This window comes from Eumetopias jubatus, unplaced genomic scaffold, assembly GCF_037043125.1.
Source record: "Eumetopias jubatus isolate StellerSeaLion01/CBP00866 unplaced genomic scaffold, mEumJub1_p1.0 scaffold_11, whole genome shotgun sequence".
Lineage (NCBI taxonomy): Eukaryota > Metazoa > Chordata > Mammalia > Carnivora > Otariidae > Eumetopias > Eumetopias jubatus.
Window position 1 is genome coordinate 69234772 of NW_028274817.1, and position 143107 is coordinate 69377878.

At 45.7% G+C, this 143107-nt stretch overlaps 4 protein-coding genes and 2 pseudogenes across 7 annotated transcripts in view; 4 read left to right on the top strand and 2 right to left on the bottom strand.

The window, feature by feature from the left end:
• LOC114204212 (uncharacterized protein CXorf49 homolog) overlaps window positions 1–2530 on the top strand; it is a 3719-nt gene extending 1189 nt beyond the window's left edge. Inside the window, exons 1-5 of the mRNA XM_088028994.1 lie at window positions 1–104; window positions 674–827; window positions 1376–1455; window positions 1763–1808; window positions 2412–2530. The exon at window positions 1–104 is cut by the window's left edge and continues 1189 nt beyond it. Of these exons, the coding sequence (XP_087885120.1) occupies window positions 1–104; window positions 674–827; window positions 1376–1455; window positions 1763–1808; window positions 2412–2452 (425 nt within the window). The 3' untranslated portion in view covers window positions 2453–2530. The remainder of the gene's footprint in view (window positions 105–673; window positions 828–1375; window positions 1456–1762; window positions 1809–2411) is intronic.
• A 36215-nt stretch (window positions 2531–38745) lies between these two features.
• On the top strand, window positions 38746–41667 carry CXCR3 (C-X-C motif chemokine receptor 3). Of its 3 annotated transcripts, XM_028095480.2 has the most exons (3): window positions 38746–38983; window positions 39205–39391; window positions 40098–41667. In XM_028095480.2, the coding sequence occupies exon 3, from the start codon at window positions 40098–40100 to the stop codon at window positions 41190–41192; it is 1095 nt and encodes a 364-aa protein (XP_027951281.1). In that variant the 5' UTR covers window positions 38746–38983; window positions 39205–39391; the 3' UTR covers window positions 41193–41667. The 3 variants fall into 3 exon arrangements, with proteins under 3 accessions (XP_027951281.1, XP_027951280.1, XP_087884861.1); XM_028095479.2 differs by lacking the exon at window positions 39205–39391 and having other exon boundaries at window positions 38752–38983; XM_088028735.1 differs by lacking the exons at window positions 38746–38983; window positions 39205–39391 and adding an exon at window positions 38985–39018.
• A 1932-nt stretch (window positions 41668–43599) lies between these two features.
• On the bottom strand, window positions 43600–64489 carry GCNA (germ cell nuclear acidic peptidase). Its single transcript, XM_088028736.1, has 10 exons — window positions 64285–64489; window positions 58381–58427; window positions 57925–57961; window positions 55926–56008; window positions 51386–51733; window positions 50100–50175; window positions 47022–47166; window positions 45501–45639; window positions 44576–44780; window positions 43600–44313 (listed from the first exon to the last, which is right to left on the bottom strand). Exons 1-10 carry the CDS (start codon window positions 64329–64331, stop codon window positions 44067–44069), a joined length of 1374 nt encoding a protein of 457 aa, XP_087884862.1. The 5' UTR covers window positions 64332–64489; the 3' UTR covers window positions 43600–44066.
• A 4394-nt stretch (window positions 64490–68883) lies between these two features.
• On the bottom strand, window positions 68884–103354 carry OGT (O-linked N-acetylglucosamine (GlcNAc) transferase). Of its 2 annotated transcripts, none has more exons than XM_028095490.2 (22): window positions 103097–103354; window positions 100089–100239; window positions 98982–99225; window positions 92203–92271; window positions 88768–88884; window positions 86571–86650; window positions 85813–86008; window positions 85420–85560; window positions 84726–84826; window positions 84404–84557; window positions 84216–84317; window positions 83614–83793; window positions 82798–82956; window positions 81940–82029; window positions 80170–80295; window positions 79597–79767; window positions 79365–79481; window positions 79102–79272; window positions 77026–77178; window positions 74847–75099; window positions 74464–74587; window positions 68884–71169 (listed from the first exon to the last, which is right to left on the bottom strand). In XM_028095490.2, exons 1-22 carry the CDS (start codon window positions 103131–103133, stop codon window positions 70995–70997), a joined length of 3111 nt encoding a protein of 1036 aa, XP_027951291.1. In that variant the 5' UTR covers window positions 103134–103354; the 3' UTR covers window positions 68884–70994. The 2 variants fall into 2 exon arrangements, with proteins under 2 accessions (XP_027951291.1, XP_027951290.1); XM_028095489.2 differs by having other exon boundaries at window positions 100089–100269.
• Window positions 103355–105771: 2417 nt separating this feature from the next.
• LOC148163081 (suppressor of cytokine signaling 6-like) lies at window positions 105772–106382 on the top strand (annotated as a pseudogene).
• Window positions 106383–106458: 76 nt separating this feature from the next.
• Window positions 106459–108118, top strand: LOC114202313 (suppressor of cytokine signaling 6-like; annotated as a pseudogene).
• The last annotated feature ends 34989 nt before the right edge of the window (window positions 108119–143107 follow it).

Sequence of the window (143107 nt, forward strand, 5' to 3'; positions counted from 1 at the left end):
CCGGCAAGAAATCTGTGGCCAGGAGGACACGGGAGGCAGAGGTGGCGGCCACTGCAGGAGAAGGCAGTGACTCCAACAGAGACGCGGTCCTCCCAAAGGGCCAAGTGAGTAGGCCATGCTCCTCCTCTCTGGGTGCCCTTCCCCTCCCCCTCTGCCCACTTCTTTACCCATGCTCCCTCTGTCCCTACTTCAGGGGTTGCCGTGGCTGCCCCTGGGTCACTGGGAGCACGGGCATGCCAGATCGCGTCGTGGGTCGTTTTCGCAGGGGCAGACGTTAACCTAGGGTAGCAGTGCGTGTGTGCCCGCCACCGTTCCGGACCCTTGGCCCGTTTCCTGCCTCCTTCCCCCAGGGAGGGGCCGGGATGAAGGGAGGGCTGGTAGCTGATTTCCAAGCTTGGTCCACGAACTCTCAGTCTTTAGACGCCTGGGCTTTGTCAGTGCCCCGCTCTTCTCCCTGGCTCAGTTCTGCCTCCTGGCCCGGGGCTGACTGAGGGAGGAAGCACCAGCCAGACCAGCCTCTGAGTTCCCCTCCCTATTCCCTGCCTCACCCCAGCTGCTAAACGCACGTGCACACGTGTGTACGCCTACCCACACTCAGACGCGCGCGCCCGCACACGCACACACACCACGTCCCACATCCCAAGTCCGGGTCGGTGAGAAATTTTTCTTTTAGCTTCCAACACAGAGGCCAGGCCCATCTTCGTGCATGCATCGCAGGGAATGCAGCAGCGGTGATCTCCACGCCAGAGCACCCCAAGTTCCAGGAAGCTCGGAGCCCTGGGCCCTGAGCCAGGGAGACGTCCTGCACAGAGGGCCTGCCCTCTCCGGTGAGTCTTGTGGCTGTCACAGGAGTGCGGGGGCGGGGGGAGGAGATGAGGAGGGACACCTCTGGCTCCGGCTCTGCTGGGGGCTCAGCTTTGTTCCCCGCCTCCCTCCCAGGGCAGCTTCTCCCGCAGGAAATGGGGTCTCGACGGACCCGGCCTTAAGCCACATCCTCCCCCGCGTGGGGTTTGTGCAGCAGGGGTGCTGCGTGGCAGTGCCCCAAACTGCAGCCCCGGACACAGACTTTCCGCAGAGCAGAGCCTTACATTCTGTTCCGTCCTGTTTGGCCACGTGGCTCGCCCCAGGCGCTGGCTGTGCTGCCGCTCTGGGAGAGTCCAAGCCAGAGCCCCAGTCCCCGGGGGGCCACCTTCAAGGGTGGGCTGCCCCTGGGGGGCAGGGGGGACGGGCCCCGAGAGAAGGTTGCCGCTGCGGCCAGAGCAGGGGCCACTTGTCGCCAGCAGAGGGTGGTGCTGCCTCACGTTCCACCCCGCCGAGGCCCTTTGCAGCTCCCTGGGGGCCTGGGAAGCTGGGTCGGATGTCCTTTCCCTCGCAGGTGACCAGGAGCCGCCGGGCCAGCCCGCAAGGCCAGGAAGGCAGCAGGAACCACCGGCTGGCGCGCAGGGCTGTCTGCGGGTAACGCTCCCCGGGGCTCCTAGGAATGCGGGCCCAAACCGGAGGGTGGGATCCGGGTCCAGGCTAGACTGACATAGGTGTTCCCCCACTCCCATCCGCTCCCCACAGAGGGAAGGCGCTCCCTTTCCACTGAGGAGCCTGTGCGGGTCTAGCCACTGGGCTTGGGGCCGTAGTGCCCGTGGGAGAGGGGGAGGTCGAGGAGAGAGGAAGCCAGAGGATACTAATGGTTTCTCTCTCTCTCTCTCTCTCTCTCTCTCTCTCTCTCTCTCTCTCTCTCTCTCTCTCTCTCTGCTGTCTGCGGGCCTAGTGTCTCGTGCTACAGAGAGAGATAGACGACCTTAAAGAGCAGCTTGGTATGAGGAAGCTCGGGCCGGGGCCGGGTTGGGGCAGAGGCAGGCTGGGGGGCTGGGGGGGGTCCTTGGTGCCGAACCCAGGATGGGCTGCAGGTGCAGGCGGCCTCCCAGGGACCACCATTCCTGTGAGGAGGAGGACCTGGCAGGCCTGGCCCCGGAGCCTGCTGTGCGTGTGCAGCTGGGTGTGTGCACAAACGGGGAAGCCCTGCCTCGACTGCGTGCACGCTCTGCCGGCGCGAACAGGTCCCAGAGGTCTCCCTCTTCTAGGACGTTTGCAGATGCCTCCTTCATTTTCCCTTTAACTGCTCCTTGGTATGGCTCGCAAGGCGTGTGTTCGTGTGCGTGTTCGTGCGCGTGCGTGCGTGCGTGCGTCGGCTCCGTAGGTGAACGAGTCCGATGTGCCCCAAAGCTAGAGAACCACTGGCCGCATCTTGTTCCCTTAGAGGACGTGTCCATATGGAATTGAGGTGGTGGGTGAGGGATTCAGGCCCGGGGCTGGAGGGGTTCTCGGGTCGCAGGGCTAGGTGGTTCCCGTCGGGGAAGGGGCACGGGTTTCCCTCTCCCCGGGGCTGGAGGGCCTGCTGACGCCTGTCTCTGTTTCAGCGGCCATGCGGTCCCTGGCTGACAAGGGCCAGAGCCTCTGAAGTGAGTTGTTACACACACCGCTCCGCTTCGCACGGCCGTGGATGTCGGCAGGGCCGGAGGCTGGCTCCCGCTCGGGCTCTTCCTGGACCCTGCGCTGTCGGGCAGGTGGAGCCCAGCATCTCTGTAGCAGAGGGGCAGCTGGTGCCTTCGCAGCCAGGGAGCTGTGGCCAAGCCGGTTCCCTCCTGCCCGCCCTCAGCCAAGGCTTCCTCTCCCTGTTCTTTTGCCCCCCCTCCCCGCCCCGGTTCACAGCAGTTTCAAATTAAAGTACCTCTCAGGTCTGTGGTCTGCCCTCTCTGTGGGGCGTGTGTGGGGGCGGGGGGGCTGGTCCGGGGGTGGGGAGGGGTGGGAGAGGGGAGGGTCGGGGCAGGGAGCTGCTCCCTGTCACAGCCTTTTCCAGAAGAGGACCTCCGGGGTCATGTGGTAGGCCTTGCCCTTGTGCGGAGTGTGGCCCGGCCTGTGCTAGGAGCCCTGCCGTCCCGCCCCCAGCGTGCCCCCCACCCCGCTCTGGGATCCGTGTGGGCTCTGCCTGGCCGGCCACCTGAGCATGTGCTCCCTTCCACCACCCCCCCCCCGCAGGCCCCCTTCGGTTTCTCCCCTCATCTCCCCCTCTTTTTGGGTCCCGGACTCCCCGTCCATCTCCGTTCTCCCCCCTGCCCCCTCCCCCTGCAGCAGGAACTCAGGGCCCCTTCCAGAGCTGCAGTCTTCCTTCCCTCCTTGGGATCGCTGTCCTGCTCCTCCCGCGGCCCCCCCCCACCCCCCCCCCCGCTCTCTGAGTGTCCTTGATTGCGCCTGTGGCTTGCCCTCGCTGGCCTTCCCTGCCCCTGTGCTTCAACCCGTGGTAAAGAGCACACTTGAGCTCCTCTTGCCCCTTCCTCCTGGGCCCCGTCCCCTCGGCGGAGTCCTTCCCTCCCTCTGGTGCCACCGTGCACAAGGACCCCTGGCCCGGAAACTGGCGCATCCTCCCCCTCTCCTCTTTAGCCCTGGGCCTTGACACTGGGATTCCAATGCCTCACTTCTCCCTCCTTGGGTTCGGTGGTGGTGGTGGCGGCGGGGGTGGAGGCAGAAGTCGCAGAAGTCACAGACCAGTGGGGTGCAGAGCCAGAGGGGAGGTACGGGGAACAGGGCAAAAGCACAGGTCCGTCTCTGGGCTGGAGGTGGGGGCGTCGAGGCTTGTGGGGGCTCTGGGCCGCCCTGGGGCAAACTGCCCGCCAGCAGCCGGAAACGGATGGTCTAGCCGTCAGAGCTCTCCTGTCCCTCCTGTGCAAGCCGCCTGCCCCCCTCCTCCAGCCTGGTCGTCTCCGGACCCTTGGTGGGAAAGTGGCCGCCCGCCTCTATGGCAGGGGTGTGTGATGGGTCTCGATGCGTCTGCCTGGTCCCCTTCCAATGCTGTTCGACCACCACCATGACCCAGGTTTTTCCGGAAGCGCTATTTCCGTGTCCCCGCTCCGGCTCCCTGACTGCCCCTTCAGTCCACGGGAGATTTGGTCTGGACTCCGTGTTCCATTTCCCCCTCGCTGACGGGTGGGGATGGCTTCCTTCCTTCAGCCGGGACCCAGGGCTGTGCTGGCCTGAGAGTCAGAGGGACAGATCTGGGTCTGAGTGAGGTGAGGGTCGCTTCTGCCAGACCAGACACCTTTCCCGAGAGACCGGGTGTTTCATGCACAGAAGCCGGGGCGGGGTGGGGGGGGCGGGTCAATGGTCCCCAGAACAGTCAAGGTTGGTGTGTGCGTCTGTTCGTCTGTTGGGTGTGTGTGTGTGTGTGTGTGTGTGTGTGTGTGTGTGTGTGTGAATAAAATTAATCAGGGATAACCTCCCTGGAGGGAGAGCGGTGTGGTTCAGGGAGTAAAGGGGGAGAGACTGTGGCCAAGAACCGGTAAGATACTGAATGAGCAGAAGCAAGGGGCGGATCGACCTTTCAGGGGGTGCTGTTAAATTCCTACATCAGGAGGGCAATGCCGTGGAAGTCCCCAGACCCCCGGACAGGGTGCGGGGATGCTCCATTGGGAGCCCCCAGAGAAGGCTGTGGATCGAACTCTGTGATCGTCTGAGGTCTGAGCCCTCCCGTGTGTGTTGAAGGAAGGACAGTGGGAGGGAAGGCTGCCTCAGAGGGGCTGATACAGGCCTCGCCTTAGCAGCAGGGAGCTCGTTCGGGAGACTGCTCTGTCGGGAGCTACCGGGGACGGGGCAGGATGGGCGCAGTGAGGATGGGAAGTAGAGGGTGGCTTCCCCACGGAATATTGGGCCGACTTGGTTCCCCCCACATCCCCCCCCCTTCTCAGCCTGCCTTCCTTCGGGGCCCTGTGCCATGAGCTCAGGTGGCCAGACCATCCCGCACGGGGTGGGACAAGCACAGAGCTCAGCCTGGAAAAGGACATTCATGGGACTCAATCCTTCCCCTCCAAACCCCTCACTTGAGAAGGTGGGCTTGGTTGCTGAGGCTCCGGCCTTCACCCGGACCCTGTGGTTCTCTCTTGGCGGGGTAACATGGCACGCTGTGGTCTGACTGAATGTGTTTGGGAGAGACCTTCAGCTGGGGTGTCCGCGGGCAGACAGGCGGGCAAGTTGTGACTGGGGGAAGTCCAGCACCCACACCCCCCGGGGACCACAGCGCCATGGTGGCCAGCGTGAGGAAGTGGAGAAAGGGACCGGGGAGGGCATGATCAGAATCCTGGCTGACCAGTTTTGCTGGCCTCCCTTCCCTCCTCTGAGCACAAGATCCCCGTCGCATATTCAGACCAAGGAGCCCAAGGTCGTGTTGCTGTAAACACATACATGGCAGGCTGTGGCTGGGCACCTTCCCGTCCCAGGAGGAAGTGAGTGGAGACGGTGAGGCGCAGATTAAGGGAGGACATGTGGGTCCCAGGGGGAAGGAGGAGGTGGGTCCCCTGCCCTCCTGTAGTGTGCCCCTTTTGCCTTCCGCCTCACGCCTCCTCTCTAGCCAGGGAGGCAGTGGCGGCTGGCCTGGGGAGCCCTAGGCCCCGTCCTGCCTGGTTCTGCTGCCTGCCCAGCTCCGGGGCAGATGCCTCCCTCTCTACTGCCTCCAGCTCCGGCACCAGCGCCTGCCCACCAGGGGCCAGCCTTTCTCTGCAGATGCTTGGGGGCGGGGGATGGGCACACCCAAGGAGGGCAGGAGGAGGTGAGCCCGGGACACGGAGCTGCGCGTGGTGGGCAGAGGAATGGTCCCCAGAGGTGTCCACGTCCTAGTTCCTGGAAGCCGCTGGTATGTTACCTTGCATGGCGGCGATGGGGTGAAGGTTGCAGATGTAATTCCGGTTGCTACTCAGCTGACCTTAAGGTGGGGAGACTGTCGCCCATGTTTGCTGGGTTTGGCTGGCCCGCACGTTGGGGGTGTCAGGTGGCCACGTGAGCTGTTACGTGCGTGATCCCGGGCGCACCCTTCACGTGACTGGAGGGTGCTCGGCGGCCCCGTGCTCCTGCCAGGTCCTGTTAACTACCTACCAGGTAGATAACTACCTACCAGATTTAGAGAAACTTGACAATAATTTGAAACCTTCCTTTCGCCGCATGCCAGTCACTTATCTCCTCAGTTTTCTTGAGATGACTGCTGTCTTGACTTTTCCACTTTCTTTTAAAGGATAACAATCGCTGTTTAATAAGTAACCTTTAAAACGATAGGATAAATTACAGGAAAGTTATTGTTAACTACATTTGTGAAACACCGTATGTATACACAATTTTAGAAAGCCTATAATTTAACAAATGGCTAGGAAGTGATCAAGCCATGTAACTACTACCTGGCTGAGAAACAGTACATTGTACCTCCAGATGTGCCGTATGTGTGTGGCCCTTTCTGTGAAGGACACCAAGTGCAAAAGCTACATACCGCAGGATTCCATTTCCTTTTTTTTTTTTTTTTTACGATTTATTTATTTATTTTAGGGGGAGAGAGAGAGAGAGAGAGACACTGACACATGTTTGGGGGGAGGAGGGATAGAGGGAGAGAATCATCAAAGAGACCCTGCTGAGCGTAGAGCCCAATGCAAACCTCAATCCCACCACCCATGAGATTGTGACCTGAGGGGAAACCAAGAGTCGGACACTTAACCGACTGAGCCACCCAGGAGCCCCCACAGGATTCCATTTCGGTGACATTCTCGCAAAGTCCAAACCATAGGGACAGAGAACAGATCGGTGGTTGCTAGTGTCTGGGGGTTCAGAGAAGGGGTTTAACTATCAGAACATGTTGGGTTTTGGTGGGTGATGAAAATTTTTTGTAGTTTGATTGTGGTGGTGGTTCCCTAACAGTATGAGTTTGTAAAGACTCAGACCTTGATGTAAATTCCATCTCAATAATTTTGAACTTTTAAAGAATTGTTAAAGATACATTACAAACGGATACTTGGTCTTACCGATTATTTTTCTGAATTTGAGGTTCACAATGATCTCCTATAATGTGTGAATGTGGAATATTGCAGTACTTTATCTTCTGAAGTTAAATCAAGTTTGTGTGTCTGGGATGAGTCCAGTTTCTTCATAGCACATTCTCTATTTTCCTTCTTATATCCTGTAGGATTTGGTTTGCTAATATTCTGTTTCTGATTCTTGCTTCTTTGTCATGAGTGTGTGATTGACCCGTGATTTTCCTTTCTCAACTTGTCCTTGACAGGATTTAGTATCCAGGTTATTGTATCCTCACAAAATGTTTTGGGGAGTGTCCTTCTTTTTCCAGTTTTTCTATGAATTCATGTCACATTAAAAATGTTTTTGCCTAAGGTGTTTGTCCAAAGTCTTTGGAGGAGCCTGGATTTTTTTTTTTTAAAGGTTTTTGACGTGTGATATATTTCTGTATGGTTATAGAACAATTGACTTTGGCTTTTCCTTCTTGAGTGACTTTTGGCGAGTTATTTTTTTCTAGAAATTGGTCACCTTTTTCTGAGTTTTCAAGCCGATAGGCATAAAATGGTGTATAATATCTTCTTTTTCCTCAAAAATTTTACTTTTGAAAGTGTCTCTCCTACAGATAGTAGCAAGAAAATTGTAAGGAACACTCATATATCCTTCATCTGGATTCACCCATTATTATTTGTCACATATGTCATTTTCTGTCCCTTCCCTGTGTGTGTGTGTGTTTTAAATGTTTCATTGAGCCATTTAAGTTACTTGAAGAAATTACAGTATATCGTCCCTAAATACTTCAGCACATATTTCTTAAGAAAAATCATGGTCTGCTACAAAATCTTAATGCAGTTATCACACTCTGAAAATTTAATTTCGAGACATACAATACCTAGTATAGATCCTCACTCAAAATTTCCTATTGTCCCAATATTGTTCTTTGTACCTGATCTCTAAAACAAAAACAATACCCTCATCTTTCCAAGTAAAGATTATGCATTGCATTTCAGTTGTCAAGTCTCTTTAGTATTTAAACTAACATATTTTCCCAGACTTTTTTTTTTTTTTTGGTTTTGCATGACATTGCCTTTTGAAGATCCGGTCCAAGTGTTCAGAAAGCTTCTCAGGTTGGATTTGCCTGATTGCTTTCTCCTGTTTAATTTCAGGTTAAACATGTTTGGCAGGAATACTACACAGGTGATATTCGGTCCTTCTCGATGCATGACATCAGGATAGTCTTGATGTCAGTTGTCCCACAACTTAATTTTGATCATTTGGTTTTGTGGTTATTTCTACCCTCTCTTTTCCAATGTCGGTGTTTTGCTCCCTTGTTTCCTTGACCAATCTCATTAGAGTTTCACCAATTTTATTCTTTTTCCAAAGAACCAATTCCTGCCTTTGTGATCCTGTCTCTTGTATACTTGTTTCCTCTTTCACTAATTTCTTTTACCTTTATTACTTCCTTCATCTTTTCTTGAGCTTGTTTTTTTCTAACTATTCTCATTAAGTTTCAACTATCCTCTTTTAAATATATGCATTATAAATACCCCTTTAATGGCATCACAGAAAGTTTTATGAGTAGTATTTTTGTTATCATTTTGTTACAAATAGGGGAACTACACAAATTTCCACTTTTGTGGGCAGGATCAATGATTTGTGGCACATTTATATGAGGGAATACTTTTTCATCAGCAAAAATGCACAGAGTACCACTACACAGGATAAGAATGAATCTTACAAATATAAGAGTGAATTAAAAAAATCAAGAAAATACTGACATATTTTTTAAAATTTTATTTTATTATGTTAGTCACCATACAGTACATCATTTGTTTCTGATGTAGTGATCCATGATTCATTGTTTTTGTAGAACACCCAGTGCTCCATGCAGTATGTGCCCTCCTAAATACCCATCACCGGGCTAACCCATCCCCCCACCCCCCTCCCCTCTAAAACCCTCAGTTTGTTTCTCGGAGTCCATACTCTCTCATGGTTCGTCTCCCCCTCCGATTCCCCCCCTTCATTGTTCCCTTCCTTCTCCTAATGTCCTCCATGTTATTCCTAATGTTCCACAAATAAGTGAAACCATACGATAATTGACTTTCTCTGCTTGACTTATTTCACTTAGCATAATCTCATCCAGTCCCATCCATGTTGATATAAAAGTTGGGTAGTCATCCTTTCTGATGGCTGAGTAATATTCCATTGTATATATGGACCACATCTTTATCCATTCATTTGTTGAAGGGCATCTCGGCTCTTTCCACAGTTTGGCTTTTGTGGACATTGCTGCTATGAACATTGGGGTGCACATGGCCCTTCTTTTTACTACATCTGTGTCTTTGGGGTAAATACCCAGGAGTGCAATTGCTGGGTCATAGGGTAGCTCTATTTTTAATTTTTTGAGGCACCTCCACACTGTTTCCCAAAGTGGTTGTACCAACCTGCATTCCCACCAACAGTGTAAGACGGTTCCCCTTTCTCCACAACTGCTCCAATACTGACATATTTAATGATTCCATTTATATAACTGTAAATAACAGGCAGCACTAATGTATCATATAAAGATGCATATATAGGGGCACCTGGGTGGCTCAGTTGGTTAAGGGTCCAACTCTTGATTTCTGCTCAGGACATGATCTCAGGGTTGTGAGATTGAGGCCCGTGTCAGGCTCCATGCTGAGCGTGGAGCTGTCTTAAGATTCTCTCTCTCTCTCCCTCTTACCCCACTCCCGAGAAATAAAACAAAATAAAGATGCATGTATTGTGTGTAAAACCATGAGGAAACATGAGGAAAGGGTGGCCACAAAAGTAAGGTTGTGGATTTCCTCTTTGGTGGAGGAAATGGGGCTGAGACCAGATGCGACAACCTCAGGAGCCTTGGAGGATATTGACAGCGTTCTCTTCTGTGACCCGGGGAGTTTACATAGACATTCCCTTGATAATCATTTATTAAAATATGCATACAATTGTGACATTTTCCCTATCTATGTTACCTTTCACTATAAATGGGGAAAAAAATAACGCTAAGAGAAATAACATAGTAGTATAAACATATTGTAATTCTGTTATAACCAGAAGTAAAACTGAAATTATTTCCTTTATTTACAACGGGCCTCATTAAGATTAGTAATCTCATTTCATTTCTATTAATAGCCTTATGTTCAAAATTTCATAGATTTTACTAAAAATGATGGGAATGGTGTTTACATAATTATAATATCAATCTCAGTTTTTTACAAGTATTCCATATTTGAGTGGTATGTTTTCATTCAGAATCTAATTGTGAATTTGTGCTGAAAACCCACAAAGGTGTTGCACTATGGTTACAGCTTTTCAGAGATTTCTACCTTCCCGATCCACTTCCTCTCAGAGGTGGAGGACCAAGAACCTAAGAGAAAAGAAACGAAGGCCAAAACTCCACAGCAAAAGGACGTGCGTTGTAATACGCCGATATGTCCAGCTGAGGGCAGTGCCGTTCAAGGCTGTTGGGAAGTAAGGGGTGGATGCCACGCCTTTGGAGTTCCTCCTGTTCTTTGTAATTAGCCAATTGGCCCCTGGGACTGAAGGGGTTATTCGTGCCAATAAAGGTGGTGGTGGTGGTGGTGGTGGTGATGGAGGTGGTGGTGGTGGTGGTGGTGGTGGTGGTGGTGGTGGTGGTGGTGGTGATGGTGGTGGTGATGGTGATGGTGGTGGTGGTTTTGGTGCACTGCATCTCCCTTGCCTGTTTGACACTTCCCTCTTAACACCAGCCTTCACCCCAGCTCCCCAGCATCAGCAGCTCTTTTCTTCCTCTTTCTTCGCCCTAGACAGAAACTGATGTGTTAGACGACTGGGCGTGGGGCACTGACAGGCAGAAGAAACAGCAAATGGGTGTGTGTAGCCCTTCAGGGCCTTATTGTTGGTAGGGAGCAAAGCTAGAAGAATTTTCCTAAAAAGTTAGACCTCATCCCATGAGCTTCCCCTGCTTTTGTTTCTAGTCTTGTGTCCCCCCAAAGTGGCCCAAGTTTAGGCTCTACACTGCCTTGTGTCATTGAGAGGGTCAGTAGGAAGAATGTCGTGGTTATTTATTTCACTGACCGATGAAATGAAATGAAATGATTCACTGAGGTCACCACCTCTGCCTAAAGATAAATAGCATTTCCCATTCTAAATACTGCTCCATTCTCTTGACACCTTTACTTAGAAGTCCAGCTACGCTAATTCACCTCTCTTACTTCAGGATGGGCCTGAAGCAGAAATAAAGGAAACATTTATGTCAAAACTTTACCTTAAGTGACTAAGTATTTAAAGGGTCTTTTCAGAATCTCCTTAGGGTGTTTTCATCTCTTTAAATGACATTTTCTTTTTCTTTTTCTTTTTAAAGATTTATGTATTTTAGAGAGGGGGGCGAGGGGCAGAGGGAGAGAGAGTCTTAGGCAGACTCTCCACTAAGCATGGAGCCCGACAGGTGGCTCAATCTCCCGACCCTGAGATCAGGACCTGAGCCGAAATCAAGAGTCGGATGCCTAACAAACTGTGCCATCCAAGCGCCCCCAAACAACATTTTCTTTATTCTAATTCTATGATACCATTAGAAGACATTTTGAAAAAAAATTATTTTGCCCATAATTCTAGGACCCAAATGCCTCAACTCATTTTTCCCCATGCTTCCTGGCCCAGTATCATAGAAGTATAGAATATGAGAGCTAGAAGAACTCTTGGAGAAATCAAATAGCCCAACTCCTGGGCAGTGTGCAAGTGAGGAATCAGAGCTAGAGGGACAATGCCGCGTCATGGCCACCAGATAGTTCAAGGCTGTGCCTCTTCAGTCTCCACTTTGTCCTTCAGCAAGACAGGAGCCCCTCCATCTCCTCACCCTCAGGTCTCTTGCGGATGGATATTGAAGTTGGCGCAGCTTCTTCACAACCTCCTGACTAGTTTGAGGCACTGAAATCCATCCCCCTTGCTGTTGGTTACAGCTAGAGCCTTGTTAACCCATGTGAGCATCCCAGGTGAAGAAGTGGCTGCACATTTTGTTACTGATTTTGTACCCTATGGGATTCTTTGGCGGGACAACATTTAAACCGAGCGTTTCACTCTTGGGTCCAGGCTTTCCTTCTAAGTTACTGTCCAGAGGACCTGTGGTGTGCTGGGGTCACCCTGGATGGTTGATCTAACAGGCTTAGAAGAAGGCAGAGTAAACTTGGGCAAGCACTAGATGAGGAATCATGAGACTTGGCTCTCTCCAAATCTGTGGAAAATCACTTCCCTTTTCTGAACCACCGTTTCGCCATCTGTGGAAAGAGGAAGTTGGCCTGGAACAGCAATTCTCAATATGGGGTCCATGAACTTCCTGAAATGGTGTGCAACGTTGTGGGAGGTGATGTATGCAGGCTCCGGAGAGGGTACACAGAGCTTTTCATCAGGTTCTCAAAGGGGTCCTGTTATGGACTGAAACATGTTGCCTCAAAAATTCCTGTGTTGAAGCCCTAACCCTCATTGTGAGTGTATTTGGAGACAGGGCCTTCAGAAAGTTAAATGAGGGGGCTCCTGGGTGGTTCAGTCGGTTAAGCATCTGCCTTCGGCTCAGGTCATGATCTCGGGGTCCTGGGATCGAGCCCCGCATCAGGCTCCCTGCTCAGTGGGGTGTCTGCCCCTCCTTCTCCATCTGCTTCTCCCTCAGCTCATGCACTCTCTCTTGCTCTCTCTCTCTCAAATAAATAAATAAAATCTTTAAAAAGAAATAGAAAGTTAAATGAGGTCATATGGTTGGGGCCCCAATCTGATGGGACTGGTATCTTTATAAGAAGACAAAGAGATACCAGAGATCTCTCTCTCCATAACATACAGAGAAAATGCCATGTGATGACACAGCAAAGCAGGTGGCCATCTGCAAGCCAAGAAGAGAGCCTAACCAGGAATGGAATTTGCTGGAATTATGAGAAAATAAATTATTTAAGCCACCTGGCCTATGGTATTTTGTTTTGGTGGCCTGAAGAGACTAATAGAGGTCTCATAGCACAAAAAAGATTCAGAGCCAATAGACCCACTGGTCACCAGAAACCCATCCGGGACATTCATGTTTTACTGCAACATGCTCTAGATATTTCTCAGGCTTCTTGAGTTTTTAACCTTTCATACACATATTTTACAGAGTTGTGATTATAGTGTGTTTACAAAGTTGTTTTCCTTTTATCTGCTCAGAACGGTGCAACAGCGTGCTTCATTTTCTAATCATTACATGGCACAGGTTTGAATCTATATAAATCCACAGACCAGAGTTTAAATCCTGATTCTACCACCTACTAGCTGTTTGACCTTGGACAAGTTATCGTGAGTTTGTGCCTTGTCTACACAATGGGGATAAGGTTAGAGTCTACCTCATAATGGCTGTGATGAGAATCAGATGAAATAATGTATGTCGAGGGGCTGGTGCAGAGTATATCAACAGATATTAGTAGGTCTTATTGTTGTCATTGTTGAACATTTAAGTTGTTATCAGTCTGCTTTGCCCTTATAAGTCACACGGCTGTGAACAAACTTCCTTGTACATAGAGAATTTTTTTCCTTTTTTAAGATTTTTTTATTTATTTGAGAGAGAGAGCATGAGTGGTGGGGAAGGGCAGAGGGAGAGCGAGACAAGCAGACTCCGCACTAAGCAGGGAGCCTAACACAGGGCTTGATTCCAGACCCCTGGGGTCATGACCTGAGCCAAAGGCAGACACTTAACTGACTGAGCCACGCAGGTGCCCCGAGAATTTTTTTCTTTTAAATGATTTTCTCAGGCTAAATTCCTGAGAGTGGTGTAACTGGGTCAATAGTCTATTTTTTTCTTATCATTTAGAATTTTTATTTTGTTTAGGTGTCAATCTCTTGTGAATACATTAAAAAGCAAAAGAAATCAGTTAACTTATTTCTAGAAGTGCTTTATAGTTAGTGTAGAACTCTTATGAACTCAGAGTTGTCTGTGTTGCTGATTTTGTACCCTATGGGATTCTTTGGCGGGACAACATTTAAACCAAACGCTTCGCTCTTGGGTCCAGGATTTCCTTCCAAGCTACTTGAGACCCGCCATTTGTACCCTTTCGATGGCGATGCTTTCTCATTCTTATAAGGGGGTGTCATGTGCATACAAACAATAACAGCCACGTCACAAAACTGCCAGATGGCCAACAGACATCACTGACCTGTCAAACGTATGCTAATTTCAGAAGCATAAAAACGTGGAAAAATGCGTGTCTTAGAATCAATGAAATATGCCACTCACCACTACTGCGAATACCACTTCTTCAGATAGAACTACATTCCCCAACATCCCTTGCGGGCCTGTGATGTAGTTCTTACCAATAAGATGCCCCCATGGAAGGTTTTGATTCGGAATTGACATGGGGACACGGCTGGGCAGAGGTCACTGGCCTTGCGGGCATGGAAGGCAGGAGAGGCAGTGTTTCTGAGGTCAATCAGACTAATTAAGCAGTGTTGTTTCTGAGAGCTTTGCCTAGACCTGCTTCTATAGCTCTTCTCACATTTCTGCAGGGGATAAATTTCTTTCTGTCCCAACTAGTTAGAGTCCACCTGAGATCTTTTCTTTCCTCCTTCCTCGTTAGCAAACCCTGATTTTGTTTGGGGCAGCAACACGTGCCAGCTAGAAAGCTACATTGCCCAAGCTCCCTCAAAGAGAAATAACCACATGACTAAATTCTGGCCAGAGGAGGAAAAAACCTGTCTGATGCAAACTTGAACATTTGGAAGTGGAAGTAGAAGTTGGTGCATAGAGCTTTTGGGAAAATTCCTCAGGAAGCAAGGTGACCTCAGTATGTCCCACAAAGTAATGTCCTGCAGCTGGGGTGCTGTGCGTCAGCTCCTCAAAGCTGGAGTTCTGTTTTCTTCTTGTTGTTAAGTGTGACCATAGGGCACATATTCAAGGCACATACTCATTTGGGCAAAATGAAAATCACACCCTAAAATGCATTTGAATTATGATAAGGCAACAAAGATATGACCCCTTAGACCTCTGGCTATATACTGATAATTCCCCCAGGGAATGGAAAACACTCTTTCAGCTCTGTACACGGCTTTGTACATAGTGGCATTTTACCTGAATCCCATTCAGCGTGCATAAGGAGTCACTAGGTACAGGGACGCCTGGGTGGCTCAGTCAGTTAAGGGTCTGCCTTCGGCTCAGGTCATGATCCCAGGGTCCTGGGATTGAGCCCCTCATTGAGCCCCGCATCGAGCCCCGCATCGAGCACCGTATCAGGCTGCCTGGTCAGCAGGAAGTCTGCTTCTCCCTCTCCTTCTGCTCCACGCCTGCTTGTGCTCTCTCCCTCACTCTCAAGTTCTCTCTCTCTCAAACAAATAAAATATTAAAAAAAAAAAAGGAGTCGCTGGGTACAAATTGGCCAGATGCTTCTGGAGACAACGTTAGTGCAAGAAATGTCTGACAAGCCAGAACCTGAATCTATAACCTTGCTTTTATTGCAAGTAGATTTGTTTGCTGTGTAACCACTAATTTGGATTTTATTTTGTATTTGCAAGGTTTACCATTGAATAATAATTAATATTCATCATATGAACAGCCCATATTCATAACTCAACAAATGCTAATTTTCTTCTTGTTTGCCCTACATCCCTTTTCATACCCTCAGAGGTTGATTTTGTTTCTCATGATAGTCCTATTTCTTAGTGTTTTAAATTGGCATAATCCTAATTCAGGAAGCTTTATTTTTTTTAAGATTTCATTTATTTATTTGACAGAGAGAGACACAGCGAGAGAGGGAACACAAGCAGGGGGAGCGGGAGAGGGAGAAGCAGGCTTCCTGCCGAGCAGGGAGCCCGATGTGGGGCTCAATCCCAGGACCCTGGGATCATGATCCAAGCCGAAGGCAGACGCCTAACGACTGAGCCACCCAATTCATGAAGCTTTATTTTTATAAATTTTTTTAAGATTAAGTGCTCTTTATTCAACATTCTTTTCAATGTGTCACATTGGATATGTCATTCTTTGACATTATATTCCGCTGAACCTAGCAGTGAAATCTGAGTATCATCTTTCCCACCTAACAGTGACTGAATGCTTACACAAATATATTTTGTAGCAAAGAAACATGGGTGGGAGAGCTGAATCAGTTGACCCATCTCCTTGTGTCATTAACTTCTCTTCTTCTCTGCTGCTTTGAAGGCAGATGTGAAGGCTGGCAGTCAGGCAGCCATCTTGTGAAGGTTAAATGACCTAACATTGTCTGAGCAGAAATACAAAAGGAGTCTGAATTTCTGAAAACATCACGAAGATGCCATTTCAGCCTTTGATTACCCATCTTGGGACTTTTCCTTAGATGGGAAAATATTTTTTTATGTAATTTGAGCCAGTTTATGGAGTTCCAGTTATTGGAGCTAAGTTCAGATTCTATTTGATTTGGAATATAGTACCTCAAAGTAGGAGCTGCACGGTACAAAATCGAAAGTTTTAGAATTGGCTCAATGAGGAGGGCTAGATAAGAGACTCTTAATCTCAGGAAGCAAACCGAGGGTTGCTGGAGTGGAGGGGGGTTGGGAGGGATGGGGCGGCTGGGTGATGGACACTGGGGAGGGTATGTGCTATGGGGTGTGCTGTAAATTGTGTAAGACTGATGAATCACAGACCCGTACCCCTGAAACAAATAATACATTATATGTTAATAAAAAGGAAAAAATATATAAATAAATAAATAAACAAACAAATAAATAAATAGGGTTAAGCTTGGAGCCATAATGGTAAAACTATGACAGACTAGAAAGTTGTCACACTTAGTTATTTGGTGGTGAAACATTTGGTCAAATAATGTTGCCTGTGGTATTTCAGAAAGTGGGCTCTGTACCACCCAAAGCTGTAGGATAGGGCAGTTAGGTTATTTTTAAAGCTGTATGTAGGGCGCCTGAGTGGCTCAGTTGGTTGGGTGTCTGACTCTTGATTTTGGCTCAGGTCATGATCTGAGGGTTGTGAGAGCCAGCCCCACGTCAGGCTCCATGCTCAGCGTGGAGTCTGCTTGAGATTCTCTCTCCCTCTCCCTCTGCCCCATCCCCGCCCCCGCCTCCCCCCGCCCCTGCTCTCTCGCTCTCTCTCAAACAAATAAATAAATCTTTTTTAAAAAGATGTATGTGGGGTGGTGCCTGGGTGGCTCAGTCGGTTAAGTGTCTGCCTTCGGCTCAGGTCATGATCCCGGGGTCCTGGGATCGAGCCCCGCATCAGGCTCCCTGCTCCGCGGGGAAGCCTGCTTCTCCCTCTCCCACTCCCCCTGCTAGTATTCCCTCTCTCACTGTCTCTCTCTCTCTCTGTGTCAAATAAATAAATAAAATCTTTAAAAATAATAAAAATAAAAAATAAAAAGGTGTATGTGGGGGCGCCTGGGTGGCTCAGTCAGTTAAGCGTCTGCCTTCGGCTCAGGCCATGATCCCGGGGTCCTGGGATCGAGCCCCGCGTCTGGCTCCCGGCTCAGCGGAGAGTCTGCTTCTCCCTCTGCCTCTGCTCCTCCCCCTGCTCGTGTTCTCTCTCTCTCTCCTCTCTCTCAAATAAATATATCTTAAAAAAATAAATAAAAAGGTGTATGTGTTTTTTAACCTGTCTACACGGAAGGGTCAATCATCCAAGCAGATACTGGAGAGAGAGAGCGAGACAAAAGGAAGCTACCCTCGCCCCTACGGTGGCCATTACTGCCCTTGCACAGTCATCTCAGGTCCTGGCCCCCACGTCGACAAGGCTGGAAGACTTTCCCCAATAAGCAAAAGCTGAGGGAGTTTCTTACCATGAGACCTGCTGTATAAGATGTGCTAAAAGGGAGTCCTTCAAGATGAAACCAAGGGATGGTAAACAGCTACGTGAAGCCATGTCAAAATGGAAGCCTCTCTGGTGGAGGTAAATCCATGGCCACATAGAAGACCCTGTACTATGGTACTTTGGGTGCATATAAGGTGGTATCTGGAGTGGAAGGCCGAGAAGGTCATCTTGGAATGGGGGAGATCTGGGTTTGCTATATGCTGAAGGAGAGGAGAGGGAGAGAGAAGAACTGGAGAGGCAAGTGATAGAGGGGATCATTCTGGATCAAGACCTGGAGGAGGTGCCTCGGGGTGGGAGCCAGGGTGCTGTCAGAGGAGACTGTTGGCCGGGAAGGGGGGGGGCGACTCTTCCTCAGCGGTGGCAAGAGGAGGTCAGGGAGAGGCAGACGGGCTTTCTGCTGACGAGGGTGCTCCCCCAGCAGAGGAGGAAAAAACCTGTTTGTTGCAAACTTGAACATTTGGAAGCTGAAACAGTAAGCAGAAAGTTATCTGGGCCCGGAAGACATCCAGGGAAAGGGAGTGTGGAAATGCGAGGCGGCCCTTGAGGGCATGGTGATGTGGCTAAGCCTTCAGGTTCTGGCCAGGCAGAGAGGGGACTGAGGCCAGCCTGAGGCTGTCTGGGAAAACAAGGTTGGCTTGAGGGGGCTGGAAGCCAAGCTGAAGGCAGAGTGACTTCGGCAGAAGGAAGAGAACTGAAAAACAAAAAAACCAGAGGTGGTACTCTGAAAAGAGGATTTCCAAGTTTAAATATTTGAAAATGAAACCTGAAACTTGAGTGAAGAAGGCATCCTAGGTGTAATTAAACCCGTGGGAGGCTAAATAAGAGTAGAGGTGGAAATTACTGAAATTGAAAGGAACAGTTATACGGTGTCATTTACTGCCCATCACATACTTAGGACGCAGAAGGTGACAAAACTCGGGCCCGAAGAGGTGAGGCGGGCCGGTCCAGAGTCCTGCAGCAAAGAAATGGCGGGGTTGAGACTTGAACCCAGATCAGTGACTCTGTGACTTGCCGTCATGAAAGGGACCCGGTGCTCTTCTGTCACCAACCGGGACTTGGAATAAAACAGATGGCATGGAGGGAGGACGATGTCCCACGGGTGAGGGCAGGTGAAGACAGAATTAAGCACAAAGTTAGTTCAGACAATGGAAAAAGAATAAGGAAGGTTTCACCTGGGGGCGCCTGGGTGGCTCAGTCGGTTAAGGTCATGATCTCGGGGTCCTGGGATCGAGTCCCACGTCGGGCTCCTTGCTCAGCAGGGGAGTCTGCTTCTCTCTCTCTCTCTCTCTCTCTCTCTCTGCTCCTCCCCCCCGCCCCCTCTTGTGCTCTCTCTCTCTCTCTCAAATTAATTAATTAATTAATTAATTAATTAAATTAAAAAGAAAAAGAAAGATTTCGTCTGTATGAACCAGATTCCTAAACTTGGGACTTCATTTTTTTATAGCTTTTTTTTTTTTTTCTGGGCCACTTTTAACAAAAGCGGTTCTTTGGAGGTTATCGGCGTGTAGAACATGACAGTTGCAGAGCGCTTTCACTTGGCCACTCGGCACCTTCACGACAGTCTCTGAGGGTAGCTAGCATTACTATGCTTGCTTTCCTGGGGAGAAACAGAAGCTCAAAGACTGTGATTTGCCCATGATCACACAGGAAGTGACAGATGAAGGCGTGCAGTCCAGACACTGTGTTGAAAGTAGGATTTACTGCCCCCCGCCCCCACACCATCCCTTCAGTGTTGACGAAAAATCTAGCTCTAGCAACTTCAGCCTGAATTGTCTGGGACAAGAAGGGGGTGGTCTAGGAAAATGAGGAGGCCTCCATGTCTGAGACCATATCCTTGGAGAGAACTATTGAGAATCTTCTAAAATGGCAGAACTACAGACATAACAGCATGACCTGTACCTTCAAAGAACTCATCAGCATAGAGGTGGAGAAGGGATTGTTTTTAAAATTGCAATCCAGGATGCTAACTTCTATTCCATCCTGGTAGACGCTGTACTATGGGAGCCCCAAGGAGAAACAACCACTCCCGAGCTGGGCTTTGAAGGCCAGCTTCTGGCAGGAAGAGCCTCCTGATGCGTAAGAAGGCAACTGAGTTCGGGCATAACAGATGGGAACAGTGTGCCCAGAGACACAGACAGGAGCCTGTAGACGCGTTTGGTGAACAAACCTTGCAGCATGCTTGCAAAACTGGGTCACTGTTAAGAAGCCAGGACACAGGGGCTCCTGGGTGGCTCAGTCGGTTAAGCATCTGCCTTCGGCTCAGGTCATGATCCTGGGGTTATGAGATCGAGTCTCGCGTCGGGCTCCCTGCTCAGCGGGGAGTCTGCTTCTCCCAATCTCTCTCTCTCTCAAATAAATAGATAAGCCTAAAAAAAGAAAAAAGAAGCCAGGTCACAGGGCCTTGTGTGGCAAGCTCAGAACATCAGCCTATTTACGGAGGGCTGTAGAGAAGAGTACTGTAGAGTGTTGAACAGGGAGGTGATAGGATTAGGTTTGTATTCTCAACAATCTTTTCCATGGAGAGGCAAGTCTGGACCCAGGAAAATCAGAGAGGAGGCTGTCCACAGTGGGCCAGGTGAGAGATGCTGGCTTGAGCCATGTGAGGAAGGCTAGAGAGGAGGAAACTGATCTGAGAACATCTTGTACACGTACTTCTGAGCGCTCGTGCTGTCTGGGTTGTGGAATCACAGAAGATGCACCTGTTTAGCGGATACGGCCCAACTGCTCTCCAAAAATACTGGCCAGTGTATGCAGGCGAGTTCTTTAGAGCACCCCAATGCTCTTCCATTCTCCCTCAGTCTTCCTAGAATGCTTGTTCGTATACACTGCTCCATGAGGGAGATCGTATTCTCTGAATGTGGATGAAGAAACTCAAAAGCTGTATTTTAAGTGTGTGATTTCCCATGTAACTGTGTGCCCAAGCTCTTCAGCAGATTGAAAGGCATGTTTCTTGCTTGTTATTAGTCCCGGTCCATAAATTTAGGTATGCAATAAATATTACCCCTCTCTCCTGTTTTTCTTTCTTTTTTTTTTTAAGATTTTATTTATTTGAGAGAGAGAAAGAGAGCACGAGCAGGGGGGAGGAGGCAGAGGGAGAGGGAGAAGCAGACTCCCCCCTGAGCAGGGAGCCCGACGCGGGGCTCCTGGGATCACGACCTGAGCCGAAGGCAGCCACTCAACCGACTGAGCCACCCGGGCGCCCCTCTCTCTTGTTTTTCTAAATCAACTCAATTTCGATTCAGCACCCCATCTCAGCGGAGTGTTGGGAAATTCTACCTGAGTCATTCTTGCAGTTCCTGCCTCCCTGAGATCAAGACTAGGTCTTGGAAACTTCCACAGTGCCTGACATCTGAGGGAGCCCCATCTAGTCATCGATTATCTGTAGTCTGTAAATTACCACTGAGCCTTTCATTGTCCCTGTCTGTGGCTGCTTCTGCGGACAGCTAAGGAAATTTGCCAGACAGCCGGGAGCCCTTGTGTTTCTGTGTGAACGGGGCGGGGGCAGGCACTACACTTTGGGGAATCACCAGCTCCTCAGAGCCCTGCTAGGAAGCAGGGTCCAGGGACCCACAGTGCTCTCTCTCCTCGCCTGCCAGGCTAAATACCTTCCCTGAGGTATCGAAGTAGTGAGGCAGCGAGAAGCAGAGCTGGCTTCACTTTGGTGGGGTGTGGGGAGAGAGGGGAAAAATACAAGAAGGAAAAATCCACCCTTGAGCCTCAGGTGCCTACAGAGATGAACCGATTCGCTGCTGAGTGGGTTTATGAAAACTGATACAATATCAGAGAGAAGTGATATAGGAGCTTAGGATTTAAAAAATAGTTTGAAAATTCCAGCATCCAATCTAACTTTAAAACATTTAAAGTGGCTTCTAGCCCCATATCATGTACTCATGGGACATCCACTTTAGCTCCTAGGAGGCAGACACTTTTCTTCCTAGGCCTGTGTGGTGGATGAAGTAAGATGACCACGTCTTACTCCCCAGATTTTGTGAATATGTTATATTACATGTCAAAGGGTAATTAAGGTTTGCAGATGGAATTAAGGCTGCTGATTAGCTGACTTTGAGATGGGGAGATTCTCTTGGATTATCTGCGTGGGCCAATACAATCACATGGATTTTTCTCTTTTTTTGAAGATTTTATTTATTTATTTGATAGAGAGAGAGCGAGTGAGAGCACAAGCAGGGGGAGTGGCAGAGGGAGAGGGAGAAGCAGGCTGTCCGCTGAGCAGGGAACCCGACGCGGGGCTCGATCCCAGGCCCCCGGGATCATGGCCTGAGCGGAAAGCAGATGTGTAACCGAATGAGCCACCCAGGCGCCCCTCACATTGATTTTTCTAAGGGTAAGAGGGAGCTAGAGTGAAGGAACCAGAGAGATTGCCGCCTGAAAAGGACTCAGCCTGACATTGCCAGCTTTGAAGGTAGAGGAAGGGAGCATGAACCAAGGAATGTGGGTGGTTCTAGAAGCTGGAAACAGATTCTTCCTTAGAGCCTCCAGAAGGGCCTCCTGCCAACACCTTGATTTTAGTCCAGTGGGATGCATTTCGGACTTTCGGCTTCCAAAAGTGTAAGATAAAATTGTGTCGTTTTAGGGGCGCCTGGGTGGCTCAGTTGGTTAGGCATCTGCCTTCGGCTCAGGGCATGATCCCGGGGTCCTGGAATCGAGCCCCCATGGGGCTCCTTGCTCAGCGGGGAGCCTGCTTCTCCCTCTCCACCCTGCTCATGCTGTCTTTCTCACTATTGCTCTCTCTCTCTCTCTCAAATAAATAAATGTCTTTTTAAGAAAAATTTTTTTAAAAGAAATCAATGTCCTCTCTTTGCCCTCCAAGCCATCTAGAAGCCAAGTCTTGACCAAAGAGGAATGCTGACAGCTGTTGGATCTGCAAACAGGCCCTCCTTCCAGCCATGTCCAAAGACAACAAGCTAAGGGGAAATGGTACTCTACCTATTTCTCTTTTTTAAGACAGGGGAACCCTTTCCCCAAAGCCATCCAGCTGATTTCTCCTTACATAGCATGACCCAGAACTCAGTCGTCATACTGAGTGGTTACTCCTGCCTACAAGAGAGTCTGGGAAAGTGAGTACCTGACATTGTCAACCTCCATTGTGGGGGAAAGGGTTTTCTAGTGGAAAAGAAGGAGAGGGGCATGGCTGTCAGGCAGACAACGAACAGTGTGCCAGAGCCACCGTCTGCCCAAGCTTTAGCCCTGCCGCTCCACGAGAGCATCTTGAGCTGAATATCTTGCTTCCTCCCGCACCAGCTGTGACACTTGGATTCACTCGGAGTTGTGGGTCTTTCCCTCCTTCCCACACTCCTGGTCAGATGACCCCCTGGGTTATGGTAGAGCCGCAACACACAACAGAGCGTGGCTGAAACGCCACTCGAATGAAGGTTTAATGCCAAGCCTTAGAGAATGTTCATGCCTCTAACTTCTGAGCTTGTTGGGGAGTCTGGCATTCCTTAGAGGCAGCCAAGAAAGGTAGGGAGTTTGCCCGAACGTTAAATGCGACGGAGCTTTCAAAAGCGTCCTGCAAAGTTGTGCTTTCTAGCTGTCGGGCAGCAGCAGAGAGGGCGGGTGGAAGGAGGACTATAAGGCTTGTAAGAGATTTGCTTCTCAGACCTAGACTGGACAGAAAATTCCAGGCAGGCACTGGCCAGGCTCTTTCTCTCTCCAGCACCTCCTGGGGGCTGTTGCGGTGATGCTTGTTCAAGAATAAACGGGCCCTGCGGGAGACCAGAGTGTTAGGAAGCCTTAGGATGCAGGACACAGACTAGGCAAGGAGACCCCAACATCTTCCTTTTGGCTGGAAACAGGCACAAATGTCACCCACACAGAGGAACCCAGCTATCTGGCCCCGGGGCTTCTGCAAGATTAAAGAGAAGGATTTTCCCAGGAGAGTCTTACCAGGGGGGGGACCCATTCCAACCTCCCAGGGGGTATAAACGGCCAGCTCAAAAGAAAGCAAGTTCGCTAGGGCTGTTGGGTGTGGAAGGGTGGAGAGCAGGGCAACTGTGTCTTTGGGAGCCATCTACCCAGCCAAGGAGGAGGATTTGCATTTGAATCCTAGCCCTGCCCTTTATTTGCTGGGTGATCATTCCGAACCTCACTCTAGTCTCCTGAAAACTAATAATCCCTGCTGCCAGCAGCAGTATTCATACCAACCAAAAGGTAGAAACAACTCACGTGTCCATCGATGGATCAATGGATAACGAAAACGTGGTCTACCCACACAAGGGACTGTTATTCAACCATAAAAGAGAAGGAGGTCCTATCACATGCTACAACAACATGAATGAACCTCGAAGACCTGCTAAGTGAAATAAAGCCGTCACAAAAGGACAAAGACTATATGATTCCACTTACATGAGGCACCTAGACAGTCTAATTCATAGAGACAGAAAGTAGAATGACGTTCGCCAGGGGCTGGGAGGAGACAGGAATGGGAATGTGTGTTTAATGGGTGCAGAGTCTCAGGACTCTAGAGATGGATGCGGCGATGGTTCCACAAAATTGTGAATATACTTAAGGCCGCTGAGCTGCGCTCTTAAAAATGGTTCAGATGGGGGCGCCTGGGCGGCTCAGGCGGTTGAGCATCTGCCTTCGGCTCAGGTCATGGTCCCAGGGTCCTGGGATCGAGCCCCGCATCGGGCTCCCTGCTCCGCGGGAAGCCTGCTTCTCCCTCTCCCACTCCCCCTGCTTGTGTTCCCTCTCTCGCTGTGTCTCTCTCTGTCAAATAAATAAATAAAATCTTTAAAAAAAAATAATGGTTCAAATGAGGGGCTCCCCGCCGGCTTGGTCGGTGGAGCGTGCGACTCTTGATCTCGGGGTTGTGAGTTTGAGCCCCACGTCGGGTGTGGAGATTACTTAAAATCTTTAGAAAAAAATGGTTACGATGGTAAACTTTAAGTGATGGATATTTTGCCATAGTTTTTAAAAAAGTTGCATGCCGGCTACTAAAGTAAAAGCACTCACATTAAAATCCTAAGTGTCTCAACTCAAGGACTCAAAGCCTGATTCCACGTTGACATACAGGTCTTGCTCCACCCCAACATTGTGGGGGAAGAAGGATGAGGGACATGACAGGTAACAGTGCATTCTTCTTGGTATTTATAAGTATTCAACATATTCTAGAACTTTAAAGTTTACACAAACTAGCTTCAAAGCCATCATCCCCTTTTATTCTTCCAACATACCGAAATGATTGGAGATGTTGAGGTTAATGTGAAATATCACATTATTATTCCTCTATGTGAGGAATGCATTGCCTAGCATGAAAAGGTATCTGAGATTCTTTGTTAAACTGGTTAAAATGGCAAGTTTTCTGTAAATTTTAAAATGAGAAAAAAAATAACAATATTACCTACCTGGTTTATCTCCCCAGGGAGCTGGGGAGTTTAGGGAGATAGCCCTGGAGAGAGACCCCATCGAGAAAGGGAAGAGTATTCCTTTTTGGCAGCTCCAACCTCAAAAAGGGCTCGGGTATCCTTTGTAAGGCCTCAGATCAGTTGGCTTGAACCTCACATTTAATACTTGAAAAAAATACGTGGGCACCAAAAGCATTTGGCCTCTCCTAAAGGCCGGCTTCTCTCTCTGAGAGCCAGCAGAGTTGCTGACCACCCCCTACTCCGACCTCAGCAGCCATGGCCGGGTTGCCCTATCCTACTGGGCCAGGAAGGAATAGAGGCCACTGACCACTGGGCCCAGCCCAAGGGCTTTGTCTTTTAAAAAAAATTTTTTTTAATTTTTTTATTTTTTTAAGGTTTTATTTATTTATTTGAGAGAGAGAATGAGAGAGAGAGAGCACATGAGAGGGGGGAGGGTCAGAGGGAGAAGCAGGCTCCCTGCTGAGCAGGGAGCCCAATGCGGGGTTCAATCCCTGGACTCCAGGATTATGACCTGAGCCGAAGGCAGACGCTTAACCAACGGAGCCACCCAGGCGCCCCCAAATTTTTTTTTTTAATAAACAACACCTCCTCTTTTTTCCTCGCAAGTCCTGGCAGCTCTCTGCTGGTTCCCTATTTCCACCCGCCAGCCTTGGCCCTGTAGTCTCTATCTGGGGGCTGAGGTTCTTGACCATTGGTGGCTCCAGCCTTGCTTTCTGCTTTCTCTCCGCACCTTCCCCTTGCTGAGCATGCCGCCCGCCCCCCCCCCGCAACCCATCCCCCCCCATGGCCCCCACTTCCTCCAGGCGGCTAGTGTTCCTGGCACTTTTCACATCTGTTATTATCTCACTGAGAAGGTCAAGAGGGTTAATAATTGATGTCAACATTGTGAACTTTGTTGCCACTCTTCAAGATAATATTCATTAACAGCGTTGTTTGAAATGCGCATCTCCTCAACACTATCGTCTAGTGGTTTTCCACTCTTGCTATGCATTACAATTACCTGGAGAGCTCTCGAAAGCCACCCATACCCAGACAGCCTCCCCAGGCTAATTACATGAGAAGCACAACGCAGTCATTACTCTCCATCAGGCGTAATTACCTCTCCACGTCTTTGTAAGCAGTGGGTCCCAGTCCTTGACCCACAAAAAGAATTAGCAGGAGAGCTCGGTCTCGATATCCAGCCCCATCCCTCCCGTGCTGAGGAGGGTCTGACACGCTGTAGTATCCTTTAAAAAACGTCAAGGTGTTTCTTCCTGTACTCTACTCCCACCTCCACCCCCATTCTTTCCAAAAGCGCATTCTTCACAAGTCATCATTTCTCAAAGTATACTCTATAGTGATAGCAGGGGAGTTGTGGGAAACCGAATGTCCAGTCCCAAACCCTGGAACTTGTGAAAGTTATCTTACTTGGAAATGGGGTCTTTATGACGTAATTAAGGTCGAAATTTTGAGATGAGGGGGACCTGGGTGGCTCAGTCGGTGAGGCGTCTGCCTTCGGCTCAGGCCCTGATCTCAGGATCCTGGGATCGAGCCCCACATCTGGCTCCCTCTCCCTCTGCTCCTCCCCACCGCTCATGCTTTCTCTCTCTTTCTCACGCTCGCTCTGTCTCTCAAATAAATAAATATAAATTTTTTTAATTTTAAAAAGGAAATTCTGAGACGAGGAGACTCTCCTGGATTATCTGGGTGGGCATCAAATGCCATCACAAGTGTCAGTATAAGAGAGAGACAGAGGGAGATTAGACCCACAGAAGAGAGGGCCATATGAAGATGGAGGCAGAGATTGGAGTGATATGGTCACAAGCCAAGGCGTGTTGGCCAGCAACCACCAGAAGCCGGAAGAGGCAAAGAATGGATTCTCCCCTAGGGCCTCTGGAGGGAGTGCAGCCCGGCCGACACCTTGACTTTGGACTTCTGGCCTTCAGAATGCGGGAGAATAAATTTCTGTTGTTTTTAAGCCCCACAGTGTGTGGTCATTCGTTATGGTGGCCCTGGGAAGCTGATACAGCAACCGAATAAGTGTGGGAACTCTTGCCTTTGGAGCTGCACTTCACAAACACGTTTCCTAGGCTAACAGGCATTGTTTCCCAGGCTAAGAGGCATTGTTTCCCAAACACAGGCCCTGGATGAGTGCTCCCCAGAATGCGCTTTGTGCTAGGTCACATGCTAGCCAAGCAGCGGTGAACGGAGCTCACTGCCATGGTAGACTGCGTGTGTGTGCAAGATGTTTATGCATGAGTTATAGCCACACACAGATACATCATGCATCTACCCTTTCAGAACCTACTATGCATTCGCTTATAAACTCGTTCAATAAATGTTTATGAGCACCTACTAATATATCAGAAATTATTCAAGCCACGAAGGATATAGTGATTTAAAAAAAAAAAAGCAAAAATAGGGGCACCGGGGTGGCTCAGTCGGTTAAGCGTCTGACTCTTGGTTTCGGCTCAGGTCATGATCTCAGGGTCGTGAGACTGAGCCCCGTGTCGGGCTCCAAGCTCAGCAGAAGTCTGCTTGGATATTCTCTCCCTCTGCCCCTTCCCCCACTCACAGTCTCGCTCTCTCTCTCTCAAATAAATAAATCTTTAGAAATAAAGAAATAGCAAAAATAAAAACAATAATAAAAATAAAAGGCGAAAATCATGTCTCTTGTGAAAAGTATATTCTAACGGAACAATCAGTCAATAAACAAAGCAGCAAATAAGTAACAGGCAGTGACTAATGCTATAAAGAACATAAAATGAGCTGAAAGGGTAGAGAGGGATGGGGGTGGCTCCTTTAGAGCGAGTAAAGCATTTCACTAATCTCATGGATCCTCTCAAGAACCTTTTCATCTTTCCCAGGTGTGGTAGGTATTAGCTCCATTTCGCCGATGAGGAAACTGAGGCTCAGGGAAGTGAAGTGACCTGCCCAGAGCATCCGGTTGTCACGTGACTACTACGGGCTTGAAACCCAGGCCTGACAGACACCTATGACTGCCTTTAAGGTCCACTTACCAGTAGCATGCTGCACCGCGGTCTGTGCTCAGATGGACTCCCACTGATATCCTCCAGACACTGTGTGGACCTTTCTATACCAGTACGGTGAGAAGGCTGGAGACCGGATTGGCAACGGGTACTTCTCGTCAGAGACTTGCCTTGCAGACTTCCTTCAGACTGTTTGTTTTTTGTTTTTTTTTTTTAAGATTTTATTTATTTGGGCGCCTGGGTGGCTCAGTCGGTTAAGCGACTGAAATGAGGGTTCCCTTGGTTTGGCATTGCGAATAGCCCTGTTGTGAATGCTTCCCTGATGTCCAACTTTCCTGGAATCCATCTGGGTGGCAAGTTGAATCCTACAGCTGATGGGGCAGGACACAAAGGAGAGTTGAGAAGACCCAGGGGAGCAAGCAGGAAGTTTTAGTACCCCATGCCTACCTTCCCAACACAGAAACAGACTGAAAGGGCGCCTGGGTGGCTCAGTCCATTAAGCGACGGCCATCGGCTCAGGTCATGATCCTGGAGTCCCGGGATCGAGTCCCACATCGGGCTCCCTGCTCGGCGGGGAGTCTGCTTCTCCCTCTGACTCTCCTCCCTCTCGTGCTCTCTGTCTCTCAACAAAATAAAGATTTTGTTTATTTATTTGAGAGAGAGAGAATGAGAGAGAGCACAAGTGGGGTGAGGGTCAGAGGGAGAAGCAGACACCCCGCTGAGCAGGGACCCCGATGCGGGACTCGATCCCGGGACTCTAGGATCATGACCTGAGCCGAAGGCCGTCGCTTTAACCGACTGAGCCACCCAGGTGCCCTTTCAGTCTGTTTCTGTGTTGGGAAGGTAGGCACGGGGTACTAAAACTTCCTGCTGGCTCCCCTGGGTCTTCTCAACTCTCCTTTGTGTCCTGCCCCATCAGCTGTAGCCCTCGGGGCAGGGCCATGGGACCCAGATAAAGGGAGTTTTGAGTTTTTCTGGCTTCGGGGCTCTGGGCTGCACTTCTGGGTCCTGGATGGTGGGTAGGACGCCAGCAGAGACCAGCCAAGCATTGGAAACCTGGGGTGTGCTTGCAACAGCATGTGGCCCGGTTTGGCTGGGATACGGAATGCCCAAAGTAGAGCGAAGAATCGGGCTGGGCAGGAGGCTGGGGCCAGATCACGGAACAGCGTCGTTCTCTGGGCTGGCGTTTGCCAAAGCATGTGCGGCAGACAACTCGTGGTTTGGGATAGCAATAGCAGTGACAGGAAGAGGCGTTATGTGAGAAAATAAAGGTTCCTTGCCAGGAAGGTGGAGTTCAAAGAGACTAAACAGATCTCCTTTTTAAAAAAGATTTACTTATTTATTTATTTGCGGGGGCAGCAGGGGTGGGGATGGGGCAGAGGGAGAGGGACAGAGAGAATCTCAAGCAGACTCCGTACTGAGCATGGGGCCTGACGTGGGGCTCGATCCCAGGACCCATGAGATCGCGACCTGAGCCAAAATCAAGAGTGGACGCTTAACCGACTGCGCCCCCCCCCCAGGCGCCCCTCCACAGACCTCTTCTATGCCGGACTTCCCAAACTTGACACGAGGGCAGAGGGCAAGCTAACCTTGCCCTACCTAACCTAACCCCACCGTCTCCCTCCTCCTCACGTGTCCCATCCCGGGGCTCCTGCTACGCAAGTCCTTCTCCAGCTACACTAGAAGCCACGGTAACTTACAGATACTCTAGGCAGTTGTGTGAAAGACCTCTATTCACTAGCAAATATGCTAAAAATTCATCTGAATTCTGCAGAGGGTTTGTCCTAAGCCATCCTCCAAAACAATCTAGAATTTTTTTTAAATATCATTTGCCTCTTCTTTTTTTTTTTTTTAAGACCCAGACAGGCTCAGCTTTGAGTTTACCACACAGTTGGTTTCCGTGGTAACCACCGCTGGTTCCAGACTCCTGTCCTTCATTTTCTGTGCTAGCACCCAGCTGTGGTGTGCCCGAGGTGCTTGCTCCCTTGTTCCAGGAAGGGGCCCTGCCTTGGTTCCCCCACCCCCACCCCCCCAGTCCCTGCCCGGGGCACAGCCACTCTGGAACTTCTGCTGGGGATTTGCATCATGAGCAGCACACCCCTTCCGCCAGGCCCAGCTGGGGGGGTCAGCTTCAGGCTCCTCTACTCCTCTTAAATTCACATCATGGCCTCTTCAAACCGGAGGCGTAGAGGAGGGTGGTTGAAAGCGTGGACTTTGAAGCCAGACTGCTTGGTTTGAAACCCAGGCTCCGTCACTTATTAGTCGTTGAACACCGTGGGCCGGTTACTTAACTTAGTTACGTCTGTTTCCTCATCTTTAAAACAGGAATATAAATAGAACCTATGTGAAAGACTTATTATGAGGATATGTATGCGTAATGGTGCTTTGAACAGTGCCTGGCGGGGTGCCTGGGTGGCTCAGTCGTTAAGCGTCTGCCTTTGGCTCGGGTCATGATCTCGGGGTCCTGGGATCGAGCCCCGCATCGGGCTCCCCGCTCAGCGAGGAGTCTACTTCTCCCTCTCCCTCTGCTGCTCCCCCTGCTCATGTTCGCTCTCTCTTGCTCTGTCACATAAATAAAAATTTAAAAAATAAAAATAAAACAGCACCTGGCATGTCCTGTTACCTAAGTGACTGCTTAATGTTGCTGGTGCCCGTCTGTGTCATCATTGACAAGCATTTTGGCTAAGTCAGCAGTTAATGTGGTATTGTGTGAGCGAGGAAACTGTGGGTACCACAGAGGCTATCTGGTGTCCCTCTCAAGCTCCTTTCAAGGCCTGACCCCCGGAAGCCGGACCGGACTTGTAGGCCCGGCACACGCCGCACCCACAGCTCCGAGTAGACAGCCCACCCAGGCAGGCTCTTCTTCTGGAAGGGATCGCTCACCCCATTACCCATGAAGACTTGGGCACGGGGTTCAAAACTGGCTCCCAGGCCCCGCAGTCAAAGACATCAGCACTTTGACCAATTCTGCAACTCAGGCAGGGCCAAGGCTCGGGCCTTCCAGTTTGGGGTGTGCAGTACCTCCATGCATATGAAGCCTGCCCCCATGGGTGTGGGAGGCTGGGAGCCACAGCGAGGCGGGGAGCTAACGAGTCACACCCAGCACTCACTGCGTGCCAGGCAGGGGTCTGAGCCTCCTTTCATCCCCAGAGGAGACGGAAGCACAGAGAAGGGAAATGACCTGCCCAGGCTCACACGGCCAGCAAATGGCAGAGCCGGGAATCCAGTCCAGTCTGTGCCCACGTCCCTGCGCTCACCCGCTCCGCCACACTGCCTCACGCAGGGCCAGTTTAGCTCTGACCATCCCACACGGATACCTGCGCCTGCGTACCGGGCTCGGTGCCCAGGTGGAGAACTGTGGGCTCAACACTAAGGGGAGGCAGGGTCCGTCCAGACCCGCAGCAGCCCTGCCCAGGACATGTGGGAAAAGCCCCTGAGGCCAATGCCACACATTGTTGGGATTTTAGGAGATCTCTTTGGCTAGCTGAGGAATTTTCCAGAAGGCCCCAGAGTCTGGGCCGGTGGAGTCCTGACCAGGTGGGGCCCATCACCGAGGGGCCTGGTGCAGGCTCCCAGGAGGAGGGCAGCTTCAAGGCCCAAAAGGGTACAGCCAAGGAGGGACACTAGTCAGTAGTGTTTGCTCAGTGGGCTACCTTTGGGGTGGGCGCACCGGGGTTCCCAGGGTGCATCTTTTCTTCCCCGTGGGGGCCCAGCAGCAGCCAAGAGCCCCAGCCCAGACTCCAGGGAGAGTGGAGTCCTCCTTCCCGGCAGTGGCCTCGCCCAGTTTGGGAAGGAGGCCACTGGCCACAGCCAGGGAACTTTTTTTCCCAGGCAGCCTTGGCCCCCCACTGTCTTCACGCAAGATTTCTAAGCTGCTCGTGGGAATAGCATCGGATGCCAAACCCAGCCTGCTTGAGGGAGATTCCTTCAGTAACTTTTATTTCGATAGAATATCACACTGAGAGAAAAGTTGCCAGGAGAGCACAAAGAACTCCCTGATACCCATATCAGTGATTATTTCCGTCTTGCCTTGTTTGCTTTATTCTTTGTGCGCCTTCTCTCGCTCTGTGTATTCCTTTTCCAAGTTGCAGACGTGATAGCCCTTTACCCCTAAATATCGCAGCGTGTATTACCTACAAACAGACTTTTTTTTTTCTTTTTTTACATTGTCGAAATCAGCAAAATAGCACAGATATAAGGCTTTTCTCTCATCTCCGGGCCATATTCAAGTTTCACTGACCTCTTTTTGGCTTAATTTTAGTTTCCTTTTGGAAATAAGAAATTAACCCCTCAGCTGAGACGTGAAGAGTGTCTGTGTAAAACCTTACAGATAAAGCCCTCGATCCCCGTCCCTCAAACCTTAAAAGGAGGGGCGCCTGGGTGGCTCAGTTGGTTAAACGACTGCCTTCGGCTCAGGTCATGATCCCGGAGTCCCGGGATCGAGTCCCCCATCGGGCTCCCTGCTCAGCGGGGAGTCTGCTTCTCCCTCTGACCCTCTTCCCTCTCGTGCTCTCTCTCTCTCATTCTCTCTCTCAAATAAATAAATAAAATCTTAAAAAAAAACCTTAAAAGGTATTACAGTGTCGTAATGCGTAAGAGCATGAGGTCTTGGGCGCCCGGGTGGCTCAGTCGGCTAAGCGTCTGCCTTCGGCTCAGGTCATCATCCCGGGGGGTCCTGGGATCGAGTCCCGCATCGGGCTCCCTGCTCAGCCGGAAGCCTGCTTCTCCCTCTGCCTGTCGCTCCCCCCCCCCCCGCTCGTGTGCTCTCTCTCTCAAATAAATAAATAAAATCTTCTTTTTTAGGCGTTTGTTTTCTTTTGTTTTGTTTTGAAGATTTAAGAAGCAGGCTCCCCGCTGAGCAGGGAGCCCCAGCAGGGCTCGATCCCAGGACCCCCCGGGATCATGACCTGAGCCGAAGGCAGACGCTTAACGACTGAGCCACCAGGCGCCCCATAAATAAAATCTTAAAAAAAAAAAAAAGAGCATGAAGTCTCTGCCACTTACTGGCTTTGTGGCTTTGAGCGAGTTCCTTAAACTTTGTGCTTCTGTCATCTGTAAAATGGGGATGAAAAGAGTAATCATGTCAAAGCTACTACGTGGTTATGGTGATCAAAGTAATTCACCCCAACAAAGCTCCTAGAATAGCACCTGGCACGTGGTTACGTAATCAGTACATGTCGGCTGTTCTTCTCCTCCTGTCTGACCTCACTCTGTGGGGCAACCCAGGGGAACGCAACCACCAAATGTTGGGCCTGCCAATGGCTTTGTTTCCAAGGGGCAGCCCAGCTCTCCAGTGCAGAGGGACATCCCCCAACTGTTCACGATGGGAGCACCTGGGACTCAAGAACCCCTCAAGGTCAGGGTTCCATAGTCGGATTTGTGTGCATTAGCAACGTTAGTGCCAGTACCTCTGCTGAGGTGGGTGTCCCGGGGAACAGGGCGGGATGGAGACAGATGCACGCTGAGCCCACACGTGGGGAAGTTTCCAAGCCAGGCCTTCCAGGGCTGGCCTGCAATATAGGATGGCGAGTTCTGGGAGCCACACAGACTCTCCTGCGGGCGTTGCAAAAGGTGTCTGACCCGTGGCAGATGTTTGCTTGGTCCTCTGGGCCTCTCATCGTGGAGATTCTGACGTTCCTTCTCCCTGGTAAGTGGGGAGGAACAGGGTGAGAAGAATGGGGAGGTGGTGAGCTTTGCCAAAGCTCACTCTAGGACACAAGATGCCTGGTTGGGACGTACGGTGAGGAAGGCATGGCTCTCAGGAGAACCAGTCCCTGAGGGCGCCTGGGTGGCTCAGTCGGTTAAGCGTCTGCCTTCGAGTCAGGTCATGATCTCGGGGGCCCCGGGATCGAGCCCCGCATCGGTCTCCCTGCTCGGCGGGGAGCCTGTTTCTCCCTCTGCCTGCCGCTCCCCCTGCTTGTGCTCTCTGTCTCTCTCTCTCTCTCTCTCTGACAAATAAATAAGTAAAATCCTAAAAAAAAAAAAAAAAAAAGAAGAAGAGAAAGAGAATCCAAGGAACACATTGAAAAATCAGGCATCAGCCAGAGTCTGAAAGCATTTAAAGCTAGAAGAATATTCAGCTTTCTTCTGACATGCCTACAAACAGAAAAATTTCATGGGGTCATACACTAAATTTTAAGAAAAACAAAACAAAAAAACAAAAGAACCAGTCCTTGGGCAGCAGTGTGTTTTCTGGGGGTGTGTGTGTGTGGGGGGGTGCAGGCAGGGGTCTCCAGCCCCAACAAGCAGAATAGCATATTAGAAAGCAGCCTGGATAGGAATCTCGCCACAAAGCCTACTGGCCAACCAGCCTGGGACAAATCACTTCGCCTCTCTGAACTGCCATCTCCGTTCCTCAGGGGAGATCATGTGGGGGCACCCGGGGGGCTCTGTCGGTGAAGCGTCCGACTCTTGGTTTCAGCTCAGGCTGGGATCTCAGGGTCGTGAGGTCGAGCCCCACGTCGGGCTGCGCGCTGAGTGTGGAGCCTGCTTAAGATGCTCCCCCTCCCTCTCCCTCTGTCCCTCTCCCCTGCTTCTAAAAACTAAAAATAAAAGAGATCGTGTGTATGAAAGTAAAGGCTTGCTGGATGGGAGATATTTTCACGTACCAGTTCCCAGGCACTGCTGCGGCTGGGATGATGGGAAGGTCATTGTGCTTGGGTCCTGAGCTGTTCTCCAGCCCCCTCCACCCTCCTGCTCTCACACATGCCCGCGTTCCCAGCCAGACTGACTGCCCCTGGTCTGAGAGCCTCTTCCTGACGTCCTTGCCTGTCCACGCCTGCTGTTCCCACCACCTGAATTGCCTTGATAAATGACGGCAACATCCTCCTTGCCCTGATCCCAAAAAGGATGAGGGCCCCCGCAGCTTGGGAAGTCCCCCTCATGGGCCTGGACTGCGTTCACCCCAGCCCACGGCCCCAGCACTCAGAATGTTCTTGCCTCCCAGTAGGGCTCAGAGCTGCAGGAGACAGCCGAGGAAGAGGGTCAGAGAGGGGGGCTGGTCCCCAGTCCCGGGGCCTCCTTGTGACTTGAGCTCTTCTTCTCTGGGGAGAAGGGCCAGCCGAAGGAATCCCCAAGTCCCAGCCTCATCTGGGGCGGACCCACACCCCTTCCTGGGGCTAGCTAGGACTCCTGTGAACGGCATGTGAGAAAGGCCCGACCACAGCCAAGGCCACTGACTGAGCCCCGCAAGAAGCTCGGGCCTCGCTGAGCCTGCTTCCCTCCCCCCCCCCCGCCAGCCCAGGGCTTTTGGAGCAGGGTCCCAAGGGGCATGGCGAGGCTTTACGAGGGAGGCTGCGAGGCAGCAGAGACTGAGGGGAAGGAAGAGGAAATGGCCCCCTTCCCTGGCCGGCCTGACAGAGAGCTGTAGAGGCCCTCCTTCCTGTGAGGGCCTGGGCCCAGGGCTCAGACCTCTGAGCCTCCCATCTCCCCAAACCACAGCCCAGAGGTGTGAAAGAAAGAAAAAAAACAGGCGGATGGGTGGCAGAGAAGAGACAGGTGCACATTTCACACCTTGACCACAGGTGGGGCCCAGAGCAGCTTCGCTCTGACTAACTTCCTCCACAAGCTGGCTGCTCGGGAGAGCAGAGGCAGGACAGGCACACCTAGCAGAACTCTGGGCGCAGGCCCCCGGCCTAGGTGGGTCTCCCCGAGGGCTGGGCCGGCCCCCCGACCCGCTCTGCAGGCTGCTTGGGACAGGGCCGGCCCCCGAGGCGTCTGAGCCGTGAAAGCAAGCAGCCGTCCAGCGCGCACCTGCCCTTGGGAGGCCCGGGAGGGGCCGCTGTGGGAAGTGACCCGCCGCTCACCGGGGACCTCACCTGGGGCCGCGCACCTGCACGGATGGCTAGCTGGCCACACGGCAGCCCTGTCTAGCACACACGCGAACTGGCCTTGTCCCTGCTTTTCAGAGGAGGAACCTGAGGCAGAGAAGGGGCATGATTTGCCTGACATGACACAGCACGGAAGCCGGAGGGTTAGGCGAGGGCCACCCTTTCTGGAGACCACTGCACCGCATGCCCCGCAGGGCGGCGCACTCCACCCCGGGAGGGGGGGCTCCCTCGACCCAGTGAGGCCCCCAGTCCCTCCGAGGGTGTAGCCAACCTCCCTGTCGCTCAGCATTCTCCGCTGTGCTCCTGCCACGCGCGTGCTGGGCCCTGGCAAGGGACCTTCCAGCCCCGGTGAGCTCGGTTCATCCCATGAACAGCCCTGCTGAAGGGGCCGGCGCGAAAATGGGTGTGTCGTTTGTCCAAGGTCACCCAGCTGGAACAGGGGCGAGTCCGAGCTGGAGCCAGACAAGTTCGGGGTTTTTCCCACCCCGTGGGAGGCCACGGCCCAACTCAGAAAAGCTCTCCGCACCTTTTCAAACCTCGCGCCCGACCTTCTGTCATTTCTCCTCGCCAGCAGCCTGGGAAGGTGGGGCGCATGGCCCCCACGTGACCCCCGGGGCCTGGGGAGCACAGGAAGGGGATGCCTAGACTTTGAAATGGCACGCGGCCCCGTGACTTCCTAACCTCTGTTTGGAGGCCCCACAGCGGGTGGTCCACTCTGGCCAACACAAGCTGTTTCCGAATCTATCGGCTATTTTTCCCCACCATTTCATGCCGAAAAGACCCTTTCAATACCAAGAGGGGGATGAAGGACCTCATCGCAGAATACGAGATCCTCCTTTCAGTCGACCCGAGATTTTTGTTAGCCTCACTTCTTGCACGTGTAGAGAAGCCCCGTCAACGGAAACGCCTCACGGGCCGGCAGCCAGAAACGGGGCTCCCAGCTCCTACCCTTCTTCCTCACTCTGCAGGCAGTCAACTGCCAAGTCCAGCCCATCCTAACTGCCGAGGGTCCTGGAATCACCAGTGCCATCGCCCCGCACTGCTCCTCCCGACATCCCCCGGGCCCTCGGCTCCCGCTGGCCCGGACCTTGCGGGCGACAAGCTGTTTAGAGCGAGAAGAGTCACAGCTTCTGTCCACAGAAGGTGGCGAAGGGGCCCTCTGCCTGGCAAGCGTGCGTCTTGTCAAGAAGTTTGAGGCAAATTCCAGGCCTGAGCCTGGAGGCTCTGGAGGAGCACTCTGACTGAAAACTAGCCCCCAAAGGACTGGCTTTGCCTCAATCTCTCTCTCTCTCTCTCTCTCTCTCTGTGTGTGTGTGTGTGTGCCTGCCTCTCCTTTTCATCTGGGTGGCAGAGAGGGAAAGAGGAAACTGCTTAGCAAGACGCAAGGTAGGGGCAGCCTTTCCCTGCAGATAAGGAGCACAGGGCACTAGGGAGGGGAGAAGGGGGCAGAGGGCCAAGGGCCAGGAGGGGAGAGAAACTGGTGCAGCCCCAGTGTATTCTTCCCCAACCCTATCCTCCTTCCTCTCGCCCCCGAAGCGACTACTCTCATGAATTTGTTAGCGTGTCCAGTCCCTGTCTTATTTTTTTAATTTTTTGTTAAGATTTTATTTTTTTTTTGAAGTAATCTCTCCACCCAATGTGGGGCTCAGACTCACACCCCCGAGATCAAGAGTTGAGCGTTCTACCGACTGAGCCAGCCAGGCGCCCCTCCAGCCCGTTTTAAACTTCTAGAACAAATAGCTGCATCCAAAACAACATGGTATTGTTTCTTGTGTGTGGTTTCTAGAATTTACATAGGTGGTGTCCAACTCTACATGATGTACTCTATAACTGGCCTTTTCCACCATGTGGTCGTTGGATTTTTCTAGCCAAAGCCATGTCAAAATATAGAGCTTCGAGTCATTTTTTTTAAAAGATTTTGTTTATTTATTTGAGAGAGAGAGAGAGAGAGAAGCAGGAGCAGGGGGAGCGGCAGGCAGAGGGAGAGGGAGAGGCAGGCTCCCCGCTGAGCAGGGAGCCCGATGCGGGGCTCAATCCCAGGACCCTGGGATCATGACCTGAGCTGAGGGCAGACGCTTAACGACTGAGCCACCCAGGTGTCCCAGCAGGTCATTTGTTTTTAACTGCATACCCGTATCCTAGCTTATCCCTGTAAAAAGACTGAAGGCAATGGAATGAGTGGTAAAAAGAGAGACAGCTGTGGTTTCATGCCCAGCACCCAGCCTTACTTGCTGTGTCTGCCGAGGGCCTTTCCCCTCCCGTTCTGGATTAGCCTTGGAGATAACCCCCCGCCCCACAGGGGCATTGTGTGGTTTGAATGAGGCAGTGTCGGAGAAAGCGCCTAAAGCCCTGTCTAGCACATACCAAGTTCATTACTAGTAGTTCCCTTTCTTCGGCCCCTGTTGACTAGCAGGGAGGGGCAATAGTGGAAGACTAGATTCAATGTGATGGAGCGCTTTAAAATATTTTCATTTTTAGGGGACACCTGGGTGGCTCAGTCGGTTGGGCGTCTGCCTTCGGCTCGGGTCGTGATCCCAGGTTCCTGGGATCGAGCCCCGCGTCAGGCTCCCTGGCTTGGTGGGAAACCTGCTTCTTCCTCTCTCTCTGCCCCTGCCCCACCCCCCGTGCGTGCTCTCTCTCTCTCTCTACCTCTCTCAAATAAATAAAACCTTTAAAAATAAGTAAATATTTTCATTTATCGGGAAGGTTCATCTCTTTTACAGACTGAAGACGTTTAGCCATGCAATCTACAGTCCGCTCCAGCCCGGGGCCGATGAAGGCGAGTCCAGGTGCATCGAGCATTGACTATCCTAGTGCGGGAGCAGCGGTCCATGCCCCTGGCAGCGGGGCTGCCCCCCACCCACTTCCCAGACACGCCGCTTCTCCTTCAGATCTCTCCCCTCAGAGGCCTTGCCCTTCCCCAGACCCCAGGCTGTCTGGTCCCAGGCTGGCAGCCAGTTCCTCCAGAGCAGCTTCCCCTGGCCTCGGGGGAAATGGCTGGAGTAGAAACTCCCGCGGCCTTGGGTCTGGGGAGGTCTGGTACAGACAACCCCATGGAAGAGGCTGCTGCCGAGAATCATGTGAAACCCTCACTTCCTTTGTGTAGCGCAAGTTGCCGACCACAAGCACCAAAGCAGAGGGGCAGGCAGCACACAGCCCGGCAGCCAGAGTACCAGTCCGGCGACGGTCCCTGAGGTAAGCGCTGCTCCAGCAGGCCGGGAGGGACACAGGTACGCCGCTCAGAGCAGAGGGCCCAGGATACTGGGGCAAAGTCAGGGCTGCCCACCTCCCCCCACCCCACCCCGAGCCGGGGCCACCTGGGGGTTGGGTGAGTAGACAGACAATGCAGGGGTTGTGGTAGAAGGAGCCCTGGGCCGGGGAATTGGGAGCCCACCGTGGCCCCCCGCCTTGTGCAGGACCGCGGACGAGTCCCCTGTCCTGTCTGGCTTTGGCGCCTCATCTGCAAAATGTGGGCCGTAGAGGCTCACCCTCCGACGGCCTCCAAGGCTGCCTTCAGCTCTGAGTTAGAACTTACTCTTCCACGCGGGACTGAATTGGCACTGAGAAGGCTCGTGGCTCCGGGGTGGTTTGCAAGGTGACGGGGTAAGGAGTAGTTCTATTAGAGTTGGGCTGGGGCAACCCCCAGTGGGTGGCAGGTGGCCTCCGCGTTTGGGAAGGGAAGAACAGGAGCCGAAAGCATGTGATGGGGGGCTGGGGGGGGGGGCTTCAGTGATTTGTGGAGGGGCCCCATGGGGAGCAGGAAGTTGGGGTCCCTCGGTGAGGGCTGAGGAGGGAAGTAGAGGGCCAGCAACTGACTAAGAGAGGGGACTGTGGGGAGGTGCCTGGGGAGGAAAGTGGTAGAACTAGGCGTGGCCGGGGAAACAGAAGGGCGAGTGGTGAAGGAAGAGCCAGGAGAGGGGAGAGGGGGCAGGGAGGGCTCTTGGCATGGGAGGGCAGCTTTCCCTCGGGCCCACAATCCCTGGGCTGATGGGGTGGCCCAGAAGGGTGAGAGAGAAGCTGGCTCTGAGATGAGACTTTACCCCACCCCGCCCCCCCAGCACCACCCACGGTGGTTGGGGTTGGGGTTGGGGTTGGGGTTGGGGATGGGGGGGGCGGGGGGGCGGTGATGGCCAAGGCCCAGCAGACCGAGCTCTGAGTTCCGCGGGCGAGGCCTCGGAAGAAAGGCAGGAACGGTGACGCGCGGGATGGCCCCAGCTTGGGGCCTGCCTGACGGAGGGGCCACTCAGAGCCACGCTCCCACGGTGAGTGCCAGGCCCTCACGGGGTCCGTTCCCTGCCTCCGCCCGCAGATGAGCGAACGCCAAGTGATCCAAGCGTCCGAGCTCGCCTTCCTCCTGGAAAACTGCAGCTCCTCCTATGACTACGGGGAGAACGAGAGCGAGTCCTGCTGCCCGTCCCCGCCGTGCCCGCAGGACTTCAGCTTGAGCTTCGACCGCACCTTCCAGCCGGCCCTGTACGGCCTCCTCTTCGTGCTGGGGCTGCTGGGCAACGGCGCTGTGGCGGCCGTGCTGCTGAGCCAGCGGGCAGCCCGGAGCACCACCGACACCTTCCTGCTCCACCTGGCCGCGGCCGACATACTGCTCGTGCTGACCCTGCCCCTGTGGGCGGTGGACGCCGCCATCCAGTGGGTCTTCGGGTCTGGCCTCTGCAAGGTGGCCGGGGCCCTCTTCAACATCAACTTCTACGCCGGGGCCCTCCTGCTGGCCTGCATCAGCTTTGACCGCTACCTGAGCATCGTGCACGCCACCCAGCTGTACCGCCGGGGGCCCCCGGGCCGCGTGACCGTCACCTGCGTGGTCGTCTGGGGGCTCTGCCTCTTCTTCGCCATCCCCGACTTCATCTTCCTGTCGGCCCACCGCGACGAGCGCCTCAACGCCACCCACTGTCAGTACGACTTCCCGCAGGTGGGCCGCACGGCCCTGCGCGTCCTGCAGCTGGTCGCCGGCTTCCTGCTGCCCTTGCTGGTCATGGCCTACTGCTACGCCCGCATCCTGGCTGTGCTGCTCGTCTCCAGGGGCCAGCGACGGCTGCGCGCCATGCGGCTGGTCGTGGCGGTCGTGGCGGCCTTTGCCCTCTGCTGGACCCCCTACCACCTGGTGGTGCTGCTGGACACCCTCATGGACCTGGGGGCCTTGAGCCGCAACTGTGGCCGGGAGAGCCGCGTGGACGTGGCCAAGTCGGTCACGGCCGGCCTGGGCTACATGCACTGCTGCCTCAACCCGCTGCTCTACGCCTTTGTGGGCGTCAAGTTCCGAGAGCGCATGTGGGGGCTGCTCGCGCGCCTGGGCCGGCCCGGCCAGAGAGGGCACCAGCGGCCGCCGTCGTCCTCCCGCCGGGAGTCGTCCTGGTCCGAGACCACGGAGGCCTCCTACTCGGGCTTGTGAGGCCGGACAGGGGCTCTCCTTTCGCCCCGCGGCCCCGACCACCCCCACACCCCAGGCTCCTCCCTCCCTCCCTCCCTCGCCCCGTAGCCTCACGCCCCACGCGCGCTCCGGGGATGCCCTGGCAGCCCCGGCACCCCCGGGGTCTCCCAGGGAGGCACCCCCTCCTCCCCACCGCCGCCGCCGCCGCCCCTGCTGCTCCTTAGCCGCCACGCCCCACTGCCACTTCGGAGGCGGCTGCCCAGAGCCCCACTGCCCTTCTTATCCGGTAACTAGACCTTGGCCTTCCCCATGTTCGGGGAGCACGAAGCGGAAAGCATAGTAGAGGCTGCCCCTATGGGGCCTTGGCCCAAGGCCTCCAACTCAGCAGCAACCGTAGCTGTGGTCCCCAAGACCTGTGTATTCGTTCCTGGTTTTTTTTTTTTTTTTAATGTCTAAAATTCTGCTTCCAAGGTTGCAATAAACAAGGTAAATTGGGCCCAGGGCGTGTTTGTCGCGCATCATTATGGCCAGCCCGGCCCAGGCGTCGGGGATGAGTTTCCGGCCCTCCCCGCCCGGCCCCAGATCTGTGCCAGCTTGCGCTGCTTGCGTTAACGTCTACGTCGAGCCTCCTCTGGGCCCTCCTGGGTGCCCCCCCGCCCCTCACGGGGAAGCACCCGGGTGCGTGGGTGTGCGCTGTTACCCGGACTGGCCGGCCACTGTAGAGGCATAATTTGGGGAAGGGCCTTCAGACATGAAGACCTAGTCCCGGCACTCCAGAAGCTTAGGCCAGCAGGGACGACGCGGGCAGTCTAGGCCACGTGGCAAAAGAGTGGCTCACGGACCATGAACGGGGCGCTCAGAGCCCTGTGGCCAGAGCCATTGAGGAAGGCTTCTTGAAGACAGAAATGAGCAGACCTGAAGGGACACGTGGTAGGGCCAAGGGCAAAGAGAAGGGAAGACGGTATTTCTGGGCAGGAGGGAAGGCACTGGCAAAACGTGAGGAGGCTGCAAACTGCAAAGCTTAACCAGACCGGGAAGTGCTCCCAACTGGCTAGACTTAGGGCTTCAGGTAAGGGAAGGGTTGAAAATAATGAGACTCCAAGTTGGTTTGGGATCAAGTGGTGGTATCCGAGGATCCTGCTAGAAGGCCGTAGCCAGCTGTTCATGTGAGAGGGGGTGCGGGCTCCCTCTGGGATAATGACACATTGGGATCGAAGCAAAGCACCCAGATCGGATGGCTTGCTAACAGTCATTAGCACACAAGCCACCTGGGGGCATTGGGGGGGCACTACAGCTGAGGTGGAAGCACGTAGAGGAAATGACCGGGGCTCCCCAGAAAGATAGGCGGTAGGGCTAGTGGGTTAAGACCTTCCCTTTGCAGGAGTGGGAACCACTGTGCTGTCAGTCCCCCCTCATTAAGCCACCAATGTGCCGCGATCCAGTTTCGTGGGTCAGCTGGGCCTTGGCCAAGACGTCAGACGTGGCTGGAGGCAGTCCTGGTAAGGAGGAACCTGAGGATTTCGCTAGGGAAGCTCATAGTGCCCTGGGCCCACACCCAAGCCCTTAGACTTGTGGTTAGGCTTCAGCGAAGCATGTGCTAAATAACAGGAGGATGGAAGGAAGGAAGAAGGACAGAAGGTATCAGTGATGTCCAGTGATGCCAGATTAGTATGGATGTTTGTGGCAGGCCGAGCAATGGGTCCCCCAAGATGTCCACCCTCGAATCCCCAGAACTGGTGAACAGGCTGCCTTACATGGCAAAAACGTGGCTGAGGAGCTGACCTTAAAATAAGATTCTCTTGGATTATCCAGGTGGGCCTAATGGCCTCACAAGGGTCCTTAAAAGTGAAATTCAGAAAGGGAAAAGGAGGGAGAGAGAGGGTGAGAGAGAGAGAGAGAGAGAGAGAGATGTTGCTGGCTTGAAGGATGGAAGGGGGCCACAAACCAAAGAATGCAGGTGACCTCTAGATGTTGGACAAGACGAGGAAACGGATCCCCAAACCCCAGGGCCTCCAGAGAGAAACACAGCCCTGCCCACACCTTGACTTCAGTCCAGCGTGGTCCGCGCCTGACTGCTGACCTCCCGAGCTGTAAGATGACCCATCTGTGTCGTTTTAAGTCACTAAGCTTGTGGTAGTTTGTTAGGGCGGCAGTAGGAAATGAATACAACGTTGACCCCAGTCTGCATCCCGGCTATCTCCCAGGAGTGGGGAGGCTGCCAAAGTGCTTACGGGCAGTCACAAAAATCCTAGACAAACCCAGATTGGAGGGTGCTCTTGCAGACACATTCTGGAGCACTTCCGAGGTCCGGCGTCTTGGACAAAAGACCTGAGGGCTGGTTCCGCACGAGGCACAGGTTGTCAATGAACAGACCCCATTAACAAGCAAATTGCAGAAAACATTATTTATTTTTTTTGTCTTAGTAACAACTACACTGGCTCAGCGTGGCTTTATTCAATGTCAAGAGCAACTGAATTCATGAAACATGCTTGTCTTTTATGTCTAGGTAAGTTTCACAATTTCCACCTGCCGGCAGCCCTGGTCTCGGGAGTGCTGCCTCTTTTAAAACTGGTTCGCCTCCCAGCAGCCTTCTTCTCTCCACCTGCCCCTCTTGAAAACGCAGTTTGTGTCTGCATTGTGTTCTATGTGTTAGAACTATGTTAAAACTAACTGATACCCAGAGTGGATCCCAACGGCTTGTGAGTACCGTCAAGGGCACAAAATTGCTTAGCAACGGAATCCTTGAAGAACAATCATCATTAACAGTATGAGGCTATAAAGAAACGGTTTAAATCCTATTATTCCTAATATTTATTGCTTATCAGAAACAGATATTTTTCTAAAACTTCTTAGCGGGGGGGGGCTCAGCCCACAGAAATACACCCCCAGATAACTTCAACGATTCTGCCTTTGCTTTTCGCCATAATCCTTGCTCAGCCGCCTCATCACATCCCCATGGCTCATCCCTTTCGTCTCATTCTTAATCATTCTATAATTCTCCTTCACATACTTAGCAAAGGGCCTCACATGGGGTGCAATGGGGGTTCCATCCTTGCGAGTTAACGGAAGCATGACCAGGGGCCCCTTGCACTTGGCACAGATAAAGCGGTCAGTGTTCAAGGATCTGGTATAGCGGCCGACCCTAATGAGGAAAGAGACACCACAAATCGATCAGTCACTGTACCGCAGCGTGCTCTCGGAGCTGCTGGCCTTGGGCTCAAAGCAAGACTCTCAGGCCGGCTCCAAGTCAGAGAGCATGGAGAAAGAAGACGTGGAAAGGAGCAGAGAAGGTTTACTTCTCACGTCGGCCAGCCAGGCACTTACTAACAAAATCACAAAGGGCCAGTTGGCTGGAGGCTGTAGCAGAAAAGTAACCGAAGAAAGTCGGAGGCGGAGGGTCTTACCTGGTTTTGCACTGAGTACATTCATAATGGATCCTGTAGTTAATCTTGTAGTTATGGCAACGAGTGACCATGGGCAGCTCCGGGTGCACTATATTCGATTTCCTGGCATAATACTTCCATGCGTCACCATGAGAATCACGGATGCCATCAAGAAGCCAGGAGGCTGCATGGCATATCTCATGGATCAAAGTATCCCGGAGACGGTCTCGGAAGAGGGATGGAAAGAAATCGTGAGCACCTGAACCAATTCCCTCCGGCCTGCCACTCAACCACCCCTACCTAGACTCTCGCCCCTGCCACACACCAGCCCCAGGTGGCTTAGCAGGAAGTGGTGTGGTGGTGTGCTGGAGACTGAATGGAGATGAAGAGTGAGGTGACAGGGCCCCACACCTGGGCGGAGGCAAAGGACCGAGGACAGGAGGGTCATTTTGAAGATTTGGTGGTTGGCCAGCAACAGGGAGCTACCTGCTGAGAGACAGTTAGCCTAATGGAAAGACGGCCAAGCTGGATTCTCAGGGCTGGGGAGACATCTGATAATCATGTCCTCTGAGCAGAGGCGCCTGGGTGGCTCAGTCGGTCAAGCGTCCGTCTCTTGATTTTGGCTCAGGTCTCGATCTCGGGGTCGTGAGATCGAGCCCCGCGTCGGGCTCTGTGCTCGGCTTGGTCTGCTTCAGATTCTCTCTCTCCCTCGCCCCCTGCTCGTGCGTTCTCTCTCTCTCTAAAATAAGTCACTCCCTCTAAAAGAAATAAATAAATCTTTTCCAAAAATTCTAAAAAATAAAAAAAGATCATGTCCCCCGAGCAAGGCACAGAAGGCCTATCTACCCAGGAAGGACAGGAAAAGCTGTGGCATAGGCTGCTGGGAAATACCAGTCCCTACGAGTCACTACACAAAGAAAGGGCGCAGGAGGGAAGCTGCCGTCACCTGCAGAGTCGCAGACTTTCAGAGAAATCTCTATCTTTGCATAACGCTGCCTCTTCGGGTAATGGGTCTCACCAGTGGTGCATAAGCCCGCAGTTCTCAGCATCTTTTTATTCCAGCCAATATCTATTTTCTCCGGCAGCTGAGAACAAAACAGCCAGCAGAGTGAGTCAGCAAGCAGCTTCAAGCAGACCAAAGACTGTTCACTCAAGAGCTCTGCAGGGGCGCCCAGGTGGCTCCATCTGTTGGGCGTCTGCCTTTGGCTCGGGTCGTGATCCCGGGGTCCTGGGATCGAGCCCCGCATCGGGCTCCCTGCTCGGCGGGAAAAGCCTGCTTCTCCCTCAGCCCCTCCCCCTGCTCGTGCTCTCTCTCTCTCAAATAAATAAATAAAATCTTAAGAAAAGAGTTCTGCAAATCCAAACATTCTGGGGAGAATAAAAGCCAGGCTGAAGCCCAGGCAAAAACAACACACAGACCATCAGGATATAAGGGAGATGGATGAGGGCACACACATGCAGGACCCAAGTCAGGGGCAGCCAAGGAGAGAGGTGCAAACCTGCTGAGGCAGGAGCTGGAGCCCCCTCCTTCCCGCTCCCCCCGAGCGTAAAGAGCACGGAGGTGAAATTTCATGTGCACCTCAGTCCCCTCATCAGCCATGTGATGTAACACCAACTGTCATGAGTGACTTCCCCAAAGGCTGGGGAACCTCAGAAAGATCTAAGAACTTTCCCTGCAAAAGGTTGTGTCAGCGGAAATAATAAAGTCTGAAAACCCCAATAACCGCTGAGGCTCTGTTCTAGGCACTTTACGCGTATTACCCTCCCTAAGTCTAACAATAATTCTCTGGGGGCGCCTGGGTGGCTCAGTCAGTTAAGCGTCTGCTTTCGGCTCGGGTCATGGGATCGAGCCCCGCATCGGGCTCCCTGCTGGGCTGGGAGCCTGCTTCTCCCTCTGCCTCTGTCCCTCCCCCTGCTTGTGCTCTTTCTGACAAATAAATAAAATCTTTAAATAAAAAAAAAAACCAATAATTCTATGAGGTAGTGGGTACTATTATCGTTCCCATTTTGTAGATGAGGAAACTGAGGCAGAGAGGGGTCAAGTAACTTGTCCAGGCTCACAGAGCTCCTTCCCATTATTCTTCAACATAAAGCCTCTCTTTCCAGATCGTCAAGGATCAACACATGCCCTCTCCACCCCCGCCCATCGCTGCTCTCTCTGCCTACCATCCCTCAAGAGCCAGAAGTCTTACTTCCTGCAGGCAACCTTATTTCCTGACCACTCAGGCTCTCGGTGATTTTTTTTTCTGCCTCTGCTGATCTCCTGTGCTGGTAACAGTCTGTACCATAGAGGATTACCCACAAACATGCTCTATTTCTTTCACCTGTGCATGCATCACCTCTCCATCTAAACTGACACTTCTCCAGAGCAGGAAATACACAGCTCACACATCCCGCACACCTCACAGCCCCTGAGAGTGCCAGACATATAGCAGGCGCTCATCCAATGCTTATTCGTCAACGGTACCTTTTTATCAAACACCGAGCTATTAAACAGGGCGTAGATTTTCTGAACCAGGCTGTCCTTATTTTGCTTGAATTTCCTTCCAGAATACTGCTTTTCCTTTTCCAGGTCATGCAGGAAACATCCAGGTATTTTGCACATCGCTTTCCTGCAAAGGCAAGTTCAGCTGAGTTATGTGTAACTAGAGGAAGAGATAAGAGAAAGGCACACACACGGGTCATATACAGAGAGACTCGGAAAACGTGCTGGTCCCTCCTCCTTCCAGCTCCTTGTAGAAGAGCATTCCCCAAAGTTCCACGCATAGCCTTTTTCTTCTCGCTACTTGCCTTCTCAGAGATATGAAGCCTGTGGCTTCAACCTCAGCAGGAGTGATCCCACTCCTGTATCCGCAGTCTCGATCTCTCTCCTGGGGGATCCGGGTCCGAGCTGCCAACTGATTAACCTGAGTATGACCCCCATTCTAGTGTGTTTAGTTATCGGACTTCTATTATACCGGGCTGAAAACCTCAGAGACATCTTAAAATCCATTTTCTCCCTTGCCCCATATTCAAACAGGCTCAAAGACGGCAATCCCCTTCACACCTCTTCCAGCCAGCCCTCCTTCGCACCCCACGGTCACCAGCCTGGTTCAAGTTCATCTCCTCCCCTCGGGGCCTTGCTGCTACGGCATTCCCCTGTGCTCCTTCCTTCCAGGCCCTTTTTCTTTCTTTCTCCCGCACCCCACACTTCCGATTCATTTTCCTAGGTCACATCCCAAGTCCGTCCCTCCCCGGCTTGGCACTGTGTGGCCAGGCCATTCAAGGCCCAGGTCAATCGGGCCCCAACCTCTGTCTCCAGGTACCATTTCCACTGTGGCCAAGGTGGGCAAGTTAAACGTTCTCTGGACAGAACTGATTCTCCGCAGTCCGTTCATGTCTGGGCACAGCCGGTTTGCCCCTGAGCCCTAGAATGACCACGTCTCCAGCTCTCCTGAGAACCACCATCCGTGTAGCGTTTTTTCCTTTGCAGAGAACTTCTTGTTGCACTATCCTATTTAATCCTCACAACCCCCCTCCAAAGAAGTGATTACTCTTCTCACGATCTCCACTTGGCTAGATGAGGAAACCAAAGGTCCGAGGTCAGGCGACTTCCCCAAAGTTCAGAGAGACCCTGGATCTCTGGACCCAAATCTCAGGGTCTTCCCATTAGACCCCTACCGCTGCCCCATCTTTCAAGGCCTAATTCCACAGCACAAAGGAGAGTGCTAAGCACACGAGGACTTACACTTGTTAATAATAATTCATTTCACCCTTTTATCCTGGCTACAACCACCCACAGGTCCCAAGAGATGAGCCTACCGAGCTGGAAAGATAAAAACAGGAGCAAACACACGTAAGCTAAGTTTCTGACCTCACAGAACTCCTGAGATGGGGATTTTGCCGGGACACTCATGAACCCCGAAGTCACAAAATAAGCCATCTGTGAGGGGGCTTGGGTGGGGAGAGGAAATCAGAACAAAACCAGGCCAAGGCAGCTAAAGTTAGGGTCCTCACCCCCAGAGCCTCAGACTGGTGACTAACATGGTCTGCCTCAAATTACCTCGTTCTGAAAGCAAATTTGCATCCAAAAAGGTAGCAGATGAAAACCCAAACCATCTGCAGACCTCAGCAGAGAAGGGGGACCCCCCCCGCTTGTTTGCGCTTATGTCAAGCAGGCCTTGTGGCTTGGGCCACCTTCCCCTCGATGTCTGTGCCACTTCGCTTGCAGGCAGAGCATCTCCACATCACAGGAACAAGCAAGACCCCAAATGGGTACATCAGACACCATGACCAGCAAGCAGCCTACACAGGAACAAGGCAAAGCACAACAGGAAACCTACAGACTGCCACAGGAAGCGCCAAGGCAGCTGTTGAGGAGTCCAAACACACTAGCCTCCTTTGGATGATGCGGAGGACAACGACACACAGGGGCGGCTCATAGGCCTTCTTTTGTCACACCACAGCAAAGCAACCTGGGAGCTACCCAAGACACTGAGACAAAAGCAGCTTACGGATATATCTAGGAACCCAGAGAAGACCCTTGGCTGACCGGGGATCCACCTGAGAGAGAACACGCCGAACTACGAGAGCTACCTCACCGAGCAAGAAGTGCAGAAGCAGAGGGCCCCTCAGCTCAGGTTCGAGCGGTTCTGTTGCTCCGGTGCCTGACACATCGTTCTTCTGCTCCCCTTAAGATGCATTTATTGCTCCAAAGTACAGGTAAAACAAACAAACAAACAAACAAACCCAAACAGACACTCCTTCAAACACATTCCTTGTCTTGGAAGATAATTCGGATATAAGTATATATTACTCCTGAATGCAAGGAAGAATGAAGAAAATTATGCTCTACTACATCGTCTTTTTTAAGCGGAAAGGTCAGAACTTCCTGGAATCCGAATGAAAACAAGTGTCAGTTTTTGGCGTCCTTTTAAGAATTGACATGTCTTTGGTCTAAATGACCTGCTGTTCTCAGGATCAATTCCACGTAGCTTAATAAAAATACAGGAACCACGAGCCATCTATTTCACGCTAATGTTTAAGCTTTCAAAATGTTCAAAAACATCCACAAGCTGTAGGAGTAACTGGATGCAGCCAAAGCACCGCAAAAACCTGGAAGGCCATCTTGACTGCCCGCCCCCCAATTCCAACGGATAGGGACGTGTCTGTCCCGCCCTCAATCTCCGCTGGGATTGCTTTGGTTTCATGCCAACTGGTGGCAACAAGGCAGATCTGAGCTTAAGGACCAAGGAATGGCCAGAGCTGACGTGGGGGCTAAAGGGCTCCGGCCAGCCGAGGGAAGCGCGGGCATTGCTGTGGGCTGCTGTGGGGTGCCCACGTGGGGCTCTGCTGAGGCAGAAGGAGGTGGGTAGCAGTGGGGTGCCTCCTCCTCCTCCCTCTCCAACTTATGCCCTCCCAAGTCGGGGGTGGAAGCCTTGTCCCCCTCGCCCACCGGACTCCTTCATCCCCTTGAAGACCCTCCCACATGCCCCGTGGGCCGCTTAACACGGACGGGACAACGGTACCATCAATTCCTGCGCAGTTGAACGTGGACAGCACGTACCTGGTCTTGTCTTTTTTAGTCTTCCCCGCACTGAGCTTCTTCTTTGAAGACACACGCTTTTTGGAGACTCTCATAGCTGAAAAGAGAACAGTTCGTTTGGACCCTGAAAATTGGGCCCACCCAGCAACTGGCAGAAAGGTGCACCCAGGAGGAGCCCCCACAGCCACACCCAGAGCACCATCTAGAAAAGGTAACTGCCTGTCTAAAGCCTGCAAACTCTCCATCGGTCCATGAGACAGAGTCTCCCTACGTGAATCCCAGAGCTGCCAGCAGAATAAGCTGTCGTAGGTATAAGGACTCTATAATGAGGTTATGTGAGCCTGCCGCATGAGGTTAGATTGTGTGGGCAACTGAAGCATGGGCAGTATAAGGAACGGTGTGGCAAAGCTCACACACTTGCTCTAAGGAAGTGGCTCAGGGGCGCATGGGTGACTGTGGGTTAAGCGTCTGCCTTCGGCTCCGGTCATGATCCCAGGGTCCTGGGATCCAGCCCCGTGTCGGGCTCCCTGCTCAGCGGGGAGTGTGCTTCTCCCTCTCCCTCTGCTCCTACGGTCTCTCCCTCTCCCAAACAATTAAATCTTTAAAAAAAAAAATAAGGAAGTGGCTCAGATCCCAGGCAGGACCTTCACTCGATATACAAGCCCAGTCTATCCATCTTTGGTTAGCCTCCATATACTGCTAACTGCTCTAGTCGGAGACTTCCGTAACGGTAGTGTCATCCGTTCACTTATTGAAAAAAAAAAAAAAGTATTAAACATCTACTATGTGCCGAATACCAGGCTAGACCCTGGGAGAGACTTAAAAATGAAGAGTCCTCCCATCAAGAGGCTCACTGTCCACTTGGCGGGGGGTGGGGGGGACAGATTCAGAAACCTATCGTCAGACAGCTGGGTAAGTGCTTTAGCAGAGACAGGGTCTGAGAATTATGAGGACCCAGGAGGGAGGAGCATCTCTGACGTCTGGCTTCCCACAGGAACTGACAATTGGGCTGGGTCCCAGGAAGAATGGGGTCTCCTCAGGACAAAAAGCACAGAGACAAAGCGTGCCAGGACGAGGGAAATGCGACTCGTAAGACATGGGCGTTCCTCCCCCATTTCCAGAAAGATCGTTTTCCCTGGGATGGCTGTCTCCCTTAGCCACTAGGAAGCTGCTGAAATGGCCTAGGAGGACAGGCCGACTTGACCAGACAGACATGTCCAGGGCAAAGGGCGAGGCAGGCATGGCTGGCACGTGGGGTGGGCGGGGCCGATTCAGTAGGTCAGGCCTGCTTGATGTGACTGGCTTACCGGGTGTCACACATATGTTCTTGGTCTTCCTCTTCCTCTTCCGTGGTTGCTCCACCACAGGTGCAGCCTCATCATCTGTAATCTCCACTGTAGTCTCAGCACCGCTCAGAGATTGGCCAAGATCTTCACCCAGATTCGGCTCACCAACATAATGAGATGAATTGCATTGAGAGACATCGAAGACCTCCATCTCCTTTTCCTCTGAGGCAGTTTGGCCCTGATCACACGAATCCTCGTCTATTATGATCACAGGGCCCTCAAAATCACTATCATCATCAATGATAACTATTGGAGGCTCCTTGGTAGGAGGCTGCTCCTCAGTATCAGATAACACATCCAGAATCTCATCTGAAATTCAAGAGACACAATCACATACATATATACCCCCTCCACCCACCCCATACACTCAACTTCAGACTATTGAGCACAAATTAAACAAGCTGGAAATGGTGACATCACGAATCACAGTTAAGAATCAGTTATTTTATTGTTGAGAAGGCTGCTATAAACATTGGGGTGCAGGGCGCCTGGGTGGCTCAGTTGGTTGAGCGATTGCCTTCAGCTCAGGTCATGATCCTGGAGTCCCCAGATGGAGTCCTGCATCGGGCTCCCTGCTCAGCGGGGAGTCTGCTTCTCCCTCTGACCCTCCCCCCCTCATGCTCTCTCTCTCTCTCTCATTCTCTCTCTCAAATAAATAAATAAAATCTTTAAAAAACAAAAAACGAAAACATTGGGGTGCACATACCCCTTCGAATCTGTATTTTTGTATCCTTTGGGTAAATACCATTGCTGAGTCATGGGGCAGGTCTATTTTTAACTTTTTGAGGAACCTCCATACTGTCCTCTGATGTGGATGGAGTTAGAGTGTATCACGCTAAGTGAAACAAGTCAGTCAGAGAAAGAAATATACCATATGATTTCACTCACATGAGGAATTAAAGACAGAACACAGATGAACAAATGGGAAGGGGAAAAAGAGAGAAAAGGAGAGAGGGAAACAAACCCTAAGAGACTCTTAAGGACAGAGAACAAACCGAGGGTTGATGGAGGGAGGTGGGTGGGGGATGGGTATTACGGAGGGCATTTGTTAGGATGAGCACTGGGTGCTGTACGTTAAGTGATGAATCACTCAGTTCTACTTCGGAAACCAATATTGCACTGTATGTTAACTAACTAAAATTTAAAATAAGAAAATAAAAATAGGGGCGCCTGGGAGGCTTAGTCAGTTACGAGTCTGCCTTCAGCTCAGGTCACGATCCCAGGGTCCTGGGACTGATTCCTGCATCGGGCTCCCTGCTCAGCGGGGAGCCTGCTTCTCCCTCTCCCTCTGCCTGCCGCTCCCTCCTGCTCGTGCTCGCTCTCTCTCAAATGAATAAAATCTTCTTAAAAAATTTTTTAAATTAAAAATTAAAATTAAAAGAAGAATCAATTATTTCAGATTATTTTCCCTCTATAACTCTTTTACTTTACTGAGAGGAGTATCAGGTAAAATAGCAATCCAAGCCCAGTGGCAATTTTCAAATCACATTCTCTAAGTTGCACACTGCAGGTGCTCAGCAGTTCCCAAACACAGCTCTGTAGACTCGTATGTTTTCTCTGGTCCACAGAAAAATAAGAGAAATCAGAAAAACAAGGTGGGGTTTTTTTTTCCCCTATCAAGTTCAATCTCTATCATTTAAAGGACTGTCCTCGGGCGCCTGGGTGGCTCAGTTGGTTAAGCGACTGCCTTCCGCTCAGGTCATGATCCTGGAGCCCTGGGCTCGAGTCCCACATCAGGCTCCCAGCTCAGCAGGGAGCCTGCTTCTCCCTCTGACCTTCTCCCCTCTCATGCTGTTTCTCTCTCTCTCTAATAAACAAATAAAATCTTTAAAAAAAAATAAAGAAATAAAGGACTGTCCTTTATTTTGAGAGTATATCCTCCCTAAACTTTTGGTTTCTTTACCTTATGAAATTATGGCAATAGCAGATGTTAGTTAGAATTTATTCCCACTGTTAGACAAATGAAAAAGTGGCAACTCTATGTTAGCCATCAAAATTTAATTTTCTAACTAGCCCACAAATGCAAAGCTCTCAGAGCCACTGATGTAAGCGTGAGGAGGTCACTCCTCTTGCCAGCACTGAGAAGCCTTGGGAACATTTGTAATGTTCGCCAAGGGTCCCCTCACCTAGAAATGCGGCGTGGCATATCTAACACCACACACGCTCTCTGGAGTCTGTTCAGAGCTCACCTTCCAGGTTCCTCGGGTTCTGGATGTAAAAAAAAATATAAACCGGGGCACCTGGGTGGCTCAGTCAGGTAAGTCGCTGCCTTCGGCTCAGGTCATGATCCCAGGGTCCTGGGATCGAGCCCCACATCGGGAATCCCTGCTCAGCAGGGAGCCTGCCTCTCCCTCTGCCTGCCTCTCTGCCTACTTGTGCTCTCTCTCTGTCAAATAAATAAAAGTTTTTAAAAAAAATATAAACCACGGCACAGGCAAGATGTGACAATATATTTACGGTACAAAAAGTCTTTCTCCTGCACTTGCAGATTTGGGATCACATACTTTGTGAGTCTCATCTATCACTTCATCATCAAAGAACTTCGGATATGCAATAAAGAAAGAGAAAGGAGTGGGTGTTGCTATGGTAAAAAGTCAGCCTTCCTAGAAATTTTAAAGATTTCTCAACTGAAGTTGAAATTTTGAAGAGAGGGGGAGGGGGAGGGGCACACTGCTTATAATCTACAAAAGAACAATGACTATACATTGACAAAGGTTAGAAGTGACCTCAGAAGTGTTGTGTTCAAGCCCTTTTTCTGTAACATCACCTCAGCTCATGACAAGAAGGAAAGAAGTGGCATGTGGAGAACAGTAGAGAGACCTACAAAGACAGTCCTACTGGAGCATTCTCCAGCTCTCCTTTACGGGGATGAATGCCCACCGGTAAGAGTCCACCAGTCAGAAAGTAAGAGCAGCCTTAGTTCAAAGTTCCTCCTCAAAAACAAAAATAAGGATTTTCCGATGAAACGAGTCAGCAAGTGGTCACCTATGGTGATGAACTGCTTTCTGGCTGTCTCTCATGCCCCACTCTATTTTTTTTAAGATTTTATTTATTTGTCAGAGAGAGAGACAGAGCACAAGCAGGGGGAGTGGCAGGCAGAGAAAGAAGGAGGCTCCCCGCTGAGCAGGGAGCCCGATGCGGGCTTTACCGACTGAGCCACCCAGGTGTCCCGTCTCATGCCCTACTCTAAAGCTACCTCTCTTAGGGCTCCCTCTGGCCCCTTACAGTGGCTCGTCATGTCATGCCCCCTACTCTGCACCCGGACCTCTGTCCTACTCAGGCACATCCACTCCGAGCTAGAGAGGAGAGGAAAACTCAATGAGAGGGGACAGGTAGTGAAACAGTAGACTAGGGTTCCAAGCCACCACTCCTTTCCCTGCTCTGATGACCCAGGTTAGCCAGGAATCTGGCCAATGGTAGCTCTTTGGTAGTTACTAAAGAAGTGGCCAGTACCTTAAGGGTGCCGATACCTTAATGGAAGGCCTATGTATCATGCCCTATACCTGGTACTAAGCGAACAAGGATCAAAAAAGTACCATCCCTGAGGGTTAAAAAGCTCCTAGACTTCGGGTGCCTGGGTGGCTCAGTGGGTGAAGCATCTGACTCTTGATTTCAGCTCAGGTCATGATCTCAGGGGTTGTGAGATCGAGCCCCGCATCAGGCTCCACACTCAGCGAGGAGTCTGCTTGTCCCTCTCCCTCTGCTCCTCCCCTGCTCTCGCTCTCTCTCAAATAATTAAATAAAATCTTAAAAAAAAAAAAAAAAGGAAGCTCCTAGTCTTCCTACGTTTCACCCCCACTGAATAGGTTCTGAACTACGAGTATAGCTCCATGCCTCTGGAAAGGTTTTTAAAAGAGCCTCTGAGGCCAAAGGTGCAAAGATCAGCTGTGGAAAATGGGCTCTGAGAAGAACAGAAATCTCTAGAAAATATGCGGAGAATGGTGAAAGGCAAAGACTCACAGCTAGCTGGAGAAAGCAAGGGTTTCCCCTGAGAAGTCACTGTGGGCTGACTCAGCACCATCATCCACCTAAGTCTCCACCAGGCTGGGAAGAATGAGCCCACGCCTCTCACCTTCCCTCTCTTTGTCATTCCCACACACAGAGAAGGAGGAAAAGAGTGGCGGGGACGGAGGGGGGTGGCGTGGAGTAGCAGAGTAGCCTTCATACCTTCGTAGTATCAGTTCCTGACTTTCTTCCCCCCTGGTCCCTATGTATAGGTGGGGGGGGGACCCTATAATATAGGTAGGTCAGAACTCTGTGGAGGGGGATGGTCAAGGTCTAAAGCGCCGAGAACAGTTGCTGCTGTCTTTGGAAGTTCACCAGGGAGGGGGTGTGTGGGGGGAATCCCTCCATATCCACACCCAGCACCCACGAGGGAAGAAATGGCGACACCCGCTATGAAGTGGGCACCGGAATCAAACGTTTGCTGACGCGTAACCCGACGCCACCATGTGCTGGGGCTGCAAGCTCAGCTACTTCCCTCGGTTACTAGTATACTTGCCTTGGATGATTATGTCAGGTTTGTGAGCTCTGACTTTATTGCTGAAGTATTCGTCTTCAGAGTCAGAGTCAATCACCACATAGCTGAGTGAGGAGACAGGGAAAAACAAGAGAAACGTCAGCACCACGGTCTTGTGTTCACAGCCTTTCCTGACTCCTCCCCCATGAACATGAGCACCTGGCAAAGTTCTGTTGGCTTATTCCCCACAGCAACTCTGTTCCCCTTCTTCGGAACTACTCAGTCATTGTTCCTGATTTGCCATTTTTCATCTTCACCACGTTTAAGCTGCCAGGTTGAGGGGCCTTGGCTCTCCTGTTGGTCATTCCCTCCTGAAAACTCTTTTCTGGATTTCCAAGTTACTGTTCCGTTTCGGTTCTCTTCCCGCCCTCCATCCACTCCTTCTCACTCACCGCTCCTCCTCAGCTCACTCCCAGGCTTTCTCCACAGTGCCTTCACACCAAGCTAATCAATTCCTAAGGACCGCGTGGCCATCACCTATCCACCAGCACAAGCCATTATATCCAGCCCGACCATGCGCCTGACTTCCAGCTCCACAGTTCCAACTTCCTACCTGGATATCCTGTGGGTAGGGCTGACTGGCAGTCTGCACGCCCAGGAATAGCGTTAGCTGCTGTTTATTGATGGGGTCTGTTCTGACGGGTCGGGCAGTCATCCTGACTGTCCCCATCTGTACTCTACTGGTCGTTAAATGTCTTGAGTATCGGCCCTGCCTACGGGCCCCTCCACTTCCACACGCCCAAAACTGAACTCTTCCCCTTCCTCTCCAGTTCCACCCTTCCTCCAATATCCCACTATAGTAGCTTCCAGGGACTGGACCAAGACCTGTGGGCATTCCCAGCAGGCCCATTAAAACAGATTTTCTCAACGTATTTGTTCAACATCTATCTAGTGGAGGCAGGAAGAAACCAATTTTTCTATGTAAAAATTGGATATTTAAATGTATTATCAAATAAGGCCTTTATTATGTATAACACTGGAAAGCACTAAGAAACCACGATAAAGCATTTGAAATGTAAACGACGAACATGATGAGCACCGGGTGACATATGGAAGTCCGACTCACTACACTGTACCCCTGAAACTAGTATTACACCGTATGTTAACTATGTTGGAATTAAAAATAAAAATTAAAAAATTACAAACAAAAAGTACTGTAGAGGCACCTGGCTGGCTCAGTCGGAGGAGCGAGCGACTCTTGATCTCGGGGTTGTAAGTTCAAGCCCCACGTTGTGTGTAGAGATCACTTAAAAAAAATAGTCTTAAAAAAGATAAAAATAAAATATAAATAAAAATAAAAAATAAAAACATAGGGCAACCCTGTGGGGAGCCCTCTCACTCTTCAGAGCTTTTTCTGTCTTCACTTAATAAACTTCTATTGCTTTACTCACAAAGATAAATAGAGATAAAAATAAAAATACTGTCAAAACACAAAAGAAAAAATTTTTTCTTTGAAAATTAAAGAATAAAATAAAATGTAAGTGACAGTGAGGAAAATATCCTGCATCACCTCTCTGACTGGTAACGTTTATACTACCGTATAGCTTTGTCAAATTTCAAACCGTACACCTAAAAGGGTGAATTTTGCCATTATGTAAATCATACCTCAACAAACCCACTACGGTAATTCAAGGATTCAGTGTGGAAACATCAGTTAACTAACATCCTATTTTGGATTTATTCCAGTCAATTTTCTTAGCACCTCCTACAGTCTGGCACGTGGGCCTATAAGGGCCTGAAGAGTGGAGAGTGCAAATTAGAGGACGAATCAAACACAAAGACGTTCTGAGGAAGAAACTGACCAATTAGATAATGGGCCTGGCATAAAGATCTAATACTTTGAATCTGGCTGTGAGATCAGATACCCACTATGACCCTGAACATAGTGCTCGGAGAGGAAATGTGAGGTTCATTCGTAAAACTTCTTACCCACAACATCATTCTTCAACAAATGTCAAATTTCGCTAATTTTCCTACTTACCTAATGTTCCCTTTCTGCTCCTTCTTTTTGGTTCCAACTAAATCAGACAAAGAAAGAGGGTGTCAGGAAGCGTCTGAAGGAGGATAAAAAACCTGGCTACCCACATCTGTAATTCCCTCAAGCCCAAGTCCAGAAGTTAGGGCAGGTTAAAATCCTCGGGAGACTTATATACCCCCCACCCCACCCCATGTGAGCTAGAGAGGAAATAAAAGTCAGGAGGCCTAGAATGAAAAAGCTCAAGGTAGCAAACTGCAAAACAAGCCCAAAGAACTGTCTCTGCTTCTAACAGCAGGGAAACGGTCTTTGCCTCATCAATCTGGATAGAGTCCCTAGAGGAGACAAACCCAGGACCGGCTCACACCAGCTGTCCCAAACCACATTTCAGTCATCTCCACAAAGACAGGGTTAAGTTATGCCTTGAAATGGAAATTACTGCTTTGCGGGGATGCTACTTACAGGACTCAAATTCTTCATCACTGCTTGAGTCCAAAGTAACAATGCAACTGCAAAAAATGAGATACACACTGTTATAAAGGAAGGCCACTAAACGTAGCATATGCAAGCCCACAGGCAGAATCTCGCACGGAGACAACCACCCGTCAGACTTTCTGCTATGCATAAAAAGTTTGAGAGAGTTATGAAATTAAGATCACAGTAGGGAGGTGAAGAAAAATTGCGAGCAACAGGCTGCTCAGTCTTTACCGCAGAATGTTAGTTGAGAAGCCTGTTTTGTGCCAAGTGATTTATTTCTACTTAAAGACGTGAAAGTGAGGGGGAGCCTGGTGGCTCAGTCGTTAAGCATCTGCCTTCGGCTCAGGTCATGATCCCAGGGTCCTGGGATGGAGTCCAGCCTCAGGCTCCCTGCTCCGTGGGGAGCCTGCTTCTCCCTCTCCCTCTCTCGCTGTGTTCTCTCTCTCGCTGTGTCTCTGTCAAATAAATAAATAAAATCTTAAAAAAAAAAAAAAGCATCCAACTCTTGGATTTCAGCTCAGGTCACAATCTCAGGGTCGTGAGATCCGGCCCAAGTCGGGCGCCACGCTCAGTGGGGCGTCTGCCGGAGATTCTCTCTCTCTCTCCCTCTGCTCCTCCCCACCCCCACTCTGTCTCTAAAATAACTAAATAAATCTTTAAGAAAAAGAGGAAAAGAAAGATATGAAAGTGAAAGGGGCCACACGTGAAAGGACTCGAGGATGAAGAGATTAGTTCTCTAAACTAATCTCTGTTCTCTAAAACAGCTAAAAATCAGAAGGACAAAAGAGCAAGGACACCTTTTAGGACTTGACTGGGCTTGAAGAGGGCCTACTTATTGGGACTGCTGTCTGGCTAAATGGGCAAATGCTGAAATCCATTTCTTGGGAGGCAAACGAAGGGTGATTGCCCAGCTACAGCTGCTCCCTGCAGTGAACCATGATGCCGGGACCTCTTGCTTCTCTGCCCCCCAATAATGCACCGGGCTACAATCTAGGACCTCATCACAGGTTATCTTAGCATTAGTTAGCGTGACACAGAGCTCAGAGAGGAAACCAGAAGTGCTAAAGGTGAACCTAATAGTTATAAGGGTTTATGTATAAGGTCTTACATATATCAAGTTAGCTTTCACCACTTCTTCAGGGCATTCATTTTAACCTTGAGGTTGGTTATTAGACTGATAATATATTGGATAATATTTTTATATCAGATTATAATACTGGATCGATAATATTTCTCAGTTTTTCAAGATACATGCTAACTCACCCCCCTGGTTCAATTTCCTGTTCATGTACCTGTCACTGTACACTGGAGTTACTCAGGAGTAGACCTCAAATTTTTTCCAATTACTTAAAATTTAAATTTAATTGGTTAACATATAATGTATTATAGGTTTCAGCATCAAAATTTTTTCTTAATCAGCAAAGAAAACTCTTGCTGGGTGTAAGGTTTCCCAGGTATGGGTCAAAACGTGACCTTGGTTCTCTTTCTTTAAAGATTTTATTTATCTATTTATTTGAGAAAGAGTGTGTGCGCATGGTGGTGGGGGGGTAGAGGGGCAGAGGGAGAAGAGAATCTTAAGCAGACTCCACACTGAGCACAGAGCCCAACGTGGGGCTTGATCCCAGGACCCTGAGATCATAACCTGAGCTGAAACCAAGAGTCAGAGGCTCAACTGACTGAGACACTCAGGCGCCCCTGGTGATTTTTAAAATACGCTATTTCTGCTCATCCATCTTGTAGTATTAACAAAACAAAGCATCTTGGGCTGAAAAAAGACTAGTCAGTGGCCAGGCCACCAAAGCGTACTAACTGGGCTTTGGTTGATCCATGAAAACCAGTCTCCTCCCCCTTGCATTGTGCATTTCAGCCGTCCTTCTGCCTTCAAACTGTGGAAACCTCCTTCATTCTGTTAACGGCCTTGTCTCATAAGTCACTGGGAAAATAAAGCCATCAGACAGGAACTGCCTCATCCTCCCACCAGCGAGCGAATCTACTGTCCTATCTGCAACAACACCCAATTCTCTTATTTCTTTACAGTTAACAATGAACACAATGTTCCTACTCCTGTCTCTGGCCAAACCCTCCCCTGCCCTTCGGATCTCAACCCCCTCCCACCTTCTCAAGGATTTTATTCCTGCAATTTTCCATTCTGTATTGCACTATTGTCCCCTCTCTCCTGGATCATTCATTCTACTTTCCTAAGACCCCAAATCCCCCAATTTTCTAAATCCAGCCTCAAACTCTTCACTGAGCTCCAACTGTCTGCGTGACCTCTTGGACATTTACTAAGCATGTGAAACGTCACACAGCCAGTACAGAATTCCTCCCTCAAGCCTGTTCCATACCTAGAGACTTACCAATCTCGGTCAATGGCACCACCATCCACCATCCACACAGTAACACAAACCAAAAACTTAGAAGAGTCATCCTTGATTCCACTCTTTTTCACTCACCTCCCACATCCAATCCATCAGCAAGATCTGTCGGCTCTACTTCTAGAATACATTCCATCTCATCTAAGACATATGTACTTCCAGGAAAGAAAAAAAAAAAAAACCACTAGCAAGGTAGTGTTTTTTTGACATGCTATCAAATGTGTGATGGATCCCAATTTCGAAACTGTGGGAAAGAAGTCTCAGAATTGGGGTCTGAGCCTGGGTGGCTCCGTCAGTTAAGCTCTTAATTTCGGCTCAGGTCATGATCTTGGGGTCGTGAGATCGAGTCCCTGTCGGGCTCTGCGCTCAGTGGGGCGTCTGCTCAAGATTCTTTCTCTCTCCCTCTCCCTCTGCTCCTCCCCCCCCCGTCTCTAAAATAAATATATCTTTAAAAAAAAAGAACCACTTATCTCATAGGGCTACTGTGAAAAATAAGATAATGTCTGCCCTCCTACAGGATCACGTACCTCTCCCACATCACAGCATTTATCACACTATACCGTAATTGCTTGCTTACATGTTTCTATCTCCCATCCCAGACGGTAAACCATACAAGGATTTGGAAGTATACCCTGTTTCACACTGTTCAGTGCAAAGTCAATACTTGACTATCTGCCTGAGTAAAAGAATGAACGAATCTCAAAAAGTGGTTCCGAGGACCCCTTTTATTATTTTCCACCCTCCCACCCACACCCCCATAGAACCTTGTTTGTAAAAGACTTTGCCTACGAGATCTCACCATTTAAGATCTGTTTAAATGTTCTCCATTTAAAAAATTACACATGACCAGTTTATGCGAACCTTATGTGAAGGTTACGTGAGGTACAGAGTGAGCCTCTGTTCGTAAAAACGAACACACAAAAAAACAGCATCATCTGCACTGATGAAAACACAGTGCCCAGATCTTGAAACGTAATGGTCCCGACTTGCAGCGAGGGTGGGTGGAGAGCCTGGCCGGTCACTATCCAGCCTCAAGAGCCATCTTCCACCCAGAACTCTAGGATCTGGTCTTCGCAGCTGTAGCTTCCGGAACTGGGGTCTCTCAATGCTTCGTCAAATGCTAGAGGAAGGACTCCTGTTAACCAGATTTGCAAGGGGCTGACTAATAAAGCAGACTGCCTGTTTACTTCTCAGGAGAACTAATGCCAACCATCCGCCCAGGGCACTATTTGGGGCAAGTGACTGAGGGTCAGGGAAAGAGCTTGGAATTTTACCCTGTGCATCTGTGATAACACACATTAATTTTTCAGTTGAATGCTGCAACAAGCATCTTTGTGCGTTTAATTACTTTTATAAAGTGGATCTCCCCAAAGTTAATTCCCAAAAGTCAAATTCATCAAAGGTCTGACCAATTTTATAGCTCTTGGTACATTTGCTTAATCGTTTCCAAAGGATTAGAGCGGTGTACAGTTTGACATTACTATAATAGGACAATTTTTTTTCATTTGCTAATTTAGTAAGTAAATAACACTGAAATTTGCATTTCTTTTTATTACTTAAGATATGTATTTTCCCATGTTTGTTTGCTGCATTCTTTTGCTAATCCCCCCTTCCATTTTAATGACTATCAATGTTATGTTTACCAGATAGCTTTCTGAGTGATAAAGAACACTGAAAAGAGGAGTGAGGGAGAGGAACACTTTGTCCCTGTTCCTCCAAGAGTCCCACTCACCAGGAATAAACAATGTGTCTTATTTATTCTTCTAGAGAGCTCTTAAACATAAGCACATACCAGCACAAGTCAAGTGCACACATTTTATTTTTAAAATAAATAGTATTGTGCTACATGGATTGTTCAGCCCCTGGTAGTTTTTAACTTTATGTATCTTAGTCTTTCTGTTACCAGAACATACATGTCTTACCACACTTTTTTGGAGGAACCATAATCCATTCAACTACACCCTTAGGACACTTAAACTCTTTCCAAATTTGTGCTATTACAAACAATGCTGCAACGAACATCCTTGTACTTATTTCTCTGTGGACTAGTAATTAAGTCATTCATCCTTCTTCCCCAGAAGTGAACAAAGACCAAATCAGCCTGTATATGTCCCTATGTGATTAAATAAATATGAGTTATAGGGAAAAGGGACATGGGAGAAGGGGCAAAGGAGTCAAGAACAACTAAGAGTGAATACGCAGAAAGAATGTATGACATAACCACATTTATGCACTTCAGTATACGTGAATATATATATACACACACAGACATTAAATAAAATTGTTCTAACAGGGAAAGAAAAAGTCCTAGTAATTACTGGGTCAAAGGACATGGGCATTGACAATTTGGGATATTTCCAGATTGCCCTCCAAAAAGGTTGCACCAATTTATATTCCCACGATGGCTATAGGAAATTGCCTGTTCTCCTACAAATTTGCCAACTCCAGTTATTACCAGTTTTTTTAATCTTTGCCAATCTGATATATGAAAAATGGTATCTCATGAAAATTTTTTCATTTCTTCATATATAAGTAATGTAAAGTTGGATAAATTTTAATGTCTATGGGTCACCTGTATTTTTTTCCTAAGAACTACCTTCTGATATCTTTTGCCCAGTTTTCATGTGTGTGGGTCACCTTTAATTGCTGACCTGTAAAAGTTCTTTGTAGACTGAGAAAAACAGCCTTTTATCACGAGTAATGTGAATATACTTTTGTTTGATATCAAACTGAGGCTTCCCCCACTCCAAAATTATTAGAAACAAAATCTACCTGTTTTCTAACATTTTTAAATGATTTTGTTTTTTATTTTTAAATATTTTATCCATGTGTCATTTCTTTTGTTGTAAGGAGAGGGGAGGTAAGAATCCAATTCTTATTTTTTTCCAAATGGTTAGCCAGTTATCTTCAAATTATTTGTTGATAAATCCATCTCTTCCCCACTGATTTGAAATGTCATTTTTTTAAATCATGAACTCAGTTTTCACATTTGGGTATTTGGGTCTATTTCCAGACTCTCTGTTCTATGATTTCTACTTTCTCCCATGTTATATGCTTACACGCTTATCTGTGAAGGAGGCAATCAGGGCAGTGTTCCAGGAGAGAGAAGACTTAAGAGATGAGACGGCTATCTTAAAATACCCCCTTATCGTGGAGAAGAAAAACACTTCATCTGTGTACCTCTAGAGGGCAGTACTGTGAACAATGGGATGGAAGTAACCTAAGTTTTAAGTTCATTAGAATGAAGAACTTTCTAGAAATTACGCATATTCAACAATGCACTGTGTTGCTTCATGGAGTTGTATGCTCCTGGCCACTGAGAGAGACGTTATATAGAGGATTCGTGCACTAAGAGGCTGGACTCCTATATGATTCTAAGATCCCTTTTACAGTTCTCATTTTATGACTAACTCTGCAAACTCAAAATGAAAGAAACATACGCTTTTTGCCGAAAGTCATTTTGCCAACACAAGAAGAACTAAACTAAAAGAAAACAGAATTTTTCAAGTCTCACCAATCATCATCCTGGATCTTAGACTGGCCAGCTGTTTCTTCCGACATGTCCGTGTCTATAGTCAAGACAAAAATATACTCTTTAAAGAAAACCAAAACCCAGAACCAACATTTCTTTTCTATTTTCTTTTTTTAGTAGGCCCCATGCCCAGCACGGAGCCCAATGCAGGGGGGTTTGAACTCACGACCCTGATATCAAGATCTGGGCTGAGATCAAGAGTCTAGCACTTAACCAACTGAGGCACCCAGGTGCCCCCAGAACCAACATTTCTACAATCTGCCATTTTATCTTTTGAGCAGCTTATTCACCCTAATTTCAGGCCAAAGCTTTGCTCTGCGAAACGAGACATATTAAAATGTTTGTTGCAGGCTTTTCCTGGATGGAGAAAACTAGAGAGACACCCTCTCCCACCACACCCTGCAAAGGTTCTTTGCAGATCAATCAGAAAGCCCAAAGCACATGGTGGTCACCTCAACCGCCACAGTATAGAGATGTGCAAGGACAATCCAATCATTCATTTATTAACCCCCAGAGAAATTTTCTCCCCATTGTAAGGATTTATAATGCACTAACTCCTATTCAGTCCCTGGCCCAGGGATAGCTTCTCTCAAAACGGATTCCCACTCCCCACATCCCTGCTGGCCCGCCACTCACCCCACGCCTGCACTCTCCCTACTCCTGCCTTAAGCCCCAGAAGTCTTCCACCTATCAGGCTTTGACCCCTCTACTCTGCCACCCCTCCCCCTCTCTACTCCTATTCCCAGGCGGTCTTACACAGACCAGGCCACTACATACCGCTATCCAACCTCTACTCTCCCCATCCCCCTACTGTACCCACCTCCCGCTGGTCTTACACGGAATCAGGTCACCCCCACCTCCAACCATTCTCCACCCTCCCCCAATGCCTTTATCTCCCTGTGCTCGCTTTCTGCCTCAGCCTGTCTTGCACGAATACGGCCTCGAAACCCCCACTCCCGCCCCCACCCCCCTGCACCCCCTTCTGGTCCCCAGGAGGCCTTACGCCAACAGGCCCAGACCCCGCCCCCAACAAGTCCACAGCCCGCCAATCTTGCACCAATCAGGCCTCAAAACCTCCACTCACCCCGCCCCCACCCCCCTGCGCCCCCTTCTGGTCCCCAGGAGGCCTTACGCCAACAGGCCCAGACCCCGCCCCCAACACTTCCGCCGCCCGCCAATCTTGCACCAATCAGGTCTGGACACCTCCACTCGCCACCCCCACCCTCCCACTTGCACCTCCCCCAACCCCACCAGGCCTCACACCGCCAGGCCCAGACCCCACCCCCAACACTTCTGCTGCCAACCAATCTTGCGCCAATCAGGTCTCAACACCACTAGCCACCCCCGCCCTCCCGCCTGCACCTCCCCCAACCCACGAGGTCTTAGACCAGCAGGCCCAGACCCCACCTCCAACAATGCCGACACCAACCAATCTTGCACAGTCAGGTCTCCACACCGCCACCAACCCCACGAGGTCTTAGACCAACCTGCCCCCAGCCAGTCCTGCACCAATCTGGCCTCGACAGCGCCACTCACCCCCCCCACTCCCCCCTCCCTCCAACCCCAGGAAGTCAGACCAGCAGGCCCAGACCCCGCCCCCAGCCAGTGTTGCACCAATCAGGCCTCGACACCGCCACTCACCACCAGCTCCCCTCCTCCACTCCCCCTCCTCCCTCACAATCCCAGAAGTCTTAGACCCGCAGGCCCAGACCCCCCTCCCAGCTCCCCCAGCCAGCCTGCCCCCTCCCCCCACAGTCGTACAACCAATCCGGCCTCAAAACCTCCACTCACTGGGCCCTTACAACCCTCTCACCGCAGCTAGCAGATCAGACACCCCCCACCCCCCACATGCACTCCTACCCACCCTCCATTTGCCCACATTACCACCCCCTATTCTGACCTCAATCGGCCCGCCGGCCTTCCAGGATCAGGCATCTAACACCCCCACGCCGCAATCTCAGCTAGTTCTCCTTCCACTGCTCAGGCCTAGACGACCCCCCCCAACCGCACGCCACCTCCCCTAGGCCCCTTCTCCCTCATGCCCCCACGGGGATCTCCACACCCCCATTCCTCATCTTTGCTTTAGCGGAGTTAATATCGCTAAAAAAAAAAAAAAAAAAAATTGTTTCTTCCAAAAGCCTTTTTTAAAAGTGGAAGCCGGCAAAATATTTTGCCATAATCTCAGTCCCAAGGTTCATGGTCAGTCAGGGCATGTGGCGGTCCTGATTTTAATTAAGTCCGCTCGACTAGGCTGAGCTTCAAGATCGTTCCCGCTTCAGTACCCACTTCAGCCCCACCAGCGCCTACCTGCTCCGGCCGCCTCTAGCGTGGCCGATCGCTGCTCACCTCCAGCAGGTGGTGGACGGTGTGGGAGCTCCTGAGCAACTGCGAGGGGACGCCCGGCGGAAGACCTTTTATAGAGCCCGGGCTCCGCGGGGGGGGAGATAGGAACTGACGTGTTCTCATGCTCCCCGTACCCACCTATCACAGGATGGTCACGGGGCAAATTTAAACTTCGCGGCTAGGAACTCAACTTTGGCGCCCACAGCCGCAGTGCTTCCGGAGTCAGGTCTATCACTTCAACGGGTGCTGCTTGTCACGGAAAAGCGCCATTTCACGCAGAGCTCTGGTCCCCGAGCCGGTTTCTGTAGTTTGCCGATGCCCAAATTAACTTTGGGTGACGGGGAAGAACTGGGCTCAATCTTCCTCAAGTTTCATCTTTGTGAGAACGTGGATAAGCAAGCTCCGTTCCTTGCCGGAATCGCCCAAACCTCTAAGCCCGTTTGCCTGCCCCCCCCCCCCCCACCTCCACAACTACTCTGAGCTAGGGGGGATGCGGGAAAGCCACCTAGACCCCTAGATAAGAACAAGGCATCGATCCAACAGCGCCTGGCAACACTGAACTGTGACGTTTGCTTCCAGAACCCTCCAAACCCTGGAGATAGAGGGGTTGGTTACTTGAAGCTTTTTGGCACTCGCTCCCAACACACCCAGAAAAACAAACCGGGGAAGTAAATGCTTCCTAGACGGTGCCATTTCTCCGGCAGACACCGGTACGTTTCATGATTTAAGCATGTGGCCAACAGAACACAGGTAAAACCTCCGTGCACTTAAAGGTATTAATAATATTGCGTTTATTTCATGCTGGGTACTGTTCCAAGTGTTTTCTGTGGATTTAATCTTTAAGACACCTTAAAAAGTAGGCAACGTTAAGCACTCATTTTACAAAGATCACATGGCTAGAAAGCGCCAGCGCTGGGATTCAAACTCCAGCAGCGCCGCACCGGAGTTCGAGCCCCGCGTTATAGAGATTACTCAAAAATAAAATCTTAAGAGGCGGCTGACTGGCTCCGGCGGTTAAGCATCTGCCTTTGCTCAGGTCATGGTCCTGGGATCGAGTCCCCCCGCCCCCCAAAATCGGGCTCCCTCCTCAGCGGGGAGCCTGCTTCTCCCTCTCCCGCCCATCCCCCTCGCGCGTTCTCCCTCTCCCTCTCAAATAAATAAAATCTTAAAATAAGAATCTAAACTCTGAAGCACCAAAATGCCTACATATAGGAAGGTACTTTCTGAATGGATTGGGAGTTGGATAAAGGGGGCTTATTATTATAACCCTATCTTTACAACAAACTTCAAAGTTTACCTCCACAAGCCCCTTCGATAAAAATGGGGGTTACATAACTGCGTGCCTCAGAGGTTTGGGCAAAGAACCTGGATGTTAGCGGTGGTTAATATTAAGAAACATGGGCTTCAAGTAAAAAGTGGGTTGACTGGAATCGAATCATGTTAACCCAAGCTTAGTCCAGATGCACAAAGCAACTCCTTTAGAGTTTAGGCAGGAGGAGCTCAAGTGGACCGCAAAGGACGGAAGGCAGATTCTTAAACAAAGAGGGTAGGGGTGAGAACCTTTGAATAGGCTCCCGGACACCTTTCTTCCCCCACCACCTTTTAGGAGACAAACACCAATCCACATCAGGGCTTTGAGGGGCACAACCCACAGAGCTTGGGAGGTACATTAGCTGAAATTTTATTTTTTTAATGTAAAGCTCTATGCCCAACATGGGGCTTGAACTCACAGCCCCGAGATCAAGTTGCATGCTCTACCTAGACTGAGCCAGCCAGGCACCCCTGGAATTCTATTGAAAATTTTTTTTCTCAATTTATTATCTCTGAGAAAACAGACAGCTAAACAGCCTGTTCTGATCCCCACTGCACTGATACCCTCCCTCATACCTGTGGCTGAGTTCAACCACCACACAGAACACGAACAGTTCATACGAAGAGGAAGACCACAGCGGTAGATGAAGCCAGAGCAGTCGCAGTCGTAGGCCAAATAAAAACCATCACGAAGAGGTGTGCTGGCAGTCACAGGCTTCAGCCACCTCTTAATGGATCGGATCCCAACCCCACCCCTCTTCCACACCTGGCTGAGAAAACGGAATAGTTCTTAAGATCACACAGCTCCACCAGGGAAATGTGGTCCTCCAGTTGTTTGGAGCTATTCGAACAGAAGTTTCATCATCAGGTGACCCTGTTATTCTGTCCAATGCTCAATTTCACAGAACACAAAATACATCAGCCATATTAAGGGCAAATCATTCATTTATTGTTTAAAGATCGCAAGACAACATCTGGATTTCTGTAGCACAATTTAAATGTTTTACTTTTTTGATAAAGCAGAGTATAATAGAAAAAACAATTAGTTTCCAGTAATATCTATATCTCTATTCAGAATTAAATCTTCCACAGACATGTTACCTGGAAACAAAAGCCTATTACAATAAGCAAAGCTTCAACCAGAGCGGCTACTTTTCGTGCCAGGAAAAAAGTTCATCCCTATAGGAGGAATGATGTGCTATGTAAGGTGGCTGTAGGGTCACAGCCTTGAGGGCACTGGAAGTCTATTCTCCTATTCCACAGTAAGTAGTTTGGTGAATTTCAAACATCAGTTTATCTGCAACCATGCTGGCAACCTTTGACTGGTAGTTCAATCAGGTAAAAAATAAATTAAATCCCTAAACTGATGTTTCTTGATTTACATTGTTAAAAGGTACACAGTTCATTTACATGTAATTCTGGCAAGAATTACATCTGAGACTCCTTGCTCAGATTTTGGTTAACAGTAAGAATCTTTCAGAAATTCAAGTTCTTATTAATAATTTGTCAGCTAGGATACATTCAGGCATCAGCTGCAACTACAGAATAGGTGCACTGCCTCAGCGCTTTGGAAAGACATTATAATCTAGAACACTACTAGCAGACGAAAATTATCTGTTACTGGATAGCGTGAGTACAGTACAGCAAACACAAAACATATATTCATATGTTGGCTTGTTCAAGCCTCAAGCCCTCGATCCTTTGCCAAAATTCAATCATTTTATTCCTATGGGTTTTAATACCAAGAACTCAAGCTCCAGGAGGGCTAAAGTCGAATTTGTACTCCAAACCAAGTAGCAAAGCCGTTTGCTACCACTGAGGCTCATCCGTACAGATTTCAAGACCAAGTCCAGAAGACAGTTATTATATAATACCCGAGAAGGTCTGAAAAATAATTACTCATTTACATAGCTGGTCCTTCAGAGCTTTTTACCTCTAACATGTTTTTTGATGAAAGTTTATTTAACGTATTGAAGATAACTGTGACTTACTGATCAAATACATGAATACTTATACTTACCTGGGATTTCATTTCTGCTGAAAGAAATAGGAAGAACAGGACTCACTTAAAAAAAAAAAAAAACTTGAGAAAGGAAGGTAAAAATCTCATCACACACTATCACTTTTGGAAGCAGCATAGAGGGGCAGTCAAAGGTAAAACACTGGTGAAATAGGTCAAAACTAGGCCCAAAAAAATCTATATTATTATCATCAATGACAGTACCACAACTATGCCCTGCATAATTAATAATCACTCCTAAGAATTTTCATTTGGCACCAGATGATGTGTTCAAGAGAAACACTCTGGGATATTTAAAATCAGACTTCGTTTTGTTAGCTGAGTTACAGGAGAAATTTTAAAGTAGGGGAAGGGAAGAGAAGGAAATGGGAAATGGACCAGAAAAAAATTTTGAGTCATCATCTAAACCAACAAAGCACTGATATAGCTCCAAACATTAGGTCAGACACTAAAACGACTGATATAGGCTCAAGTGGTTTATAAAACCTATAAAAAGACTACACCAGCAAAGTCCCCATTAATCTGTAGAGTTCAGAAACTAAAACAAGGAGCAATATTTTAGCTTAAAACCTTATCTCAAGAGAATCATATACACTTCACATGAATAAAAATACCTGAAACCAAACATTTTTAAAAGCTCCAATACCCAAAATATAAAGAAAAAAATTAATTCAGAAGACTCAATCAATCCATGGAATCACAAAACGGCTGGACAATCTTTATCTCCCCTCCACACTAAACATCCCATGGAAGACCAAGGGAGATCAGACCTTCCAGACCTATGCACCACCTGGTTGCTGCAAAATTCTGTGGAGATTCCTTGTGGAACAGCAGTTTCCCATCTCTTGTGTCTCTCCCTATCATGCAGGAAGCAAGTCTGGCTGTGCTATTCTATTGTTTGTCACCCATCTGCAACATGATACCGTACAGATAAGTAAAAAGTACGTTATCTAGTTCCCTTTCCCCAGAAGGTTGAGGCTCAGGTATAAGGGCAATCTCCTGTGCATACAGTCTTTATTTAGGCCGACTCAGTGACTTCAACAGGCTTAATCATGTGATCAGGTTTGTTGCCAGCCGCATAGTGCTCCCACATCTGTAGATAGAGCCGCTCTAGTTCCATTGTGTATTGTTTGGTGTTGAACAGAGGGCTAGATATTCTCTGCTTCCAGACTTTGCCACGAATTTTCTTCAGGCTAGGTAACAAAACAAAAAAGAACCAAGTTTACAAATCAGAGCTGAAAAACTCAGAACTAGCCCCTCACAAATTCCCGGTCACCTCTGCGGTAAAATACATGACTGGACTTCACGGGTTTCTCTTCTGACTGGCCACCCTGACCTCAATGCTGAACAAGGGAAGGGTCACAGCTAACGTAATGCTGACACTTATAATCAAGGTCGCCTCCACGTCCTCTGAAAATATTCAGTTCTTTCCTAAAAATATTCAGTTCTTTCCTAAAGAAGTATATCCACGAGATCCCATGCCTTCTCCATTTCAGCTCACTTCTACCTTTAAAAGAAAGAACTGGGGGCACCACCTGGGTGGCTCAGTTGATTGGGCGACTGCCTTTGGCTCGGGTCATGATTCTGCAGTCCCGCATCGGGCTCCCTGCTCAGCAGGGAGTCTGCTTCTCCCTCTGACCTTCCCCCTTCTCATGCTCTATCTCATTCTCTCTCTCAAATAAATAAAATCTTTAAAAAAAAAAAAGGGAAAAGAAAGAAAGAAAAAGAAAGAATTGGCAGGCGCCTGGGTGGCTCAGTCGGTTAAGTGTCTGCCTTCAGCTTAGGTCATGATCCCAGGGTCCTGGGATCGAGTCCCGCATCGGGCTCCCTGCTCGGCGGGGAGTCTGCTTCTCCCTTTTCCTCTGCCTCTGGCTTGTGCTCTCTCTCTCAAATAAATAAATAAAATCTTAATAAATAAATAAGTAAAAGAATTGGCAATCACATGTGTCTATTCCTATGTACCAATTCCTATGTACCAGTTGGAATGTACACTGCTTATCCTTTTCGTAAGCAATTTAGCAATGTGTGTGTTAAGGAACCTAAATGTTCACAACCCTCTGACTGATCAGTAACACTTTTAAATCTATTCAAAAGGAAAGAGAGATGCAGGCAAACCTGGCCATGCACAGATGTTCACTGAGGCATCATTTACAATAGCTAAGGCACGAACGTAAGATGAAGTATTCAGTTTATGAATATTTTAATGAAATAGGAAAAATACCCCAGGGGATAAGAAATGTACTACGTCTACTGCCATAATTTTCCACTTACACATGAATTACTTATTTAGATATTAACAAAAAGTGTTTCCGATATCACCAAGACCATGGTTCTGTTCAAAATAGGGAAAAGAAGCAATTTAATTCTTCTGGGAACAGAGGGGGAAAAACTTCTCAATTCCTCTTCTGAATATATAATTTGTCATGAGATTCTTCTTCTATGGAGAGAATTACTACTTTAGAGCAAGAAGCTGGAACACTCCTCTGCATTTTTAAAAAGTAATAAAAAAAAGTCCGAAGGTTTGTTGTGACAGAACTAGTAAAATGGCTACATATTATGTGGGCCTCAACCCAACCATGACCAGATTAATGCTACCTTCCAAATAAACGTTACTTCTGTGCTCTATTTTCCCAAGTTCTCTACGTCAACGGGAGAATGGTTGAACTGTGTACATCCATACAATGAAATACTACTCAGCAATAAAAAAAATGAAGTACTGATATATAAGCCAACATCATGGATAAATCTCACATTATACTAAGTGAAAAAAAAACCTTTAGAGTGCATACTGTATGGTTTCATTTGTATAAGGTTCTAGAAAGGCAAAACTAAGTTATGGGGGAAAAATTTACAACAGTGATAGTTGTCCTGACGGTTGGTGTGGAGGACCAACTGAGAAGGAACATGAAGGAACTTTCTAGAGTGATGATAATGTTTCTATATACTACTACAGGGTTTGGGTTATAAAGGTAGGTCTCAAAACTCAAATTTAAGATTTGTACCTTCCACTGTATATAAATTGTCTCCAAAATAAATAAATATTAAACTCTAGTTAACGATGTCCATTCTGAAGTACTTAGGAGTACGGATGTCTGCAATTTACTGCAAAATGTATCAAATAAGATGGATTGATAGATGGATAAAGGAATAAATAGATGGACAGATATGTCATAAAGCAAGGACAGTGAAGTGTTAGTGGTAAAATCTAGGCAGTAGGTACAAGAGTGTTATAAGATTGAAAATTTTTATAACAAAATGTTAGGGGGGAAAGTATCACAGAAAATCAACTAAGCTCCAAAATAATTTTTTAAATACACTAAAATATTTACTGTAGTTATCTCTGGAATGATGGACACAAACCTTAATTTTTTTAATGGCTGAGCTCAAAATTTTCACTCATTCTTCTTAGATGTATATGATGTTCAATGGAGAAAATTTTGAAAATAATAAATGCTGAACATCTTCTGAATGCTTACCAAGAACTTTTGTTAAGTGCTTTACATGGAACACCTTTTTCAATTCTCACATCTCTGCAAGGTAGGTACTATCAATCATCCCCATTTTACAGATGGAAAAAGCAAGGCACATAGAGACTAACTTCCCCGAAGTCACAAAGCTTGTAAGTGGGAGAGCGTGGATTCAAACCCCCAGGCAGTCTGACTCTCTGGAATATGCTACTTCTCAGAAAAACACAAAGAAAAAAATCACCCCTAACACCCAAAGAAAAGCCTCATTTAAGAGATAAACACTACTTCATTGTATGGCTAAAGCACTGCTTATCTAAGCACCACCCCTCTAATTCCCACCCACTTAGGGCACTGAAGTTATGCTGGGTTTTTTTTCCCCCTTATGCTCCAGTGAAGATGTAGTACCCTAACAGGGTCAAAGGTCTGGCTGTTTCCTTTAAGGCTCTTAAAACTTTGAGAAAGGGTTGTACCAATTTACTCACTGTCTGAAAGGTATGAAAAGGCCAGTACCTCAGTGCTCCCTCATCACTGGTATCATACTAAAAATATTTTATTTTCTAGGCAAATAATGGCTATACCACAATGTTATTTTATATTTACATTTCTACTACAGAGGTTGAAACTTTTTCTAACCATTTGTATTTCTACTTCAGTGAGTTGTCTGTTCATTTATTTCCATGTTTAGTTTCCTTTTAAGGAATTTAAGATGTGAATATTCTTCGGTCTTTATATAGCCAAGCTGTATCTTTGACATAGAAACAAAGATTTTTTCCCTCTTCGCTTGCCTTTTAATTTTCTTGACTCACTTTTATTCAGCCATTTAGTCTTTACACAGTCACACCTATTGGTCATGGCGTTTATGAAAGTTTAGAAAGTTCTCTCACCTAGAGATCATACGACTAAATCACCTATTTCATATTATCCTTACTTATGATTTCATTTTGTAACATCTATATTCTCTCCTATTTTCCTTATCTATCTCCTTTACCATAAAATTTGTTCACAGAAAAGTTTACTTACTATTCTAGGTCAGTTCCCAGTTTCACAGCTATGTCTTCATATTCTTGTCTATTTTTAGCAATAAGCTCAAGACAACCTAAACAAGTGAGCTGGGAAGCTGCAACTCGAGAAGCAAGAGTCTCTCCTGCAATAAAATAGAGAGAGAACAAACTGGACATCTGAGAATGTAAATAGCACAGTTATTAATGTTATTTATGCTAAGTACCCACACAATGCAGATGAGAAGAATGGAGCAGAGTGCTTAGACTTGAACAAAGCTCATTATCGTATCACCTTGCCCTAAGTGCCGCTTCTAGTACACACAATTTCACCTAAAAAATGTTTCCCCCAAAGGAGGTTTTAAAAAGATCAAGGAAGATTCCAATGATTTATGAGCAACTCACCTGGCATAGTCACCATGGGTGTTCCTGCCCAGAGTACATCCATCCCTGTGGTGTGTCCATTACAGAGGGGAGTGTCCAGGCAGACATCAGCCAGCTGGCCTCTCCTGACATGTTCCTCTTTAGGAGCAACAGGTGAAAATATGATACGGTTCTGGGGAAGGCCCATGTTTTGCGCATACTGTTGAATATTTGGTTCTCCTACTGCTGGAAACCGCAACAGCCACAGCACACTATTGGGAACACGCTTCAGAATCTAAAACCGGGAAAATAAAGAGTAATTTTTAATAGCAGCTCTGCCCCTCTCAAGAAAGGCTCCCGTAGAGCTCTAATAATTCTACCAGTCTATTCTTGTCACCCAGAGAGCAGCCTTCGAACTTTGTCTTTCCCTCATAGATGACTCAGATCAACTATGAATTATAGGTGCCTGTTCTGCTTAGCGGTCCCCAGAGTTCAAAGAGAAGACTGACGTTAAGACACAAAACAAGTTACTAATTGGCAAAATCTGAGGCAGCCGTGTCCTGTGGGAATCGTTAATGACAGTGGTTTTTGTCGATGAGCGAGAAATTTTCCATTTCAATTTTTAAATCCCCCAGCATGACATAACAAATAAGGTTAGCTCAAACTCGCCTGACTTCATGTGCCTAATCAAGATCAGGTGTCAGCAGACTTTCTGTAAAGGACCAGAGAACAAATATTTTTGGCTTTGTAGCCACATGGACCCTGTCATAACTGCTCGATTCTGCCCCTGTCACTGGAAAACAGCCATAGACAGTATGTAAACAAGTACGCATGACTGTGTGTATAAAATTTACAAAAACAGGCAGCATGCCAGATCTGGTCCATAGGCCGTAGTTTTGCCAAGCCCTGGTTTAGATCTACATCTATTCAATGTTACCACACAAGTTTACCATCCCTTCCGTGAAAGGCATGAGAACAGATGAATTTCAGAATCCCGGATACTTCAGATTTTTAAAAAACAGTACAGTGCATATATATCATATAGCACTCTCAGCAGCAACTCCCTGTAAACACACACATTAGTACCTCTGCTTTGAGATGTAGAATGGAATATATAAAAGACCAAAAGACAGCCTAACATCAGTTCAGGTAGTTTTGCCGCCAAATCAATTTGCCACAAACTTCTGAAAAAAAGCTTTTGATATTTGGGCTTTTTTGAACACTGGGAAGTAAAGGTTAAGGGATAGTAAGCCTGTACATCTCCTTCCTCTTCCACCCATACTTCTTCAAAAAAAAAAAAAAAAAAAAAAACCCCAAAAATACAAAAAGAAAAACCCCACCCCAATATCAAAAAGAAAATCAGGGGCGCCTGGGTGGCTCAGTCGGTTAAGCGGCTGCCTTCGGCTCAGGTCATGATCCCAGGGTCCTGGGATCGAGCCCCATGTCCGGCTCCCTGCTCAGCAGAGAGCCTGCTTCTCCCTCTCCCTCTGCCTGCCACTCTGCCTACTTGTGCTCTCTATCTCTCTGTCAAATAAATAAATAAAATCTTTAAAAAAAAAAAAGAAAAGAAAAGAAAATCAACCAAAAATTATCTCTATTTTAGCCCAATGGAGTAAGAGCCAGTTACAGATAGTCAAGTTTAAAACTTTCAGAGGTCCTGCTTATTATGCAAGCTGGTCCGATGAACCGAGAGGTAATGGCATAAACCAATTCCTTCATGATTACAACTCTACGGTATTGCAAAACTGTTACACATTGGGTGGATGTGGACATGATGCTTTTGCTATCAGTTTAGGCCAGGAGTTGGCAAATATAACCTGTAAGCCAAATCTGGCATGTTGCCTATTTCAGTAAATAAAACTTTACTGGAACACACATCTATACTCCTACATTTACATATTGTCTATGGTGTTTGCCTGCTCCAGTAGCAGAGTTAAGCAAATGTGACAGAGTATGGACTGCAAAACCAAAAATATTTACCATCTGGCCCTTGAAGAAAAAGTTTGCTGATCCCTGGTTTTGAATACATAAATTAAAAAGGTTCATAACATGGTATTTCGACACTGGAAGGAGAAATCAAAAATGGCTGAAAAATCTACTACTCTTTTGTAAGAAATGAGCACAACAGCTCCTCAATGGGGGTGGAGGGCAGCCTCAGCAAGACCGTCTACATAATCTCTATCAGTCTCTAGTCATGAATAATGAATCTACCCATACTCACATTTGCCCACATCTGCAAAGTGGAAGGGTCGATTTTGTATAACTGATTAAAATTACAGTACACAATGGCATCTTCTGGTAACCCATACTGAGAACGTGTGGTTACAATAATGGTACGAGGAACCTCCTCTCCAGTGGCAGCTTTATTGTTGATCTGGAACATGAAAAACAATATGGTGCTTATATTTAAAGTCAGCAGCGTCTGACATTTTTTAACTAATAAAGAATCCTTAGGGTGCCTGGGTGGCTCAGTCGGTTGGGTGTCTGACTCCTGGTTTCAACTCAGGTCGTCATCTAGGGGTTGTGGGATCAAGTCCTGTGTCAGGCTCCACGGCTAGTGGTGAGTCTGCTTGAGGATTTTCTCTCTCTCCCTCCCTCTCCCTCTGCCCCTCCCCCCACTTATTCACACACACACGCGCGCACGTGCTCTTTCTCTCAAATAACTAAATCTTAAAAAAAAAAAAACCTTAAGATGCCAAATAGTATAGCCATTAAAACTCATGTCATTTGAACTATGAGAAAATATTCATGACATAAGAAGTTAAAAAACGGAAAAATGTTACAGCATTACCTTAATGGGGGGGGGGGGGAGACTCCACCTTGAAACTTACCACTCAAGCCAAAAAGTTCTTTTTAAAACCCTATTAATCCAATATCAAGCTTTGGCTCATTTTTTAATGAATGAAATGGCCTTTTCTAAATCACACCCCACCCTTGAAGGCTAAACTTAAATTCTTCCTCCAAATGATCTCTACTGCATCTCCTCTCACATTGATCACCACTATTTTTAAGTATCTACATACACAATTAATTATAGTCTTACCTTGCAATTCCCATACACCTAGGTACTGCCTTAAATTGTCACATAACCATTCCAGGTATGTACAGACATTCATACGTTTGGGCATTGTGTTCTACACTCAAAATTCTTTGTCCCTGTGTATTTCAAGAAATATATATATATACACACACACACACACACACACACACACACACACACACACACACTCAGTTTTTTTTCTTAAGTCAAACATGTCTGTCCTATTTCAAATGACAGTTAATCAGAGATTAAGAAAAAACACACCACCTGTCTTTTTAGCCCAATACACATTGTAAGTGATTACTATTAATTCCTTTACCTTAACAGGAGCTGGCTGAGAGAAAAAGAGTTCATTTTGAGCACCCTTGGTATAAACTTATACAACTAAAACTGTTAACTCCTAAGAGAGAGATCCTTACCTTGTAATCTCAACAGAACTACATATTCACTTACTTCAATATGCAATATATATTTATTGAACACATACTACATTACTGTGGTTAAGACATGGACCCTAAAGTAATTCAATTCAGCAGAGAATACACAAACACAGGGAATTATAATATGCTGTGCTGGATGTAAAATACATCCCAGATATTATAGAAGCAGAAAAGACAGGCACCAATAGAACAGGAAAGGCGAGATTAGTGATAAGGACAGGAATGGATTCCTCGAGGAGCTGTCTGAACTGGAAAGTCTTAAAAGGGAGTAAGATTTAACTAGGGAAAGAATGAGTTATAGAAGTAAGAAACTGTATGAAGTCTACAGATAATTCACAGTTGATAAGAGGAAAGCCACAGACAAGGAATAAGAACATATTGTTAGGGGCGCCTCCGTGGCTCAGTTGTTAAGCGTCTGCCTTCGGCTCAGGTCATGATCCCAGGGTGCTGGGATCGAGCCCTGCAGCAGGGAGCCCGCTTCTCCCTCTCCCACTCCCCCTGCTTGTGTTCCCTCTCTCGCTGTCTCTCTCTCTGTCAAATAAATAAATTCTTTAAAAAAAAAAACAAACAAACAAACATACTGTTGACCCAGTAGACCCTCATTAAGTGACCTACTGGCTGAATCCAAGAGACTTTTAAAATAAGACAAATCTATGTAAGATGCCAATTTCCACCGAACTCATTTCCTCAACTATAAAACAGGGATAATGATGCTTACACCTCCTGGAGTTATTATGGAGCACATCACCAGTCCCAGGGTATCCCAGCTAAATGAATACTTGGTGGTATGTATTATGCTCTATTATTCTCTCCTCACCTGGGTAGTTGCTAGTCCATTGCTAATACTGAATCCATTAATTGTTATCTGAATTTGCCCTCTGTTAATCATCTCGATAACTGCTTCTGCAATAGTATTCATAGGAATAACAGGCATATTAAGAGCTGTATTACTGCTGTCCCCATTGTCTCCTCCATCAGGACACTTCATCTTTAAGAAAAAAATGACAAAATGTATCATTAGGGAAAAGATCCCAAATGCAGATAACTTTATTTCAATGACAATATTGATCAGGTTCTGACCTTGACAATTTTCACATCTGGCAGACTATCAAGAAATGCTTTGAGGTCGATGCCATTAAGAACAATCCGATTGTCATAGATGTGGCCATTGGACTTAAAATCAATGACTGCTTTTTTCTAATCAAAAAAAAAAAGTTTGAGACAAATCTTTTAGGATGCATAGGGACAATAGCAAGGAAATAAATGACTACAGGTCTTCGCCATGTCCACATAGCACTGTTTTTCTACCTACCTTCAAGTGAGGGAACATATTAGCATGATCACCAATAAAGAAAGTATGGGGCATATAAGCCAGTTTCTCGGAATACTGCTCAGCAACTTCAGCTGGTGAAGTTTCCTGATCTGTGATGATATAATCCATGAAAAGCGCACCACTAGTCCCAGGATATCCCAGCCACATCGCCTAAAAGAAAAAAAAAAAAAATCAGGCCAAAACCTAAAAATTTTCATCCGAAGAGTTCAAAAGTAATTAAACAAACAAACTAGGAGGGTTGACTTCTTTAGCCAAGAGGAATGACGTAGTATTTCAGACTAACCTTTTTAAGTGTTTAACATTTTTCTAATTTACAAGACCAAACAACTGTTTGCACTCAACTATGAATTGCATGTCTCTATACACATGTACCTGTGGGCATTGTGTTTTACACTCAAAATTCTCTGTCCCTGTACTTCAAGAACTATACTTTAAAAAAAGTCAAGCATGTCTGCCCTCTTGTTTCAAATGCCAGGTAACCAGAGGGGGGTGGGGAATCACTGTCTTTTTAGCTCAGTAAACACTGTGAGCAATTACTATTAATTCCTTTACCTGAATAGGAGCAGGCCTGAGAGCAAAGAGTTCATTCCGAGCACCCTTGGTATAACCATTCATGTTTACAAGGATGTGTATACCATCCTGATGGATGCGATCAGCTGCTTTTCCATTGCATGGAATCTATGGAATACAAAAAAAAATATAAGAACTATGTATAATCTCAAACTAATTCAATTAGTTTTAATGGCATCAAATAGAATTCAGTCACAGGTGCATAACATAAGAACACAAATTACATTAATGCAGCATAAAAATATGGTTAAGTGCCATTAAAATGGGCCCAAAACATTACAGAAACAGAATACACAGGAAGGAGAGTTTACTTCTAGATTAGAACGTATGAATAACAAGGCTTCAGGGGCGCCTGGGTGGCTCAGTCATCGAGCGTCTGCCTTCGGCTCAGGTCATGATCCCAGGGTCCTGGGATCGAGCCCCACATCGGGCTCCCTGCTCAGCTGGAAGCCTGCTTCCCCCGCCCCCACTCCCCCTGCTTGTGTTCCCTCTCTCACTGTGTCTCTGTCAAATAAATAAAATCTTTAAAAAACAAACAAACAAGGCTTCACAGAGGAGTTGGCATTTGAAATGGGCCTTCAAAGATGGAGAAGAGCTTGAGGCAGTTGGACAGAACAGAATCTCGATAGAGAACAGTACGAATAAAGAACCAGAGTAATGTGCATGGTAGATTTTAAAAACGGTGAATAGATCACTTCTATTTGTTACAAGGTATGTATGAGGGCAAATGGTGGGTGAAAAGTACTGGCAAACAAGACTGTGCTCAGACTTAGACTGTGAAGGCGGGGGCACCTGGGTGGCTCAGTCAGTTAAGCGTCCGACTCGATTTCGGCTCAGGTCACGATCTCAGGGTCATGAGAGCGAGCCCTCTGTCGGGCTCCACACTCAGGGCAGTCTGCTTAAGATTCTCTCCCTCTGCCTCTCCCCACCCCCGACACGACACACACACACACTCAAGCCCTCTCTCTCTAAAATAAATATTAAAAATAAAAAAGACTGTGAAGGCCATGCTGAAGAGTTTAGACTCCAGTCAATAAGCAGTGGGTCCCTGAATGTCTCAGAAGTGGAGGGCAGTATGCTTCCTGGTCACAAAGAGTCCAAACCCTATATCAAAAATGGTTAACTATACTCCCAAAGCAACAGCTACATTGCCAAAGATGTTGGTACACACTATTTATTAAATGACAAGGATCTCACAACCCTTCTGCTGGAACGTCAATGATTCATATATCAATTACTAGATACACCACATACATTGCATATCCCTTTTAGTCACCAAAGTGGCCCACAGAATCTATAAAGAAAAACCTCTAGACTCAGCAAATTAATTCCTCCGCAGGTTTCAATCTTAATTTATCATAAAGTTTATGCTCCTAGAAATAGCAACAGAGCAAGTGCAGAAATAAAGATAACCAAAGGCAAAGCCCACAAACACAGATGAACCATGATGAAGAACCCTAGGTTCCTCTATTTTCTTTAAATAACCTATTTATTCCTCTTCCAAGCCAGCACTTCCTAGAAGAGTTTTATGTCCAAGCACAAACAGAGCCCATTTCAATTTCATCTGCAACGTCAGCACAATCCACACTGACTATAAATGTAAATGATCAGGGAAATAAGATCAAAGTAATTGCCCATATGCAATGGCTGATGTTAAATACCTGTCATGAAAAATACAAGCTACACACCCCCAACAGTTTCATTCACTATTTGTTCAAAATTAGAAGCTTGAAGTATAAGAGTTTCACCTACCTGAGAGAGATCGATAAAATGATTGGCTTCTGCCATCACTTTCACTCTGAAGTTTGTGCCATCATCTGGGCTCAGGGCGTAACAGAATACCTGAAAGGCAGCAGATGATATATTTAAAAACCTTGGCTCAACAAGATATGGAAGCAACCTCCTATGTGTCCATCAAGAGATGAACGGATAACAAATACACAGAGGGTGTGTGTGTACACACACATGCACACAGTGGAACCATAAAAAAGAATGAAATCTTGCCATTCACAACAACATGGATGGACCTAGAGAATATTATGCTAAGTGAAATAAGTCAGACAGAAAAAGACAAATACCATATGATTTCATTTATATACGGAATTATAAAAGAAAACAAACGAACAAACAAAAAATACACAGAAACAGACTCCTAAGTACAGAGAACAAACTGGTGGTTGCCAGAAAAAAGGGAGGGGGTGAGGAGAATGGGTAAAACAGGTGAAGGGGATTAAGATGTATAAACTTCCAGTTATAAAATGAGTCACAGGGATGAAAAGTACAGCATAGGGAATATAGTCAAAAATATTTAATAACTTCGTATGGTAACAGACAGTAACTACACTTACTGTGGTGAGCATTTCATAATGAACAGAATTGTGAAATCACTATGTTGTACACCTGAAACTAATGTAGTAATATCATATGTCACCTGTATTTCAATTAAAAAATTAAAATTAAATGTAAAACTAAGTAAAAACCTTGGCTCAGACCTTTCAAAAAGACACTGGGCTTAACACCTATGGTGATGAGAAAGTCAGAAATGTTTGGGTTTTGTTTTTTTTTTTTTAATAAAACAGACAAGTGTCTCTAGGGAAATACTAGTCTTACCTCAAATTTATCAGGATTGTGCATGCCTGGAATAGACTGCATAAGGTGAGAAGTAGGATGATTCCCAAAGTCAGAACTCACATATCCTACACGCAGTCGACCATCACTAAGCTTCAAGTCTTTTGGATGTTCATATGGTGGTTTATGAAGGACATTAATCTACCAATGGAAGCCAATGCTTGTTAGTACAGGTGAATCTATACGTAAATCTTCATCTAGGAAAATTAATTAAAAACAAAACAAGCCTGTACTTCCCATCTGTTGGGAATGGTTTGCCCAGAATACATTTAAGTCATACAGCCAATTCAAAGCAATCTTAGCAGTTAATATGCTTCATACTCTGACCTATTCCTGAGGCCTAAGAAGTAGCCTGAGCAAATCTGAAACTTGGAGAAAGCCCCAGGCAGTGTGGACAGAGCACGACAAACCTTGCATTTTAGACAATTCTGTAGGGAAGCGTTTTTAAAACACAGAATTACATCTAGCACTCCAATCCTTTCTATTCTGCTAAGCAAATTCCCACCTCTGATCAAGTAGTGCTCTAATTCTGAGTATAAAATACCAAACTCTTTTATTAAACACTATGGTTTTCAAACACCACCCATCTCTTGTTCGGATTCCAACTTAGGGGAGGAAGGGGTCATGATCAAGACAGACACAATGGAAAGAGCTTCTGAGATGGCTGACAAAGTCTCATTTCTCAACGTGGGTGCTGTTCACCTTATGGTAACTCATTAAACCACATACATATGAACTGCATCATTTTCTGTATCTGTATTTTACTCTGACAAAGAGATTAAAACAAAACAACCGCACCTTATCCAAGCAGAGGTTCCCATGCCTCTCAGCAATAGCCTTCCTGAAGCCATGAGAAAGAGGATATAGCATACTATGATGAGGATGCACAGAAGGCAACCTATTCTTCTCTAACTGGTCAGCCACAATACTGACCAACTTCTTCATTCGCTCATCATAGTCTGTCCAATCACAGACAATCTAGAGGAGGCAAAAAGAAGTTATTACCCAGGGGCGCCTGGGTGGCTCAGGCGACTGGGCATCTGCCTTCGGCTTGAATCGTGATCCCAGGGTCCTGGGACTGAGCCCCATGTCGGGCTCCCTGCTCGGTGGGGAGCCTGCTTCTCCTTCTCCCTCTGCCACCCCCACCCTCCCTGCCCCCCCGGCTTATGCTCTCTGGCTCTGTCAAATAAATAAATAAAGTCTTGGGGAAAAAAGAAAAAAAGTTATTACCCAGAAAACCCTATTCCAAGATTTAACATTCTGTGTGTCTCTGGCCTAATGTAACGTCAGATAACCCTTTAAAAAAACACGTCTCCAGCCAGGCCTGGATTAATGTGGCACGTAACAATTAAAAAGTGATTGCAACACCGAAAGCCAATTACTGGCCTGTTACTCTTTACCTGCAGGCAATGAGCCAAGTTACAATAAGCATCAGGAAAGTCAGGCTTCAGTTTCAGAGCAGTGCGGTAGGAAGCTATTGCTTCTGGAATGTTCCCTGAATCCTGGAAATAAAGCAAGCGGGATGGTTAAAAGTTGTCCCATAATTAAACATTAGGTGCTTAGACGCACATATAATAAACAGTAGTACCTTATGAATGGAAGCCAAATTGCTGTGGGCATCTGCAAATGCAGGGTTAATCTGAATGGCACGAGTGTAACACTGCAAGGCTCCCTGAACATCCTGCATCTCCTTTAGAGTGTTTCCCATGTTTGAGTAGGCATCAGCAAAGGTAGGACTAATTCTAAAAGAGAAAACAAAGATTTTCTTCAACTAGTACAAAAACCTTTAACTCCCTGTAATGTTAAGTCTGTGGTTATTAAAAGTCATCTTAACACAAGCCAAACGTGCCACAGGCCAAACATTTAAAAATGTAAAGGAAAAAAAAAATTATAGACAGTGAGGATCTTACCGAATAGCCTCCTTATAATGCATCAGAGCTTCCTGAAGTTTTCCCTGCTGCTGCAGTACACTTGCTAAATTTGAATGAGCAGCAGCAAACTCTGGGAAGACCTACAGAGTCAAGATGACATCCGAGGTTTAAAAAGAAATTTCTAAACCAGCAGTAGTAACTTACCATGGTAAGAACTTTGCTCAAGTATCTTTATATCCCTACATTTCTGTCTACATTCTCCAAGTCTCCTCATTCTTCCAAGTCAAGTGGCTCACATTCTACCTCTTCCTTTATTTTATTACCCTCGTTTCAAAAGGTGAGGAGGTAAGACCTCTCCTCATCCTAGCTTATGCCAATTACTCCAGCATCTCTCTCTTCTGAAATCTGTCTCTTAAACTCCTACCACACCCACCAACCACCATTACAGCCATCAGGCACTAAAATTACATACTTACTGGTAACCTCTCATGAACTGTAACTCACTGTTCAACTTTTCCGTGCAGATCTTATCTACCCATAAAATAATGAACTCAATGTAGACTTTCTTGAATGTCACATACGACTTCGCTCATACCTTAGATACTCAATTACTGGTTCAAAGAATGATTCAACCACTGTTTTTACAAAAGAGGTGGATGACATGGCAAACTTTAACTGCCTTTCCTCTATTATCACACAGAAAAAATATCCAGCCACACCACCCTGAACATACTTCCAATGCTTTACGATATAAGCGAACGGCCTCTTCAATGTTTCCCTGTTCTCGTTTGATATTGGCTAGGTTATTCAGAGAGTCTGCATGGGTGGGACACAGCCGGAGAGCTGTGTTATAACAATCTTCTGCTTCGGCAACCTAGAAAACAAAACAAATTATTCCACACTTATATGGAGGAATCACAGAGTCACCACAGATGCTATTCTAACAACTGCTTAGTTAAGCCTAATGGCTGGTAATGTTCTAGAAAACAGGTATCTTTGCTCTTCTCTCAACCAAAACTCGAAAGTAAAACAATTTACCACTTTGATACTTAATAACAATAGGTACAAAAACAACTTTTTTAATCCTACCAGGTAACAAAGAAATAGACTGAATAAATGTCCTTACACTGCCCTTCTCTTTGAGTGCATTGGCTAGGTTGCAGTAGGCATCAGGGAAATGTGGTTGCAGTTCAATAGCTCGCCTGTAGGTGTCTATTGCCAGATCTATCAGGCCTTGCTCATAGTATACACAAGCCAGGTTGCCGTGCACCACTGCATGATTTGGACTCAAGCTTAGGGCACGAAGGTAAGCTGCCACAGCTCTGTAAATAAAAAACACACATACACACACACACAATGCAACTAACTTTTAATGGATGCTTTGTTACAATTAATTCAAGCTATACTATGCCAAAGTATATCAATTAAATACTTAATTCGTGCTATACTATACTTAACCTCACATCAAAATTCCACCTTAATAAAATATGTACTTTTACACTGAAAAATTTTCTATTTCCACATAAGAAAATCAGCTCTCCCCTAAGGAAAAAAAAAAGGTCAAAAGTCAGGATTTACTCAAGCTTTCTGAATCAGATCAAAGGAATAATTTAGTCTAGAAGATAACCATTTCAACAGCTTTACAATAAAAGAAATTTCAATTAAATTCCCACTGAGAAGGATAATGGCTTGGAGGAAGTCAACAATGAAGTCAGGCAACAAGGCCTCTAAATAAAAGGTAGCACACAGCAGACATGATAAGGGAAAAGCAACATAATAGAAAAGGAAAATGTATTTCAATGGGCCACTGTCATAATTTTAGTCCAAAGTCTCAAGTGCCAATGCAACACTCAAGAAAATGTATCAAACAGAGCATTCTCTCACCTGTCAAATATCCGTGCCTCTTTCAAGACATTTCCTAAGTTGATATAAGCATCCAGAAAATTGGGGTCAAGGGTGACAGCCTAAAAATTACAAGACAGCTACTTAGAGCCAAGTTAGGATTTCAGATTAATTTGCCAAATACAATTTTTTATTCTGAGATAATTTTAGGCCTCCAATTTTACATATTCTAGTATAGTTAAATCTTCTTTCATTTAAAAAAAAAAAAAAAAACCAGATAGGGGTGCCTGGCTGGCTCAGTCGGAGAAGCGTGCAACTCTTGATCAGGGGGTTGCGTTGAGCTCCATACTGGGTGTAAAGATTACTAAACAAATAAACTTTAATAACCCCTGTTATTTTAGTACCCACTCATTATTCACAAACCTCAATGTTATCAAAATAACTTGTGTTATGTGAGAGCAAAATGTGTCCTGAAGGGAAAAATTTTAAACTAGGTCGGCTCCAATTTTACTGAGCTAAAAACTTCTAATGGTTGGCCCTATTTTATTCAAGATTAATAAGCCTAACTCTTCTAGGGATGCCAGGCTGGCTTAGTCTGTGGAACACATATCTCTTGATCTCAGCACTGTGGGTTTGAGCCCCGGTGTTGGGTGTAGAGATTATTTAAAAATAAAATCTTAAAGGGGCACCCGGGTGGCTTAGTCAGTTAAGTGTCCAACTCTTGATTTTGGCTCAGGTCATGATCTCAGGGTTGTGAGATCGAGCCCTGCGTCGGGCTCTGCACTGGGCTTGGAGCCTAAGATTCTCTCCCTCTCCCACCTGCCCCTCCCCACCTCAAAAAAAATTAAATAAAATCTTAAAAAAAAAAAACCTAACTCTTCTAAAACATAATGGCAAGAAGCAGCAGCAAGCTCTAACTGAAAAAGGAAATATATATCTCATTAATAGGAACTACATACTCAGTAAGACCTTAGTAAGATACGTAATTAGAGCTGTACACTCAGTAAGATACTTAAGGAGATAGATACTAACCATTAAATGGTTTCATCCAAATAAATCTGAAGTTGTCTTAAAATATGGCCAGATGTACCCAGAGCAGGGATTCTCAACCCTGGCCATAACATTAAGAATTCACCTCCTAAAGGGTGCCTGGGCTCTCTCACATACCAGTTAAATTAGACCCTCTGAAGATGGGACCAGGAATTCCTATCTTTTATAAGCCCCTCCCATGCAATCAAGGTAGAGAACCACCGAGCAAGAGAGCCTAGTGTAATAAGTGCAAACTTTAACTGAAATACTGAAAAGGTAATGAGTAATTGTGAACATACTGAAGAGTCATAAAGAACACTTTCTCTTCACTTTTCTTTACTTCTATCACAAAGTACATAGTGTCTGGTTGTGTCTTCTTTGCCACTGATAAATGCCTAAATCTATTAATGGTGATACTCTGATTCTATCATTCCTTTTTCATTTACTAGCTGGAACACTGCTATAAATAGAAACTTCCCCCTATCAACTACTGGGTTACCCTGACGTCCAGTTCATACAGGAGAAGGAAGACAAATGCTTTGTTCTCCCCACTTTTAACCAGTTTTCAAAATGAATTACTCCTTATCTTCCAAAGGTAACAAATGAGTATCTTCTTAGTATATTTATAAACTCACGGATTTAAACACATTTGACAAGTTTCAATATATCTCAGTTAGTATTCCTGCTAAATGTTCAAGTCCCATCTTTAGCCAGCGTGAGCCTCTTCCAGTTGCCTTTTGAGTCCTTTCGACATTAATATATATCAAAGCTGCCTTACTTTCTGGGCACTCCAGATTAATTCTGTACATTTCCTACCCCAATCTGGAATCAGCCTTTGACCAAGAAACTCTGCCTCTTTAAAGCTGCCCATCTTAAAAAAGGATATTTAATTAAAGTACATTTTCAATGTAAAACTGGAAACTGCCCGGGGGGGGGGGCACCTGGCTGGCTCAGTCGATGGAGCCACATGCGACTCTTGATCTCGGGATCATGAGTGAGTTCGAGGCCCATGTTGGGTATAGAGATTGTTTCTTAATCTTTTAAAGTAAACCAACAAAACTGGAAACTGCCCTAACATATGCCATCCAGCAAATGCTATAAACAGAGATCAAGTGACGGATGAAGTAAAGGCCTATTACTTGGTTCTAAGTAAAAACACCCTGCACACATAAGCATGTCACAAGTACCAATTATTAATTTAATGACTAACCTTTTCAAAGTGATGAATTGCAAGCCAAATCTCTCCTTGTGCATTGAAAACACAGCCAAGATTACTCCAAGCTACTGCAAAGTTCGGTTGCGTCTCAATTGCTTTCAAATAACATGCCTTAGGAGGGGTTAATGAAAGAAGATGGGAGGGGAAGGAGGTAAAGGGAAAAGGGAAAATTTGTAAAGGGGAAAAAAAAAAAAGATTGGGGGGGGGAAGAAGGTGATATCATTATTCCTTCTCTGACCAGCCAAAAGTGACCCTGCAGCATAGGCTCGCTTGCGCCAAAACTAATGCGCTGCCACAGCTGGCTGCTCCTGCGCCTGCGCCACCGGAACCCAAGTGCAAACCACCATGTTCAGTTCTGCCAGCCGATAACCAGGCCTTTACATCGGGACTTATCTGGGAAGTCAGCTGCCTCAAGACTCCACGCTGAACGTCTCTATCTGAACACCTAAGGGCTGCTGCGATGTTTTCAAGTCAGAGCTAGAGGGTGCCACTCAAAGCCAAGCTTTCCCACCCCACGCCACCCCCACCAGTTTCCCAAAGCGTGTTGTACAAAATGTTAATAGAGATCACTGGGAAAAAAAGGATTTCATGATCAAATAAATGAGGAAAACAGAAAACAGGTTTCTTTGCTACAGAACTTGCCTAAGCCTCTAACAGTTTATACGGGGTAGGGCGGAGAGGGGGGGCTCCTCCCTCACCTTAGTTGACCATGGAACTCTTTTTCATTGACCATTTTCTTAGAATACCATGAAACACATTTTGGGAAACGCTGGTCTAAACAATACCGTTCCTCACTAACATCAAAACTGTGCTACTGAGGAGGAGAACGCCCTCCCGCTGTGTCGGGTATGAGAAAGCCAGGCTATCCGTCCTCGCCACGCCCCTGATTCCCAAGGGGGGACCGAAGCTGAAACCTCATATGACAGGATTGCACCTAGGTTGAGGTCCCTGTAATGCGAGCGCAAACATCGCTTGCGCAACCTAACAGCATCGCACTGCGCCATCGCTGCGGACTGCTGCGCTACGTAGAACACCCCCAGACGCAGCAAACGGCCAACCAGATCCATTAATCTACTAGACAGGCCCAGAGAGAATATTTGTTTAATGAGATTAGTTGGACTCGAGGTATGTTAAAACCCAATTTTATCCAAAAAGGCTACACAATAGGACTGAGGGAGCCAGTCAATCAGATTACTCATCTAGTCAACCGTTCACAGGGGCTCATTTGCACGCATTGCGCATTAACGCTGCGCAGCCTTTGCGCTACTGCAGGGTCACAGCGCATCATCAGAAGAGCAGAATGCTGCAATCCAAACAAAGAAGAAAAAAGGAAAAAAATGAACAACAAGAAGAGTTAGAAGCTTTTACTAGTAAATTATCTCTAATAATTTTTTAATATCAATTAACTTTTACTTATCTTTGACAGAATTGTGGCTATAGTATAAAACATTCTCTTACATAACTTGCTCGTAAATAAAATTATTTTAAGCTGTTTCTGAAGCCACAAGACAGAAGATTCAGGCATGGAGGCAAATTGTTTTGCTGTGGCAGTTACAAACCCGTTACCATATTTCTCATCATGTGACTTTTCGGTGCGTTCCTTGCTGGAAGAGGAGGAGGTGTGTGTCTGCCCTAGATCCAGGCCTCGAGCTCCCTTCAGCGAGGCACCTTACGCATGGAATAGGAGGTTTCACCCACCTGAAACCTTCTAAATACAATATCAATGGTGAAAAACCAAAAACAAGAGAGAAAATAAAAACAAGATCATTAGTAAAAGTTCAACAAAGCAATTGAAATTCTTTGGATGTCTATTACATATGGGAATGAGGACAGTCTCAAGTCTGTAACATGGGAAACATGCAGAAGGGAGAGGGTTAATCAGGGCTATTGCATACAGCAGGGATTTTTGCTGGAAGAAAGGCTCTTCGTTTTCTACAAAGACAACTTAATTTTGCTTCCATCTACTAGGAATATGCTGGCTTGAATTTTCAAATGCACTGATTACAAAAGAAATACATTGCATTTCACTCAAGAGTATGTTCTTGTTCACTAAGTTCTCACAAAAACAGAATAAACATTTTTCAAACTAGGTGTCTCCAGAGCTCTGAAATAAAGAAGTCAGCAACCTAAGGCAGGCGCAATGTCTCAGCCTAAACCGATCTCTAAAGCTGCAGTGAAGTGCAATTCATGTTAGCTGTCCGCTTGGTGGGGTGACAATTAATAGGAGCTTATCAAATATTTGTTCTATAAATTACCAATTAGATTTATCAGCTAAGATTGAAATCCATTACAATTCATTAGCTGGAAACCTACATAAAGGTTAATCCAAAGTGTCAGCAGAATTTATGAGCTACGCACTTAAAACTAGTGCCTTTTAACATTAGATGGTGCTGAAAAGCCTTCGCCCTCCCTGGATAAAGCAGTCAAACAGACAGCTACGCTGCGCATACACTCCACGCATTAGCATGCGCGTGGGGCTCAGAGCAACAGGTGGGAGTTTCAGAAGCATTCTGGTTTCTCCCCACTCCTCACCCCTGCAGCGCGGTTGCGTAAGGTGGCTTGTAACAAGACAATTTCATTTGTCAATTTAATTTACAATTATACCAAAAGCTTTAATAACCCAACCTGGTGTTCAAATTCATTATTTGGAAACACAGAATGCTAAAAGCCACCTTTCCACTTTGGCAAGTTTTCTTTCGATCAGTCCATTTCCCAAACAAACCAGCTTCTTTGTCCTTCTTTTTTTTTTTTTTTTTTTTTTTAAAGGAGGTAGGGCGGGGAGGAATAAAAGAAGGAAGTAAGGAAGAAAAGAAGGTAGACAACTAAGGGTTGGAAAAGAGGAAAAAGGAACTTAGGGGAGGGAGTGGGGACAAGGGGCAGGATGTTCCAATTATGAATTTACAATCATTTTAACAGCCTTTCTTCCACTGTAAAAAGGGTAAGGAAGATGAAGGGAGGAAGGTTAAATAAGAATTTTAAATGCCAGTATTACAGGGTAACATTTGGATGAAATTCTTCTCCACTTACAAGCCACAAAGGACTTAGAAGAGCAGCATTTTCAATGGCACCTGCATCATATAGGAGTCTTGAGCCAAATCACAGGCGCTCTGCTTGTCACCAGCAGGCAAGCCTCAGATTTAAAGGAATGTTACTTATTCCCACATAAGATCATGACGGAGCCCATTGTTATAAAGATGATCTAGCTCAGCAGAAAGGCTCCAAAATGTTCAGGTTCTTGCTTTACCCCCAGATTTAGAACAGATATGCCAAAGCCTGGCCCTGCTCTAGTCTGAGGTGATTCATGCCGTCAGTTTTCCTCAGTTTCATAGGACTGTTTTTTGGAGATAGCTCAATGAAGAGTTGAAGACTTGGCAAAAAGTACAAGTTTTCATAACACTGATGTTTAAATGTGTTCTATCAAACACCTACCTTGGCTTCTTCCAAGCGACCCAGGGCTTTGAGCAGGTTCCCCAGGTCACTGCGAACACAGTACAAATCCTAGAAACCGAGAGATATTCCTTAATTATACTGTCAACCAAAAACACCTTGAAATTACTTTTATGCATCTAGCTCGCTGTCCTTTTATTCTGCCAACTAAAGATACTGCTTGACAAATTAAAGTACAGAACCAGGGGCGCCTGGGTGGCTCAGTTGGTTGAGCGGCTGCCTTCGGCTCAGGTCATGATCCCAGGCTCCTGGGATAGAGCCCCGCGTCAGGCTCCCTGCTCAGCGGGGAGCCTGCTTCTCCCTGTCCCTCTGCCTGCCTCTCTGCCTACTTGTGCTCTCTGTCAAATAAATAAAATCTTTAAAAAGTAAATAAATAAAGGGGCGCCTGGGTGGCTCAGTCGTTCAGCATCTGCCTTCGGCTCAGGTCATGATCCCAGGGGCCTGGGATCGAGCCCTGCATCGGGCTCCCTGCTCAGCGGAAGTCTGCCTCTCCCTCTCCCACTCCCCCTGCTTGTGTTTCCTCTCTCGCTGCGTCTCTGTCAAATAAATAAATAAAATCTTTAATAAATAAAGTAAAAATAAAAATACAGAACCACAATCCCACATCCTCAATTCCAAATTCCAAAAAGTTCCAAAAGCTTATCTGATGATTAAACCTGACCAAAACTGGCACAAAGCTATTTACAGAATTTATTGGTCCCACTTAGTGTGAATACTCATACCTTCTGCTACAGAAATATGTGTTTTACTAGAAGGTGCTGCTCCAGACACCTGAGTTTTATACATGGTATTACCATCTTTCTAAAATCCTAAAAATTCTGAATTTTGAAATGCATTTGATCCCACCAGTTTCAGATAAAAGACTATGGGCCTTGGAACCAGAGGGTATTATGCTAAGCGAAATAAGTAGATCAGAGAAAGACAATTATCCTATGCTCTCACTCATATGTGGAATTTAAGAAACAAAACAGGATTGTACAGGGAGAGAGGGAAAAATAAAGCAAGACAAAATCAGAGCAGGACACAAACCATAAGAGACTCTTAAACACAGGAAGCAAACTGAGGGTTGCTGGGCGGGGGGCGGGGGGGGAGGATGGAGTAACTGGGTGATGGACATTAAGGAGGGCACATGATGTGATGAGCAGTGGGTGTTATATAAGACTGATGAATCACTGAACTCTACCTCTACCTCTGATACTAATAATACATTATATGTTAATTGAATTTAAATTTTTTAAAATGGGGGAAAAAAAGACTATGGGCCTTACTACAGCTTCTCCTCTAAATGTCAGCTGCCTTAAAAAAAAAAAAAAGGCACCAAATATTTGTTCAACTATTTTGTTCAAAGGTTATGATGAATCACTCCAGTATCAAGGGCCAAAAATTCTCCATAGTGAAAAAAAAGTATTTAGCTGTGACTGGCTATCAGCAAACCTACCCTTAGGCTGTCAGGCATATTTAGAAACCTTGACTTCATTTCAGTATTAGACAGAAGGATTACCATCCAACCAAAGCTTCAATCCTGGCACCTGCCACTAGATTACTCATTAGTATTAAGTGCCATTAGAATTGAGTGGGTGAATAATGAAAAGCAGTTGACTCTGCTTTTTATTAGCAGCGCAATTGTGTTGTTAGTCATCTGACTCACCAGTCCGTTCATCAGTATGAAAGACTCGTCAGAACAGTGAGCTTAAATTTTTATTTGTCCTTGTTTGCCTTTGTCATTCAAATCTATCAGTCAACAAGCACAGACAATGGCAATAGGGAGTAAGCTTATCATTCCAAACTGTTCCACGGGGGAGAAGAGCCTTATTAAGTCCCAGTAAGGGAAATTTTGCCAATTGTGCCAAAGTATCATCATATATATTATTCTACACACAACTGTATTATGGTTTTCAGAATCAGGTGGTTAATTTTACTGATAAACAGCTTTTGTGATTGTATACTATTGTCCATCAGGTGAACCAAAAGTCAGCCAGCAAAGAACAGGCTGCCACAGAATACCCTTATGGTTGACCATATTGGCTCAGTACCATGATCTACCTGATCTGTCCTGTCCTTTGAGCAATGAATGGTGTTTTGGGAGAGAATGACTGTCTCCCATGACCTCAAGTACAAAAGGCTAATACCAAGCCTCAAAAAAAAAAAAAAAAAAAAAAATCGTAGGTATCTTTAATCTTATTACAAATTTATCCTCCTCTAATGAGTCTAAGCACTTGTAACCCTATTTATACTCAGAAGTAATGATTCTATAATCTTGCTATCTACTTTGTATAATTTTTCAACTTTAAGGGTTACCCTTCGGTTTTGGCTAACCATTAACCGAACAATCCAATCTGTTCATACAAGCTCTTCTACTATACCTGATTATTGCAGTTATTTATCTTTGGACTTTTACCAATTCCTATGCCTTTTCTGAGCCATAATAATCAAAATCTTGCAATAATTCAACAGTGACCCTAATGGGCTATGTATTTTAGCCAACTGTTGCATACTTTCTATACCTTCTAATTTCTATAAACTCATGGACAGATGGCATCCAAGTGCTGACAGTGCCTACCTATATTTAGTAATATCATCTTGATCCATTACAGCATACTAAATCAAGTTAACACAATGCCCACAGTTAAAAAGAGATTATCTTCAAGATCACTAGAAGATAATCAACAAGGCAGTTTTAGAAAAAGGTAAAACATTTCCTATTAAATATAATACCGAAATCCCATTCTCCCATTTGGGAATCCAAACGTTTATGCACGAACAGCAGATTTCTAGGAAATTCAAGGATACCACTTTGAACCAAAAGTTCAAAACCGAAGACTGCTTCAAAATAAGTAAGAATTTCCTATATAACCACCCCTCCTAAAACAGCATTTATTTCCTGCCTTTGTTCCTAGAGCCCCCACCCCTACCCACATCTATATAACACATACACATGAAGTAAAATCAGGTTGATAAAAACCTACAGTAGTTCTCAATTGCCTCTCAATTTAAATTTAAACTCCTCAGCCTCTATTCTTTCTAAATCTTCAAACTGACTCTCCTCTACTACACTCACTTCTTGTTACTACTTGACTCACCACTTCAGCCAAGGAAGACTACTTGCTATTTACCTTCCTACAGAATGCTTAGGTTATAAGCACCCACTCAAGAAAATCTTCTGATTAATACTCTCTAACAATAATCATCCAAGGAACTTACGCCCTTTTTTTCTCTTTACGGGTCAGGTCCTATCTCATATTATAATCCTCAACTTTTTCTCCCCAGCACATCACCCCAATTCCTAATAAAGCACTGCACACACAATAAGCACTCAAATATTTAAATGTGACATTTGCGCAGCAAACATAATAAAAAGCAGAGAGAAATAGAAATATATGGTTTTCCACAGCTTAGCTCACAACAGTAACAAATAACGTGACTGTAACATGTGATGGTCAGGATGCCAGTAGGTCTCAGCATTATGCATCCACAATCAAAGCCATAGCAACGTTTCAACCAACAGAGCTCCTTGGAGCAACTAGGGGTTACAGCCATTTTACAAAGGACAATTTTATACATAATTCATAAAAGGGACTGCTGGGTATGAGACAACTCTAGTGAACCATCATGTAGATTACCAGCTGCAATAGCACCTTCAAATACAACGGATTAAAATTTCAGTGAAATTATTAAATCATCCAACATTACAGAAGACAGTTCAGAACATAAAAATATGAAACAGCTCTAGGTCTTAAAATTTCTATAATCGAGGGCGCCTGGGTGGCTCAGTTGGTTAAGCGACTGCCTTCGGCTCAGGTCATGATCCTGGAGTCCCGGGATCGAGTCCCACATCGGGCTCCCTGCTCAGCAGGGAGTCTGCTTCTCCCTCTGACCCTCTTCCCTCTCATGCTCTCTATCTCTCGTTCTCTCTCTCTCAAATAGATAAATAAAATCTTTAAAAAAAAAAATTTCTATAATCGAGTCACAGAATAACTTGTCATTAACTGGAAAGGATAAACACTGCTGAAAACAGATAACCAAGAATACTACCATAACATTTTTGCCTTTTCACTGCTGCAAAACCAAAATAACCTGATTTTAACTATTTTTCATAGAAGGCCAACTACATCTATGATTCAGGACAACAGTGCACTGCTAACAAGAGCACAACTTAGGAACAGACTCAAGACTCTGTGAGTAGTAGTACTGGGGCGCCTGGGTGGCTCAGATAGTTAAGCATCTGCCTTCGGCTCAGGTCATGATCCCAGGGTCCTGGGATCGAGTCCCGCATCGGGCTCCCTGCTCCTTGGGAGCCTGCTTCTCCCTCTGCTTCTCTCTCTCTCTCCCTCCATCTCTCACGAATAAATAAATAAAATCTTAAAAAAATATATTTTAAAAAAAGAAGACTGTGAGTACTGAACTGACAAAGGCATTTGACAGTAAGTGAAATCTAGTTAAGACTAGATATCCTGAAATAAGTTAAAACATTACTGGTATAGTATATTTAAGGTGAAATCAAAGCAGTTTGCACAGTCCTTTCTACACTTTTACTGGTGAAGACACAGAAATAAAACAGCACCTTCCACTAGTAGAAACAGAACCACATGGGAATGCATAGCTGGTTCAATGTCTTTAAGGGGGTAGCCCCACAATGTATTTTAGGACCATTTTTACTTCTTTGGTAGGGTACAATGACAAGCTTTCTGTTAACAGGTTAGATACTGAAAAACATGATTCTGTCTCCCACTTCAGTTTTCCCTTCTCCTTGAGTTTTTCTACTCCTACAGTCTGGTATAAGGTCAGCAGCAGTGACTGCCCTGCTACACATGTAAACAATCGAAGACCTAAGCCAAGGGGATCAGAGTTCAAGTTGTGGAGCCATAGCTATATAAGAGGGCACAAGTGAGTTTATACTGAATCAAGAGAAGGGTGGAACCAACCCTGATTAATAAAGGGTAAGGACTTCCTCTGACAACTAGGTGCACAAGTGAACTCTGAGCCCTGGCTCTTAGAACAGGGTCCAAGCCCCAGTGGCAGGCAGTACAAGGTTCCCCCCATAATTTTTGGTGGTAACTAGCTAGATAATACTGCAATAAAAATCGCAAAAAGCCACTCAAATCTACATATTATGTATCCTTTCAGAGATACTCAATGCATATAAGAAATTAGTCTCATCGGCTACCTCCAAGAAGAGTAGCTGGGAGACCTTTTCACTGTATCCATACAAAAAGCAATGAACAAATAATAATAATAAACTCTTAAAATTAACTGGAAAAATAATCATTAACAGATGTCATGATAAAAAGTGATTTCAGATCTTTTGCATAAACTAGCTAAATTAAGCTGCAGCTTCCAAACCTGATTAAGGGATAGTAGGATACGATCAATGGTTTTCAAACTGTACTCAAGAGCTGCCTTGAGGGATGGTGCCTTTTTTAATCTTTTATTTCTTCTCTGTTCTGTGTCTGCTTTCAAGATATTCAAGCTCAAGAGAAAGGAACAAAGGAAAAGAGACGAAAAAAACCAAACTCTTAAAAAATACAGAGAACAAAGCGGTGGTTGCCAGGGGGGAGGTGGGTGGGTGGACCAGGTGAAGGGGATTAAGATACACTTATCCTGATGAGCACTGAGTACTGTATAGAATTGCTGAGTCACTATATTGTACACCTGAAACCAATACAACACTGTATGTTAATTATATTTGCATTAAAAAAAGAAAACAGTTACCAAGAGAAAAAAGTTATATTCAGGCTCAGGTTTTAATATCTTACTTCTCTATTACTGCCTGTGTGATCCCAAGAAAGTTACATGACCCCTGACTTTTTTTTTAATTGGTAAAACTGGCAATAATACCATCTACTTCAAAGGATCATCGTAAGCATTAAGACCAACATCTGAAACAACTGGCACAGTACCTGAGCACATAGTGGATTTTCAATAAATGGTAGCTAACATAATTACTTATTAACCACTTCCAGACTTGTTTCAAAACTAAATGTTGACCACTGAGCTTGGTTATGTATTCTTCATTTTTTCTGGAGACCTACACTCCTTCTATCATTACCTCTTAAGTTTATATCCATCTTCTTTCCCTAACTACATCAAAAGTTCTGAGGGCCAGTCTTACTTCTTTTATGAATCTTTCAGAGACCCTACCACAGTGTGACCTTGACGTCTGCCAGCTAGGCCTCACTTGTTCACCAGAAAACATCTGCAATTCAGACCAAAAAATTGAAAAACTAATCAAAAACCTGGTTTGGATACTATCGCCTCAATTCTACCAGTTTTAATTATGTCGAACGAAAAAAGAATAAGCTACTGAGGAACAAATTTCACAGCCTAGTTTTCATGTCACTGATCCACATAGTGGCATCTTGTTATAACTATTTCCTATTACAGATTAAGGCCCTTTATCCACTACTCCTTGAAAATCAATTAACTGTTACAAATACCTATCAGAACATATCCAAATTTAATCCAAACAACCCAAAGAAACAATGTCATATGTTCTGCACTTTTACAGGCATTATAAAAATAGATGTAGAACTTCTTGCTATAAGGATAATTTTTGTGCTTTTTAAATGTTCCTTGCTAGATAAAACGGATTTTTTAAAACATAATGCAGACCTGGTCCAAGCACTTTCACCATTTTAAGTCAACAAACATTTCTAAATTCTTAACTTTATTCCATGCAAAAACCTATTTAATGCCTGAAGTAACAGGCTGTTTCTTTCTGGGCTTTTGTAAAGGGAAATAATAACCATTAAAATGTTACTCACAGGATTGTACTGAAGAGCAGAGACGTAAGCTTGAACTGCCCCTTCCATGTCACCTGCTGCTACCAATGCGGCTGCCAGGTTAATATAACCATCGATGAAATCTGGTTTGAGACGCAATGCATGCCGGTAATGCTCAATTGCTTCCTGCAACTGCCCTCTTTCCTTGTACACATTCCCCAAATTCGAATAGGCTTCTGCCAGAAGGGGGTTCTGTTTAATTGCCAGAGTGCTAAAGTGAGCAGATCTGGAAAAAGCGGAAAGTGTTGATACATGGGTACGCATGTTACAGAGAGAAGGTATGGCCCATACGCAACTCAGTTTCTGAAGTTCCTGCGCTATTATTGCTAACTACAGGACATTATCTTTTAACCACTGTATGGTAGGAAAAATTTTGGAAATCAAACTTTTCCAAAAGTAGCGGTATCCCAGATTTCAAATTGGAATGCTTTTTTCTTATGAGCTAAAATTCTTGCTAAAGTCTTCTTACCAAACTGCCACATTGTAAGATATGAACACTAAGATCAAGAATGAAAATGCTATGTGCATGACCCTCACTTTCCATTTGTTGATAAAGGGTAATGACACTCATCTTTAAATGTCTAAATAAGCCAGAATGGCAATTTATTAAGAGGATAAGAACACAGATTCTTCCCTTTTGATTAATTCAACTGATTAGCTAACAGTAGCATATCAGAAGGATTTGTCCATTTGCAACTTGAACCACATATGCACCTCCTACCACAGCAATATACACCATCATTTCTGAGCATTTCCATTCCTCAAACTGACACATCTTACAAAGGTGAGACAGGATGCTCAGACGGAATAAATTATTCTTAGTATACCTGAAGAGTTAAGAAGGCAGATGTAGGTGGAAAAATCTAGAAAAGGTCCCTAGTCATACTGATAATACAAACACCACCACAAAAGAAAGGAGAAAAACTGGCAGCTGGGCATGTCCCAAGTGGGCAAAAGAGCAGATGTGCGTTGGTGGCTTAGTTGAAACCCAGTACTGGAAAAATTTCAAATTCAAATATTTAAGTATCATTTTTTTAAGCTCAGCACCCAGAGGCAGCAATCACCAGCAGGTACCCCCACATCTCCTACCTGTCCAGCCTTCGACACTGGAAGTGTATAGATGAAAGTAATAAAAGCACACCAGTATTGTCTGGCTCTTGTCTCCAGAGCTGCATGCAGTGTCTCTCAGCTGCCTCAAAATCTCCTGCCTGATATTCTCGATGTGCCAACTCAGCTAACCCTTGGAAGGAAAGCATACGTTTCGTTGGTTCTGGAGAATCATCAAAACATTTGAGGGAAGGAGGGGGGAAAACAAAAAGTTAGAAATGCAAACAAAAAAATGTAAAAATATGGTATATTAAACTCAAAGATGAAAACGCTTGAAACTATGTAAAGCACTAGAGTGAGTGTTCTGCACGTTATTTATACCTCCAAGTTAACATCAGGTGCAGAATTGGCATTTTTAGAATTCACCATTAACTTTTCTTTCCTAGACCAGATAGAAACATTTACTTCCAAATAAGATTACATTTTGTGAACAAAAATACTTTGTACTTTTAAATCATAAATCAGAGGTAGCATCTAAAGAGTCACCAAACATTATTCCCTATACTTTAGTTAACATACAGAAACAAAACATACAACGTGATTTGCAAGGTCACAAAGATTTAAACATCAGAATAACCTACTGGAAAGTAATACTCTGTCCCATGTTTCAGGTTGGATTGGGGGGGTGGATATTGGTAACAATCTCTCTCTTCATGGGAGTGGGAGCACGGGGTGTGTTTTTAACTCTTGAAATGACAATGTTGTGTTTGCAGATTTCTCAACTTAGTTTTTCGTTAAGGGATACACTAGAAACCAGCACAGGAAGGGGAAAACACTAAGTCAAGGTGCTATTTTTAAAACAGCTGATAAACAAGATGAATTAGTCTCTCAGGAGCCAAAATATTTAAAGGGGTCATCAAACGTTCTAAGTAAAGACCCAAGATTATATTGCTCCTCTATTATCCCAAGTTCACAATGGAGACCAAATTAGCTAAATCCCACCCACGCTGGTTCAAGACTAGCATTTTCCAAGAGCTCTGACACTGACTAAAGGATTAAGACATTGCAAACAACCCTATATAAACCAAGCAGTTACCTACAACTGCAATGATTTTGAGGAGGAATGGGGAAATGCTCAAATATAAGACCATTCGATAAAGTGGGACAGAATGAATAACAAGTGAAAGCACTTTGCTCCGTGTGACTTAATTCAGATACATAAAGATACACAGTATAGCTAAAGCCCCGGAGAGGGGGAGAAAAACAACCACAGACTAAGTCTCAACTGTAAACACTTACTTAAACAATGATACATTACTAGGAATTTGATCATAGCACTTGCGTTAGGAGGTTGGAATGGGAAACCATGTACAAATTATTTAAATTCTACCAAGGTCACAGTGACAAGCTCCAATTTGAGCCCTGCTCCCCAACCGTTACGTAGCTGGGAAGTGATCTGTATACTCAGGAAAGCAAAGTAAATTTCCTGACAGAACGTAAAGCTGACCACTACAGAAGCGCAGAGACTTGCATCCAAATCTGGGTGAGGTGGTATCTCAAGGAGAAACTGGTGAATTAATTACATTTTAGACAAATCTCTGTAATTTCCTAGCTCCTCATTTTAAGACACTATCAACTTTTCAAAGCCCCTTAGCTGCTAATATTAATACTTGAAATGACAACTTCCTCAAACAAAATAACACACAGAAAAGGGCAAGCTAGTACAGAATCTTACATCTTTAAGAATCTGTGGAAGGAAGGGGAACACTAATTATTAAATCCCACTACCCACAATCTCACGGATTAAGATGCAACGGAAGATTCGCCTATTAATTCCTGCACAATGTCCGAAAATAATAAAAGCCTTGAAACATCTCAACTGAGAAACAACAACAAAATAACCTCGTGGGAAACCTTAGAACCGCAGCCCAGTTCCCCCCCCCTTCCGCCCCAAATAGCCTCAATATGGAAAGGCAGCTGAAGGACACTCCTATAATTTGGTTCTCGTATTTTTAGTACTGAATGCTCTCGACTGAATTGTCTAAAAGGGCAACCGCCTTGCACTTGTGCAGCTACACTCCAGTTGCTTTACAAACTCTTCAAGCAAGGATGAAAACTTAAAAAAATACACACCCTATGAATAAAGAGACACTAAGCTAAAGAATGGGGATGGAAGACCCAGAGGCAGCGGCGGAGGAATACAGGGAGAAAGTAACACAAAGCAGGAACTCGGCGGGCAGGGTGGTCAACGCCAAAGCACCAGCACCAGGGTGGTTTCTCCCCAAGGATAGGAAGTGGACCGCAGGGCTGGCAACCTCGCGAAGGAAAGGGTGTGGTTCCCCGCGGGAGGGGAGGGAAGACGGGATGGGAAATCCAGGCTGGGGGCAGCGGGTGGAATTGGGCGATGGCAAAAGGAACCCCTGGAAATTTCCAATCTTCAACCGGGGCCGCTCGACCGAAACAACACCAGAAAGGCGCTGCCCAGCGGGGTGCTGCTCAGTAGCCCCTCTTCTCAAGATTACTTACAGCACACCAAGGAGCTTTTTTGCTCGTCCTCGGGTGATGCAAAGTGAGGACATGATTACATCGGAATGGCACCCCCGCCCTAGACTGACAGAGAAGCACCAAATCTGGCTAAGGGGAAAGGGCTGGAGGGGGGTCGGGAGAGGGGAGAGGAGGGGGGCGGTGGGCTGAATTAGGAGAGAAAGCGACTGCGAAGGAGAGTGAAAGGGCAGGGATTCCAATGCAGTCCATTCCGAGACATTCTAAGCGCGCACGTGTGGTAGAGGCGTCCCGGGAGAGTCGGAAGCTAGAAAACTGATGGGATTAAAAAAGCAAAAATGGAAGCAAAAAGCAAGCAAGAAAAGAGGAAATGTTCGAGGAGCGGACGACAGCGGAAAACCCGAACAGATGCCGGTAGACGACGAAAAGCTCAGCAATGCCACTGATGTAATGGGGATGGCTAGGGGGGAAGGAAGGGAGTGATGAGAGGTAGAGGACGGCGCGAGACCCCGACGGGGCGTCTGCCAAGGTAGAACGGACACCGGTACCTGTGCTGTCGGCCACGTTGCCCACGGAAGACGCCATCTGGAGCTTCTTGAGGGAGAACGAGAGGAGGGTAATTGACCCGCTGCCGCCACTACTGGCAAGAATGTTTCTAGAGGTAGTAGTAAGAGGATGGCAGCCGTAGCAGTGTTTTGGCAGGCTTAAGCGGCGGCAGCAGTTACAGGCTTCGAACCTTAGGAACTCTGGCTGGCCATCTACCTCTCACGGTCTTGAAATGGCGGCGACGGCTCCTCGGCCGAAACAACACGGGCCGGAACTACTTTCTGTTACAATCAAGTACCAGCGCGGAGGTAGCGCGGTAACCAGAGCTACCGACAAAATGACTATAATCAAAGTCGCCAGCTCTTCTGTAACCTTCCGCCCAGGGCTCATTGCGACAAACATGATTGTGATGAGAGCGCATGCGAGCAACCCTGTCAACCCTACTCGCGCCTAGGGCACTGGCTGGGGCAGGAGCGGCGAAGTTTTTCAATAGCGAAGCGGAGGGTTAAAAAGAAAGCCGTCTATACGACGGGTACATTTTTGTCGGAGTTGTACGGTCTATTACCCAGCCGGTAATGGAGATTTTTAGTGCCGATGCCAGAGGCGTCTAAAAAATTCCGTCAACTTTATTCGTGTAGAAATTGATAGTTACAATGTGGTCGATGGATCAATCTGAGCAAGTGAATGTAAATGTTTATATTTCCAAGACCGAGCTGTTGTTCAAAACGATGGCGGAGAAGGTTAGAATTTGAACGAGTCTCAATTCTGATTCCACCCACTGATTTAAGCACTTTGGATGAAAAACACTGATACTTTCACCGGGCCAAATGAACCCGAACATCTCAGATCGTAGCCATATAGTCCGAAATTTCAAAATCGTTCTGGTGTTCAGCATTGTTCTGCCCACGGTCCTAGGGCAAAATGCTTCATGCTGAGAGTTTGCATTCCAAAGGCAACCATAAAAATGTTAAAGATGATTCATCTTCGTCAAAATCCTTGACTCTCTTCTGAGTTGTAACTTCGCTTCCCTCAGATAGCTCTGCAGATCCTAACAATCGATGATTCCATTTAGCTCAAGGCAGTTCAACAATGACAGATGAATTCACTTGCCATCTACCTAAAACCACACATCCAGATCGAGTCTGATTTGCCTCCACTTCCCTGAACAAATCAACTCTTGTGATCGTCCTGTAGTTTGAAGTCCATTGTTCGGATATTTTGTAACACAGGTATTAATTTATATCTCCTTGTAGAAAGGATTTAAGGTAACTTGCCACGTCAGCAAGAAATTTTTATAAGCCCATGGAGGCAACAGGTTGGATCTCTCAGAGCCTTTTTATTTCAAAAAGTCATCCTTGATCTAAGAAAACAGGTCAGTGAATTTCTTCAAAACGTTTCTACTACCTTGCCACTTGACTACATTAAAGAAAAACGAAAACAAAAACCCTAAGCCCTTGAGTTCTGCTTCAATTTCTTCACAGTTCACAAACTGTTAATTACGGGTATGAGCACAGAGAAAATTCCTGTTGATAATTTCTCCCATCACATCTGATGATTAATAGTCACATGCAATGAAAAAGACAAAGTTCACTCCACAGACTCTCTCTGGAAATTGGGTACCAACCTCTTCTCTCAGATTGATTTAACTGGGAAGACCTTTTCGCCCCCTTCTCATTACAGGTGCCCCATCTGTGGCAAATAAACTCAGCTTTTCAGCTTTTAGAACAGACTTCTCAGATTCCACTGGCAGATGTTTAGGCCTCACTGATTAGCCGGTGCTAGCTAATTAAGTAAAACTCTTTTTGTTGTTCAATGTCAGGTCATGTTCCCTGTCAGGCCGGCTATTGGGCATATCCCTACTTGTGGTCTAAGTTTCCTTATCCGGAGAGAGAAGAGTCAGGGGATATTGTGATACATTTTACTGCTGTGAGAAGCTGGATGGTGAGGCTCACAGTGGTTCAATCAGGAAAAACACCAGCTGAAGGCTCAAGACCCCCTCCAGGTACCCTCCAGGCATAGCACCTGGAAGGTTTAGTGTGAAGGACTTACTCATTGGACAAACACACCTTCTTTGTCCAGTCAGGTAACATTTACTAACACATCCCTTTGTGCAAGGCACGGTGGGGGACACAGAAATCAACAAGATGAGATCTTTGCCCCCAAGGAACTTGAAGCCCAGTTAGGTAGACACAAAAAGCCCCTGGAGCATAAAACAGAAGAGTATTATTTAGGCGATAAAATACATTAAGGTCTATAAATATCTGGGGAGGGAACAGTCACTTCAGGCTGGAGGCCCGACCTGGGCATGGAAGAGGGGGCTTTTGTGTATTCTCTTTCACCCTGACTTCTGTTTTTGTTTTTGTTTTTTTTTCCACTCCCTTTCATGTGCAGCGATTCTAAATTCAGAATCATCTGAAATAAATCAGCCCCGTCTTCCACCCCCAACCCCAAACTTTGCCTGCGTGCCAACATCACTAGTGGCGTATTAGGTTTTGGTTACCGTGCCGCAAAGAGCCACAAATTTCGCGGCTTACAACGGCACGCATTTCGCAGCCCTGGCGCGGGCTTTGGGTGACGGAGCGGGAGTCACGATCTGGCCGCTGTCGCCGCCCGCCGCTCGCCACCCGCCGCCGCTGGAAAATGGCTCCAAGGGTTAAAGGAAGCTGGAGAAACACACATGGAGAGATGTAGCACCGCAGGCGTCTCCAGATGTTCGGGAATAACATTCCAGAGAGAGATTGAGCCCCTGGGGATTAGAGGACTAGTCATCACGAAGAAAAGTAGTCTTAAAACCTTCCAGAAATCTTTGAACCTGAATCAAAGTAAACGAGACACTGACTTCATGGTAGGACAATAACCATCCCTAGCCAGTGTTTGGAAACCACCATTCCTTATTTGGTAGCTGCTAAGGTAGAGATATGACCGGCTGTGCTATCACCAGTGGAGATGAAAAAGGTGGGGGGAAAAAAGAGATCAGAGTCAAAGCTTAATGGGTACATGAAAAGGGCTGCTTTCTGCAGAACAAAAGCAGAAAGACAAGGGGAGCACACCCTCTGGGAGCTCTGCCAGATGAGGATACCTTTTCCTCTCTTCAGCGCCCATAGTCTTTAAAGATGTGAGAGCTCAAAGACCAACGAGGTCCACTGCCCTTAGCAATCATCACTATAGTCCTACCCTGTGGCCTCTTGACCCACGAACTCTGAGGAGAGGGATATCAAAATGGAGGAGGCGAGAGTCACAGCTTTGGTTCCTTCTTCCAATCCATGTCCAGCACGGAATGATGTTTGAAAAGATTGTCACAGTTTTCAGCCTGGCACCGCATGCCAAGAACAAAATAATTCATAAAGGAGTTCAGAATCCCCGAATGGAGACTTGCAACATCACCTCAATGAAAATGTGTCCGTAGTTAGTGGACACACACCTCAATACTGCATTTGGTATTCTGGATCCTTCCAAAGGTGAAAGGATCATCTAGCTATTGTATGGTTAGTTCTTCTCCCATGGAAGTTTCTGCAGTTCCTGCTCTCTCGCTCTTTTTTATTTTATTTTATTTATTTATTTATATTTTTTTTAAGATTCCATCCATTTATTTGACAGAGAGATAGAGAGCACAAGTAGGCAGAGTGGCAGGCAGAGGGAGAGGGAGAAGCAGGCTCTCCGCCGAGCAGGGAGCCGGACATGGGGCTCGATCCCAGGACCCCGGGACCATGACCCAAGCCGAAGGCAGCCGCCTAACCGACTGAGCCACCCAGGCGCCCCTCTTTTTTATTTTTTTAAGATTTTATTTATTTGAGAGAGAGAGAGTACAAGCAGGGGGAGAGGCAAAGGGAGAGGGAGAAGCAGACTCCCCGCTTAGCCAGGAGCCCAACATGGGGCTGGATCCCAGGACCTGGAGATCATGACCCGAGCTGAAGGCAGACACTTAACCATCTGAGCCACCCAGGTGCCCCTCTGCAGTTCCTTCTCAAGTGGGGGTGGGGGGGGACTCTTTCTCTGAAAATGGAAGTCAGGTAGACCAGAGCCCTACAGTCATTGCCCCAGAGATCTTTGTGGATCAGTCTGTGAATGGCTTGTTGACACCATAGGCATCACATTGCGGAGCCCACGAGCAAGACATGATGATGTCCCCCCAGGCTCACCATTGCTACCTCCAATGTAGAATAATCAAATCCAAAGGAACTTCGGCGGACTCACCGGCACAGATGTCCTTGTGTCTAAAATTATGTGCTATCACAGCGCCTGGGTGGCTCAATCGGTTAAGCATCTGCCTTCAGCTCAGGTCATGATCTCAGGGTCCTGGGTTCAAGCCCTGCGTCAGGCTTCCTGCTCAGCAGGAAGTCTGCTTCTCCCTCTCCCTCTGCCACTCCCCGCACCTGTGCACACACTCTCTCTCTCAAATAAATAAAAAAATCTTTAATAAAATAAAATTATGTGCTACCATTTGAATTTTGATCCTGACCCTGCTCCTGGGATTGCAAGAGTTTATGACTCAATGAAAAGTAGTGGTCTGATGGTTGTGACAAGCCTTACAGAGTTGCTGGAAAAATAAAAAAAACTTGTGAAATAAAGATGGTACTGGGAACCAGTCACATGCTGGGAGGCAGAAGGGAATCTAGTAAATGTGCCAGATGGTTCTTTTCTTGTTCTGGATAGTTCTGATGACTGTTACCTTTTAAGCTCGAGCTTTCGCTCCCATGGTAAAAACACTTCACACTAGAATTGAGCACTCAAACAGTAGGTTTCTCTTTGATGAACAACCAGATGTGTGGATGGACAATTCCTGATCTAATTAAACATTCAACCAGGGACTCTGAAACGGAGCTTTGTCTTATTCAGGGCCTTCGTTGCCTGAATCTGCAATTCACCCCGTCAGACTTACCAGTTGAGTATCATGATTCATGCAGGTGCGTTCTTTGTAATACCTGTCTCATTTTGTTATGTTTCTGTATACCAGAATAGATTTAATTCAAAAACTGCCTTTGCCAAACAAAGTGAAGGATTAGTGACAGGAGAAGTATTCATGAAAATGAGGAGAACCCTGCATCTTGCACTTTGAGTTCAAGAAAAAAAAAAATTGAAATCCAGTTTACAAACTTTCATTGCTATTAAAATCTTTTGCTGCTACAACTCTCAGAGTTTGTGTTTTTTTTAAGATTTTTATTTATTTATTTGACAAAGAGAGACACAGCGAGAGAGGGAGCACAAGCAGGGGGAGTGGGAGAGGGAGAAGCAGGCTTCCCGCGGAGCAGGGAGCCCGATGCAGGGCTCGATCCCAGGACCCTGGGATCATGACCTGAGCCGAAGGCAGACCAACGACTGAGCCACCCACGCGCCCCAACTCTCAGAGTTTTTGATGAAAAGAGTAATCCATTTGTTTAGAGGTGGGGAAGTGTCAGTAAGGTGTCCTGAGTTTGCTTTTGGTTCTTTAAAAAGGAAAGTCTTGAGATTTTAGAAGTGTGAATTATCTTCCAACATGGGAAAAAAAAAATTACCATGTGAATTATCAGATTCTCCTTAATCCACCCCCACCATCCTGTGCTGCTATCCGCTGTGATTTCTATGCATTGAGAACACATTGCACGTGTATTCAACCCAAAGTAAAGTTGAATGAAAGTTTTAGGATAAAAATGTTGTCTCCTTAAATGGCTTATTTTCAAAAGATAGTGTTAAAGAGACATGTGACAAAATGCAGAGTTTACATAAACACTGAAAATGATGTTTAATCTCGTGGTGAATTAATAACGCTCTTTTCTCTATTTTTAAGATTGTGCGAATTTTCTGGTTGTGAAAAGTTGAGAATTTTTCCGTTGCCTTCATTTTCATCTAGTTGTTTGTATATTTTTTAATAACCTTACATTTAAAAAAAATCTTAAAGAAATGTATACCACCAATTTAGAAATTGTTGCCTTTTCTGTCATTAAACTGATACAAATTGGCATAACATATAAAGACCCATGGAACTAGAACTATTATTAAAGAAATATTACATGATGTTAGATTCCTATGATAGCAAATTTTTGTTTCACTTTCCTTTGGCAAACATTTTCTCTTAATTTCTTCAGCTTAGTCAACAATTTCTTGGGTGGAACCTGCTTGTACAACTCACTTTCATAAACAGATTTGATTCTTTTACAACATTAAACTTTTTATCAAGTTTTTAATTGATTTTAGATATAAGGAAAAAATAGTTTTGCAGTTGGATTCATATTTTTCATTAATGTAGTCACTAGTAAAATGTGCTAGATTTGACCCCTGCCCCCACCAAATACTCTAGTTCAAAAAATGTGGAAAATGTGAAGCATTATAAGAAAAATACTAAAACCATATCAGATATATGTAAGTCTTATTGCCTACCATATATAATACCATTTTTAAAAAGTTTTTTGTTGGGCGCCTGGGTGGCTCAGATGGTTAAGCATCTGCCTTCGGCTCAGGTCATGATCCCGGGGTCCTGGGATCAAGTCCCGCATCGGGCTCCCTGCTCCTTGGGAGCCTGCTTCTCCCTCTGCTTCTCTCTCTCTCTCTCCCTCTGTCTCTCATGAATAAATAAATAAAATCTTTAAAAATAAATAAATAAAATTATTTAAAAAATAAAAAAATAAAAAGTTTTTGGTTTGTTTCTTTTTAATTTAGCTAAGTCTTAGTTAATTTGGAATCATTGGTTAATCATTTTACCTCTGATTCAGTAGTGGGGGGGTTATCCCTAATATTTTTTAGTTATTTTGAAATGCAGAATGTGTATTCATTGCACAACCCTATAATACAGTGTTTTGAGATTATCCAGTACAGAACATGTTTCCAGTCACATAGCTTTAAAGGGAAATGTTCTATCTAAGATGAAAGATGTAAGTCAAGATGTTTCTTCCTTTGTTACTTAGTTCTCTCTATACTCATGTGAACACAAGGGTAGAAGTCTTAAGTCAAACCCGTGACTTTGTCATTCAAACATATTTGTATCCCCACTTTTTTCTCTATTTGTGTTCTTAAAGTCAGAATTGAGATATTATCAAGGAAAGGCACAAAGCCATAATATCATGGTACTATGTGTTTGTACTGAAAGGGGGAAAGGTAATTAATTAATTTTGGTGGAGCGCTGATTGTACCTTGTTAAGAAGGCTCCTTTTTCATTTTCTGATATATTTTCACCTAATAAGATTGAACATGGAATATTGTAATAATATAATTTAAGGTTTCACTGTAAACAATTTGGATTAAGAATTATTATGAAGTTGTAAACTTGTCAAATTAATGTAAGACATTTTAAACTACTTTTTCGTGAAGGTACTTATTATTTTTTAAATAAAATAAAATTTTCAACAAGATACTAGCTAATAGGATCCAACAGTACACTGAAAGATTTACTCCCCACGACCAAGTGGGATTTCTTCGTGGGCTGCAGGGGTGGTTCAACATCTGCTAGTCAATCAACGTGATACAGCGGCAATAATAAAAGGAAGGATAAGAACCATACGATCCTCTCAATAGATGCAGAAAAGGCATTTGACAAAATGCAGCACCCTTTCTTGATAAAAACCCTCCACTATGTAGGGATAGAGGGAACATAACTTAATATCATAAAGGTCATATACAGAAGACCCACAGCAAATATCATCCTCAACGGGGAAAAACTGAGAGCTTTTCCCCTAAGGTCAAGAACACGACAAGGACGCCCACCCTCTCCATTGTTGTTCCACATAGCACTTGAAGTCCTAGCCTCAGCCATCAGTCAACAAAAAGAAGTAAAAAGTATCCAAACCGGCAAAGAAGTCAAACTTTGATTCTTCACAGACGACCTGATACTCTATGTAGAAAACCCGAGAGACTCCACCCCAAAATTGCTAGAACTGATGCCGGGATTCAGCAAAATTGCAGGGTGTGAAATCAACATGCAGAAGTCTGTTGCAAAGCTACTTCTTTTTAAACAACTTTTTGAAGTATAGTTGACAGACAATGTTACATTGGTTTCAGATGTAGCACACAGTGATTCAACAGTAGCACACAGTGATTCAACAACAGGATATTCTGCTATGCTCACCACCAGTGTAGCAACCATCCTTCACCCTCCGATGCTCTTCCAATACCCACTGACTGTATTCCCCATGCTATACCTTTCATCCTCATGACTTATTCATTCCCTAGCTGAAAGCCCCGTGCCTCCCATGCCCCTTCACCCATTTTGCGCTTCCCCCCACCCCCTCTGCCTTCTGGCAACCACCAGTTTGTTCTCTGTATTTATGTAAATTTATTTTGTTGGCTTTTTTTTTTTTTAGATTCCACATATAAGTGAAATCCTTTGGTGTTTGTCTTTCTCTGCATGACTTATTTCACTTAGCATAATACCCTCTAGGTCTATCCATGTTGTCGCAAATGGCAAGATCTCCTTTTGTGGTTGAGTAATATTCCTTCATATATATGTATATATAATATATATATATAATATGTATGTCACATCTTCTTGATCCATTCATCTATCAATGGACACTTAATATAGAGAACAAACTGATGGTTACCAGATGGGAAGGGGGTAGGGGGATGGGTGAAATAGGTGATGGGGGTTAAGGAGGGCACTTGTGATGAGCACCGGGTGATGTATGGAATTGTTGAATCACTATATTGTACACCTGAAACTAATATAACACTCTATGTTAACTATACTGGGATTAATTTTTTTTATTTTAAAAAATGGACACTTGGGTTGCTTCTATACCTCGGCTAGTGTAAATAATGCTGCAGTAAATTACATAAGGGGTGCATATATCTTTTCAAATCAGTGTTTTTGTTTTCTTTAGGCAAATACCCAGTAATGGAATTACTGGATCATATGGTATTTCTATGTTTTATTTTTAAGGTTTATTTATTCATTTGAGAGAGAGAGAATGCAAGTGGGGGGAGGAGGAGAGGGAGAGAGAGAGAGAAGCAGACTCCCCGCTGTGCAGAGAGCCCGATGTGGGGCTCCATCTCATGACCCAAGATCATGACCTGAGCCGAAATCAAGAGTCAGATGCTTAACCGACTGAGCCACCCAGGTGCCCCTCAATTTTTAATTTTTGAGGAACCTCTACACTGGTTTCCACAGTGGCTGCACCAGTTTGCATTCCCACCGACAGTGCATGAGGGTTCCTATTTCTCCACATCCTCGCCAGCACTTGTTATTTCTTATCATTTTGATTTTAGCCCTTCTAACTGGTGGAGGCTGATAACCTTATTGTGGTTTTGATGTGCATTTCCCTGATAATGAGTGATGTTGAACATCTTTTCATGTGTCTGTTCACCATCTGTATGTTTGTACCATCTTCTTTGGAAAAGGACTTATTCAGGTCCTTAAACAACTTAAAATATATCTAGGATGAGGGAAAAGTCTCTGTGCATCTATACTCGATGGCAGGTATTGTCAGAGAGCCACTGTATATTAATAACAACTACTGAAATAACTTCTCCATGTTTCTAGAAGCAATGGCATATATTATTTGTGAAACCATGGTACACGAAGGTCTTTGGACTCGCCCTGAACCCCCCATTTCATCATTTGTACATAGCCCATTCCTCGGGTTTTCCTCATGTGATACCATGCACATAAGATCTAGCTATTTAGTGTCAAGTTAAAATTATTCTGATTTTCATGTAAATGTTTTATTTTTATCTAAGTGTTTCAAATTTTTTATTTTGTGTTGTTTTGGAGGTGGGGCAAATGTTAATACTGTTCTATTCAAGAAACCAATTTTTTATGTGCCTTTGGATAGCCATAATATAAAATACTGTAAAGAAAGATGCTGTTGGGACATCTGGGTGGCTCAGTCAGTTAAATGTCTGCCTTCTGCTCCAGTCATGATCCCAGGGTCCTGGGATGAGTCCTGCATCGGGCTCCCTGCTCAGCGAGGAACCTGCTTCTCCCTCTTCGCACTCCCCCCCACCCTTTGCTCGTAATCTCTCTCGCTATCTCTCTCTCTCTCAAATAATAATAATAAAAAAAAGAAAGATGCTGTTATTTGCAACGACGTGGATGGAACTAGAGGATGTTATGCTAAGGGAAATAAACCGATCAGAGAAAGACAATTATCCTATGATCTCACTCATATGTGGAATTTTAGAAACAAAACAGAGGATCATAGGGAAAGAGAGGGAAAAATAAAGCAAGACAAAATCAGAGAGGGAGACAAACCATAAGAGATTCTTAAGCATAGGAAACAGACTGAGGGCTGCTGGAGGGGAGAGAGGTTGGGGGATGGGGGGTAGGGGATGGACATTAGGGAGGCACGTGATGTAATGAGCACTGGGTATTATATAAGACGGATGAATCACTGACCTCTACCTCTGAAACCAATAATGCATTATATGTTAATCGAATTTAAATAAAAATTTTAAAAAAAAGAAAGACGCCATTAAAATGCCATCTGAGGGCGCCTGGGTGGCTCAGTTGGTTAAGCGACTGCCTTCGGCTCAGGTCATGATCCTGGAGTCCCGGGATCGAGTCCCACGTCGGACTCCCTGCTCAGCGGGGAGTCAGCTTCTCCCTCTGACCCTCTTCCCTCTCGTGCTCTCTATCTCTCATTCTCTCTCTCTCTCAAATAAATAAATAAAATATTAAAAAAATAAAAATAAAAAATAAAAAATAAAATGCCATCTGAAATTGTTAGGTTCTGATAGTGTATTGATAAAAGTGAAAGTATTTGCCAAGAAATTAAGTTTATAAACAGAAAGAAAGGGGTATTGCAGTATTTTCTGCTTTCATATCTAGAGAGAGCCATTTGATGTAGGTAGCACAACATAATGCGAAAGGTTAGCTTTCCATGATATGGAAACAGCCTAGTTAAAAATGGAAGAGAAAAAAGAGAGAAAATTTCATCCTCCGGTTTGGTCTAAGTACATTCGGAATATATTTTTGGATTCTATTGAATGGTAACTTAAATGACATATGTAAAAACCCATACTCGACTTTTAAATATGTGCTTCTAAAAATCTGAGATCAAGGCAAAAAAAAAAAAAAAAAAAGAAAAGAAAAAAGAAAAAAAAACAGAAAAAATGTGTCCCTTCACCATAATAAATGGATCAAATTGTTTTTTGTCAAATATTTCTTCAGAAAACCATGATGAAGGCCCAAGCTATTGTCAGGCCTATCAGAAAACTATTGTGCATTTTTACAAATAATAAGAAAGCTATAGAAAGAATTTAGAAATTTTCTCTCTGTGTGTCTCTGTCTCTGTCTCTCAGTCTAAGAAAAACTATTCTCCTCTTACTTAGTGCAATAATCTGAAATTTAGAAGGTCAGAACATTTGTCACAGAAAATGATCATAGAACTAAAAATAGTTTTTAAGGAAACCAGTGACCATCTTGCTCTTAAATAAAGTCACATGCCAAAGGCTAAATCATTGGCATATATGAAATAAACTATAAAGTATGTATTATAATTTCTGAGTATTATTGTTACTAAAATCTTAAACAGGTTATGCACAATACCTAATGCTACAGGTCTAAATATATTCTTTAAAATACTTTCAGAGGGGTACCTGGGCGGCTCAGTCGGTTGGGCTTCCCACTCTTGGTTTTGCCTCAGGTCGTGATCTCAGGGTCATGAGATCCAGCCCAACATGGGCCTCTGTGCTCAGTAGGGAGTCTGCTTAAGAGTTTCTCTCCCTCTTCCTCTGCCCCTCCCCCACCTCTAAAATAAATAAATAAAAAAATCTTCAGAAAATACTTTCAGAAATGGTGATTTTAAATATTGTACATTTCACATGATATATGAGTTGCTTTATGAGTGATTCAAAACTATATTTTAGGGGCGCCTGGGTGGCTCAGTCGTTAAGTGTCTGCCTCTGGCTTGGGTCATGATCCCAGGGTCCTGGGATCGAGCCCCATATCAGCCTCTCTGCTCAGCGGGAAGCCTGTTTCTCCCTCTCCCCGGCCTGCTGCTCCCCCTGCTTCTGCTCTCTCTCTCTCAAATAAATAAATAAAATCTTTAATAAAAAAGCTATATTTTATATATATTTAAATTTTAATGGCTTTTAATCAGATGTGAAGTCTTAATTTGAAAATGAAATCATACTATCAGCAATACACAGTTTTGCTGAATAGCCTAATAAGGAAAAATCTCCAGTTTCATAAATAAAATTAGATTTCTAAAATAAAGTGTTAGTACACCAGTAATCACAGATTTAATTCCTTTTAATACTTTTTTAATCTTGTAAAGGTTTTCTTAATGAACATCCTTTTTTTTTTAGTTTTAATTTTAAGTAATCTCCACACCCAATGTGGGGCTCAACCCACAGCCCCGAGATCAAGAGTCACACGCTCCACTGACTGAGCCAGCCAGGTGCCCCTATGAACATCCTTTTTATTAATCAGTCATGACATGGCAAAATGTGTTGTTGCTATTTCTGAAAAGTGTTACAAATTCTACATGTAGAGATGATGAAAAGGTCTTATAGAATTTTGTAATAAATACACATATTGGGTTAAAGAAATTTTAGAGTCATGATGGAGTGTCATGAAAGTAGTATTTTCATTCCAGACTGCTATAGTTTATACTTTTTCTGTATGTCTCAAGTCAGATATGTAACATTTGTACTTAGAACCCCACAGAATGAATTATCCCAAATCCATTGATTGCAATTTGTGGTTTGGTTTGTAAAAAATAATAGTAATTTCTTACACATTTCTGGAAGTAAATGGTGTAAGAATTTATGTATCTGCTTCTAGATACAGTATATAAATGAAAATTTCATTCAACACACACATTTATTTTTTCACAATTTCTTTTTTTTTTAAAGATTTTATTTATTTATTTGTCAGAGAGAGTGAGCACAAGCAGGGGGAACGGCAGGCAGAGGGGGAAGTAGGCTCCCCGCTGAGCAGGGAGCCCGATGCGGGGCTTGATCCCAGGACCCTGGGATCATGACCTGAGTCGAAAGCAGAGGCTTCACCGACTGAGCCACCCAGGCATCCCTTTTCCAACAATTTTCATGGATCAGAAATCCAGGCACAAGTTGACTGAGTCCTCAGCTCAGGGTCTCACAGGCTGAAATGAAGATGTCAGCCAGGCTGCAAATCCATCTGAGGTGTAGGGTTCTCTTCCAAACTCGTGATTATGGCATGATTTAGTTCCTTATGGTCATAGGACTGAGGTTCCCATATCCCTGATGGCAGTCAGCTGGAGGCCACTCTCAGCTCTTAGAGGCATCCCACGTTCCTTGTCATGTGGCTCCCTCCATCCTCAAAGTCAGCAGTGGGGAGTCTCCCCTGTGTCAAATTCCTCTCATGCTTTGAATCTCAAAGGGCCCAGTTCCTCTCACTTCTTAAAAATTGTGATCTAAAAAATACGTAATCTAAAATTTACCATCTTAACCATTTTAAGTGTGTACAGTTCAGTAGTGTTAAATATATTCACATTGTTGTGCAACAGATCTCCAGAATTTTTTCATCTTGCAACACTGAAGCGCTATATTCATTGAACAACAACTCCCTATCTCCCCCCTCCCCCAGTCCCTGGTCACCACCATTCTACTTTCTGTTTCTGTGAATTTTTTTTTAAGATTTTATTTATTTATGTCAGAGAGAGAGAGAGCACAAGCAGGGGGAGCAGCAGGCAGAGGAGGCAGAAGGAGAAGCAGGCTCCCCGCCGAGCAGGGAGCCTGATGCCGGACTCGATCCCAGGACCCTGGGATCATGACCTGAGCCGAATGAAGGCAAACGCTTAACCGACTGAGCCACCCAGGCGTCCCTGTTTCTATGAATTGGACTGCTTTAGATACCTCATACCAGTGGAATTATACCATATTTGTCTTTCTGTGACTGAAGAGCCCAATCTTTTTTTTTTTTTAAGATTTTATTTTTAAGTAATCTCTATACCCAACATGTGGCTCGAACTCACAACCCCAAGATCAAGAGTCGCACGCTCTACCGACTGAGCCAGCCAGGCGCCCCAGCCCATTCTTTTTTAAAGATTCTATTTATTTATTAGAGAGCGAGTGAGAGAGAAACAGCATGAGAGGGGAGAGGGTCAGAGGGAGAAGCAGGCTCCCCGCCGAGCTGGGAGCCTGATGCGGGACTCAATCCCGGGACTCCGGGATCATGACCTGAGCTGAAGGCAGTCGCTTAACCAACTAAGCCACCCAGGCGCCCAGCCCATTCTTTTTTTAAAAAGCTTGCCTGATCAGGTCAGCTTATTTAGGATAATCCCTATATCTTGAAGTTAGCTGATTTGGGATCTTAAATAACAACAGCACAATTCCTTTACAGCAGCACCTAGATTGTTTTGTTTTGTTTTTTAAGATTTTATTTATTTATTTGACAGAGAGAGAGAGAGAGAGAGAGAGAGAGAACACAAGTACAAGCAGGGGAAGCAGCAGGCAGAGGGAGAGGGAGAAGCAGGCTCCCCTCTGGGCAGGGAGCCCGATGACATGGGGCTGGATCCCAGGACCCGGGGATCATGACCTGAGCGGAAGACAGACACTTAACTGACTGAGCCACCCCGGCGTTCCCCACCCATCCCCAACCGAGATTGGTTTTTGACTAAATAACTGGGAGGAGGTGTGCATTCACCAGGGGGCCAGGACTGGGGGCCATGAAAGAATTCTGCCTACCACGAATGGCAGAGTAACCCTGAGGAAGGAGGGAGTGCTGCCTAGTGCCTGTCAGACATCCTGAGTTCAATTTTCATATACAGCATGAGCCCCTTCAATTTGCCACATGTATACAGTAGGGCAACAGAGCAATGAGAAAGAGTCAAACAGCCTAATCCCATAATGTTCAAGATAACAAGTTCTTGTCTCAGATTACTTGAAGGATTTGGCGGAGGGAAGCAAAAGCAAGTAAGGAAAAAAGAAATGAGCTGAGGCCAAAAGCCTTTGATAATTGTGTCCCTTGCCCTATACGGTGAAGGAAAACATCCCATTCTCGAAGGTCCTGACAGCTGCCTCTGGGGTGGGGAGCTGGGCCATGAAAGCCAAAATGGAGAGGATAAAGCTACCAGGCTTCCTACTGCACACTGAAAGAACACATGTGTGATATCAAAATAGCTCTGGAATTCATCTTCCACCTCCAATGTCACTGCCACTCCCCTGGTACTGGCCTGGACAACTGCAACAGCCCTTTTACTGCTCTCTAGCCCTACCTGGCCCTAAGTTTCCATGCTTCACCTTAGACAATCGAAAATACAAATCAGAGGGCGCCTGGGTGGCTCAGTTGGTTAAACGACTGCCTTCGGGTCAGGTCATGATCCTGGAGTTCTGGGATCAAGTCCCACATCGGGCTCCTTGCTCGGCGGGGAGTGGGCTTCTCCCTCTGACCCTCCCTCCTCTCATGTGCTCTCTCTTTTTCTCATTCTCTCTCTCAAATAAATAAATAAATAAAATCTTTAAAAAAATACAAATCAGAGGGGCGCCTGGGGGGCTCAGCCAGTGAAGCGTCCAACTCTTGGTTTCGGCTCGGGTCATGATCGCAGGGTGGTGGGATCGAGCCCTGCGTCGGAATCCTTGCCCAGCAGTGAGTCTGCTTAAGACGCTCTCTCCCTCTCCCGCTGCCCCTCCCTCCCCACTCGCGCGCGCGCGCGCGCGCGCGCGCGCGCTCTCTCTCCAAAAAAAAAAATCTTTAAAAAAATAAATAAAATAAGGGGCGCCTGGGTGGCTCAGTGGTTGAGCATCTGCCTTGGGCTCAGGTCATGATCCCAGGGTCCTGGGATTGAGCCCCATGTCGGGCTCCCTGCTCAGTGGGGAGCCTGCTTCTCCCTCTTCCTCTGCCCCTTCCCCCCTGCTTGTACTCTCTCCAAAATAAATAAATAAATAAATAAATAAAATAAAATACAAATCAGAAATAAGTCAATACCCTGCTGAAAACTCCTCAGGGGCTGTCCATCCTGCGCCAGCTCCTCCTGCTAATCCAGCCTATCTGTTGCCATCTCCCTGCGCTCACATTCCTGCTGGTTTCGGTTGCCTGAAAATATCAGGCTGTTCCACATTTCCATCCATGCCTTTTCCCAATCGTTTCCCTCTATTGGGAATGGCCATCCCCTCCAACCCAGTCTGCCTAGACAATTTTTCTTTCCTTTCTTTCTTCCTTTCTTTCTTTCTTTCTTTCTTTCTTTCTTTCTTTCTTCTTTCTTTCTTTCTTTCTTTCTTTCTTTCTTTCTTTCTTTCTTTCTCTCTCTCTCTCTCTCTCTCTTTCTTTCTTTCTTTCTTTCTTTCTTTCTTTCTTTCTTTCTTTCTTTCTTTCTTTCTTTCTTCATTTATTTATTTATTTGACAAAAAGAGCGCACAAGCAGGGGGCGTAGCAGGCAGAAGGAGAGGGAGAAACCTGACTCCGGACTCGATTCCGGGACTCCAAGATCATGACCTGAGCTGAAGGCAGTCGCTCAACCAACTGAGCCACCCAGGTGCCCTAAAAAAATAATATTTAATCAGAGAGGGAGACAAACCATGAGAGACTCTGGACTCCGGGAACCAAATTGAGGGTTACAGAAGGGAGGGGGTGGGGGATGGGGTACCCAGGTGATGGGCATTAAGGAGGGCATGTGTTGTGATGAGCACCGGGTGTTATGCACAACTAATGAATCGTTGAACACTACAACAAAAACTTGTACTATATGTTGGCTAACTGAACATAATGAAAAATAAAAAATTTTTTTAAAAACAACAACAAATATATATATGGAAGACAGACAGACATCCTGCTCCCTTCTGAGAGAGAGAGAGAGAGAGAAAACTTTGCTCCTCGGAGGTTGGAAATAAAAGATCCTGGTTCTGACACTAACCTTCTGTAATGTTAACGTCTTTCCAAAGGCCAGATAAGCCCTGTTATCTCCAGTTTTTACAGCCTAGAGCTGTCTCTAAGGTCTAGGCGTCATCCCTTTTGAGGTGTTAATACTTAGGGAAATAATGCTCGTCTTCCTGACACCTTGGGAGCTTCGCCAGGGGACTTAATCCTGGCTGTGACCCTTTGAATCTCTTAGGGAGATAAGAGAAGTTTTATTATCCGCTCGGATCAGAGCCGTTAGCTAGACAAATGGCTGGAGATAGCCCCTTGGTATGTGAAAAGTGAAATGCGTCTAGGGGAAGTGAAATCAAATATTTTCGATCTGTATACTGTATACATCCCGGGGCCACTGAGAAACCTGGGCAAGTTTTACTTCCCACACCAGGACTCTCTCTTCTGTCTTCTCATCTCACCATCCCACTCAGTCTTGTTTTAGCTGCTACCTGTGTGCTAAGAACCTCAAATATCTCACTCCCCCCCCCACTAGACATCTATATCTGTGTTTTCCACAGACACCTCACACTCCCCATGTTCACAATGGAACTCGTCCTCTTTTTTTTTTTTTTTTAAGATTTTATTTATTTGACAGAGAGAGACACAGTAAGAGGGGGAACACAAGCAGGGGGAGTGGGAGAGGGAGAAGCAGGCTTCCCGCAGAGCCGGGAGCCCGATGCGGGGCTTGATCCCAGGACCCCGGGATCATGACCTGAGCGGAAGGCAGAGACGCTTAACCATCGGAGCCACCCAGGCGCCCCAGCACTCCCAAACTCTTGTACACCCTATGCTAGTTGACAGCAGCGCCATCTGGGTCACACTTTTGGCTGTCCTCATTATTTGAATAGCCTTTCTATATATAGAAGAATTTCCACCTTATGAGGTCTGCCTCCCTCATGTAAGAGTTAGAACACTTCACCAGTCCCCCTTGTGGATAGGACACCACCCGGGAACTTAGGCTCCTCCAATCAGAAACACCTGCGTGAGACTCTGCTTTGGAACTGAGCAACGGGCCACCCAGGCACCCCATAATCACTTTGAATACATTTTCACATTTAATAAATCTAAACATGGTTATACTATATGACTCAGCAGTTCTACCCCTAGAATATTCACTAGAAAAAATATTGCATAAATGTACCCTTCCTCTTTTTTTATTTTAAAGATTTTATTTATTTGAGAGGGAGGGAGAGTACAAGTGGGGGGCGGAGGCGCAGAGGGAGAGGGAGAAGCCGGCCCCCCGCTGAGCCGGGAGCCCCATGCGGGACTCGATCCCAGGACCCTGGGATCATGACCTGAGCCGAAGGCAGCTGCCTCACGAATGAGCCACCCAGGCGCCCCTGAACCTTCCCCTTTATCCCAGTTTTACCACTTCCCTGGTTCAGGCCCCAGTAGTTTTTCTGCCGGACTATTATAGCTCCTAATTAATCTTCCTGCCTCCAGTCTTGTCCCCTTCCAATCCTGGCCTCCGCTCTGTTAAAAGAGGGATTTATAGAAAACATAAGCCGGGCTGTCATTCACTTGCTCTCAACCTCATTACTTGCCACTTCCTATTGTGAAAAATGTTGCTATCACAACATGGAACCAGTTGTATTTATTCCCCATGTACACACACACACACCTTCCATATCTTTGCTCCATGCATTTGTTTGTGCTCTTACCTCTGATTAAAATGACCTTCCTTACCCCCTTGACTTGGCCACTTCCTGCTCTTCTTTCCAACACCCCCAGTCTGTAACGTGTGACTCTTCTTATTTCCACAATATTTTGTGCATACATCTATTATTGCACTTAATGCAAGGCCTATAATTGCCCATTTATGTATCTGCCTCTCCCACCTAGATTGTGAGCTCTCTGATGGGAAAATGAGAACTGAAATTATATATATCCTCAATGTATACCTTAGTGCCTGCCATTTAGTATGCACACAAAATGTTTGATAACTGATTCATAAATTGACTGACTCAAGTCACACATCATTTCTGTGAAAAAAAAATTTTTTTTAAAAGGGGTATAGTCTTGGGGCACCTGGGTGCCTCAGTCAGTTAAGCGTCTGCCTTCACCTCAGGTCATGATCCCAGGGTTCTGGGATCGAGCCCCGCATCGGGCTCCCGGCTCAGCGGGAAGCCTGCTTCTCCCTCTCCCACTCCCCCTGCTTGTGTTCCCTCTCTTGCTGTGTCTCTCTCTGTCAAATAAATAAATAAAATCTTTAAAAAAATAAAAAAGGGTATAGTCTTTTTTTAGAAAAAAAATATTTATTTATTTGAGAGAGAGAGCAAGAGAGCATGAGCAGGGGAGAGGGGCAGAGGGAGAGGGAGAAGCAGGCTCCCCACTTAGCAGGGAGCCCAATGTGGGACTCGATCCTAGGACCCTGGGATCATGACCTGAGCCAAAGGCAGACACTTAACCGACTGAGCCACCCAGGAGCTCTTGAAAATTTCTTTAAACCTTACCACCTTCTCATCCTCTGGAACAGTGGCTCCTTCCTCTATACACCTTGTAAAATTCCTTTTTTTCTTTACTTGAGGTAAAATTTACATAACATAAAATGAACCAATTCAATAGTCTATAGTATATTCACAATGTTGTGTAACCATCACTTCTGTCTAGTTCCCAAATAGTTTCATCCCCCCAATGGGAAACCCCATACTCTTTAAGCAGTCACTTCCCATTCTTCCTTCCCCCCAGGTCCTGGTGACAACTAATTTGCTTTCTCTCTTTATGGATCTATCCTGGATATTTCATAAAAATGGAATCATACAATATGTGATCTTTTGTGTCTGTCTTTTTCCATATAGCATAATGTTTTGGAGATTTATCCATGTCATACTATGTGCCAGTACTTAATTCCTTTTATGGCTGAGTAAAAATTTATTGTATTAATATACTGTATCTTATTCCACTCATCTGTTGATGGACATTTGGGTTGTTTCCACTTTGAGCTATTGTGAATAGCGCTGCTATGAACATGTGTGTACAAGTTTTGGTTTGAATTCCTGTTTTCAATTCTTTTGGGTATATACCTAGGAGTGGAATTGCTGGATCATATAGTAATTTTATTTTTTTTAACTTTTTGAGGAACCATCAAGCTGTTTTCTACAATGCCTGCACCATTTTACATCCACCAGCAACATGCAGGAGTTCTGATTTCCCCACATCCCCGCCAACACTTGTTATTTTTCTTAAAAAAAAAAAAATTATAGCCACTGTAGTGGGTGTAAGTTTGTATCTCATTGTGGGCTTGATTTGCATTTCCCTAATGACTAGTGATGTTGAACATCTTTCATGTATTTGTTGACCATTTGTATATCTTCTTTGGAGAAATGTCTATTCAAGACCTTTATCCATTTATTTCAATTTTTTAAAAGATTTTATTTATTTATTTGACAGAGAGAGACACAGCGAGAGGGGGAACACAAGCAGAGGGAGTGGGAGAGGGAGAAGCAGGCTTCCTGCAGAGCAGGGAGCCCGATGAGGGGCTCAATCCCAGGACCCTGGGATCATGACCTGAGCCAAAGGCAGACGCTTAACGACTGAGCCACCCAGGTGCCCCTATTTCAATTTTTAAAAAATATTTTATTTATTTATTTGAGAGAGAGAGAGAGCGAGCACAAGGAGAGGGTCAGAGGCAGAGGGAGAAGCAGACTCCTGCTGAGTGGGAAGACAGACATGAGGCTTGCTCCCGGGACCCCGAGATCATGACCTGAGCCAAAGTCAGACATTTAACCGACAGAGCCACCCAGCTGCCTCTTATTTTAAATTTTTTAAGACTTAATTTATTTATTTTAGAGAGAGAGGGAGCATGTGAGCGAGGGGAGGGGCAGAGGGAGAGGGGGAGAGAGAGAGAGAGAAGCAGACTCCCCACTGAGTGCAGAACCTATCACAGGGCTTGATCTCATGACCCTGAGATCATGACCTGAGCCAAAATCAAGAGTCAGACGCTCAACCTACTCAGCCACCCAGGCGTCCCCATCCATTTATTTTAGTAGACTTAATTCTTTTAATGCAGTTTTACATTTACAGAATAATTGAGCAGATACTACATAAAGTGCCATGTACCCAACTTACTCTCTCCACCTCTACCCATGCCCAATCACACACACGTGCATGTTTTCCCAATTAGGAACATCTTGCAACAGTGTGGTACATTTGTTACCATTTATGAACCAAAACTGATATTGCTATAGTCTAATAATCTATAGTTTACGTTAGGGTTCACTGTAGTGCACCTTCTATGGGCCTTGACAAATGTATAATGACATTTATCCACCATTACCCTATCATACAGTATAGTTTCACTGCCCTAAAAATCCCTTGTGCTCTACCTACTCAACCTTTCCTTCCGCTCCCTGAACCTCTGGAAACTCCTTTTTATTACCTCCATAGATAAACTTAATTTTTTCAAAAAGTTTTATATTTGTAGAAAAACTGAGAAGACAGTACAGAGTTCCCGTACACCCAACATCCAGCTTCCTCTATTATTAACATCTTACATTACTGTGGTATATTTGTTATTGTTAATGAACCAATATTGATACATCATTATTAGCCAAAGTCCACACTTTATTCAGACTTCCTTAGTTTTTACCTAATGTTCTTTTTTGGTTCCAGAATCTCATCTAAGACACCACATTACACTTAGTCATCACATCTTCTTGGCTGTAATGGTTTCTCAGAATTTCCTTGTTTTTGGTGACCTTAATAATTCTTTTTTAAAAATATTTTATTTATTTATTTGAGAGAAAGCATGAGCAGGGGCAGGGGCAGAGGGAGAAGCAGACTCCCCACTGAGCAAGGAGCCCGATGCGAGGTTCGATCCCAGGACCCTGAGATCATGACTTGAGTCAAAGGCAGAGGCTTAACCGACTGAGCCACCCAGGGGCACCCTGACCTTAATAACTCTAAGGAGTGCTGGTCAGGTGTTTTGTAGAATGTCCCTCAATTTGGATTCTTCTGATGTTTTTCTCATGATGAGACTGGGATTATGAGTTTTCAGAAGGAAGACCACAGATGTAAAGTGCCATTGTCATTGTATCATAGTTACATGATTACATAGTTACATAGAACATGAGTTTTCACTACTGATGTTGACCACCTACCTGACTGAGGTAGTGTTTGTCAAATTTCTCCCCTATAGAGTTACTCTTTCCCCACCTTCCCATACTGTACTCATTGGAAGGAAGTCACTGCACAAACCCAAGCATAACAAATAGAAAGTAATGCGCTACCCCTTTGAAGGCAGAGTAACTACATAGATTATTCGGAATTCTTCTGCATGGGACATTTGTCTCTTCTCTTCTATTTCTTTATCTATTTATTCAATCACTTATTTATATCAGTATGGACTCACGGGTCTTTATACTTTACCCCACTCTCATTTTTATGCTCAATCATTTTTACTTTCTTTTTTATGCAGTTAACAGCATTCTGGCATCAACCAACCAGTAATAAGGTGGTTCGCTTGACACCCCTAGCACATTGTTCCTGGCACTGGGAAACATTTCCTGGGACACGCAGAATGTTTTCCTTCCCATGAGAAGCAATGATGGCTTTCTGTATTTACTGAAGTTGATCTTCCCCCTTGAGGTACAGATAAAAGGGAGTGCCTTTGGGGAGTGCCTCCGTATGTTTATCAATGAAATGAGGACTTCCCAGGCTGGATGGAGAAAACACTTTAAAAGGCGTATTAGTCAGAGTTCAACCAGAGAAACAGAACCAGTAGAAGACATATATTAAGAAATTTATTGGGCGCCTGGGTGGCTCAGTCGGCTAAGCTTTAGGCTCAGGTCATGATCTCGGGGTCCTGGGATGGAGCCCCGCATCGGGCTCCCTGCTCAGCGGGGAGTCTGCTTCTCCCTCTCCCTCTGCCCCTGCTTGTGCTTGCTCGCTCTCTCAAATAAATAAGTAAAATCTAAAAAAAGAAAAGAAAAGAAATTGCAAGAAATAGGCTTACATACTTGTGGGGGCTGGAGGCAAGTCCAAAATCCATAGGGCAGGCCATCAAGAAGGGCAGGCTAGAACACCTGGGCACAGGCTGAAGCTGCTGTTCACAACGAAGAATTTCTTCATCAGGGAAGCCTCAGCTCTGCTCTTAAAGCCTTTCAACTCAGGCCCACCCCGATTATCTAGCACAATCTCCCTTTTTTGGGGATACTCTCGTTTATTAAAGACAACTGGTTATGGATTTTATTTTTTTAAGATTTTATTTATTTATTTGACAGAGAGAAAGAGATATCACAAGTAGGCAGACAGGCAAGGCAGAAGGAGAGGGAGAAGCAGGCTCCCCGCCGAGCAGGGAGCCCGATGCGGGGCTCCATCCCAGGGCCCCAGGATCATGACCCGAGCCGAAGGCAGCCGCTTAACCGACTGAGCCACCCAGGCGCCCCTGGTTACAGATTTTAATCACATCTGCAAAATACCTTTGCAGCAACACGGAGATTAGTTTGACTCAGTAACTGGGGACCAGAGCCTAACCAAGCTGACACATCAAAAAAAAAAAAAAAAATCACAAAGGAGAAGGAGGAAGAGGGGAGAGGAGGAGTAGAAAAGGAGAAGGGAAAGGAGACTAAGAAGGAAAAGAAGGCGAGGGAGAAGAAAGAGGTATAGGACAAAGAGAAAAAGGAGAAGGAAGATGCCAGGAGGTCAGCAGAGGGTTTCCATAACCAAAGTTATAATGATAAGTCGGAGAATATGAAAAGAAAACCAGATTGAACCAGCTACATTCATTACACCCCAGATATGAAGCATTCCCCATGAGGGATTTGTACATACTCACTAGACAAGATGTTTTATCACATACTCCACAAAAGAAGAGGGAGGATTCTGTAAGTGGAAACAAAAAGAGGTGGAAACAGTTGCCCTTGGCAGGAGTAGCAAAGACTTTGTGGAAGTGGGTGGCTTGTTGCCACAGTGTTCAAGGATCGCTGGATAGAGCGTCTTTGTAGCCAATCAAAAAGGATAGTGCCGGGCGCCTGGGGGGCTCAGATGGTTGAGCATCTGCCTTCGGCTCAGGTCATAATCCGAGTCCTGGGATCGAGTCCCGCATCGGGCTCCCTGCTCCTTGGGAGCCTGCTTCTCCCTCTGCCTCTCTCTCTCTCTCTCCCTCCCCCCATCTCTCATGAATAAATAAATAAAATTAAAAAAAAGAAAAGGGGGCGCCTGAGTGGCTCAGGTCATGATCCTGGAATCCTGGGATCGAGTCCCGCATCGGGCTCCCTGTTCAGCGGGGAGTCTGCTTCTCCCTCCGACCCTCCCCCCGTCATGTTCTCTCTCTCTATCTCATTCTCTCTCTCAAATAAATAAATCTTTAAAAAAAATAAATAAATTTAAAAAATTAAAAAAAAAAGGATAGTGCCATAGTCTTTGATCTAGAAATTCCACTTTGATTGATGTTTTCTCTATTTACTTATTCTATATATAGTGTACATATTTGTTCTATCTATAGTCTACAAATAGATGTTTGAAATGACACATGTACAAAAATAGTCACTGAAACATTGTTTGCAAGAGCAAAAAGGTGGAAGTAACCTAAAGGTTCACCAGGAGGGAACTGGTTCAATAAACTATGGTACAGTTAGCATGTAATATTATGCAATTACAGAAACAATGAGTGACTCTATGTGGACTGACTTGGAGAGAACTCCAGGATGTGCTAGTAAGTGAAAAAAAGCAAGGTGCAAAATTGTGGACACCTAATGCTACGATTTGTGGGGATTTTTTTAATGTATAGATATATGTTGATAAATGTATAGAATATTTGGAAGAATATACAAGAAACTGATAACTGTTGTTGCCTCTAGGGAGGGTAAGTGAGTTGGGGGAAAGAAAAGGAAGGGAAACTTACCCTTTCCACATAACTTTTTGTAGATTTTTAGGTTTTGTACTATACATTATGTATATAAAAAATTAAATACTGTATATAAAGCAACGCTCAAAGGGGATGAGGTGCTGTTTGCCCAAACTGTGAATCTGGAGTATGTCATAGAATCTCTATCAAACTTTCTGACCTCTATCTGCTCTTGGTGCTTCCCAGAGGGTTGAATAGCACTTCTACAACTACTTTGCAAAGCACTTGTATGGAATGGTGCCTGGCCAAAAGCTGAAGCCCTTGAGAGCATAAGGGAGCATTTCCATTCCTTCATCCAACTGAAGGAAGGGTTTTTGGAAGAGCAAGGAGGATATGAGCAGAGGCAAATGCATAGCTATTTGATAGCATTAGAAAAATCAGTTTGGGGGGTGCTGGGTGGCTCAGTCGGTTGAGCATCTGCCTTCAGCTCAGGTCATGATCCTGGGGTCCTGGGATCAAGTCCCGCACTGGGCTCCCTGCTCAGTGGGGAGCCTGCTTCTCCCTCTCCCTCTGCCGCTCCCCCTGCCTGTGCTCTCTTGCTCTGTCAAATAAATAAATAAAATCTTTAAAAAAAGAAAAATAAAGGAAAAATCAATTTGGCCTTTTGGACCAGATTTAAGATATTGAAATGACAGGGTTTTAGCTAGAGAATGAGGACATTTCATAAGGGTTAGAGAGAGTATTTACTTGGAGACAAGCCAATCTGATTTTATGAATTTTAAACAGAAAGGAAAGTAAGAGAAATATGTTCAAGTGAAACTAAAATTGGTTGCAATGAAGCACATTAAGAATGGCATTAAGAGGGGCGCCTGGGTGCCTCAGTTGCTTCAGCATCCGACTCTTGATTTTGGCTCAGGTCATGGTCTCAGGGTTGTGAGATTGAACCCCACATGGGGCTCTAGGCTGGGTGTGGAGCCTTCTTAAGATTCTCTCTCTCCCTCTCCCTCTGCCCTCCTCCCCCTCCCTCTCTCTAAAAAAAAAAAAAGAATGGCATTAAAGAAAAAAATGACAGTAAAGTAGGTGTTGCCACTTCCACAAGATTTGGAAAGAGCTAATATTTTATATGAGAGCCCCAGATGCTCTGTTGACTCCACATACACCCCCAAACTATTTTCCTCGTGTTTGCTTTTCTCAGAGCCTTTTCCACTATGCCCTCTGGAGCCTCTGTTTCATGAGAAATTACACTACACCCTGGTTTTCTTAACTTCACGTTCCCTTCCATCCCTTGCCTTCACTGAACTGAGGATCTTTCCTGGAGTCTTCTCCAGGAGGAGATTGCTTCTTCTCCCATACTCTGAATACCAAAGATGGGGAGGGGAGGATGAGGGAAGCTTTCTGCTTGCATCCCATTGTGAAGTTCACCAGTTATGAAAAAACAATTTCTGTTCCTTTAAGGGTCATGGCATCTGGCTTTATAATTCTCTACACAACCTTAAACTATCATTCCAGGAGCAAGGACAGGAAGATGGCAGCACAGTGAGAGGAACCTAGGCTTGCCTCGTCCCAGGAATAGAAGTAGAAAGCTATCAAATCATCCCAAATACCTCAGAAATTGACCTGAAGGCTGGCAGAACAAACTTCACAACTAAAGGTAGAGAAGAGGCCACATTGAAGAAGGTAGGAAGTGCAGAGACAGAGCTTGGGAAAGAAACAGATTGTAGCCATTGCAGTGGAAAAGGAACAGGGTCACAGAAAAGGGCAACAGACAGACTAGCAAACAGGGGAGTACGGGGGAAATGAATCCCCATTGCAACTGGCTCGAAAAGTGAGAGGCACCAAATTTCATGACTTCTGCAACCAGTGGGGCTTAAAACCTGGTGTTTTAAAGGTCAGTGTGCTTGGGTGGGATAGAGCCCAAAAGGCACTGCGCTGCTTTTGGAGAGAAGGCAGGCAAACAATCTTGGACACACAGCATGGAAATGGTGGTCTGAAGAGCACCTGGAGCACAAAGTGGGGAGGTTATTCACTCATCTCAGAGCAGAGTGTATCCCAGAGAGCATTCACAGAGAGACCCCTCCAGGAACAAAGGAACCGGCAGGCGCCATTTCCCTCCCCCACCCATCAGCATAAACACAGGGCCACTAGTGGGAACCAGCGCAGTGCCCACACTTGCTACCTAACTTGCATACACCAACCCCCACCCGCACTCTGGTGAAACTACCCTTCCCAGTCACCCTTGAATCAGTACCAACTCGGTGGATACCCTCCCCCAGAAGACCACCCAAATCCCTGCCCACACCATGTCTCCAGACCCAGAATTTTGGGGGAGCCTTGGTTCTGGTGGAGGTGGTGACAGATCTCATTTCACAAATAGACCACAGCACACCTAGTTAAAACTCACTACATTCAGGCTAGGGACCAAACACTGCCCACAACAAAGACAGCCTCTGCAGACAACTGGCTTGAAGGATGAAGTGGCCAGGACACAAGAGCAGAGCACATGCAGCACACACCAGAGACACTCCCAGAAGCACCAGGTCCTGGAAAACAGGGGACACTATACTGCAGGGCACCAGAGGAACTTTTCTTCCTAAAGCCATCACACTCAATAGCAGGAGATGTAGCTGACTTTCCTAACACAGGGACTTACATAAAATGAGAAAACAGAGGAATTTGTCCCAAACGAAAGAACAGGACAAAGCTACAGCCAGAGATCTAAGCAAAACAGATATAAGTAACATGCTTGACAAAGAATTTAAATTTAAAGCAATGATCATAAGGATACTCCCTGGACTTGAGAAAAGAGTGGAGCACATCAGCGAGACCCTTAACATAGAGATAAGGAATAACATAGCAGAGATCAAGAGTTCAATAAATGAAATGAGAAACACGCCTGATGGAATGAACAACAGGCTGGAAGAAACAGAGGAAGGAATTCGTGACCTAGAAGACAGAGTAATGGAAAGTAATCAATCTGAACAAAAGAGAGAAAACAGAATTATGCAAAAAAGAATAGACTTAGGGAACTCAGTGACTCCAACAAAAGTAATAACATTCGGATTATAGGAGTCCCAGAAGAAGAAGAGAGAAAAGGGGGCCAAGTATTTGTTTGAAAAAATAAGCTGAAACCTTCCCTAATCTGGGGAAAGAAACAGAGAGGCACAGAGATCCAGGAGGCACAGAGAACTCCCATCAAAATCAACAAAAGCAGATCCACACCAAGACATATTATAATTAAAATGGCAAAATAGGGATGCCTTGTGGCTCAGTCAGTTAAGCATCTGCATTCGGCTCAGATCATGATCCCAGGGTCCTGGGATGGAGTCCCGCGTTGGGCTCCCTGCTCCGCGGGGGGCCTGCTTCTCCCTCTGCCTACATAAAACGGTAAATAACAAACATAAAGGAACTAACTGATAAAAGTACAATAGTAGTAGGGAACATTAACACCCCAGTTACATCAATGGACAGATCATCCAAGCAGAAAATCAATGGCTTTGAATGACACACTAGAAAAGATGGGCTTAACAGATATAATCAGAACATTCCATCCTAAAACAGCAGGATACACATTCTTCTCAAGTGCACATGGAACATTCTCCAGAATAGATCACATAGTACGCCACAAAACAAGCTTCAGAAATTAACAAAAATGTGGAAGTCATACCATGTATCTTTTCTTTTTTTATTTACCATGTATCTTTTCTGAACACAACACTATGAAACTAGATGTCAACCACAATAAAAAATCTAGAAAGAGGGGAGGCGGAGCAAGATGGCGGAGGAGTAGGAGACCTAGATTTCGTCTGGTCTCAGGAATTCAGCTGAATAGGGATCAAACCATTCTGAACACCTACGAACTCAACAGGAGATCGAAGAGGAGAGTAGCAACAACTCTCTGAACAGAGAAGCGACCACTTTCTGGAAGGTAGGATGTGCAGAGAAGTGAATCCGAGGCGATATTCGGGAGGATAGACGGCGGGGGAGGGGCCTCCGTCGGCCGCTTCTGGCAAGTGCTAGAGCCGCGGAGCACAAAATCGGACCTTTTAGAAGTCGGCTCCGCTGAGGGACGTCGCTCCAGTGGCTAAGCGGGGGTGGAACCCTCGCGGGACAGTGGGGTCTCAGGACCCTTGGGGTCACAGAAAGACCGGGGGAGCCTGAGTGCGCCAGAGCTCCCAGGTATCGGAGCGGGGAAGCCGGCTGCAGAGACGGAGCCGAGGCGCGGGCTCTGAGCTCGGGGTTGCCATAAACTGTGATCCGCAGCCCAGTCGGGCCACTGCTCCTCCAGCAGGGACCCAACAAGCGGCAGAGCCGGGGAGACTCCCCTTCCTTCCCTGGGAGGAGCGGCGCGGGAACGCACCGCAGGGATCTGCTGGGTTTGGAGACTCCACACGGGGTCGGGTGCCAGAGATACAAACGCTCGGTCACAGGCCGGGTGAGCACGGAGAGCGGCTGGAGACCAGGGACAAGGGAGTGACTGCTTTTCTCTGGGGGTGCACTGAGGAGCGGGGCCCCGAGTTCTCAGCTCCTCCGGGCGGAGATTGGGAGGCCACCATTTTCGCCCTGGTCCTCCAAAGCTGTACGGAGAGCTTGCAGGGAACAAAAGCTCCTGAGATCAAACCCGAGCAGCTTGCTTAGCCCGGACGGACAAGGGCGGGGCAATTCAGCCTCCGGCAAAGATATTCGGGAACCACGGCAACAGGCCCCTCCCCCAGAAGATCAGCAGGAACAGCCAGCAAGCCAAGACCAAGTTTACCGATCAAGGAGAACGGGAGAACTCCAGCACTAGGGTAATACTGCACATAGAATTCATGGCTTTTTTTTACCATGATTCATTAGTTCATCAAAGTTAATTTTTGTTAACTGTTTTTTTTTCTTTTTCTTTTTCCCTTTTTCAAACAACATCTTATCAATCTCTTTTTTTAAAAAAAAACCATTTTTTATTTTTCATTTTTAGAGTCATATTTTATCCCTTCATAGTAGTTACCCTTATTTTTGGCATATATATATATAAGTTGTTCTCTCTTTAAAATTTTGAGATACAGTTTCTTCTAACAGATAAAAATATACCCTAAATCACTAGTGTATGGTTCTGTTCTAGTCTCCTGCCTGATCACATTCTCTCCCTTTTTTCTTTTTTTTTAAATCTTCTTTCTTTTTTCAAACAACTTCTTATCTTTTTTTTTTTAAAGATTTTATTTATTTATTTGACAGAGAGAGAGAGAGAGCAAGAGAGGGAACACAAGCAGGGGGAGTGGGAGAGGGAGAAGCAGGCCTCCCGCCAAGCAGGGAGCCCGATGCGGGGCTCGATCCCAGGACCCTGGGATCATGACCTGAGCCGAAGGCAGACGCTTAACGACTGAGCCACCCAGGCGCCCCAAAACAACTTCTTATCTTGTCAAGTCCTTTTATAAAATCGTTTGTAATTTTCATCTTTACAGTCATCTTCTATCCCTTCATTGTATCAACCCTTATTTTGTACATATATGTCTTTCTTCCTTTAAAATTTTAGGAGGCACTTTTTTCTAACAGACCAAAATACGCCCAAAATCTAGTGTGTGGCACTGATCTATGAACTAGCCTGATCATATTTGATCACATTCTGCTTTTTTTGTATTGTTCTGTTTTTGTTTTTATCTTTTTTTTTTCTTTTTTTTTCTCTTTCTTTTTTCTTTCTTTCCCTTTCTTTTCCCCTGGTTTCAGGTTTTTTTCTGATTTGTATACAGTATATTTGCTGGGGACATTGTAAACCTGTTAGCATTTTGTTCTCTCATTCATCTATTCTCCTCTGGACAAAATGACAAGACGAAAAAAATCACCTCAGCAAAAAGAACAAGAGGTAGTACCGTCAGCCAGGGACCTCAATACGGACATTAGTACGATGTCAGACCTAGAGTTCAGAATCATGACTTTAAAGATACTAGCTGGGCTTGAAAAAAGCGTGGAAGTTATTAGAGAAACCCTTTCTGGAGAAATAAAAGAACTAAAATCTAACCAAGTCGAAATCAAAAAGGCTATTGATGAGGTGCAATCAAAAATGGGGGCACTAACTGCTAGGATAAATGAGGCAGAAGAGAGAATCAGCGATATAGAAGACCAAATGATGGAAAATAAAGAGGCGGAGAAAAAGAGGGAGAAACAACTACAGGATCACGAGGGCAGAATTCGAGAGATAAGTGTTTCGATAAGACGAAACAACATTAGAATAATTGGGATCCCAGAAGAAGAAGAAAGAGAGAGGGGCAGAAGGTATATTGGAGCAAATAATAGCAGAGAACTTCCCTAATGTGAGGAAGGAAACAGGCATCAAAATCCAGGAGGCACAGAGAACCCCTCTCAAAATCAATAATAATAGGTCAACACCCCGACATCTAATAGTAAAACTTACGAGTCTCAGAGACAAAGAAAATCCTGAAAGCAGCTCGGGAGAAGAGATATGTAACCTACAATGGTAAAAATATTAGATTGGCAACAGACCTATCCACAGAGACCTGGCAGGCCAGAAAGGACTGGCAAGATATCTTCAGAGCACTAAACGAGAAAAATATGCAGCCAAGAATACTATATCCAGCTAGGCTGTCATTGAAAATAGAAGGAGAGATAAAAAGCTTCCAGGACAAACAACAACTAAAGGAATTTACAAACACGAAACCAGCCCTCCAAGAAATATTGAAAGGGGTCCTCTAAGCAAAGAGAGAGCCTAAAAGCAGCAAAGATCAGAAAGGAACACAGACAACATACAGTAACAGTCACCTTACAGGCAATACAATGGCACTAAATTCATACCTTTCAATAGTTACCCTGAATGTAAATGGGCTCAATGCCCCAATCAAAAGACACAGGCTATCAGATTGGATTAAAAAACAAGACCCATCCATATGCTGTCTGCAAGAGACTCATTTTAGACCCAAAGACACCCCCAGATTGAAAGTGAGGGGGTGGAAAACCATTTACCATGCTAATGGACACCAAAAGAAAGCTGGGGTGGCAATCCTTATATCAGACAAACTAGATTTTAAAACAAAGACTGTAATAAGAGATGAGGAAAGACACTATATCCTACTTAAAGTGTCTATCCAACAAGAAGATCTAACAATTGTAAATATCTATGCCCCGAACATGGGAGCAGCCAATTATATAAGGCAATTAATAACAAAAGCAAAGAAACACATTGACAACAATACAATAATAGTGGGGGACTTTAACACCCCCCTGACTGAAATGGACAGATCATCTAAGCAAAAGATCAACAAGGAAATAAAGACTTTAAATGACACACTGGACCAAATGGACTTCACAGACATATTCAGAACATTCCATCCCAAAGCAACGGAATACACATTCTTCTCTAGTGCCCATGGAACATTCTCCAGAATTGATCACATCCTAGGTCACAAATCAAGTCTCAACCGGTACCAAAAGATTGGGATCATTCCCTGCATATTTTCAGACCACAATGCTTTGAAACTAGAACTCAATCACAAGAGGAAAGTCGGAAAGAACTCAAATACATGGAGGCTAAAGAGCATCCTACTAAAGAATGAATGGGTCAACCAGGAAATTAAAGAAGAATTTAAAAAATTCATGGAAACCAATGAAAATGAAAACACAACTGTCCAAAATCTTTGGGATACAGCAAAGGCAGTCCTGAGAGGAAAGTATATAGCAATACAAGCCTTTCTCAAGAAACAAGAAAGGTCTCAAATACACAGTCTAACCCTACACCTAAAGGAGCTGGAGAAAGAACAGCAAATAAAGCCTAAACCCAGCAGGAGAAGAGAAATAATAAAGATCAGAGCAGAAATCAATGAAATAGAAACCAAAAGAACAGTAGAACAGATCAACGAAACTAGGAGCTGGTTCTTTGAAAGAATTAACAAGATTGATAAACCCCTGGCCAGACTGATCAAAAAGAAAACAGAAATGACCCAAATCAACAAAATCATGAATGAAAGAGGAGAGATCACAACCAACACCAAAGAAATACAAACAAGTATAAGAACATATTATGAGCAACTCTATGGCAGCAAATTAGATAACCTGGAAGAAATGGGTGCATTCCTAGAGATGTATCAACTACCAAAACTGAACCAGGAAGAAATAGAAAACCTGAACAGACCTATAACCACTAAGGAAATTGAAGCAGTCATCAAAAATCTCCCAAGAAACAAAAGCCCAGGGCCAGATGGCTTCCCAGGGGAATTCTATCAGACATTTAAAGAAGAATTAATACCTATTCTCCTGAAACTGTCCCAAAAAATAGAAATGGAAGGAAAACTTCCAAACTCATTTTATGAGGCCACCATTACCTTGATCCCAAAACCAGACAAAGATCCCATCAAAAAGGAGAATTACAGACCAATATCCTTGACGAACATGGATGCAAAAATTCTCACCAAAATACTAGCCAATAGGATCCAACAGTACATTAAAAGGATTATTCACCACGACCAAGTGGGATTTATCCCTGGGCTGCAAGGCTGGTTCAACATCCGCAAATCAATCAACGTGATACAATACATTAACAAAAGAAAGAACAAGAATCATATGATCCTCTCAATGGATGCAGAAAAAGCATTTGACAAAGTACAGCATCCTTTCTTGATCAAAACTCTTCAGAGTATAGGGATAGAGGGTACATACCTCAATATCATAAAAGCCATCTACGAAAAACCTACAGCGAATATCATTCTCAATGGGGAAAAGCTGAGAGCTTTTCCCCTAAGGTCAGGAACGCGGCAGGGATGTCCACTCTCACCACTGCTATTCAACATAGTATTAGAAGTCCTAGCCACAGCAATCAGACAACAAAAAGAAATCAAAGGCATCCAAATCGGCAAAGAGGAAGTCAAACTCTCACTCTTTGCAGATGATATGATACTTTATGTGGAAAACCCAAAAGACTCCACCCCAAAACTGCTAGAACTCATACAGGAATTCAGTCAAGTAGCAGGCTATAAAATCAATGCACAGAAATCAGTGGCATTCCTATACACCAACAACAAGACAGAAGAGAGACAAATCAAGGAGTCGATCCCATTCACAATTGCACCCAAAACCATAAGATACCTAGGAATAAATTTAACCAAAGAGGCAAAGGATCTGTACTCAGAAAACTATAAAATACTCAGGAAAGAAATTGAAGAAGACACAAAGAAATGGAAAAACGTTCCATGCTCATGGATTGGAAGAACCAACATTGTGAAGATGTCAATGCTACCTAGAGCAATCTACACATTCAGTGCAATCCCCATCAAAATACCATCCACTTTTTTCAAAGAAATGGAACAAATAATCCTAAAATTTGTATGGAACCAGAAGAGACCCCGAATAACCAAAGGAATATTGAAAAAGAAAAGCAAGGCTGGCAGCATCACAATTCCGGACTTCCAGCTCTATTACAAAGCTGTCGTCATTAAGACAGTATGGTACTGCCACAAAAACAGACACATAGATCAATGGAACAGAATCGAGAGCCCAGAAATGGACCCTCAACTCTATGGTCAACTTATCTTTGACAAAGCAGGAAAGAATGTCCAGTGGAAAAAAGACAGTCTCTTCAACAAATGGTGTTGGGAAAATTGGACAGCCACATGCAGAAGAATGAAACTGGACCATTTCCTTACACCACACACAAAAATAGACTCCAAATGGTTGAAAGACCTAAACGTGAGACAGGAGTCCATCCAAATCCTAAAGGAGAACACAGGTAGCAACCTCTTCGACCTCAGCCGCAGCAACTTCTTCCTAGAAACATCACCAAAGGCACAGGAAGCCAGGGCAAAAATGAACTATTGGGATTTCATCAAGATAAAAAGCTTTTGCACAGCAAAAGAAACAGTCCACAAAACCAAAAGACAACCGACAGAATGGGAGAAAATATTTGCAAATGACATATCCGATAAAGGGCTAGTATCCAAAATCTATAAAGAACTTATCAAACTCAACACCCAAAGAACAAATAATCCAATCCAGAAATGGGCAGAAGACATGAACAGACATTTTTCCAAAGAAGACATCCAAATGGCCAACAGGCACATGAAAAAGTGCTCAACATCGCTCGGCATCAAGGAAATCCAAATCAAAACCTCAATGAGATACCACCTCACACCCGTCAGAATAGCTAAAATTAACAAGTCAGGGAATGACAGATGTGGGCGGGGATGTGGAGAAAGGGGAACCCTGCTACACTGTTGGTGGGAATGCAAGCTGGTGCAACCCCTCTGGAAAACAGTATGGAGGTTCCTCAAACAGTTGAAATTAGAGCTACCATTCGATCCAGCAATTGCACTACTGGGTATTTACCCCAAAGATACAAATGTAGGGACCCGAAGGGGTACGTGCACCCCAATGTTTATAGCAGCAATGTCCACAATAGCCAAACTGTGGAAAGAGCCAAGATGTCCATCGACAGATGAATGGATAAAGAAGAGGTGGTATGTATACACAATGGAATATTATGCAGCCATCAAAAGGAATGAGATCTTGCCATTTGCAACGACGTGGATGGAACTGGAGGGTGTTATGCTGAGTGAAATAAGTCAATCAGAGAAAGACATGTATCATATGACCTCACTGATATGAGGAATTCTTAATCTCAGGAACAAACTGAGGGTTGCTGGAGTGGTCGGGGGTGGGAGGGATGGGGTGGCTGGGTGATAGACATTGGGGAAGATATGTGCTACGGTGAGCGCTGTGAATTGTGTAAGACTGTTGAATCACAGATCGGTACTTCTGAAACAAATAACGCAACATATTTTAAGAAAAAAAAGAAAAAGAAGAAGATAGCAGGAGAGGAAGAATGAAGGGGAGTAAGTCAGAGGGGGAGACGAACCAGGAGAGATGATGGACTCTGAAAAACAAACTGAGGTTTCTAGAGGGGAGGAGGGTAGGGGGATGGGTTAGCCTGGTGATGGGTATTAAAGAGGGCACATTCTGCATGGAGCACTGGGTGTTATGAACAAACAATGAATCATGGAACACTACACCAAAACAAATTATGTAATATATGGTGATTAACATAACAATAAAAAAATAAAAAAAATCGAGAAAGACCACAAATATATGGAGGTTAAACAACATGCTACTAAACAATGAATGGGTCAACCAGGAGATGAAAGAAGAAATAAAAAGTACATGGAAACAAATGAAAATGAAAACAATAATCCAAAACCTCTGCGATGCAGCAAGAGAGGTTCTAGGAGAGAAGCTTATAGCAAAGAGGCCCACCTCAAGAAACAAAAAAAAAGCCTTCAATAAACAACCTAACCATACACCAAAAAAAGCTAGAAAAAGAACAATAGACAAAACCTAAAACCAGCAGAAGGAAGGAAATAATAAAGATTAGAGTAGCAATAAATGATATAGAAACTAAAAAAAATAATAGAAGAGATCAATGAAACCAGGAACTGCTTCTTTGAAAAAATCAGCAAAATTGATAAACCCTAGTCAGACTTATAAAGACAAAAAAGAGAAAGGACACAAATAAATAAAATCACAAATGAAAGAGGAGAAATAACAACCAACAACCAGAGAAATATAAACAATTATAAGAGAATATTATGAAAAACTATATGCCAACAAATTGGACAACTTAGAAGAAATGGATAGGTTCCTAGAAACATATAACTTACCAAAACTGAAACAGGAAGAAATAGAAAACTTCAACAAACCAATAACCAGCAAAGAAATTGATTCAGTAATCAAAATACTCCCAACAAACAAAAGTTCAGAACCACATAGCTTCACAGACAAATTCTACCAAATATTTAAAGAAAAGCTAATACCTATTCTTCTCGAACTATTTCAAAAACTTGAAAAGGAAAGAAAACTTCCAAATTCATTCTATGAGGCCAGCATAACCCTGACACCAAAACCAGATAAAGACACCACTGAAAAAGAGAATTATAGGACAATATCCCTGATCAACATAGATGCAAAGATCCTCAACAAAATACTAGCAAACCAGGGGTGCCTTGGTGGCTCAGTTGGTTAAGCGTCTGACTTTGGCTCAGGTCATGATCTCAGGGTCCTGAGATCGAGCCCTGCTACAGGCTCCCTGCTCAGTGGGGAGTCTGCTTTTCCCTTTGCCCGTCCCCCTGCTTGTGTTCTCTCTCTCTTTCTCTCCTCTCTCTCTCTCTCTCAAATAAATAAATAAAATCTTAAAAAAAAATACTAGCAGGGTACCTGAGTGGGCTCAGTTTAGTTGAGCGTCTGCCTTCGGCTCAGGTCTTGGTCCCAGGAGTCCCGCATCAGACGCCCTGCTCGGTGGGAAATCTGCTTCTCCCTTGCTCTCTGCACCTCTCCACCCCGCTTGTGCTCTCTCTCTCAAATAAAAATAAATAAAATCTTTAAAAAAATACTAGCAAACCAGATCCAACAATAAATTTAAAAAAATCACTCACCACGTGGCACCTGGGTAGCTCAATTGGTTAAGCAACAGACTTTTCATTTCAGATCAGATATTGATCTCAGGCATGGGATCCAGCCCCACATCAGACTGCACTCAGCACGGAGTTTGCTTGAGATTCTCTCTCTCTCCTCCCCCTACTCTCTGTCTCAATCAATCAGTCAATAAAATCTTTTAAAAAATCACTGACCATGATCAAGTGGGATTTATTCTTGGCTTGCAAGGGTGGTTCAATATCTGCAAATTAACCAACATGATACATCAGATCAATAACACAAATGATAAGAACCATGTGATCATTTCAATAGATGCAGAAGAAGCAGTGAACACAGTACAACATCCATTCATGATAAAAACCCTCAACAAAATAGGTTTAGAGGGAACATACTTCAACATAATAAAGGCCATATGTGAAAAACCTGCAGCTAACATCATCCTCAGTTTGGAAAATCTGAGAACTTTTCCCCTAAGGTCAGGAACAATGATGTCCTCTCTCACCACTTTTATTCGACATAGTACTGGAAGTCCTAGCCTCAGGAATCAGACAACAAAAAGAAATAAAAGGCATCCAAATAGGTAAGGAAGAAGTAAAACTTTCACTCCACCAAAAAACTGCTAGAACTGATAAATGAATTCAGTAAAGTCACATGACACAGAATCAACATACAGAAATCTGTTGCATTTCTATACACCAATAATGAAGCAGCAGAAAGAGAAATTAAAGAATCAATCTCATTTATAATTGCACCAAAAATAAGATACCTAAGAATAAACCTAAGCAAAGAGGTGAAAGATCTATACTCTATAAAAGACATTGAAGATGACACAAAGAAACGTAAAGACATTCCATGCTCATGGATTGGAAGAACAAATATTGTTAAAATATCTGCACTACCCAACACAATCTACACATTCCATGCAATCCCTATCAAAATACCAACAGCATTTTTCACAAAACTAGAACAAACAATTCCTTCTTTTTAAGATTTTATTTCTTTATTTATTTGACAGAGAGAAAGTACAAGCAGGGGGAGTGGCAGGGAGGGGGAGAAGCAGGCTCCCTCTGAGCAGAGAGCCTGACATGGGGCTTGATCCCAAGACCCTGGGATCATGATCTGAGCCGAAGGCAGATGCTTAACTGACTAAGCCACCCAGGCGCCCCTAGAACAAACAATTCTAGTATTTGTATAGAATCACAAAAGACCCTGAGTAGCCAAAACAACCTTGAAAAAGAAAAGCAAAGCTGAGGGCATCACAATTCTGGACTCTAAGCTATATTACAAAGCTGTACATAGATCAATGGAGCAGAATAGAAAACCCAGAGATAAACCCACAATTATATGGAAAATTAATCTTCAACAAAGCAAGAAAGATATCCAATCAGAAAAAGACAGTCTCTTCAACAAATGGTGTTGGGAAAACTGGACAGCAAAAGAATGAAATTGGACAACTTTCTTAGAGCGAACACAAAAATAAATTCAAAATGGATAAAAGACCCAAAGGTGAGATCTGAAATCATAAAAATCCTAGAAGAGAGCACAGGCAGTAACTTCTCTGACATTGGCTGTAGCAACTTTTCTTTTCTAGGTAGGTCCTTTGAGGCAAGGGGAAAAAAGCAAAAATAAACTATTGAGACTACATCAAAACAAAAAGCTTCTGCACAGCAAAGGAAACAATCAACAAAACTAAAAGGCAACCTACGGAATGGGAGAAGATACTTGCAAATGACATATCTGATAAAGGGTTAGTATCCAAAATCTATAGGGAACTTATAAGACTGACCACCCCAAAAATGATTAATCCAATTAAAAACTGGGCAGAAGGGCGCCTGGGTGGCTCAGTTGGTTGAGCGGCTGCCTTCGGCTCAGGTCATGATCCCAGAGTCCCGGGATCGAGTCCCACGTCGGGCTCCCTGCTTAGCGGGGAGTCTGCTTCTCCCTCTGACCCTCTTCCCTCTCGTGCTCTCTATCTCTCATTCTCTCTCTCAAATAAATAAATAAAATCTTAAAAAAAAATTGGGCAGAAGACATGAATAAATGTTTCTCCAAAGAACACATACTGATGGCCAACAGACACATGAAAAGATGCTCAACATTCCTCATCATTGGGGAAATACAAATCAAAACTACAATGAGATATCACTTCACCCCTGTCATAATGGCTAAAATAAAAAACACAAGAAACAGCAGGTGTTGGTGAGGATGTAGAGAAAAAGCGACCCTTTTGCACTGTTGGTGGGAATGCAAACTGGTGCAGCTTTCTGGAAAACTCTGGAAAACAGTATGGAGTTTCCTCAAAAAGTTAAAAATAAAACTACCCTATAATCCAGCAATCACACTATTGGGTATTTACCTAAAGAATACAGACACACTAATTCAAAGGTATACATGCACCCTTGTGTTTATAGCAGCATTATTTACAATAGCCAAATTATGGAAGTAACCCAAGTGTCCATCAATAGACAAATGGCTAAAGAAGATGTGATATATACATATGATGGAATATTAGTCAACCATAAAAAAGAACAAAACCTTGCCAATTACAAAGACATGGATGGAGCAGAGAGTATAATACTAAGTGAAAAAAGTTAGAGAAAAACAAATACATGATTTCACTGATATGTGGAATTTAAGAAACAAAACAAAGGAGCAAAGGGAAAAGAGAGAGAGAAATCAAGAAACAGACTCTTAATTATAGAGAACAAACTGATGGTTACCAGAGGGGAGGTGAGTGGGGGTTGGATTAAATTGGTGATGGGGATTATGGAGTTCACTTGTTGTGATGAGCACCGGGTGATGTATGGAATTGTTGAATCACTATATTGTACACCTGAAACTAATATAACAGTATATGTTAACTAACTGGATTAAAAAAAAAAAACTCATTCCAGGAGCACGTGGGTGGCTCATTCTGTTAAGGGTCCGACTCTTGATTTAAGCTCAGGTCATGATCTCAGGGTTGTGGGATCAAGCCCCTCATCAGGCTCCACCCTCGGGAGTCTGCTTAAGATTGTCTTTCTCCCTCTCTCTGTTCCTCCCCGCCCCCGCTTGCTCTCTCTCTCTCAAATAAATAAATAAATCTTT

What these genes read in the sequence shown, in the direction of transcription:
- CXCR3 (XM_028095480.2), top strand. Translation starts at nt 40,098, where the DNA reads ATGAGCGAACGCCAAGTGATCCAAGCGTCCGAGCTCGCCTTCCTCCTG.
- GCNA (XM_088028736.1), bottom strand. Translation starts at nt 64,331, where the DNA reads ATGTCGGAAGAAACAGCTGGCCAGTCTAAGATCCAGGATGATGATTG. An exon ending in ACTAAAAAAGACAAGACCAG is followed by an intron (nt 47,167 to 50,099) that starts GTACGTGCTGTC and finishes TTGCCTTTGCAG; the next exon opens with GAAAGCGATGTGCAAAATAC. An exon ending in TGTACTCAGTGCAAAACCAG is followed by an intron (nt 44,314 to 44,575) that starts GTAAGACCCTCC and finishes TTTCCTCATTAG; the next exon opens with GGTCGGCCGCTATACCAGAT.
- OGT (XM_028095489.2), bottom strand. Translation starts at nt 103,133, where the DNA reads ATGGCGTCTTCCGTGGGCAACGTGGCCGACAGCACAG. An exon ending in CAACGTGGCCGACAGCACAG is followed by an intron (nt 100,270 to 103,096) that starts GTACCGGTGTCC and finishes ATGATTCTCCAG; the next exon opens with AACCAACGAAACGTATGCTT. An exon ending in ATTTTATCGATCTCTCTCAG is followed by an intron (nt 80,296 to 81,939) that starts GTAGGTGAAACT and finishes TGTATTCCATAG; the next exon opens with ATTCCATGCAATGGAAAAGC.